The following is a 144179-nucleotide window of genomic DNA, read 5'->3' as shown; positions in this document are numbered from 1 at the left end:
AGAAGGCCTTCTTCAACGTGAAGACGACTCGTCGTGTTTACAACTTCTGTGCCCAGGACGTGCTGTCGGCCCAGCAGTGGGTGGACCAGATCCAGAACTGCCTGTCAGACGACTGAGCCCAGCCCTGTTGCGCTGTGTCCAGTTACAGACCACTAGGGGTGGGCAGGGACCCCCGGCCATGTTTACAGCCCCCACCCTTGACAGTATTGAGGCCCAGCCCCCGAATTTGTGTGTACAGACCCTGCCAACCCCACCCTGCCCACCCCGCCCGCCTGGCCAGCTCTGACCTATTTTGGAGTCCTGGCTGAGCGTTGGCGGGAGGCGCCATGGTACAGCCCTCTTGGTGGGCCTGTAAATAGCCCCGCCCTGTCCGCGTGGTGGCCCCTGCGGCCCACAGGCACCCTGTTCCTACAACAGAGTCTATAAAGAGAACTATGTAAAAAACAAAAAAACAACAACAACAAAAACACACAACAACAATGGAAATATATGATCTAGTTGAGGATTAACAAAAAAGAGGAATAAAATTCTCTTAATTAAGGTGAATAAGAGGCCAGCTGGTTGATCACCTCAGCTCTTGGGAAAACTAGCTGGGATTTTTTTGATGGCATGGCAAAGTTTTTGTTTTTTTTCCTTAAAGAAGAATAATCTTTAGTGAGAAATACTATAGCCCTCCTAGAAAGTGCGAACTTGCAGGATTGAAAATTTTGCTTGATGTACAGAACTGGAACAGCCTTATAAGAGACCTGTAGGAAGTAGCAGTCTCGTCATGCAAAGTATGTAGGTAAAAAGTTTGAATGACCAATTACCTGGAGTGTGATAGATGCAATTCCCGAATTAGATGGCTAAGTAGCCTAGATGATTGGACACCTCTGTGCTGAATAAAGTGTGAGATATGCTCAGTGACAGAAGAGGGTGGGATTATAGAGGGTGGGATTATGGTGTAAGTGATTCTTAAATGAAGCCTATCATCAGAATCTCTGGGGTTTATTCGAACTTTACACACTCTTTAGTCTCAGATTCCACCACAATATTTTAATATATTCCTCATGGCAAGTGTATGTGTACATTTTTGTGGCTTTGGGCAGAGTGCAGGAGGATGTGTTGCCCATGATGTTCTCAGTTTAAAATCACTGCTACAAATCTTAGTTGTAATTCATGTGAATATGTTACCTCTCTCTAATTTGTTAAGGTGAGAAGATTGTTGACTCTGATGTTCAAAAACTAATGAGACTATGGGGAGGAACCCAACCTTTTTTCTAAGAAACCACTTATATTCCCATTAAGCTATTGAATTGGTATGGTAGTACTCATAAATGACTTAATCTTGTTCCCCAATGGGAGAAGAAGGCAAGATAGTTTTTTCATTAAGGTCCCTTTGAACTCTCTAAATTTCAATGGCACTAAAAAATCTACATTAATAAAAGAGAAAGATGAAAATTGACAGTATCTTCATGATGCCCACCAGCCAATCAGGAGTGAATAAGCAAATTAACACAACAAAGATGGGGGTTGATTTGCATACACAGGCACCCAGTGGCCAGAGGCAGGATGCTTGTGTCATCACCATGGCGATGACTCAAGTGTGCCTCACTGACCCAGCAGCTCCAAGGCTTCTGCACAGTGTGGAAAGGTGGGAAGGTGGAAAGGCGGCTCCAGCTAGAGTGAAAGCAGTGCTGATAGGCAGGGGAAGGAAGGCCCACTCTTAAACAAATCCTGATGCATCTGGCTTCTTGTAAATAAATAAAGCTTAAAAAGGACTACAAACAATATCAGATAGTAAGTATCACATAGTATTCCACATCAAGATAAAGAAAAATAAACCATAGGATTCCATGCTGTAATTCCATTCACTGTATGTCTGACAACTGTGACATTACTCTCTCCCAATTCCTGGTTAGGTAGAGTAGCTCCCAGGAATATAAACGCCTTTAGTGAAAAGGCAAGAAAATGTTATTAAGAGATTGTTTAAATTTTGTGGGTAAGCTCAAGTATTATAAAACCTAACACTTCATTTCCCTTACCACTGTGTACAAAATGAGATAACCAAATAAAAATGAATAAATCACTCTAATTAAGTGAGCTTCTTTAAATATATATAGGCATACCTCATTTTATTGTGCTTTGCTTATTATGCTTCATTGATGTTGCCTTCTTTACTAATTGAAAAACAAACTCTTCACCAGCAAAAAGATTACAGCTTGCTTTATTGCATTACTCATTTTGTTGTAGTGGTCTAGAACTGAACTAGAACTTATCTGAGGCATGTATGTCTGTACATGGTAAACCTTCAAAGACCCAGAGTACACCAGTTTCCAAAAAGAAGGCCACAATAAAAGTTACACTAAAATTCAAGCCAAATTTTAACTTGATGTTTTAAGATTGTGATGTGTTTTGGAGGCTCTGAATTAGCTATAACTTCAGTTATTTAAACAAACTCAGAATCTCTGCAATCAGCCTTTCATAATTTCTTTCCCTTGCAGTACAGGTGGGCCTGTGAATTAGATGGATTTCTTTCCCAGGATTGTTGTGTCACATGATCAATGGAATTTTGCTTGGTATGATTAAGGTCCTCAATCAGTTCACTTTTAGAAATGAGATTGTCCTGGGAGAGGGCTGACCTAGTCAAGTGAGCCCTGAAAAGGATCTGTGCTGTTCCTGGCATAAGAAATCCAACATGTCACAGGGGTTCAATGAGAGGATGGTGTTCCTTTGCTGACTTGAAGTTGGAAGCGGCTGTATGACAAGAAATGGGACAACCTGTAGGATCTGAGAAAAAATCTTGGCAGACATCCAGCATAGAAACAGGGACCTCAGTCCTGCAGTCACCAGGAACTAAATTCTGCCACAATCATGTGAGCTTGGAACAGGACCCATATGAGAATACAGCCTGGACACCTTTCTTTTAGAACCCAGCCCCACCGTTTCCAGCACTGTGATCTACAAATCTGTGAGCTAACAAATGGGAGCTGTGCTGAGCTGCTACATTTGTGTTTGTTATAAAGCACAAAAAAACTAATATAAGTATCTTGCAATGCCTTCATGTTTACATTATGAACATAATGTATATCATATTGACAATGATGGAAGCAGAAATTCTGCTGAACTTAATCTGGCCCTTAAAATAAACACTAGTAGCTTACTTGGAAAAATGCAAAATCTTAAGCTTCCAAGCTATTTATATTACTGATAATATACATATAAACATTAATGACAGATTTTATAACTATTATTTATATTTAGTGTTTGTCTACAAGTTGTTTTACCAGAAAATATCCATCATAGGATAACAAGCAATACTGTGAAGAAAGATCTCAGTTAACATGCTGGCTCTGACTTTGACTTTGAACAAGTACCTGAAATCTCTATGCTGTGAAATGGTAATACCTATATGAATCTTCCAGGGTTCCTGAGGTCATGGGACTCAATATAAAATATCTGGCATGTACTCAAATATATGTTCTGTCATTTTACTCATCTTATTTAAACTGTTATCACTTCACTGAAATCAAGGATCCTGGCTTGGTCACCATTATGTCCAAAGAGTCTAGTACAATGCCTGTCTCATAGTAAGCACTCAATAATCTTTTTAAAGTAAGAGGAGATAAACATATTTACATCTCAAACAATCTTGTGATGAAGATATTTTTCCCATTTTGCAGATAAATACAAAGGACCAGAAAGGTTGAATTTCTGGCGGAACTAGATCACTCATAGGTTGCTAATGAGAATGTACAATAGAAAATCCACTCTGGAATAGTTTGGCAGTTTCTTCAAAAACTAAGCCTATATTTACATTATGACCCCGTAGTTGTACTTCTATTTATCCAGAGAAATGAAGACTATGTCCACACAAAAAAACACACGTACACTATTATTTATAGCAATGCCATTAGCAATAGCACAAAATAACTGAAAATAAGCAACACATGCTATAGTAGTTGGATGGTTCAACAAAGTGTGATATACCTATAGCATGAGATATTACTGAGGGAGCTGGGTATTGCTACATGATGGTATTTCATGAATAGATCTCAAGGGCATTGTGCTTAATTAAAAAAAAAAGAAAAAAGAAAAAAGAAAAAAGCCAGTCTCAAAAGGTTACTTTTATATAACACTAGAGGCCCAGTGCACAAATTCATGCATGGGTGGGGTCTGGCAGGCCCGCCTTGACTGGGGCCAATAGGGCAGGGCCAGCAGGATGTGGGGCGAAAATGGCAGGGGTTGGGGTGGGCGATTGGATGACAAACCACATCCCTGATCAAGGTGTTGGGGCCGATCTGGCCTGGATCAGCTGGGTGATGGTGGAGGAGTGCTGATTGGGGCCCAGATCAAGCTGGTTGGTCTCCCAGTATGTGTCATAGCCACCAGTCATTCTGGTAGTTCCATTGGTCTGGTCAATAGGCTTTTATATATATACTAGTTAGTGACTCAGTGCATGAAATTCATGCATGGGGACAGGGGGGTGTTCCTCAGCCCAGCTTATACCCTCTCCAATCTGGGACCCCTCAAGGGATTGGGCCTAAACCGGCAGTTGGACATCCTTCTTGCAATCCAGAACTGCTGGCTCCTAACTACTCATCTGCCTGCCTGCCTGATTGCCCCTAACCATTCTACCTGCCAGCCTGCTTGCCCTCAACTGCCCCCCATAAGCCTTATTATCCCCAAATGCCACCCTGACAGCTTGCTCTCCCCTAAATGTACCCCTAGCAGTCTGCTTACCCCCAACTGCCTCTCCCTCTGGCCTGATCACTCTCAACTGATCCCCACTGATGGCCTGTTCACCCCCAACTGGCTCCCCTTGCCATCCTGCACAATCCCAACTGCCCAGCCCTGCCAGCCTAATCACCTTCAATGCCTCCCCTCACTTGCCTGATCACCCACAACTTCCCTCCCTTCTTGGCCCCTAACCAGCTCTACCTCGGCCCTGCCACCATGGCTTTGTCCAGAAGAACATCAGGAAGGCTAATTAGAATGTCACGATCTAATTAGCATATTACCCTTTTATTAGTATGTAGGCCTGGTGCATGGGTGGGAGCTGGCTGGATTTCCCTGAAGGGTTTCCTGGATCATGGTGGGGGTCCCTTTGGGAAGCAGAGTGGCCTGCGCTAGGGGCTTACGATGGTTTGTAGGCCAGCCATGCCCCATTGGGGTGAGGGTCCCAGCTGGAGGGCATAGCCAGCCTGGGTGAGGGACTGAGGGCTGTTTTCAGGCTGGCTATACCCCCCAGCAGGGACTCTCAACGCGATGGTGGCTTGGCCAGCCTGGATAAGGGCCTGAAGGCCATTTGCAGGCCCATCCCTCAGTGGCCAGCCTGGGCAACCCAAAGCCTCCCACACATTCAGGCCAGCTCCATGACCACTGCCCACAGGCCCCTTCTTTAGCAGCCTGCAAGGGTGGGCAGGAAGCTTGGGTTGCCCCGGCAATGGAGGAGGCTTGGGGGTTACCCAATCCTCCTGCCCACTCCAGCTGTCTCTGTGGCCACCCCATCTTTGTCCCACTAATTTGCATATTCGCTCTTGATTGGCTATGGGTGTCGTGGAGTGATGGTCAATTACTATATTTATATCTTATTCTTATAGATAGATGTTGGAAATGACCAAAGTATTGCTATGAAGAACAGATTATTCTTGCCAGGTTAGGAAACAGGTGACTATAAAGGAGTTGCACAAGGCAGATAGTTGTATTAATGGCAAGCTCTATATTCCGATTTAGTGGTAATTTCAGAAATGTACACATGTGAGAAAAAGAAAAAGATATACATTGTTCCATTGTGAACCAGGTAGTTCTGACATTTAACTACTGTTACATAAAATATTGCCACTGGTAAAGCTGGGTAAGAATACACTGCACCTTAAATTCAATCTTAGAAAGTTCATGTGATTCTGTAACTATTTCAAAAAAAAATGAAAATGGGTGCAGAGCCAAATACCTGAGACCTCTGGAAGAATCTTCTACATTCTCTAGAACAAAATACCACTTTCACATTTTAAGGACCCCAACTGTAAGCATGGTTCGTATTTTATCAGGGGACTTGGAATACAAAGATGAAACAATTACACAAAAAATTACAAACTTTGTCTTATCCCAGAGATTGATATTCCTTCCCTATGCATCTTCATCCCATCTTCTGCCCTTTAAGTCTTGAGTTTATAATTCTCCTCTCAGTGACCTAAACTCTACCCCAAAATCACCCTTCCCCATTGTGAGTTAGTGAAATTTCCAATGTAGGAAAGACTTGTGAACCGAAAAGCCTTCCAAACTGCTCTAAGCCATCTTCTGTCCATGCTGCCCCACTCAGACACACCTCTCATGACACCCCAGCTCAAACACCTCAGTACTCCATTTCATTAAATAAATGTCCCAGGAAGGCAAGCAACATTTGCAAAGTGCTTTGGTTTACAAAGGACTAGTACACAAGGGATCTCATGATGCTTGTTAGATTGGAGAATACATAAAAGCAGGAATCTCTTTCTATCACCATGTAGAGATGAGGTAAGTTGGACCCAGTGAAGTAACTTCTCAAGTTCAATAGAAGCAAACAGTTAAGTTGCAGAATCAGATGTCCTGGTTCCTAATCCTAAGCAATGTCAAAATATTCCATCAGAATTCACACCCCATTCCCAGACTGGTAATAGGCATTTCATAACAAGAAACTCTAGAAGAACAGAAAGCAAACAGTCGATTCAACTGAATGTTCTGATCCCATCTAAAACAGAGGTTCTCAAAGGCTTGTCTAATCCTGAGAGGAGTAATGTGTCTAGTGGTTCTACATAGAGTGTTCAAAATAGAAAGTCAGTATGCACCTGTACGTGGATAAAGTAGTCAGCTGGCATGGCAAGGACTAGAAAAGAAAGCAGATTGTTTAATTCAGCTAGCTTTACTGCTTTACGCAACTCTCCAGCCCAAATCTGTGAAGAAAGGAACAATCATGGTGCTATAACCAAGGCTGAATTCAAATTAATTCTATTGGATCTCTAACCCTCCCACGTCTTTATAAAGAAAAAGAACAAACACCATAGCAGGAAACTTCAAGGAAACATCATTATGACATGATTTTTGATTTTGTGATTCTCCTTCTAATCTACTCTTTCCAGCTGGAACATGGCTGTGATTTGTCAGCCCTTGACCAAAGTGCAGGTAATAAAAAAGCTACATCATTGGAAATATCATGGAAAATTAATCACATGAAATATAGTAGTTTTGAGAACAGCAAACATAAATACAGATTAAATGACATAAATACAGTTTTGAGAGCAGCAAACATAAATACAGATTAAATATCACCTTTAATAGTTCATCCTTACAATTTCTTTCTTTTATACAAATTGGGAATAAAACTTAGGAACATAATACATTCTTATTTTATGAACATAGTGTTTAGTAAATGCCCATTGAGTCGAATGCTAGGATGCATAGTGAAATATGAACTAAACAATGTTCAGTAGAACATCAGTAGAATAGTTCTTAGAAAAAAAGTTGAGAACCAGATAATATACAAATAATACAGAAAAGGAGTTTTATTATGAAAAGTAGTAGAGCATTTAAAACAAATGATCTTAAAGCTGCTGACTATTACATAATCATTTATTAGTCATAACCTAAGTTTTTTATTCAAAGGTGTCCCTTAACCCCATTTTGTTCCATTTCTAATAGGATTAGGCTACTGCATGACAAATAAAAGGAAATATTATGAAAGTCTTACCTAATTTTAGTTCTATGTTGGTTTCGCCTTCTCTAGTTAATTCTGTTACTTCGCAAGTGTATTTTCCTGGGACAGCGTGTTTCAGATCCATTATCAAAGAGGCATTGCCTACTAGCAGTTCCTGTGGTATGATGTGTGCACTTGAAAAATCATCTAAGTGAGAGGATTTATTTGTAAGTCCATTATAGGTGAAAAAGATCTTATCTCTGAATTTCCACCTTGTATACATTTCTCTAAGGCTCTCTGCCTCCACATTAGTGGCAAAGCATGGGATGAGAATAGTTTTATTTTCATTGTTGTATTCTACAGATTCGATTGTTTTAAATAATAGCTGAGCTGAACCTGGAAAAGAAAAAGAAAATAGTTTCATCTCACTATAGAATTCTATAAGGTAAGGACTTATGGATACTACAAATCCTTAAGATAAAAGAGTAATTCTTCAATTGTCCCCTTAATAAGCAGTGCAGCTACAGAGAGAAGGCAAACCAGGTGAAGAAGAGAAACAAGTTACTTTAATATTAACATGCAAGGTAGACACTATTGTAACTATTCCTTATTCATTCTCAGAAATACACAGTATACATTACCAAGAGTATTGGGAATAAATTCAGGAACCTGTGTTGGAACATGCAGGTGTAGTATTTGACTTCAGAAAGTTTGAAGTAATCATCCTTACTCACTGATGTATGTAGAAAAATATTGTTCTTACCATGGAAATTTTTTAACAGAAAAATCAAACCAAATATTATATTCAGCCTCACGTTCTGCCTCCAAAAAGAACTTGCTAAACCCATATGAAGTTTATCTCTATCTTTAGGTTGCATTTCCAAGGAATGTTTTGAGCTATGCTGTACTTTAATATAAAAAGTAAATCAGATGGATCAAATCACATCTTTCTTTTAAGATGCAAAGTTTTAGAATGCTAAGGAGAAAACATATTCTCTGGCTATATTGAATTGCAAAGTTTAAACAGCAATGGACTTTGGTATGCAAATATATAAAGAGATATATGCAATTTAAAGGCATTTTCTCACTCCCATATTTCATTGAAACTAAAGAACAACAATTTTCAAGTATATATTATACGTATTCCTTCCTTCTAAAAACCATAAGCCAATCAAAATAAAGCTAGAAAACAGTTGAAATCAAGAATAGATTTCTAATAATTAGGTGTATTTTATTAAACATTTCTAATAGGATAAATAACCAGTTCTCTTACAAAATAAAAATTGGGAAGGTAATTGCAATCACTCATCTTTCACCTAAAATGTGCAAGATGGTAAATAAATTGTAGTTCTCTCCCACATTTAAGTCATTTATTAACTCTTCTATTTAAGTAATTATTTAGATTTCCTTGAAAAAAAATCAAAGCACTAACAAATATAAATATCACCTTTAATAGTTCATCCTTACAATTTCTTCCTTTTATACAAATTGGGAATAAAACTTAGGAACATAATACATTCTTATTTTATGAACATAGTACTTGTTAAATGCCCATTGAATCAAATGCTAGGATGCATAGTGAAATATGAACTGAACAATGTTCAGCAAGCCTGAGTATAAATGCTACATGTCCCTTGTCAGGATGTGATTTTAAGCAATTCGCCTAATTTTTCTGTGCCTTGGTTTACTCTCTGCTAGTAAGAGGATCAGAAATGAACACCAGACAGCTTCACAGAGTTGTGGTATTAAAGGGGCAACTACATGGACAAATGCCCTCTCAGCAATGCTGTGCTATACATATGCAGGTAATACTCTAAAAACTGGGCAAAACAGCATTTTTATGCCATGATTTAAACTTTCTCTGACTGGGAGGTGCAAATGTTATGTTTCTGGGAATTTGCAGTCTGATCCAAACTTGTGGTTTACAAGATTCTTTCTTCCCAGTTCTCTACTAGTCATCCCAATAGTAGGAAGCCCCAGGCAAAAGCTGAACTTCCAATTGCATTTTTCAACATCATGGGGTTTTGAATTATTTCCCCAGATATAGAAGCATTGAGGGGGAACTAATAGTGCACAATAAGGTGAGAATAAATTGGTTGTGATGTTGGAATTAGAAAAGAAAGTGTCAGAAACTACGGTGCACAGTTTTGAAATGGACAAACAGATTAGTTAGTGTCCTTTCATTGGGGATCTGGGCACTGTCTGATAGATCCTTTGGAAATATCTGGTTTTGTAAGGGCCTGTGCCTTTCACTGTGGTTTATAAGCTGTAGAGCTCAAACAGTAATACAAATTACTCCTGTCCATAGAGAGATAAATAAACTTTTTTCTGCAATTGATTTCGGCCTGGTAAAGAGGGTTGACAATTTTCATTTTATTTCCCTAAGGATGTTGACCAATTGCATATATTCACTAATTCATTCAGCATCACTGATTGCCTATATGTGTGTCTTTTCTCTCAATGTTCTTTAAAAGCCAAGATAGCCTTACCATGTCAAATAAGTCATAACTTATGCTTAGAGAATGGATTTCCTAAAGAATACAGGAAGTACTAATTGTAATGCATTATTTGTTGTAATACACAAAAATGTAAAGCTGAAGCCATTTAAATAGAATTAGTGTTGTTAATTAAATTCAAATAAAATTCATGTGGATAAGTCATAACTTGAATAACCCTTGCACTATAATTAATAAATAAGGGTAGTTCAAAAATGTCACTCTACTGACTATTGACTACAACTTTTTCTTCTATAAACACTTATTTAAACTCCATAATAAAATTATCTAATTTGGTTGTTCTCTCATTTGCCTACTGCTTTCTGATGGAACAGCAAAGGAAAGAAAAGGTTTGAAATACTAATTAAAGAACATAAATAACTGACATGAGTAAGAAAATTCTGAAAATAAGATATTACAATAGGAGTCCTAATCATACAGAAATATATTAATACAACCATCAGTGATGCCAGGGTTACAATTAAATTAAAAATAAAATAGAAAATTCTTTTACATTAAATTCCAAAAGTATTGGTTTCTACAATCTCTGTGAATACCAACCAGTAACATAACCATCTCCTTCTGTAGTCCTGAAGATGGCCATGTGGTTTCAGAGAAGGCTCAATATATGGCTCAGAATTTTTTAAAATGCAGCAAACATTTATTGAGAGTTACCTGATCTGAAACATTCTGGTAGGGTATGAGGATCAGTGTTTGGACTGGGAGGAAGTGTATGAATTTTCCTTTCAAAGCTTCCAATTCTGACTTGGGGGGATGATATGCACTTTTTATAACACAGGATTATGTAGGGCGATCCTACCTGTATGAGCAAAAATGCTCTGGGAGGGCAGGACAGTACAGGCATCAGTCTTAAAGGTTTCTAGGAAAATGTGTGTTGCTATCTGAGGAACAACCGAAAAGTGTCATAGTCTCTGCCCACTGGGTGGTCTTCAATATTCTTAAACATGTTCCATGTATGACAAAGACCACACCATCTTGAGAAATAGCTGCTTGAGGCTGGGATCCTGGCCTCAGCACCACCCAGGCTGGTCTCAGACACAAACCAAGATCCTGCAGAGACCTGCGACTACAGCTGCAGACCAACAGACAACAAGAATCCAAACATTCCAGCCACAGATTCTGTGAGTCAAGGAGCCTATATCCCTCCCAAAAGGCTCTCAGATAGGACAGTGCCACAGTAACTGATAAACGTGCCCCTCTCTTGTGTCGCAGCTCAGCTATGGGAATTTGAGACTGCGCATGCCCAGAGACTGGGACTCTCCTCCCTACAACGCAACCGGGTGACCAAAGCTGAAGCCCATGCATAGTAGCAGTGCCATCTGACTTTGTTTCTGGGCAAGAACACACAGAAGTTTGTTTTCCACAGCACAGGAACATTTCCTGCACACAGTGCTACTCTACAACCTAGTCCCTCAAGCTGACCTGGATTTCATTTCTCTGGGTGGAAGGCAGCACTAAGCACCAGTGACTTGACTCTGTTTCTTCTTGTGTGCGCCTGGGATCCCTGACTCGCAGTGCATTCACACTAAGAGCCAGTGACTCCAATCATTGATGCATGTGCACACAAGGACCCTGATTCTCAGCAAGAAGTTGCAGAAAGCAGAAGAGACTCTGATACTCAATTCTTAGTGCAGACACAGGGGGATTCTAACTCCTGGAATTTGCTAGGGGACTCTGATTTCCTGCACATACCAATAGCGCAGTGCAAGACGGGTTCCTGATTCTAGGTGTGCATACGAGACCACACTAAGTGCTGGTAATAATGACCCTTGGCAAGCTTGGTCCCACCAACCCATGACAGCCACACGTCTTAGTGTCGGAACACTTCAGTGACACTCAGGTGGTGCGAAGCTCCCACTGCACACAGCTTAGTGAGACCATCAAGGACCTTAAAGAGAATACAAATAAAAAAAAATGGAAAAGGACCAGTTAGAAATTAAGCATACATTGTCTGAAAGAATATACAGAAACTCAACTATAGATCAACGTACCCCAAGAATCAAACCAAAGACCTGGAATATAAGGAAGAAAAAATCATCCAACCAGAGAGGCAGAAAGAAAGAAGAATCCAAAAGTGTGAGGATAGTGTAAGGAGCCTTCGGACTGCTTAAAACGTACCAACATCTGGATTTTTGGGGTGCCAGAGGAGAGTGAGCAGGATATTGAAGGACTATTGAAAGAAATAATGATAGAAAACTTTCCCTACCTGGTAAAATAAATAGACTTACAAGTTCAGGAAGCATACAGAACCCCAAACAAGAGGAATCCAAAGAGGAACATACAAAGACACATCATAATTAAAATGCCAAGGGAAAAAGACAAAGAGAGAATCTTACCAGCAGCAAGAGAAAAAGAGCTAGTTACCTACAAGGGAGTACCCATACAACTGTCAACTGATTCCTCAACAGAAACTATGCAGGCCAGAAGGGAGTGGCAAGAAATATCCAAAATTATGAACAACAAGAACCTACAACCAAGATTACTCTACCCAACAAAGCTATCATTCAGAATTGAAGGTCAGATAAAGAGCTTCACAGACAAGAAAAAGTTAAAGGAGTTCATCAAAACCAAACCAGGATTACATGAAATGCTGAAGGATATTCTTTAAGGAGAGGAAGAAGAAGAAGAAAAGTAAAGGTAAAATTATGAACAACAAAAAGACATAAAATACATACCTACCAACAAGTGAATCTAAAAATCAAGTAATAAAAAATCTGAAAAACAAAATGGACTGGTGAACATAATAGAAACAGGGACATAGAAAGAGATTGGACTAACAATTCTCAGGGGGAAGGGAGTCTGAGGGGTGAGGGAAGAGATTGGACAAAAATTTTACACCTATGGATGTAGATAGGGGCAGGAGTAAGGGCATGTGGTGGAGTTGGGAATCAAGTAGAGGAGGGCTATGGGGGAAGAAGGGGTAAAGAGGAACACCTGTAATAATCTGAACAATGAAGATTTATTTAAAATAAAATAAAATAAAATAAAATAAAATAAAATACCAATGGCATATTTCATAGACCTACAAGGAACTTTCCAAAATTTCATCTGCAATTAAAAAAAAAAGACCCTGAATAACCACAGCAATCTTGAGAAAGAAGAACAAAGTGGGTGGGATCTCAATACCAGATATCAAGCTGTATTACAAAGCCATTGTTCTCAAAACAGCCTGGCACTGGCACAAGAACAGACATATAGATCAATGTAATAGAATAGAGAACCCAGAAATTGACCCAAACCACTATGCTCAATTAATATTTGACAAAACAGTCATGAACATAAATGGAGTCAAGACAATCTCTTCAATAAATGGTGCTGGGAAAATTGGACAGATACATGCAAAAAAAAAAAAAAAATGAAACCAGACCACCAATTTACACCTTACACAAAAATAAAGTTAAAATGTGTGAAGGACTTAAACATAAGACAGGAAACCATAAATATACTAGAGGAATCCACAGGCAGCGAAATCTCATACATATGCCAAAGCAATTTTTTCACTGATACTGCTCCTAGGCAGTGGAAAGTAAAGAGAAAATAAACAAATGGGACTACATCAAAATAAAAAGCTGTTGCACAGCAAAAGAAACTATCAACAAAACAATAAGAAATCCCACTACATGAGAGAACATAGACATATGAAAACATGCTCAAAATCACTAATCATATGAGAGTTGCAAATCAAAATTACAATGCAATATCATCTCTCACTTGTCAGAACAGCTATCATCAACAAATCAACAAAAGACAATTGTTGGCGAGGAAGCAGAGCAAAATGAACTATTTTGCACTGCTGGTGGGAATGCAAACTGGTGCAGCCACTGTGGAGAACAGTATGGAGTTTCCTCAAAAAACTAAAAATGGAACTCCCATTTAGCCCTGCAATCCAACTTCTAGGAATATACCCCAAGAAGCTAGAATCACCAATCAGAAAGAATATATGCACCCCTGTGTTCATAGCAGCACAATTCACCATACTAAGATTTGTAAACAGCCTAAGTGCCCATCAGCAGATGAATGGATTAAAAAACTGATCTACACAATGGAATACTATGCTGCAGTAAAAGAGAAGAAATAAAAAATTCTTATAATTTGAAACAGCATGGATGGAATTGGAGAGCATTATGCTAAATGAAATAAGCCAGTCAGAGAAAGATAAATATCAAATGATCTCCCTTATTTATGGAATATAATGAACAACATGAACAGATGAACAGAGAAGCATTGATCAGACTGTCAAACCTCAGAGGGAAGATAGGGAGGGTAAGGGTAAGGTGGAGAGATCAACCAAAGGACTTGTATGCATGCATAAAAACCTAACCAATAAACAGGAACACCAGAGGGGTGAGGGCATGAGTCGGTGGAGGGGGTATGTACAATCTTAATCAATAAAGAACTTAACAGCTCTTAAATCTCTCTCCTTCTTCAGAAGCTTATTCCATACTCTCCAAAGCAGCCCTCTCTTCTTATTTCTTAATTCAGATTGAGTCCATCAGTGATACCAGTTGAGAAGCAAGAAGTTTTTAGTAACCCTCACCTTAAAATTGACCAGCAAACTCCCCAATCCACACTTCTCTCCTCTCACCCATATTTCTCCTCTTCAGAAATGAATCCCTTTACCTGAGAGGTGTTTCTATTTTTGCCTCCTCCCCACCCATCAACCTCCTCAAGGACTTTCCTAGTTGATTATAAGCCTCCCACATACCCCAATTCCATTTATATACATTTTGCTTTTGTTTGTTTTTAAACATTTAAAAGCACACAAAATATTCACCAACTTAGAAAATCACTCATATTTGTCTCTCTTGTCCCTACTAACATAAAATAATAACCTAAAAGCATTTCTTTGCTCCATTTTATTTCCTATATCTCTGTCCCCTAGCATTCATCTCTCCACCTCAGCTTTACTACAACAGCTCTTGCCAAAGCCACCAACAATCCATTGTGAAAAATTTAATCTGAATGTTTCTCTATTTCAACTTCTCTACAGTTCTTGAGCCAGTGGGCAGCTCCTCCCTTGTACCTGTCCCTTGGCCTCTACATCTCTGGATTTTGAATTTCCTTCTACTGCTTTGTTCACCCATCCCAGCCTCCTTTCCTTATTGAAACCTATTCCATAATTCATAGTCAGTACTGCCTCCCCCTCTCCAGTATTTCCCCATAGTCATGGTTCTGACTACACTTTTATTTAATGGGTCCCACCTTTCTCCTCAAGATTTGAGAAAGTCAACTGGGTGTTGAACATTTCAACTTGGACCTAGTATGGTTACAATCAAAGTCAACATGTCAATTTTCTCTCTTCCTACCCTTACCACAAGCCCTCACTTCCCTAAAGTATTTTATTTATCTACCAGTCAACCAGACCAGCCCTAAGAATCATGCTGGATTCTTCACTCCTTAGTCATGAATATTTTTGGTGGATGCAGACTATTTAGAAGTTTCTAAATGTAATGCGGGTTGTATGAATGAAACATTCCTCATTTCTCCCTTGAACTACTGCTATTTAAGTAGCTCTCTGTCTCCAGCCTCAACATTTCCTCATTCCCAGATCCAGTGTGTTTTCCACAGTTCCAAAAACAAATGTTCTAAATGCACATGGGCACTCTTTTGCTCACTCTACTTTAACAACCACCCTACATCTCTTCAGGCTAAATTGTAAGTGAATTAGCATGGAAAGCAAACTAGGTCCTTCAAGGCCTTTTATAGCCCCACCTCTTGTTCGTCCTCATTTCCAAACTAAGGCCCAATTATAATGACCTTTTTGAAATCCCATGAATATGCCTATGTATTCTCATGTCCATGCTTCTGCACATGTTCCCTCACAATAGAGGCCATGACCTGTCTCTGGTTGTATAGATAAGAACATATATTTTGGAGTCAGGCATTGGCTCAAGCCTTAGCCCCTTCTAGAGATATAACCTTAGGCAAATTATATAAACTCTGCAACTCAGCTTCTTCATCTATATAATGAGAAGTGATACTATATACCTCCTGGAGAGTTTCTTAATAATTAATGAGATAAGGAACCCAAAATTCTTATCTCAATGTCATTCACATACTTAGCAAATGCTCAATAAATGGCAGCTACAAGTGACTAACTTTGGCTCTTTCTATTAATGCACAGTTCACATGATAATCCTGTTCCCCCTTTTTACACTATTCAATTATATTAATCTTTTCCTTATTGTTCCCATTACTCCCTCTTCAGTTCCATCACTACCCTTATTACTAAATCTTGTAATTAATATTTGACTTAATTGATATCCCCCCATTAAGAGAAAGGGTAAAAAGCAAGGGCAATGTAACCTATGGATTAAACAAGTATGCCTTCTTACATTCCTCATGAATATAAAAAAGTTAAAGTATGAATCCCAAGAAAGGAATACCCAAAAAATAGGTACAGGGAGGATTTCTTCTTCTTCCATATTTCAAGAGAAGCCTTCACTTCTTACTTTTTTAGACCTGATTATGTAACAATGACTCTATATGTATATTTCAATGCAAAATTTCAACCAAGTCAGTTGCAGATGAGATGAAAGAGTTCCTTGAGTTTGGCAGGAAGAGCTGAAGTTAGTCAACTCTAGCTGCCATTTATTGAACATTTGGTAAGTATGTGAAAACTACAAAGACCAAGAATATAACTGATAATTGAATTCATGAGCTTAAACAAGATTTCTCAGAGAGTCCTTTCAAAGCAACAGAGAAGGTGTCGTAGAATTAAATATTGGAGAATACCTATGATTATAGAGCAAATAGTTAAAAAGGAACAAACTAAGAAAGTGAGTAGAGTGTGAGAAGTAGTTGAGTTAGCAGAGATATCCACTATAGACATTAAGAAAGTTTCTTATTATGAACAAAATAGATATCAAGTATGATTATATTAAAAATTACATCACTGGGTACTTGATCTGTAAAATTGCAACAGACTAGTGGGATGAGAAGTCATACTGCATTGAGAATAAATGGGAGGGTTTAGAAAAAAAAAAGGCAGTTATCCTTTCATTAAATTTAACAGTCGAAGAGAACAGAGAGAGAGAAGATGATATTGCAAGGACTTGAGGAGCCAGGAACAGGGTAGGATTTTTTTGTATTTATTTATTTGTTTGTTTTATTGTTTTTAATATAGAGTATTATAAAACTTAAGCATGTCTGAAAGCTATGGTGAAAGTACCAATGAAGAAGGGAATACCTAAGATACAAGACTGAAGAATTAAATTGATTAGGTAGGTCTCCAAGGTGGTGGAAGTGAAAGAGGTATAGACAGGTGATCTTTTCTTTAAAAAGGTGAATAGCTAGTTATACTTCTGAAACTGGGTGAGAAGGAGAAAGTGATAAAGGTTATGTAGGCTATTGTAGGTAAGTTTAGAAATGGTGGGCGGGAAGTTGAAATAATCTATACCATATATCACCATTTTTTTGAAGTAAAGTAGGAAAATAATTGTCTATTTGGAATGGCAGTTCAAGAATGGGGTAAGAAGTCTCAACAGTCACTAAGGTAAATGAAGCAAAGCTCACAAGTAAAGATACCTGCTAGAAAATGAAACCATTTTACCACAGATGTTGACCATGGAATGAAAAACTGGAGCTTCAAACTGAAATGGGTTAGGATTAAGGAAAAAAAAAAAAAAAAAAAAAAAAAGTGGGCTTAGTCAGATCTCTTCTCTATAGAGATCAAACAAGGTCTGGGGTAAAATGGTGTGTCTCCTGAGTGTCTAGTTCTGACTCAAATTAATAGCCTCTAAATTGTAAAGTGGCCTTACAAGAAGTGCAGTGGTTGAACTAGAATTACAGGGGGAAGCGCAGTGTAAATTCAGTAACATCCTGCATTAAGGCCTTATTAAAGTATCTGGTTACTGCATCTTATGTTGATAAGAGGCACAGAGTCTGAAATTTGTCTCCATGTCTAGGAAGGCCTTGAAAAGTGCTTGTGCTCTGACTGGGAATCAAACCATGACAAGGGGGCTCATAAGTGGCTTGAAACAGATAAAATCATTTTGACAGACCTTGCACTTGCCCAATTCCCTGCCTTGTCTTTTAACCCATCAGTGTGACATGTATTGAAATATGCATTAACATTCTCAATCCCTGGGTTGATCAGATATGGAGTCATATACAACTGCTTCATGGGTATGGAAGGAAGTAGAGGAGGGTGTGGCCTCTCATTCCTATTTTACCTCCACATAACCACACAAAGGGGAAATCCAGGTTCTACTGTGTTAGCCTAGGTCTATCAGAATCAAATTCCCTGGGTGCTCTGTATTTTTTACTTTAGTATTACAAGTTCAGCAAAAATCGATTCTATACTATTCTTCTTATTTTATCATAGAGCATATAGCTCTACAAGTGAAAGTAGCTTAACGACAGCCAGAGTGCACTGTATTGGGCACAAGATATAAAAATATAGAATTTTAAAATCTTGTATAAAAAGGTATGACAGCAAAACCTAAAAATTGGGTAAATTGCTTTATTAAAATTGTGTCACAAAAATAACATTAATGAATTAAAGGCAGTGCCCATATTAGCCATAGTTGAATCAACATTAAGGACTACTCACAGTTTTAATAATATGTGATCATTTTTTATTCAGAAAATTTATCAGTTTTGGGAAAAAAAAAACACACACCTGCTTTTCATCTTTAGAACTTAGCCTTTCAAGTCTCCATTAACAACTCAGTAGCAAAGATAAAATATCTCCCAAAATACAGATGACAGCATGAGCAAATGTCCTAATAGTCAACATTTAGTACAATGCTTTAACACACTGCCTCTAAACCTCTGCAGCAGCCCCATAAAAAAGGACTTTCAAATAGGCAGTTACTTCCTCAAAATAAAAATTTGTGTTTAAAAGTAATATATTTTTAGGAGAAAAGAAAACATCTTATTTAAAGCAAGCCAAATTACTACTATACTTGGACAATAAACATTTTTGTAATTATGTGTACCTAAAAACTCACTTTGAAAAATAACTACTGATACTTCATATACTTACTCGTTATTTGAGCAAGATTTTATCAGTTTTTAAATTCCACTGAAAATGTTGATGTGCTTTTAAACAAAGTATAACTTGGCATGTAAAGCATAGGGGAAGGATGGAGCATAATAATTCATTCTGCATCTTGCAAACCAACACAGGGGATTAGAGTTTGCTTGTAATTAGATGGAATGGGCATTTTAGATAACTTATTTTACTACTAAGGTCAACTAAAACAGTTAATGGCATTTGATTGCAGGTTATTTGTAAATGAATCTGAAAGAGTTGTGTAGGAAATTAAATGAGTGGCTGGGGCAGGGTCTGCCTTAAGGTCCTGAACAAGGGTTGGACCAACTTTGCCTTCAGACCTCCTCTCTGTGGGCGGCCCAGCAGACTGACAGCAGGTTTGGAGCCAGCCTGTATTGGGCCCCAGCTCAGAGGAAAATGACATGGCCTCAATGCCAATGTGACCTTACTAGAACTCTGGACTAATTAAACTAATATTTGCATTTTAGTTTTGACCCCATCCCTGTGGGTTTTCTCTATACATTATGGTAAGGGCATGCCCAGAAGAAATATAGTGACAATCAATCATCCCCGGATCCAAGTGAAAGGCTCCACACATACAATCCCTCTATGGAACCCAGGAGTTGTGGGCCATGCTCTCTCTAGCATGTACTCTACCTCCAGGGAGCAATCCCATGCTATTCCCTTTCCTTGCTTTCCCCACAGGCACATATCCTCTAAAGGACCCCATGGTACTTGCATCCAGGGAAGAAATGCACAGCTGCAGCTCATCCTGGGCTCACCCCCACAACCTGTCTTAAGGCCTCTTTTCTCTGACTTCCCAGTGAGCTACAGCAGCTCTGCAATTGGCTGCTCTCACTATGGTGTCTCCAAAGTCCCAGGCAGTAACCCCAACTGGTAACAAAAGCAAAATGAAAGTCTGAGTACAATGATCATAAAAGACCATGGACTGTCTTCCTCCTTCTATAGTCTCTCAAATACCTTGATTTATAACTTCTTGTGTTCTGAGGATGTTAGCATCTCTTCACAGGTGCCCTTTTATAATTCAATATTAAACACACACAGAAATCCATTGGTTTTTATACTCAACTGGAGGTGTGATGCACGAATTCATGCACCAGTGGGGTCCCTCCACCTGGCCTCTGGGATAAGGCCTAACCAGCTAATGACATCCCTTGAGGGATCCTTGATTGCAAGAGAGCACAGGCCAGGCTGAGGGACCCCACTGGTGCACAATTGAGGCTGGGGAGGAATGTGGGAAGTTGGCCAGTTGGGGTTGGACCATGGGTGCACTCCAAGGTGTGTCCATCCTGTCTCACTCAGTCCTGATCTGCTGGACCTCAGCAGCAAGCTAAACTATGGGTCATATCATCTGCCCCCTGCTGGTCAGTGCACATCATAGTGACTAGTCAACCCATTAACTGTCTGCCTCCTCATGGTCAGTGCATGTCATAGTTGAGTGGTTGAGTGGCCTTAGCATATCATTAGCATATTACTCTTTGATTGGATGAACAGACAACCGGACGACAGGACACTTAGCATATTACTTTTTTATTATATACTAGAGGCCCAGTGCATGACATTTCTGCACAGTGGTGGTGGTGTCCCTCAGCCTGGCCTGCACCCTCTCCAATCTGGGACCCCTTGGGGGATGTCAAACTACAGGATAGGGCTGAAATAAGCAGTCAGACATCCCTCTCACAATCTGGGACCTCTGGCTCCTAACCACACACCTGCCTGCCTGCTTGATCACCCCTAACAACCTCTGCCTATCTAATCATCCTTAATTGCCTCTGTCTGCTGGCCTGATTGACCCTCAATTTCTCCCTTGCCAACCTGATGCTCTTAAGTGCCCTCCCTTGCCTGCCTGATTGCCCCTAACTGCCTCTGCTTTGGCCCCTACCATTGTGGATTTGTCCAGAAGGAAGTCAGGCGTCTAGAAGATGTCTGGTCGACCCAATCTAGTTATCCTTTTATTAGTATAGATAGAGGCTCAATGCACAAAATTCATGCAAGGGGCTTGGCCCCCTCAGCCACAGCTTCTTCCAGAAGGTTGTCTGGTCTAATTAATTAGCATATTATATTTTTATTATTATAGAGAATTATCCTAGCTCAAGTGCATAAGGTCTCTATTCTGGTTTTCTTTTTTAGATTATTAACTTCATACACTAAAACACCATAAATTCTAAATTCTGTGACTTTATAGGGTCTTGAGCACCTTGATATTATATGTAAACTAGAGGCCTGATGCTCAAAATTTGTGCAAGAGTAGGCCTTTGTTTCCCCAGCTGCTGGCACCAGCTTCCCTCTGGCACCTTGGGCCCTGGCTTCCCTAGCAGCCCCAGCTTTGTCTGGAAGGTCTTTTGGAATGAAGTTTGCTCTAATTAGCATATTACACTTTTATTATTATAGATGAGTGCTTATTATACATGATCTTAACTATTTCTAACATAAATGCTATCCTTGAAAGTAACATTATAGCAGTTCTTTCTAATCTACATGAAAACAGGACCCTTGTTTTTAAAATGATGTATGATTTATCATTTTTATTCTTCATAATAGCTTTTGATGCCTACAGTCTGATTTAGTAATATCACATCACAATTTACAATGTGGTTTAATATACATTCTGATTAGGAAATAGGTTCCTGAAAGTAGTATTATTTTAGTTATTTTGATAGTAACAGCAATGAGCCATTTATGATAATGACAGGGAATACCACTTAATCTAATATCAAACCTTCAGATAATAGACGTAGTGATTATAAACAGCTCCAGGATTTTCAGAGAATGGGGAAAATGGTAAGCAGAGTCTTAAGAGCATCTTGAAAAATAGCTGAATTCACAAGGATTTATGAACTGCACAGTGAGGCTAATTATCAGTTTAACTGTAATTAAGTTCAAATTATAGAATCAAATATCACAATTGTTTGTTACTGTTACTCGAACTCAATTAGAATCCTAGAAAAAGTTAACAAAAGGGTCTTTGTATATGAAATGTGACAGGCACAGCCTATAGAGCCACACCAAAAAAATCACATGCTTTCCTCAGCTTTTATGAAGCACGTGTTTTGTTTTGTTTAAAAAAAAAAAAAAAGTTTTGTAAAGCTTGGGGCCAAAATGCCTTCAGAATAGAAAAAAATCATCAAATTCCACTTAGCTGAAAATTATCTGCATATTTCAAGCAAAATCTATTGCCATTAAACTGTTCCCCAAACACAGGGGGAAACTTGAATGTGTTCTTTGGACTCTATTAAAGTGGTTGGTGGGGCCAGGAGGTTGAGAGAGTTTCCTGGAAGTCTATTTCTAGGGTTTAATAAGTTAAAAAAGGGAGGAAGATTCTTCTGATTAAATGGTGTGTTGGAAATGAAGCTTAATTGTATCAGGTATGTCTCCCTTACCTCCCATGTTCATGTGGGAGGGCAAACAGGAAAAAAAATAATACTAACCATCTTGCAGACTTCCCCAAAATGTGCACCTCAGTGGCTAGATGACTAAGCTCTCCCACTCTCCTGCCTTCATCCCCAGTGCATGTAAGTGCCTAGGAGGGAAGAGGGATGCCAAAGAGGAGTACCCTAACAGCTGCCACCCACTCGCCAAGGAAGGAACTTTTTCTTTCTAATTTCCCCTTGAGGTGCGAGGTTTGGAGTCTTCCTTGGTGTGTGCCTCTGGAGGCGGAGAGCAGGGGAAGGCAATAAAGGGCTGTCACCTGGGGAAGATGAAGAAGAGGGAGAGGAAGGAAGGAAGGGAGCGCCTGACTACCCAAGGGTCCTCCCACTTTCGCGAGGGGCTTGCAGGGAACCCCATGTTCAGGGAGCTGGAGGGCCAGCGGGGCTCCGTGGGGCAGGAGACAGGATTCCATCCTCAGAGCTAGGATTAGGGCCACTCACCGCAGCTCACTAAGCCCAGCAGCACCAGCACCAACAGGGGCCGCATCGTGCCAGTGAAGGGGCAGAGGCCAACTGCCATCGCAACCAGGACAGAATCTGGAGCAACCACTGGCGTCACAGTCAGAACCCTGAGTTGCTGCCCGTCACAGGCAGACAGGCAGGACCCAAAGCCCAGCTGCTGGCCGCTCTGGAGTTCTGGCCACCTCACACTGGCTCCCACCCAGCACAGCCAATGTTACTACTGACTGGAGTCCCTCAGATTCCCGGATTCATTCATATTCCCTGAGGCGCCACCTTCAGGGAGGTGGCGAATGCTGGGCTTCAAGGACAAGGGTTTCCTTGCCAACCATGACCCCTGCGCCAGGGTCCTGGTCCCTCTGGCCAAGAGAGGCTTGGAGTGTGTACCCTGGCTCACTCTGGTCGTCACTGACCCCGCCCTTCTAAAAAGTTCCTGTCCTCCTTCTTGCTCCATCCTGGGCTCCAGGATCCTCCCTCCACTGTCCACTCCTGTTTGGGGAAAAAAAAAATTTTTTTTTCAAAATGTGGCTCCAAGCCATAGCACAAGCAAGGTCTTTCCTAAAAAAAATTTTGAATTTATCAGAGTGACATTGTTTCCTAAAAATATACCGGTTTCAAGTGTACAACACAATGAATTATCAACTACACTCTGCATCCTTTTGTCCCCATTCCCTCTTCCCTCTGACAACCTCCACCTAAACTCTCTTCCCTCTTTTACCTGTGGCTATCTCCACACAGTGGTCTGTGTTATGCATGTGGTTTTTGACTAACCCCTTCACTTTATTTCAATATCTCACTGAATTTCACAGGCACAACATTCAAACTGAAGGAAAAAACCTTATAAAACTGCCAGTAACATTTATCCTAAGTGATTAACTCTCTTGTCACAAAGTCAGTTTCTGTTCTAATGGGTGCATAACCTGTCTGCTCCTTTGGTTGTGTTTCTCTTACCTGCTGGGGAAGAAAGCAATTTCCCACAACACCCCACATCTCTAAATCCTCTACCCATGGCATCTCCTCCATCGCACTCCATTCTCATAGTAATGAAACCCAGGAAATAACAGTTCCACTCTCAGTGCATTATATACTACCTAACTTTCCATGGTTTCCTTGTATAAACCTTTCCCTCAACATTATCATTTCTTTAAAATTAGAGTTTTTTTTTTTTTTTTTTTTTTTTTTTTTTTTTTTTTTTTTTTTTTTTTTTTTTTTTTTTAATATTTCCTCCTCTAAGACTTTCTATTCAACTGAGCAAACAGAAGGGGTTTAATAAATGTGTTGATGTGACTGGAGGCAAATATTGCTGCAGTGAAATTTGACTGTTTTATTTTTTAATGATTACAAAAAGAAAGGAAAAGCAACATCTCACTAACACAGAGGTTCTTAACTATGGTGGCCATGATGTGAATGGCTGCTAGCAAAGGGACTGTTGGATTCTCCTCCAACTGTTGCTATGTGGATGTGAATCACCCACCAGACTTAGAGCATTGGGGACAATGTGTACCACAGGGAAGCTGGTTGGCTAAATAAGGCTGCCAGCTGTCCCTGAGACCAAAGGACCCCCTAAAGCTGAGGAGTGACCAGGAGGGACTGTCTACAACTTTCACACGTACAGTTGGAATGATGCTCTGTTTTATGCTGGGAGCTGCTGAGGCTAAGTACCTCATGTAGTTTTGTGCAGAAAACAGGGTAATCTTGCTCTGGCAGGAGTTGCTAAGTGATTAGAGCATTTGTTTGAGCAGGGAAGGGTCCTTGGTTAGATTCCCAGACAAAGACATGCACCTGTATTGTAGGTTTGTTGCTTGGTCCCCATCAGGGCATGTACTGGATGTGTCTGTCACATGGACAATTCTCTCTCTTTCTCCCTTTTTCTCCCTCTCTCCCTTCCACCTTTTCACATTCCACTCTCTAAAAAAAAAATAATAATAATAAAAAAGAAAGAAAGAAAGAAAGAAAGAAAGAAAGCAAGCAATGAAGAAGTATAATCTGGTAAGGATTAACAAAAAAGAGAAAATGGAATATACTTAAATTAGGTAAACAAGAGGCCACTTAGGTGACCACATCAGCTCTTTGGAATCAGCTGGGATGTGTTTTGATGTTGAGGCAAGAGGAAGCCTATTCCAGGAGACAGAATCCAAAGCAAACTTCCTAGGTTTGATTAGCTTCTCTCTGTGATAACTTTCTCCAGTATCTAACTACCTTATATTTCTGTTTCCCTTTTAACATTTCCAAGCATTTTTACTTGGATTTTGAGCTCTTATATTTCTTAAGGAGTTTTTGGGGTGGAAATTGAGAGTGTTATGTGTAGTAGAATATTTTGAATAGGGGTAATTCACATTCTATTTATTATCAAAATTAATCTTCACAACAGCCATGGAGTGGGTGTTATGATCTCCATTTTAGTGATGAGGAAACAAAGGCAATGGGGAATAATGGGCACTTGGCTCATGATTATATGTGATACTTTTCTCTCTCTGCCTCTCTTGTTTATGTCTACCTTCCTAAGTTTTTTTCCCCTCTTTTCCTTTTCAGCCGATAAAAGTGGTCGGCAAACTCATTAACAAACAGAGCTAAATATCAACAGTACAATGATTGAAATTTCTTTTGAGAGCCATTTTTTTAAAACTTAATCTTCTTCTAATGGCACTTCTTCAAAATAGACTTGCCCAGGCCATGGTGTTTTGTGGAAGAGCCACACTCAAGGGGCCAAGGAGCTGCATGTGGCTTGTGAGCAGCAGTTTGTGGACCACAGCCCTATAACATCTAATTAACATTTCCATTGCACTATTTATGCTGCTAATAAAATTCATTTATGTATTTTTTTGTACGTACCTGTCTCTTATTCTACCATGTTAGCTAGGAGAAAATGAAATCTTTCCAGGGTGTATTTCCAGGATCTGTCACAATGCTTGGTCAAGACCTAAAAGCTCTATGTGTGTTGAATCAGCAGGAAAATCCATGTGATGTGTAGTATTACAGAAACACTTTAGCCCAGGTTTGAATTTACATCTCTAGCCATGCACTATGGTTAACCTTGGACAAGTTACTTAACACTTCTGAGCCCTCCTGTCCTCGTTTGTGAAGCTGTGTGATGAAAATAATAGAAATTAACTTTTTAAATCACTTTGAGAATTTCCAGTTAACACTTTTACAGCTACATAGAGCAGTGCCTGGTGCACAGTAAGCACACAATCAATATTACTTCCTATTATTAGAGTCTCCTTATAGTGAGGTGAGTTCCTGAGGACAGGGGAAAAATATTATCTAAAGGAACACCAATTGTTGTCTGAAACCCTGAAGAGGCACTGGGATTGGGCCAAGTGTGTACAATTTTGATTCAAGCCAAAGGCACAAGTCTGTGCACAGTAAATAACCCTTAGTCCACGTGCTCTCATATACACTTTGTTGCTGATTGAAGGCTGAAGGACCCATATCCTTGATACCTGGCTCAGCACCCAGTGTCCTAGGGTGTTATTTAAACTCAACCCACTCACCTTCCTAAGTTTTTCCCCCCACTTTTCCTTTTCATCTTAAAACATCTAATTACCTTTTCCATTGCACTTTGTTTATTCTGCTAAAAAAATGCATTAATGTATTTTTTTGTATGTACCTGTCTCCTACCATGTTAGCTAGGAGAAAATGAAATCTTTCCAGGGTATATTTGTATTTCCAGGGTCTGTCACAGTGCTTGGTTAAGACCAAAAAGCTCTGTGTGTCTTGAATCATCAAGAAAATCCGTGTGATGTGTAGTAATACAGAAACGCTTTAGCCCAGGTTTGAGTTTACATCTCTAGCCATGCACTATGGTTAACCTTGGACAAGTTACTTAACACTTCCGAGCCCTCCTCTCCTCATTTGTGAACCTGCATGATGAAAATAATGGAAGTTAACGCTTTACATTTCCTAGATAATTTACTGTTGATACTTTTACAGCTCCATAGAGCAGTGCCTGGTGCACAGTAAACATACATTCAATATACTGAGTGGCCAGATTATTATAACCACCCCATCAGTACTTAATTGACAATTCCGAAGATACTGAATATTGAAAATTTCCTAAGCAAATATTCTCAAGGTTTTTTATATTATTATTATTATTATTATTATTATTAGCATAACAAATTTACTTTATTTACTGATGGGGTGGTCTTAATAATCTGGCCACTTAGTGTATTACTTCCTATTATTAGAGTCTCCTTATAGTGAGGTGAGTCCCTGAGAAGGACAGGGAAAATATTATCTAAAGGATCACCAATTGCTGGTCTGAAACCCTGAAGAGGCACAGGGATTGGGCCAAGTGTGTACAAGTTTGATTCAAGCCAGAGGCACAGGTCTGTGTGCAGTGTGGATAACCCTTAGTCCACGTGTTCTCATATACACTTTGTTGGTGATTGAACACTGAGGGACCCACATCCTTGATACCTTGCTCAGCGCCCAGTGTCCTAGGATGTTATTTAAACTCGACCCACTCATAAAAGCACAGTTGCCCCAGTCATCAAATGAAGCAGTGTGGCAGTGTGCTCAATAGGCCAGGACTGGGTTTAGATGGTTAGGCAGCTGGAAGATATTGACATGTGGTTAGAGAGATGGAGTTGGCTGAAGGAAACAGAAGGAAGTCTCCAATAGCAGGAAATGATCTTCCTGACCTGTGCTTCCACGAGGGACAAACATTAGAATCAGAAACTGCCTCCGAGTAGGAGGAGGCAGGACTGAGAGCTTGGGTAGGGGATATTTTACTGGAGGGATGAGATTGCATTTCCCTGGGGAAGTCCTTGAGCCCAGGCTTGATTTGCCCAAGTCAGGGACAAGCACAGGTCTTCCCATTCCCCCTGCTGCTGTTGCTGGAGGCTGCTCAGGTAGGGAGCCTACACTCACCACAGCTGGAAAGCACTAGAGAGAGCCAGCTTCTAGGTTAGTTATAAAACCGCAGCTTCTGTATTTCTTAGAGAGCACATAATCTTTGGGGCTCTGGGAAGGCCTCTCTGTACCTTAACTAACTGTCACCTTTGGAGACACATAATATACATGTAGAGGGTGCTTACTATTCACCAGGACCTCATCATGTTGTAGTAAATAAAAAGTTGCTGCCAGAAGGAATTACTAAAAATGTAGAGTCTTAAAATGATGCCCATTCATTATGCAACAGTTCTACAGGTCAGAGTGCAATGGTTTCTCTGCTTCTGGTCTCCCATGGCCAAAATCAAGGTGCTGTCTGTGCTGTGTTCCTTTAGAAGGCTCTAGAGGAGAATCCACCTTTAAGTTCACTTTAGTGTTTGTCAGAATTCAGAGTCTGTGGGACTGAGGTTCCCATTTGCCTTCTGACTGCGATCTAGGAGTGGATCAGCATGGACAGGCTGGCTTTGGGTAACGTGTGTAGCACCAATGATGCATGAAAGCCTTCTCCACTTGTCCTGCCTCCTCTTCTGCCACATTTCAATGACTGACTCTTCTTCCTCGCCATTTACCTTAAATACTCAAGTGATTAGATTGGGTGCCTCTGGGAATCCATGATAATCTCCCTATGTTTAGGTCTGTAACCTTAATCACATCCACAAGTCTCCTTTGCTATATAAAGTTACACATTGGAGAATCCCCAGGGATTAGAGTTTTGAAATTTTGGGAGGCATTGTTTACCACACTTAGGTTCTTTTTATATTTCTCTCCCTGGATCCTTAAATGATCCGTAAGAAAAGCATTGTTATATCCACCTCATTGTTATACCCAATGTGCATATGAGGAAACTGAGTTCCAGAGAAGTTCATATCTCAGGAAATAAATGGTGGAGCTGAAGTGTGACTTGCTTCTGAGCTCAGGCTCCTTCCTCTGCCTGAGTGAAGGAATGGCGGAGACAAAGCAATTGTGTGGTGGTAGGTCCCTCTCCTTGAAGTTCCCTCTACTGCTTCATTAGTGCCACTTTTCAACTCAGTTCCCACTGTGGTCAAAAAGATTCCAGTTCTCCTCCTAATAGTATGATATGTGTATCCACTGATTCTTATTCAAATCAGATGGCATGCCCAAATGAAGATGCTGAGAGGAGATTAATGAAGGAATTATTTACAAGGGTGTGGGCAGGGTTATGGGAACAAGTGTTGTGACTGTCCTTCCCACCCTCTTGGAATTGGGTGGGATAATGTGACTTGATTTGCCCAGTGTGCTAGTTTCATCAATCTCTGAGAAATTACATAAATAAGGAGGCTTAAAATAAGAGAAATTTATTTTCTCATAGTTCTGTAAGCTTCACATCTGACATTAACATGTCAACAGAGTCATATTCCAGCTGCTGAAAGATCTTGGCGATCCTTGTGAGGCAGGCCTTTAAGAAACAAGGGAAAGTCCTTGGCAAGTGGAATAAGGGAAACTGAGACAAAATAATTAAACAAGGCCAAATAATCTGAGCAATTTACATCCAGCTAATGAATAACAAGGTTTTATCTTCCCTAACTAATTACACTTAGAGTAGAAGGGACTCAGTCCAAGTCCTTTTTTAAAATATTATTATTGTTTAAAATATTACAAATAGTAGTACATATATTTCCTTTTTTCCCCATTGACCTTCTCCTGGCCTTCCCTACACCCCAGCACATGCCCTCACCCCACCCTCCAGTGTCTTGTGTCCATCATTATGCTTATATGCATGCATACGCATTCTTTGATTGATCTCCTACCTCACCCCACCCCCAACATTCACCAGCCTTCCTCCTGTAATTTGACAGTCTGTTCAATGCTTCTCTGACTCTGTATCTTTCTTTTTGTTCATCAGGTTATAAAGTTCTTTATTATCCACAAATGAGTGAGATCATGTGGTATTTTTCTTTCACTGCCTGGCTTTTTCACTTAGCATAATGCTTCCCAGTTCCATGCATGCTGCTGCAAATGGTAAGAATTCCTTCTTTTTAATAGCAGCATAGTAGTCTACTGTATATATGTACCATAGTTTTCTAATCCACTCATCTGCTGATGGTTATTTAGGCTGTATCCAAATCTTAGCTATTGTAAATTGTGCTGCTATGAACATAACCTTTCTAATTGGTGTTTTTATTTTCTTGGAATATATTCATAGAAGTGGTATTACTGAGTCAAATGGCAGCTCCATTTTCAATTTTTGAGGAAATGCTATACTATTTTCCATAATGGCTGTACCAATCTACATTCCCACCAGCAGTGAAGAATGGTTCCTTTTTCTCCACATCCTCACCAACACTTGTAATTTGTTGATGATAGCCATTCTAGTGTGGGGTAGTTCCTCATTGTTCTTTTGATTTGCATCTCCCGTATGATTAGTGACTTTGAGCATGTTTTCATGTGTCTCTTAGCTTTCTGAATGTCCTCTTTCAAAAAGTGTTTATTTAGGTCCTTTGCCCATTTTTTTCATTGGGTTCTTTATCTTTGTTTTGTTAAGTTGTATGAGTTCCCTGTAAGTTTTGGAGATTAAACCCTTTTTGGCATTTATTAACATTGGCAAATATGTTCTCCCATGCGGTGGGATTTCTTGTTATTTTGTCGGTGGTTTCTTTTACTGTGCAGAAGCTTTTCATTTTGATGTAGTCCCGTTTATTTATTTTTTCAGTCTCTCTTGCCCTAGGATCTTTGTCTGTAAAGACATACTAGGGCATATGTCTGCAATTTTGCTGCCTATAAAATCTTATAAGATTTTTATGGTTTCCAGTCTTATGTTCAAGTCCTTTAGACATTTTGAGTTTGTTTTTGTGTACAGTATAAGTTGGTGATCTAGTTTCATTTTTTTTTTGCATGTATCTGACCAAATTTCCCAGCACCATTTATTAAAGAGGCTGTTTTGACTCCATTGTTGCTCTTGCCTCCTTTGTCAAATATTATTTGAATATAATGGCTTGGGTCAATTTCTAGGTCATCTATTCTATTCCATTGGTCTATATGTCTGTTCTTGTGCCAGTACCAGGCAGTTTTGAGAACCATGGTTTGGTAATATAGTTTGATGTCTGGTACTGTGATCCTCCCAACTTTGTTCTTCTTTCTGAGAATGGCTATGACTATTCAGGGTCTTTTTTTGTTCCAGATGAATTTTTGGAGAGATTGTTCTAGATCTTTGATTACACCATTGATACTTCAATAGGTATTGCATTGAATCTATAGATTGCTTTAGGTAGTATGGACATTTTAATTATGTTGAATCTACCAATTCATGAACATGGCATGTCCTTCCATTTGTTTATGTCTTCCTCTATCTCTTTTGGCAATGTCCTGTAGTTTTCCGGGTACAGGTCTTTTATGTCTTTGGTTAAGTTTATTACTAGATATCTTAATTTTTTTGTGCAATGATAAATGGGATTTTTTTTTCATTTCTCTTTGTGTGAGTTCATTCTTGATGTATAAAAAGGCCATATATTTCTGGGCATTGATTTTGTATCCTGTTACATTGCCAAATTCATTTATTAGGTCTAGTAGTTTTTGATGAAATCTTTGGGATTTTCTATGTATAGTATCATGTCATCTGCAAGTCAGGACAGTTTTACTTTTTCTTTTCCAATTTTGATGTGTTTTATTTCTTCTTCTTGTCTGATATCTATGGCTAGTACTTCCAGCACTATATCAAACAGGAGTGGTGAAAGTGGGCATCCTTGTTTTGTTCCTGTTCTTAGGGGAAAATAGTTTAGCTTTTGCCACCTGAGTATGATATTGGCTGTAGGATTGTCATATAGGGCTTTTATTATGCTGAGGTATGATCCCTCTATTCCAACTTTGCTGAGAGTTTTTTATCAAGAAAGGTTGTTGGATTTCGTCAAATGCTTTTTCTGCATCAATTGATATGATTATGTGATTTTTGTCTCTCAATTTGCTTATGTGATGTACCACACTTATTGATTTGTAGATATTGTACCATCCTTGCATCCCGATTATAAATCTTACTTGGTCATGGTGTTTGATCCTTCTAATGTATTGCTGAATCCAATTTGCTAGAATTTTGTGGAGAATTTTAGCATCTATGTGCATCAAGGATATTGACCTGTACTTCTTTTTTTCTGTGGTATGTTTATTTGGTTTTGGAATAAGGTAATGCTCGCTTCATGAAAAGAGCTTGGAAGTGTGCCTTCCTCTTGGATTTTTTGGAATAGTCTGAGGAGAATAAGTTTTAGTTCTTCTTTGAATGCTTGGTAGAACCCCCCTGTAAAGTATTCCAGACCAGGGCTTTTGTTTGCTGGAAGACTTTTGATTCCTACTTCAATTTCTTAGGTTGCTATTGGCCTATTCATGGTTTTTTGTTTGTTTGTTTGTTTGTTTGTGTGTGTGTGTGTGTGTTTTCCCATTCTTTCTAATTGAATTTTAGGAGCTTGTATTTTTCTGGTAATATGTCCATTTCATTTAGGTTGTTCATTTTGTTGGAATAGAGTTGTTCATAGTATTTTTTCATAATCATTTGCATTTCTGTGGGATCAGTTGTTATTTCACCTCTTTCGTGTGTTTTTTTTAATTTGGTTCCTCCCTCTGCTTCTTGGTGAGCCTGTCTAGAGGTTGATCAATCTTGTTTATCCTTTCAAAAAACCAACTTTGGTTTTGTTGATTTTATGTGTTATTTTTGTTTGCTTGTTTGTTTCTATTTGTTTCTATTTATCTCCACTCTGATCCACAGGTTGAGAACTGCTGCTGTAGAGCCTAAAACCATTGGAAAACACAAATATTTACATTACAGTTCATTAACAGTAGCAAAATCAGTTATGAAGTAGCAATGAACATAATTTTATGGTTGGGGGTCACCACAACATGAGGAACTGTATTAAAGGGTCGCAACTTTAAAAAGGTTGGAACCACTGCTCTATATGTACATTTTGATAAATCAACATATTGAATGACACACCTGGAAAACTAATGAGTATTATATTAAGACTCTGCCCTGAGACCTCCCCTGGATTCCCACCAGCTAAAGAAAGATAACAAGCCACAAGACAAAAGGACCACCAAGAGCTATAGCATGCCTACACTTTGTGTCTCTACTTTCTCCTAAACTCTCGGGGTCCCTGCAGGACTTGCAACCAGGGAGCAAGGAACTGTAGGAGATCATCCTGGGCTTATCCCCTGAACCTGTCTCTGGGGCCCTCTTTTTCTCTGACTTTCCACTGAGCTAACAGCATCCCTGCCCTGCCTTGGCTCACTGCTATCACTCTGACTTTTACTTTTCAGTGAGCTCATGCAGCCCAGCATGGCCCACACATTTCCTATAACATTTATGAAAAGCTAACAGAGCCCTGTGTAGGCCCTCTCTTACTGATTCTTCTATCCTAAGTTCTTCCTTTGTTTCAATGTCCCCAGTTTTAAGAAACATAAGCTCAAAAATCACCTGGATTTGTGATATGAAATCTTCACTGCAGGAAGTCAAGAACTCACACACTACCAGCTGGAGGAGGCAGACCCGCTATAGGCCCTGTCCTGTAACACCTGGAGTTCCTCAGCTGAGCTACAATACTCCGATGTCTGTCTCTACCCTCCCATGGATGCCTTATCTATTTCAATGTCCTCTTTTTTTTCTTATAGGGACACAAGTGATTGGAAGTAGGGTCAACCCTAAATCCAGCATAATGTCATTTCCAGATCCTTAACTAAATCCATCTGTATAGATCCTATTTCCAGATAAGGTCACATTTTGAGATTCTGGAAGTAGTTGTTAATTTTGGGGGGATACCATTCAACAACTATAGCCAGTAAATGTGTTATTTCTGGACAAAAGCATAAAGACCCAGCATGCAATTTGCCATTCTCCCAACCCCCATGGAAATCTGTAATGCTCCAGACAGTGGGTGCTCCCTCAGCCTGACTCCTGGGGTGAGGATGTGGCAAAGCATTACCTTAGCTCAGTGTTTCCCAACCTTCTCTCATGATGAGAATCACCTGGTGGAGTTGTTAAAACACAGATTCCTGAATCCCAACTAAGAAGTGCTAAACTAGAATTTTTGAGAACATATAGGTAAAATTGCATACCTAACTTAGTGCTCTGTATATAAAATCTGTCTTAGAGCACTAGTTAAGTATACAATTTTACCTATATGTTCCCAAAAATTCTAGTTTAGCACTTCTTAGTTGGGATTCAGGAATCTGTGTTTTAACAACTCCACCAGGTGATTCTCATCATGAGAGAAGGTTGGGAAACACTGCCCTAGCTGACCTACATAGGAAACACCACAAGTATAGAAATTAATGTGTTACCTCCCTGACAGACATTATTGACAGTATTCAGTAACCACAGTCCAGTCCTTCAGAGATAATCCCAGCAGATAAGGCAGCTGCCCACTCTCTTACATATGAAAACACCTTTGAATACTGCATTAACCAAAACCAGTTTGCAGGCTCCACGTTCTTTAGTCCCAATTCCATTGGCAATATTTCACAGCATCATATTCCCTCTTTGGTGGCTAAGTGTAGAAAGAAAGAAATGTTACAGTCTTTTGTATCCTTAGAGGAGCAAGTTTTCTAGGAAAAAAATACTAACTGCCAGAGCACGTGGGTATTCTTTAAAGTTAATTATAGAATAGCTGTGTTTTGGCCTGACAGTCTCATCTTCAGTTCCATGCAAGTTAAGATATTTCCAGTGCCTCTAATTGAAGCCCTGTGTGTCTGTGTGCTCCAACACTGAAGGAAATATACATGGCTGGTCTCACCCTGTGGAGGCAACGTAGGCAGCTACTGATGAACTGATGTTTAATTTTGTTGCTGAGACCTCTCCATGGCTACTCCAGCTGGCCCAGGCCTTTTTCCCTCTGGGAATTCCCACATCACCGGCCTCTGGATCCAGGCACTGAAAGATTTTTAAATGCAAATTATTTTCTAGGAGGTAGAGTCATTATTATTCATTAGTATTTGGACTTTAATGAGTCTAGGATCTTAGAAGGGAATGGGCCAGAGTCTTTTGATAATAGAAGCCAGGGAGATATGTTTTAAAAATGATGGGTGGAAAAGGAAGAGTGAAATCTGAAATGCTACAGAAACTATAGCCACAGACTCAAAGAATAGCACAAAGACATCAGTTATATGGTACAAATTAAGATGGAAAAGGAGGAAATGGGAAATAAAGTGCTTCCTCATATCAACAGGTCATTTGTGCCTGGAGTTCCTTGTATTTCTTCCTTAAGCAGATGTGTTTGTAGAAATTTTTTGCCAAGTGACTGATATATTGTACATTTGCTGTAGAGTCACTACTTTCAAAAACTTATTTATTGATTGATAATGTTATTGATCCTACTGGGGATCCAGCCCCCACAACCTGGACATGTGCCCTGACTGGGAATCTATCCTGACTTCCTGCTTCATAGGTACACACTCAACCAATGAATCATGCCTGCCTGGCAAGTGTGTCATCATATATAATGAAAGCCTAATATGCTAAGTGTCCAGTCATCTGGTGACCAATCAACTTTCAACCAATCAAAGCATAATATGCTAATGATATGCTAGGGCTGCTCAACCTCTCGCTATGATGTGCACTGACTGACCAGCAGCATGCAGACTTTTGATGGGTTAACCAGTCGTTATGACATGCACTGACCACCTGGGGGCAGATGCTCTGAATGGTAAGTTAGGTTGCTGCTGGAGTCCAGCAGATCGGGTCTGAGTGAGCTGGGCCGTACATACCCTAGTGCCTTCCCGCGATCCCTCCCTGGACAGTCGGCCCCAATTGGGACTGCGCAAGATGGGGCAGGACATGTCCTGGGGCCCTCCCCCGATACCTCCCTGGCCCTGATGTTGCACCAGTGGGGTTCTTCAGCCTGGCCTGCACCCTCTTGCAATCAGGGACACCTCGGGGGATGTTGTAAAGCTGGTTGGGGTCTGATCCCACAGGCCACTCCCCTCAGGAAGGCACTAAACACAGAGCTCATGGCTGGTGAGTGCTGCTGTAGAGCCTCACCCTATCAGGACTCATTGGGTGTGAGCCTGTGGCAGGTGCAGTGGGGCCAGGATGAGCAGGAGGGGCAGGTAGGAGCTTAAGCTGGCATTGGACTCCAAGTTTTAGCCCAACCCCTGTAGGTCACCCAGAGGGACCCAACCCATGAACAAATTCGTGCACCAGGCCTTTAGTCTGTAATAATAAAAGCATAATATTCAAATCAAATGAATGACCAAACAGCAGAAGGACCTTCCGGATGATCTTCTGGACAACCACACTGTGACACATACTAGCACCAGGCCAGCCAAGGCAGGTGCAATGTGATTGGTTTGGAGCACTGCCATTGCCCCACAATTGCCCCACAGAGGGAGGTCCACACCACTAGTGGGAGGACTCTGCAATTGTCTCAAAGAGGGAGGTCCAGGGCATCCTGGCAATAATTGTGGAGCCCTGGCCAGATGGGCGGGGCCTCCCTCTGCTGGGCCATCCATTGTGGAGCCCTGCAATTGATCGCCCTGCAGAGGGAAGTCTAGGCCAGCCAAGTAATCGCACTTTAGGTCTGTCACCCACAGAAGGAGGTGACTGTGGCAGGGAAGGGAGGCAGTGTTGTACAGATGGCAAGCAGTGGCAGTGGTGGTGACAGGACCAACTGCTGGCAGCTGTGGGTAAGAAAGTCCTAATAGGCCCTGATCACCAGTAGGTTTAGGGACCCTATGTGAGGGGTCCCAGATTGCAAAAGGGAGCAGGTTGGGCTGAGGGACATGCCCTCTCCTCCCGTGCACAGTTTTTTGTGCAATGAGGGCAGGGAGTATCTCATCCAAGTATGAAGTGAACATCATCTATACCCAGCTGACACCAGCTCCTGAAGCCAGTGAAGGGGAGGAAAACAAAAGGGGTCACCTTTGTGCCAGGTTTGGGAGGTCATAGCGTTCCTGGACCAAGAGTCCTCAATGCCTCAAAGACCACATTCACTCTGGGGTGGAAGGAAAGCTGTCCATAGTTCCTTTCTGGAACATTTTTTACTCTTATAAGTTTAGTAAAATTCTGAAGTTCAGAACAAATGGAAATATAGACCATTTCATGGGTGTTAGGCATGGCTTAATTAATTCAAGAAATAGGGGATGATACTATATACTAAAGTGTGCCTTGGACATTTCAGGAGTCCTATAATACTCTGGACAGGGGAGAATCAGGAAAATCCTATTAATAAAAGCCTATGTGGTAATCACACCCTCACACCATGATGCCTTCATGCTGCAATGAGTGATAACCAGGAGGCTGCGAGCTGGCAAAGGATTTCAGAGACTAAGGGAGAAACATAGATGATGAGAATCATTGATAGTTCTTTTTTTAAGGGAGATTTTTTTAAGTGCCATCAATAAATAAATCACATATTTCTTCATACTGACTTTATATGAGAGCCCCAATATGTGATCCTTTGCTCTATTATACATAGAAGATGTGCTTCCAAATCCCCTGGTCAGAATTAATCACTCCTTACCTTGGTGTCAGGAAAGAGACTTAACATCAGATTTAAATATACCAAGTTAGGCACTTTGCTCTTTGTCTTGATGTATGTGAATTCTTCAAATGAACGTGCTGCTTTGTGCAGAAAACAATTGGCACTGAATGCACTAAATGAAAGAATGAGGACAGTGCAAAAATGCTTGCTGTTATAACGAAGAAAAAAAGAAAGATTTCCAAAAGTTGTTCATATTTATCATGTTTTCTTCCTATGCAAAGTAGATATATTACAAAACATTCAGTTATTATGGATGACAAATATCACTGATCTACAAGCTCTCAGAGTTGTTTGTTTTATTTTTTAACTAGAGGCCCAGTGCACCAAATTCGTGTACAGGTGTGTGTGGGTGTGTGTGTGTGTGTGTGTGTGTGTGTGTGTGTCCCAGCCCAGCCTGTGCCCTCTCCAATCTGAGACCCCTCAAGAAGTGTCCAGTGGGAATAGGCCTAAACAGGCAGTCAGACATCCCTCTCACAATCCAGGACTTCTGGCTCCCAACTGCCTTGCCTGCCTGCCTGCCTTCCTGATTGCCCCTAACTGCTTCTACCTGCCAGCCTTATCATTCCCTAACCATTACTCTACCAAACTGATTGATGCCTAACTGCTCTCCTGCCTGCTGATTGCCCCCAACTGCCCTCCCCTGCTGGCCTGATCACTCACAAATGCACTGCCCTGCTGGCCATCTTGCAGTGTCCAGCTTGTGTCTACATGGGGGCAGCCATCTTTGACCACATGGGCATGGCCATCTTGTGTGTTAGAGTGATGGTCAATTTGTATATTATTCTTTTATCAGAGAGGATTATTATTATTTTAAGTCATTTGTGCTGACTTACATCTTCAACAAAAGTTGAAGATGTTCTCAGTTTCAGTACATACCCTGATACCCTGCTCGGTAGGAAGGTAATTAAGAGACAGTCCTTCTCTACAAACCTGCCTTCCTGCAGTACAAGGGACAGGGCCACAGCTGGGTTCAGGGGAAGTAAGAGAGCACCATGGAAGGAAGATCCAGGGAAGCACTGGTGATGGAAAGAGTAGCTGTGTAAATTGTGGCTTAAAGGAAGCATTAAGTGGGTCAGGCAGACCAGCAGGAGAGGTATTGTCCCTTCTAGGAGTTTGGAAATCCTAGGGGCATTTCTGGTGGTTGACAGGGGGACAGCTCTGGATGGAGTCCCAAGGTGCTAGATGTCCTGCTATGCATGGCTTAGCCTATACACCAAAGCGTCTCCTGCATCCAACCTGACATTTGGGTATTCCTCCAGACATTTATGCAGGTGAAAATCTGGGTATTTGAATGATCTCAGCCCCAACCCACTTGTTGTCACATATAAGTACAAAACATGCTTTGCACAGTGTTAATAAAACCTGCATTTTGCAGGAATATGAATCCCCAATGAGCCAAAGGAAGTCTGTGTTTTGCTCTCTCTGGAACATGGCCGAAAGTCATTCACCGTCTTTAAAAGTGTTATCACTGGCAGTGTCATTGCTCCTGGTATTTGCGTCACCAACACAATATCCTTGAACTGATCTTTATTTATATCTGTCAATGTCCAGTGATTCTAGGTAAACATTTCATTACTTTGTGATGTCTTTTGGAGCCGTTTCTCTAAGCATTTTCATACAGAAATACAGTACACATTTTAGTCATATTACTTACCTTTTTATTTCTACTGTTAGAATATTATAATGGACTAGTGGCCTGGAGTGTGAAATTCATGCATGGGTGGGGGTGTCTCTCAGCCCAGCCTGCATCCTCTCCAATCTGAGACCCCTGTCGGATTGGACCTAAACTGGTATACAGACAACCCCCTCACAATCTGGAACTGCTAGCTCCTAACTGCTCTCCTACCTTCCTGCTTAATTATCCATAATCACTCTGCCTGCTGGCCTGATTGCCCCCAACTGCACCCCCCTGCCAGCCTGCTCATCTCAACTGGTCCCCTCTGCTGGCCTGCTTACCCCCAACTGCCTTCCCCTCCTGGCCTGATCACCCCTAATGCCTCTGCCTCAGCCTGGCCACCATGGCTTTGTCTGGAAGGACTTCTGGAAGTTATCATGGTCTAGTTAGCTAGTATCCTTTTATTAATATAGATTATTAATATATATAGGATATGACATACTGCCATAGCTATAACATATGTACCAGTATTACTCTATGAGAATACATACTTCATGCGATAGGAAGGCATCTAATACATTACATTGTATATGTTGTAAGTAGTAGGAAATACTTTATTCATAACAATAATATACACCCTGTGACTTCCTTTCCTAATTTGGGTATGGCTCCCCAGTTCTTTGAATGTTTCCTGGTCCCTAATGCATTTTTTTCTGTCATTCAGTGTACCTTTATTTATTATTTATTGCACATGATTTGAGGTCTTTAATTTCTAGCCACCAAAAATTTAAAGGACTATTTTTTCCATGAAGTTTAACATTAACATCAGTGAATTCATGTATCCAATTATTTTTATTGTAAACATCTGAATTATTCACATTGTCATAGATCCTGAACTCATAAGCATGGACCATGCACAGGCACAGCAAGCCAGGAAGCTACTCTGTAAGCAAACAGATACTCTGCATAAGGAGAAAAGTCATACACAACATTTAATATCCAACCTGAGTCACCTCATATTGTTACACATATTGACTTCTTAATTCATATAGTATGGGGAACTCAACTGTTTGGTTGGTGATGGGGTTGACTTGGTTTTGGGAGGATTCTTCCTGAAATAATTAAGGAAAGGGAGGCTCAATCTTTCTTCTTGGTTGCTTGCTCCTCCCCAGCACCTTCTTTCTTCTCATCCTCATCTTCTCAGGCATCTTCTCCTTCACCTTCACCTCTTTCTTCTTCCTCCTTTGCATCCTCAAATTCTTCCTTGGTACCTCCTCCTCCTTCTCCTCCTCCTCCTCCTCCTCCTCCTCCTCCTCCTCCTCCTCCTCCTCTTCCTTCTTCTTCTTCTCCATCCTCCTCTTCATCAACCACTTCCTTCTCCTCCTACTCTTCAGCTTCTTCTTCAGAAGGGGGTTCATCCTTAGCTTCCTAATGGTCTCCTCCACCTCGATCGGCTCCTCCTGGACATTGCTGGTGTATTAAGAAGGGAAGAAGTGAGCAGCAGACATCAAGTAAGAGCTAGTCTGTAAACCACCTTAAGGCAGATCAACCAAAGATCTGGGAACTCTGGGAGTAGCCACTGGCTATGCTTCCCATGATGGTAAAACTAAGCTAGGTCTCTTTACCTTCCAAGAGTTTCCTGTAAGCTGCAATGTCAATGTCCAAAGTCACATTGAGAAGGTCCTGGTATTCATTTAAATATCCTGCCATTTCTCTCTGTAGTTTTCAACTCATTTTCTAATTTGCTGATTGTGTTCTGCATAGCACTAACGTTGGCGCTCTGCTTATCCTCCAGCTCTTGCAGCTGCTTTCCCAGAGCTTAGTTCATGGCCTGACATGCTTTGATCTCCAGAGTCTTGACCTTGAGCAGGCAGAAGCTTTCAGACACCCTCTCCTTGGTGGTGTGCACCCCATAGGTGTTCTTGGCAGTGCTCTTGGTCAGCATGGTGAAGCAGCTCTTGTATCATTCTGCATGTTCTTGGCAGCCAGCTTCTCATACTGGGCGCCAGTGTGCTTGAGCATGGCACAGAGGTCGCACTTGGAAAATATGTCCATCTCCATAGAGATCTGAGCATACTGGATCTGTGCCTGCAGCTCAGTGATATCCTCTTCATGTACCTTCTTCAGAAAGACAATTTAGTTCGTCAGGCTGTTGGTGCGCTTTTCAAGCTCAGTGCCAGTGAGAGCCTCCTCACCTGCGCCTTTGTGTGCCTCCATCAGCCAGCCCTCTGTGTCATCATGGTTCAGCAACTCTTCCTGGTAGCAGCCTACAGGGTGCTCCCAGTACCTTTCAAGCCCTGGTGCCTGCAAACTGCCCACTGCCCTCTCCTCACCAGGGATGGGTATGGTGGGCCAGGAAACAGGCATCCTATTTTCATTAAAATGTTCAACCATGGCCTGCTCCACTGGTGTCCATAGGCGACCCTGAGGGAAGACAGTGATCCCAGAGACCCTGGCCACCCCAGCCTACCCAGGTCCCTGATGGCTGCCTGGACCACATGGGTGGCATCAGGACTGCCCTCCCCCTTGCCCAGTTATCTATCATAGCTTTAACCCAGCAGGTGGCATCAGGCACTGCTTGCCTGGCCTGCCCGGTTCCCCATGGTGGACTGGACTCCACGAGTGGCATCAGGTGCTGCCTGCCCAGCCTGCCTGGTCCCCGATGGCAGCCTGGACCCTTTGGGCAGCCCACTCCACCTGCATATGCAAATTTACCCTCTATCTTTATTGAATTAATTGCGTATCACTCCTGATTGGCTGCAGGAATAGCAGAGGTACGGTCAATTATCATTTTTCTCTTTTATTAGTGTAGAATTTTAAAGTTATGAGTATAGAGATGTTATCTTTGACATCTATTTCAACATAGTAAACAACAGATTACATTTTTTAAAATATATGAAGGGAGCATTGAGTCTCTAAGGCTGAACCCACTGAGATGGGCAAAGTAGATGGAAAGAGCATTGTAGGTAGCACAGGAGGTCCTCGAATAACAGTTTCATGATAACATCAATGAGATGCAGTACAGACTTGGCTCTTCTATCAATTAGCCTACGGTAACATTGGTTCTGTTATACGTGATTTGGCTTAAAGTCTCAGAACCTATGAATGACGTTAAGTGAGGACCTACTGTACTCTAAAATTTTAATTTGTGCAGGAATAACTGGAGGGTTTTGTTAAAAGTGGATTTTGACTTATTAGGCCTGGGGTGTAGCCTGAGAGCCTACATTTCTAATGAGCTGCCAGATGATGTTGATGTTGCTGATCCATGCACAGACCACACTTTGAGTAGCAAAGTCCTAGACAAAAGGAATTACCTGGACTAAGGTAGAGAAGCCTGAAGACTTTTTCTGGAAAACAACTAGTCACTTGGTATAACCAGAGCACAACATGCAAGGTATTGTGTCGTGAGAGATGAGGTTGGAGAAGAGGGTCAAAGCAGGCAGGACCCAGTCCATCCTGTTCGAACTTCATTTTGTAGAGAACAGAGAGCCTTGAAAGGATTTAAAGTAGAGTGTGAGATGTTAGGTCTCTGCCACCCTGGGGGGACACCTCTGCTGGACACAGCAACAGGGAGTTTTGTGAGAAGATTTTTCCAATTATGTTGCTTAAACATAGAAATAATGAAGAGGAACTGAGGAAGCCACAATAGAGTTAAGGGAAGAAGACAGGTTTGGTGTTTTGGTTACATTTCCTGGGACTTCATAATTGACTGTGTGAGGGTGTAGGTGAGGGAGGATCAGGGATGACTTGCAAATTTCTGGTAAGAGCTCTGGTGAATAGTGATGCATTGGCCAGCATAGGGAGCAGAGAAGGAGATGCAAGCTGGAAAATTGGCTTTTAGGTAAATGAACTCAAGGAACTTCTATCAAAACACAGAAATTCATCCAATTGGACTTCAATGTGAGGACTTTTATTAACATTGTGCTGTGTTGTGGAGAAAAGGAAATCTTTGTACACTGTTGGGAGGAATGTAAATGTGTGCAGCCATTATGGAAAACAGCTTGGAGATTCCTCAAAATGTTAAGAATAGAATGCAGTATGGTCCAGCAGTTCCACTTCTGGGTATATGCTCAAAAGAATAAAGATAAGAATCTCAAAGAGATATGTGTACTCCCATATTCATTTCAGCATTATTCGTAGAAGCAACTCATATGTTCAGGGACAGGTGAATAAATAAAGAAATGTGATATATAAATACAAAATATTTTCAACCTTAAAGAGAAGAAAATCCTGCCATTTTTAACAACATGGGTGAACCTGAGGGACATTATGCTAAATAAAATAAGCCAGATACAGAAGGACAAATGATATGATACCACTCATATGAGAAATCTGAATGAGTCCATTTTATAGGGGCAGAGAGTAGAATCGTGGTGGCTGGGATTGGGGGAAAGGTATTAGTCAAAGGGTGAAAAGTTTGGTTACACAAAATGAATAAGTCTTAGAGATATGCTCAATAGTAAAGTGCTTATAGTTAACAATCCTATATTGTATACTTTAGAATTTTCTGAGAGCAAATCTTATGTTAACAGTACTATCACAAGCCAGTAATAAATGAGAGGGCAGAAGGAAACTTTTTCGGGTGATAGATGCATTTAAGGCAGGGATGAGTTGATGGTTTCACAGATGTATACTTACCTCTGAACTCATTAAGTCATATATATTAATTACATAAAATGTTTTTATACCAATCATACCTCAATAGATTGGTTTTAAAAAACGTGTATTGGCCTGACTGGTGTGGCTCAGTGCTTGAGTGGTCAATCTATGAACCAGGAGGTCACAGTTGGATTCCAGGTCAGGACACATGCCTGCATGTGGGCTTGATCCCCAGTAGGGGGCATGCAGGAGACATCTGTTCAATGAGTCTCATCATTGATGTTTCAATCTTTTCCTCTCTCTTTCTCTATAAAATCAATTTAAAAAATTTAAAAAACCAAAAATGTGTATTTTAACAGGGATCATTCAATACAGGTGTGTCCACTATCAATATTCCAGTGGATTTCTGAGGATATGTGGAGGAATAAGTTCCATGGTTATCCAGGCTGGGTGATGTATTAACATACTTACTTTATTATAGAAAGGGATTAAATATTATAATCAAAGAAATAGGTAGAATGGATTCCCTGCTTTCTAGGCCTCCTTCTCTTTCTCACACACATTTATATCTCCCTATAACCACTGTATTTGTTCAAGTATTCAGGAAACAGTCACTCAACTAACCTCAAGTAATGTAAGTTTATTGTAAGATTATGTCTTACAATGAAGGTCATGCCTCAAAGAATTACATCAGCCAGGAGATATGGGAAGCAACCAGGTGAAAATGTGGCATAGCTTCCTCAGTTCTTCACTTTAATCAAAGGATTAAACATTAATTTTTATATAAAAATACTACAGATCTCTAAATGAGGAAAGTATAACTTTCTCATACAATTTTAAAGATAAAAGTAACATGAGACTGCAAAGAAATGCTGAACTTGTGATAAGCTGCTGGGCCAAATCCCAGACTGCTAGGTACACATCCATTTCTTTGGTTAAAAGGAAAAGTCAGAGAAGTATTGTATAGGACTCAAGTAGAAATCAAGACAATAAATAGCAAGAGCCCCACAACAGTTATTGTTAGAGGGTGGAGTATTGCTCAGAGAACAGTTAGCTAAGGAGCCCAAGATGGCTCTGGCAAAGGAATGATCTTGCCATTACCTCAACAGCTGATGTTTCATTCTCTGTCCTTAAGGTAACTCTGGCAAGGATCCATGTGCTTCAACATGCTTACACCCACCTGCCATTCACCCTACCTCTGCTCTGTATCTTTGTTTTCTGCTTTGCTTTAGCGTTTGCTTATTAGTAATCTCAGGACACCCTGTGGTCTTTCATAGGCTTTACAGCTTATTTTCTTTCTGGATATCTTTTGCCTCTGCTCCATCTTTCAAAAGCCCAAGCCCATTTGTGTATTAAATGCAAAACTTTCACTTCATCCAAATCTATGTCATATCCCAAATAATCTTTTTAATAAAAATGGCTGAGATATTATTATGTATTTAAAATAAGTAGAAACATAAATAAATAAGTAGAGAGTTTCTGGGGAAGACATACAGGGTGTTTTGAACAAAGACACTTAAACTTGGCAAACAATTTATTTGTTAGGAAGGCTACCAGCTTACATGTTGTCATTTTAACCTTGAGGAATTTCAGACAATTCACAGACAACTAGAAAGCCACATGGTAGTTGTCTTTTTTGGGGGACTCAGGTCTATGATGAAACAGGATTATTTTCAGAGGAGGATCCAGAGCTAGTGCCTGGGATGGTGCTGCAAGATCTGGAGAGAAAACAGCCAGTCTGTCTGCACATCGCAAACCAGCCTCGGGACTGCACCAGACTGCAGTGTGCACATGGGCCAATCATTTCTCTCTCAACTGGACTCCTTACCAAGCATTTCTTATACAAATTGGGAAAAGATACACTTTCTTCCCCAACTCCTTATTTTCAGAGCTGAAGAGCTGCTGCCTCCTAGTCCAATGGTAAATAAACAAGAGACTTTAACAAGAGTTCTGATAATTAGATCCACTGACTCCTATGCGGTCTGTAGTGCTGTCTTCAACATTATCCTCGTCTGGTCATCCGTAACTCAGGGTTAAAAACTTAATTTCCCACTGATGAGATGGATGAGTGCTTGAGCATGAAGCTTATATGTGCAAAATAAACACAGGGAGGAGTTCTGGCACAGCTTCACACCAAATGCTGTCAGAGCTGCTTAAATCTCTGTGCTCCTGCTGAAATCATGTCTTACATTGATGGTGTTACCCTAATCCATTATTTTCGAAAAGGGGCAAGCTGGAGACCTTGAGCTGGAAGGTGCCACACAGAAAGGAAATCCAGGTGCACTTGGACTCCTGCACCCCTGGGAGCTCTCAGCAGGCGGAGGAAGGGCCCTGCCACCCACAACAGCTTTCCGTGCAGGAGTTGGGGCCAGTAAGTGTTTCTGAGCTCCATTAGTTACTCCTGCTGAGGCTGAAAAAGTCCTCATAAATGCACAAAAATTAAATCGCCTACAAGGTAAAGAATGAGATAATCCTTTGCTATGAATATTATTTTTTCTTTCAAATGCTCTAGAATCACACATGGGACACAGAATCAGAGTCCACACCTGCAAGGAATGCAGCACTGACTAGTTCTGGGCCCCAAATTCCAATGACAGCTCATTATCTGGTAATGATTTTTTGATCAAGTTAACTACCCCTCACCCCCAGCACCACTGCAGGGGACACCCTCACCTCCATTCCAGCTAGCCCTGGGCCTCAGGTGGGCTCAATCAGAGCATCAGATACCTGGGTTCCCTGACTGACTGAATGAGGGCCTCACAGGACCCAGGCAGAGCACCAGGTGCAATCTCATGTGGATGGGACTACTGAGAAAGGGAGATGCACTGCATTTGCTCCCCTCTGCTCTCCCTGAACTTGGGAGAAGGTGGGTCTGGGACTGCAGTCAGCCTTTTGCCTTCACATGCGATCTGGGATCTGGGCAAAAAGCAACAGGGAGGAGAGGAAAGCTGAAAGCTGGTGAGACATTGGATCCTTCCCATACTGCTTTGGGCCCAGAATCCAGTTGTGCATCTGAATTTTCAATGATGATAGCCAATAAGCCCCCTTATTTCTTAGATTTAGGTTTCCTTTCACGTCCAATCAAAATAGTCCTAATTGATAACCAATCAAAATGGAGGTTTGTATTTACAGTTCAATTTTGGAGGATTATCCCATTCTACACAGGACCCTGAGGCTCAGGAAGGTGGCTGCTCCTACCTGCCAAGTTCCTCTGCTAGTTAGCAGCCTAGCCAGGGGTAGAGTCTCCAGCTTTCTCGTGCTGTTTTCACTATACTGTGGGGGAAATCAACATGTAGGCTTTATTTAAAACTTTTTTTTTTGTCAATCCTCATTGGAGGATATTATTTCCATTAATTTTTTGAGGTGAGTGGAAGGGACGGAGGGAGGGGGAGAAACATTAACCTTGATTGGTTGCCTCCCACAGGGGCCCAAAATGAGAGGGGAGTGACCTGCAACCCAGGTATGTGCTCTTGATCAATAATGTCCTCCACACCACAGAGCCACACTGATCTAGGCTGATTAAAACTTTTGCTCCAGCCCTAACCGGTTTGGCTTAGTATATAGAGAATTGGCCTGCAGATTGAAAGGTACCAGGTTCGATTCAAGTCAAGGGCATGTACCTTGGTTGCAGGCCCATCCCCAGAAAAGAGTGTGCAGGAGGCAGCTCATTGATGTTTCTAACTCAATGTTTCTTTCTCATTGATGTTTCTAACTCTGTATCCTCCTCCCTTCCTCTCTGTGAAAAACCAATAAAATATATTTTAAAAATAAAATACTTAAAAAAACTTTGCTCCAACTAAAAGTTTCCTTGTTGTATTTTATACTTTGAAAAGTATTTATAAATTAACATTTTAAGTGATCCTTTTCATTGTTGACTTAAAAAACATTCATAAACAAAATTTCTCAGAAATGTGCTGTGGTCTGCTGTAGTAACAATAGAAATAACCAAACAAAATAGCTTAAAATGTTTTATTAAGTATATGTAATATTACAGGGTAATATTTACAAAGTTATGTTTTTTTAAATAAAAAAAGTACCTTGGCAAAGATTGCAGATATTCAAAGCTTCAACAGTGATAACTGATTTAATACATATATATATATATATATATAAAAAAACAAACAAAAAAAAAACCTTTAACGGTAACACAGCTGTAAAACAACTTTGGTCTTTAAATCACTTCAGAAAATGGCTACTGACAAATAGCACACCTTTATTTGCTATGGAAAAAGCCCCTAAAAGAGGATCTTGCACATAGCAACACTGGAGTTTTCTTTATTTAGATTGGTTAATTGGACATTCATCTGGTGTGGGATGTAATTCTCAAAGATGGCTTCTGTAAATAATGCTTCATTTAATAAAAACAGAAATATCTTCCTTTCTCACCAACCCCAATAACAACACATTTAAGATTCCACTGATGTTGCCTTACAGAGAAGCTTATTACAAATGCTTTTTTTTTTCCTAAAAGATAAATTTATGGGAAAGCTGGTCTTAAATGATAAGAGCTGTCAAAAACCAAAGGCAGGGAACTGCCCATTCACTGCTCATCTCTTGAAAGGTACCTGGATTATCCCTTTTAGCCATGGATACTCACAAAGGACCCAGTGGGAGTTAGTGATTTTGAAAATACAACACATGTAAAACTTTCTGAACATACTCACCATCAAATAAACCATCATAAAAAGATAAACGGTTGCCCAACAATCATTTCTCTAGTTTCCAAGGATAGATAAAGGGGATGTATTTCCATACATAACATGGCAGATGTCTATTTTTAAATACTCACTTTGGGACAAGAGAAATTTAAGGTAGAATAGAACATAATTCTTATTGAGATGAAAAAGTAAACATCAGTTTTGAGCTTTATTAACTCAAACCACAATTTGTTCACTTATTGAAGTGACTACAGCATCCTGCAAAGAGCAATACTTCTGATTATGGGCTAGACTCATTATTTTATTCTGACATTCTCAGAAATTTTAAACAGAATGAACCTGGAGTTTCCAGGTAAAAAATCACCACCTCTGAAGGTTTTCAGAGTATGTCAAATTTGTCCTAAAATTTACTTGCTCACCCTATTAAAAAGAGTGGGACATCTATATACAAACAACTCTCAATCATCAAATATATACTGCATATCTTAATGTATGACACAGGGAAAAGAAGAGGGGGAGCTCTTGCTATGGAGGAATTTTCAAATCAAATGAGAGAAATGGGGAGGAAGGGCTGAAAGATAATGTTTTGAGGCAGAGGGAAAATTTCATTTGGCCAAAGGTTGAAACGGTTGTTGCAAAAATGACAAATGGCATCACTCTTAGAACATATAATAAAATTGAACAGAAGAATCAATGGAAAAAAATTGGTTCAGTGAGTAAAAAGCAGATTATGGGGGGAAACAGATATCTGATGCTCAAAACATTGCTATTTGAATTAGGTGCGACAGAAAGATGGGAGCCATGACAATCTGATTGAATGACAATGAACTGGCCCAATGATGCCCAAGCAAGAGGGATGCTGCTGCTGTGGTCCCTTTTCCAGAGAAGCTGACAACTACTCAGCACAAGACTTGCTTTCACCCGCCATTTATTCTGCTACCTCTCTGCCTTGTCTCATGCAGTGAATGCCTCCAAAGACAGGCAGCACTAAGAGAACACAAAGGATGGATAAGTCCCAGTTGAACCCCAAATAAAGGAGAGTTTACCGCATATTAAAAGGTACAATGTTAGTGTATAAAAAAGTTTACTATAAAGATTTTCATAGCTGAGTTCTTCTTAATAGAGAATAAGAATTTGGATCTTTTTCAAGTCCATCTGCTTTTTTCCTCCTTTCATTGAAATTGTTTTCTAAAGTAACAAACAATATTCATAAAATATAAATATTTTCAGAAAAAAAAGAGCAGCAGGAGCCATGCAAGTTGTAAAAAGGAATACAGCTCCCTCTACATAATATAATATTTTGGACAGCAAGACAAATAGGGAAAATTTTGTTTTCTTTTTTTCTTTTTTCTTTTTTTTTTTTTTTAAGAAGTGCTGTCTTCATAGTGTGTTCAGTTTTCTGAGAGGCATCACAGGTCATAAATTCTGGTGTGCCCTGGGCAAACCACTTGGTCCCAACATGAAATATGACAATCAATTTGACATTAAAGAGGCACATGGAACATTCAGTGGACTGAGAAATAACTATTCGTAATACGACTACAAATAGTAATGTCTTATTACTACACAAGCAGGAAGAATCACTAGTATTTTTAGAGGGCATTGGTAAGCAGTCAAAAGACTTGGCATCTGACCTAGAAGTTTTAAAAGTTTTCAGTGATCAAATATTCTCATCAAATATAATCCCACTCAATAAAGATCTTTGTTTTTAAATGTTTTTGCTAAAAGTATGAATTAGCATTTGCTCCCCTGTAGGTACCCCTGTTGTTTGTACAGAAGAAGCATGTGCCTGTCTTATACATGTGCACACACAAATACACACCCACAAAGGAGGAAAACGAGTGCTAATAACCTAAACATTCTCCAGGTGACCACACTGTCAGAACGTTAATTTTCTTCTAATGGCTAGAAAATAGGGGTTTTGTTTTACTTTTCAATTGTGGAGTCAGGGGGATATGAGTCAGGACACAGGAGGAAGATGATGAGTGTATATCATGCAACATAGGTACAGGAGCCATAGAACCACCCTTTCGAGGGCTGGTCTATTGGCCTGACAGTGACACACACTTGGTTGCCATGCAAGGGACACATAGTTAAAACCTCCATCTTGGTTTTTCATGCCCCAGATCAGAAGAGAAGTGAAGAAACACCACAGACTGTGCCTTCAAAGCCAAGGAAGGGAATACATATGCTACAGCCATTGCTACTTTCGCTGAAACGTGTGAACACGGTTCTCTGAGAACAAGTTTGACTTCTTTCTGCAATGACGCTGCCATGTCACTGAACCATGTCCAAAGAGGAGAAAAGGTGCTACATCTTGCACAGCAGAAGCAAACATCAGGGGGACAAGACAGGGTTGAAAGGTTGTGTGAATAAAAGAAAAAGACATCCATCAATAAAATCACCCTAAATCTATTGAAGAATGTGTGAATGGCAACCCCCAAGAATGAACACCACAATCTCCAAGAGTATCACATCGCACAAAAGCAACACACAAATGTTTCCAACTAAATTCCTGCCTGTACTTAATTTGCTATTCTCTTGATGTAGAAGTGGTAGACACATTATTGGGATAACACCGTAAATTCCAAAGTGGCTGTGAACCTGAGTTTGCTAAGGTTCGAAGGAAGCCACCATTTTTCAGTGACATCTCTGGGTAGCCACCAGGTTAGTCCCAGGTAATTCTCCCGTTGAACCAATTTACACTGGAAACCAAAAGTCAAGAGGTCCTAGGATCTGAAAGGTGTCATTCTTGGAAGTTGCCCACTCTACTTTTGCCCCTAATTGAAGAAAATTAACAATAAAAAACTGGATATCAATTGGGCACACAACACAGATTATAACTCTTTTATTAACTAAATCAAATGCTTTGAATAAAAACTTAACTATAATAATCATTTAAAACTCAATGATTTATTTTCTCTTGTAGATGAGAGTCACTTTTCTTGTTTTCTTCTCTTGAACAGTGAGTGAGTCAAGGTCAGGGTCCTTAAACATAAGTGCATTCCTTTCACATCTTAATACTCTGCAAGTGAGAGTCCATCACTTCAATTCAGTTATTCTGAAAAATTGAGAAATGAACATGTAATGTGTCTATTTTTTTATGCATTAACAAGTTGATTTATCTTAAAAATTTGAAGTTGCTTCAGATATATAATATCTAAAAATAAAGGATTTAATCTTAGGTTTGCAAAGGTCACAGATATAAGGCAGGCAGATCATTAGCCATTTTTGTGGCATTAAGGGAAAGGGCAATGCCAAATGAGAAAAAGGATCAACCAAGTCTGATCACTTTCATTTGCAGGATTAGCTGAGAACAAACCAAGGGATGCTGATTTTGTAAAGGAAAAGGTACTTCTCATAGAATATTATTCCATCACATTCAATTTACATTTGTATCATTCATTTAATGCAAGTGAGATAAAGATGTGATTACTAGGTATAAATCAAAGAGGAAACGGTCCCAAGGAGAGTACTTTGTACTTCAATCATGGATGAGGCAGACACACAGTGAGCATCATGCTGTTAGCTGTCACCTCAATGATCCCACCAGACAGACATTTAAAATTAACCGACAAATTCTGTACAGCTAAATATTAGCACAATTAAGGACATTTCAAAGGTCGTTATAGATTTTATGTACTATGAACAAACAAAAACTGATTTATATTCTGATATAGTGGTTCAAAAAAGAAGTTACATCTTAAGGAAAATTAACAAAGGAAAAGGTACTCAAGGCTTTATACTGGGTTTTTTGTTTTTGTTTTTTACCATGGGGGAAAGGGGTTTCATTTCTCTATTCAACTAAAGAAGAATGACTCCACAATAGAAAAGGGAAGAACAAAAAATTAAAAATATAGGACACAAGAATGAAAGCATGAGCAAACAATGACACAATTCCATGCACCAGTTCTTTGTTTAAAACCATTTCGTTTATTCCTACTAACTACGTTATTTTTGGAGGGCCGTAGTTAGTATAATGAAACGTGCATGTTTGTAATAAAGGCTGTGACACACAGCTACAAAAATGGGATAATTCTGTGCCTCCTTGTTGAACACAGCCTGAACATTGTTTTAAACTTAATCCACTAACATATATTGGGTGTGAGTTTACTCTTAGGCAAACATTGATTGTCCAGTGGAATGCAGCCTACTGAGTTAATGCTTCACTTTTACTAGAAAGGTGAGCATGTACTCACAGACTTTAAAACAGTAAAATGAAAAGTTGACTATTTGCTTGACCAAGACATGACAGTAAATACTAAACATATGAAGAAGTTTTTGACAAGGTAAAAGCACATTAAAGTGTAAATGGAAATAAATAAATACTTATAGCACTCAATATCTCTGACTTCTTTAACAAATGTATGTGTTTGAAATATTTAATAAAAATTTTAAATTGTTAGCCCAAAGTCCCCCCAGCAAAAAGAAAAAACTGGAGTGGCCAAAATTTCTCTCTCTCTCTCTTTTTATTTATTTAATAGAGGCCTGTGCATGAATTAATGCACGGGTGGGTCCCTTGGCCTGGCTGGTGATCGGGCCGATCTTGCCCAGTTCCAATAAGGACTCATTGGGCTGGCTGGCCAGGGGTAGGAACCACGGGAGGTTGGGGGTAGGGGAGAGAAGGAACTGTGGGAGGGTGGCTGTGGGGGCACACTGACCATCCAGCCAGCTGGGGGAAGGGACTGCAGGAGGTTGGCTGGCCCTGGGAGATTGGCTGTGGAAGCACACTGACTACCCGGTGGCAGCTCCTGCATTGAGTGTCTGCCCCCTGGTGGTCAGTGCATGTCATAAGAACCAGTCTTTTGGTTAACCAGTGGTAACCGTTGATTAGGCTTTTATATATACATATATATATAGACTAGAGGCCTCGTGCACAGAATTCGTGCACAGGAGAGGTATCCCTCAGTCCAGCCTACACGCTCGCCAATATGGGACCCTATAAGGGACTGCCTGTTTAGGTCTAGGATAAGTGCGGTCAGACATCCTTCTCACAATTCAGGGCTATTGGTTCCCAACCACTTGCCTGGCTCTGCCTGATTGCCCCTAACTGCTTGTACCTGCCAGCCTGATCACCCCTAACTACTACCCTGCCAGCCTGATTGATACCTAACTGCTCCCCAGCTGAACCAATTGACCCTAACTGCCCACCCTTACTAACCTGGTCACCCCTAACTGCCTTCCCCTGCCAGTTTGGTTACCCCTAACTGCACTCCCTAGCAGGCCTGGTCCTCCTCCAACTGGTCTCCCCTGCTGACCTGGTCTCCCCCAACTGCCCTCCCCTGCAGTCCTGGTCTCCCCTACTGACCTGGTCTCCCCCAACTGCCCTTCCCTGCCTGCCTGATCGCCCACAACTGCCCTCCCCTGCAGGCCTGGTCCCCCCAACTGCCCTACCCTGAGAGCCATCTTGTGGTGGCCATCTTGTGTCCACATGGGGAGCCATCTTTGACTACATGGGGGCAGCCATCTTGTGTCTCGGAGTGAAAGTCAATTTGCCTATTACTCTTTCATTAGATAGGATTTTTAAGGGAGGGCAGGGAAGAGTTGGTCTTCATTTGTTTTTAACACTTTTTTTGTTGATTTCCAGAGAGAGAGAAAGGGAGAGGGGCAGAGAGATAGAAGCATCTATGAGAGTGAAACATCATGGATTGAGTGCCGCCTGCTCTGTGGATCAAGCCCACAACTTGAGCACGCATAGAACCAGTGACTTCTTGGTTCCTAGGTGGGTACTCAACTGCCGAGTCACACCCACCATATTCTCTCTCTTCTTTTAAATCCTCTCCCTAAAGGTTAGAACCAAGTTCCTTTGTGGAAAAGCAGAGATATTAAGCTGCCATGGGTTAAATGCAACAAAATCACCAACACAAGCACAAAGGGAACTCTGTCAAGATTATAAAGATTTGTGCCAGATTATCTACGTGTCACATAAAAACCATTTTACAGTAACCGTCACTATACCAGAAAGGTGTTTTTTTAAAAAACAGTAGTTTCTCTTTGCTGTAGTAGTACGACTGGAGAGCTGATGGGTGACACCCTACAGCTTTTATATGATTAGTGGTGCAATTTTATCAGAGTAGATTTAACTTTTATAAATCTAGACATGCAAACCTTTATGTTTTGACAGAGTCCTTTTTATTTAAAATGCCATATTTCCAAGAAGCAATTTTATTTCTTTTCAATGTCCATATTTAATCAATCTATAATTGTATGTGCTTTTTATACTTACCATCATTCATCATTCCTTTTGATTCTTTAAATGCTAAGAATTAGTAACAAGCCAAGCAAGCGATTAGAAAGGTTCCACAATTAAAAATCATTTCTATTATAATAAGCAACTAGGTAGTAATATCATCCCAACTATTTCACAGCTATAAATACAAATTAATTTTAAGGCATTTGATTACAATGCCTTTCTGTGGATCATACCCACAGCTCCCCACAGAGGAAATAGTTGAGAAAATAAATCTAGATTTAAGGAGAAAGTGAAATGCTTTGGTCTCACTCCACGGTGAGAGACTATATCTTCCTACAATTTATAAACCAGAAATTATAACTAATTGAGTTTCTTCTATATTGGGGGCACTACAGCACTTCATCTTGGCTAATATGAAAAAACAGTAGTCCCCTTGCCCAATATCACTTGGCTAATGCATGCAACTACTTGGGAGACACAGAGCAGTGCATTTTTCTCAGAGGTGAGAACATTGCAAAATAATACTCTTGATTCTTGATTAATAATCAAAAAAGAGAGAAGAAAAAAGGAAGAAGAAGAAAAAAAGCTCTGGATTTTTCCCAAAGCATAGACAAAACTGCTTTGGGGACCAGTTCAAATTATGATCTGGTAATGGATCAAGAAAAATATACAAATTTGTAATAATCACATACCATTAAGGGGTTCCTCTACAGCTTTCTGAAAAATATGTAAAATACATTTATATAAAAATAGAATCAATTTCATGTCCTTCATAATGAAATTTATATATGCTAACATTTAAACTATGTAGTAAACAGTGAATCCTATGGTCTGAAAGCAATGCAATAAAGGTTAAAAAGCAAAGCTTGCGAAGTCTCACCAATTGTTTAATAATAACTGTCTTATTCTCAACATTATTTTTATATGCAGAATTTCCCACCCCACCTGGTATCTAGTGAAGAAAACCTAACTTCTTGAAAAATGTACTAAAGTCCAAAATAAAGAGCAACATAATAAATAGGACAGTTAAACAAGAGATAAGAGCAAAACAATCATTTGTAAGTCATGCAAAGAAAATGTATTAGGATTTAATGGTGTAATGGCTAGATAATCTCCAACAGAGGCACAAGAAAAACTTCTGTGTGTTTGTGCAGCTATGGCACCCTTCTCAGAATAAACACCCATGGTAGAGCACCCCTGCTCCCCCTTGCCTTTCAGGCATGTCTGTTGTGGCTTGTCAGAATTAGCAGCATTTGCAAGCCCCACTTCCTGCCACACAGGAGTCTCACCCGTGGCATTGCAGGTACAGCTATCATTAAATCCTTTATGGAAAGATGAGTACAATACAGCCCGTTCCAGGTCTTATTTGTATAGAGTAGCTTTTGTTCCTGTCACCACATCTCTCTTTATAAAGTTTTTCTTTTAACCCAACTCATTTATTTCTCTCAGTTTATCTCCTAAATTTACTCCTTTTCTTAAAATTTTCTTAGATAATTTAATAAGCTAAGATACAGTGAAAATGACAGTACAGTGTGGAGGAAGGAAAATGCTTATAAAATGAAGGAAATGAATCATAATTCAGAACAGATACTTTAAAGCAAAATTTGCATTTATTTTATATATTATTTTAAGTAAAATCATTTTAATGTAAGTTTATCCCCTATTTTAAGCCTGAAATAAGCACATCAAATTAATCCAACAGGTAAGGAGATATACTGGAGTCAGCTTTCCTTCAGCAGAGACAATGACTATTATTTTTACACATAAACTTTTCAGTACTGGATATGAGAAGTCTGATCATTTATATCCCATTGCTACTAAATGACCAAATATAAGTTTTAAAATAGAATTGGGTATATTTATGCAAACATTATGAAATGTCTTCATCATTCTTTTAAATTGATCTTTCATTAAACAGACAACAAAAGAGTTCAAGATCTCAGTTATCATTGCTCATTCGAAACAATCAAGTGATCAGACCCAATTCACTTAAGAAATTTTGACTTACCCTAGGAGGCTGAATAGCCCTCTGATTGGAAGCTGATAAAATTAAAACGTAAGAAAATGATTAATAAATTAATGAAAGAAATTAAGCCAATGTACTGTTTAGTTTTAAAATAAACTGTTCAGGGGTAAAATTAGAAGTGCCAAAAAGTTCATTGAGCTTCAGTTTTGATAGTCTATTTAAAAAATACAGAATCTTTGCCTAGCTGGGGTTGCTCAGTGGTTGAGCATCGGCTCATGAATCAGGAGTTCATGGTTCCATTTCTGTTAAGGACACACATCAGGGTTTCAAGCTCAATTCCAGGTAGGGGGCTTGCAGGAGGCATCCAACAGATGATTCTCTCTCATCATTGGCATTTCTCTCTCTCTCTCATTCTTCCCTCATCTCTAATATCAATAAAAATATATTTTAAAAATACAGAATGTTCTGAATTATATGAATTGACAAATTAAAATGTTGCAAATAATCTACCTGCATCAAATAATAAACATACCCATCTGCTCACTTGCATATACCATATCTCCCCCACTTTGTGATGGAAAAATGCTGTCATCTACTCACCCCACGTGGACTCAACATCCTCCCTAATAAGTGGGCAGAATTCGACAGTGACCAATCTCTGCCTTTACTCCATCACCCACCCTTAGCTCACTGCTCTTGTTCCTTGTAGCCTAGTCTTCTTTTTCCTTTTTTTCATCTTTCCAGTTTTCAAAGCTCCAAGTAGGTAACAAATGAAAGAAAATATTCAGATTCCTCTGAGTTTAAAGAGTTAATTTCAGCTACAGCCAAGTCTTTCTCTGTGTTCTCTGTGTTCCTAGCTTACCCTTCACTGCTTCAGAATGGATTGGTTAATGAAGATGAAGGAATATAGAGCATGAAGAATGTGACAAAGGGGAAAACAAAACAAAACAAACAAAAAAACTGCTCTAAGTACATAAAGAAGAGAGAGCTTCCCTACAAAATCCAAGTTGAGGAGTACCCAGAGCAGCTAAAACCAGTCTTAAATACAGAATCAGATTCCTGCAAAAAAAAACCTCATCCAGCAATATCCTGTGAATGAGTCTGTAGGAGGAGGATGTTACCAGTTAGAGTAGTCAACCCCACTGCTCTCTTAATTGGATGACAGCACTGGATTTGCTTATTAGTAGACTGAGGCAGGCCCCAGAACTTCTCTAAGGTTCTTTGCTATTTATTTACTATCTTCCAGACCCACTTTATGAAGCTCCCAAAACTGATGGGAAATGTGGGTGATGCCTGACTCAAGGGCAACCACTCTCTAGGTGGGCCAGAAGCTGATAGGGCTCTGGAACAGGGAAAATGACTGCTGACTGTCCTGGGAAGCTTCTTTCTTCCCCTGAAATCTGAAGGGAGAGTATCAGATAAAGAGTGGAAAGTTGGTGATGATAAAGGAAGGTGACAAGGGAAGTAAGCAAGGAGAAGCTCAAAGCTTATAGCTCTCAGTAAGAAAAGCTAACAGTGAGAAGACATAAATAGGATGAAGAATAAGAACCTAAAAAGGAGAGGATGAACTAGTTGGCTAGCAGGCAAAGAACCACAGAGAGAGGAACCAAGCAACCATAACTGGCAGTAGGGCTAACTGACTCTTGTTCCTGAGAGGGCAGCATGATGACTCAGTCCTAGGAGTCATACTGGATCCTTCCATTTCCTGAACAACCTACTGTTCCTCTCTCTGTGAGGCCCACTTATGTACCTGATCCCATGAGATTCCCATCACTGTTACTGTCATTTTAAATAAAGCTCTCTCACTGGAGGTACACAGAAAGTGGTTTGGTCCTTGCAACTAATCAAGAAGAAAACCTATTTTTATAGTACTCTGGAGAGAAATGGGTTTGGCAACATTAGTGAATTCACATTTAGCAACTTTCCAAATAGACCAGGCAGAATTACAGAACTTTATTAGGCCCATCATGACTGCCACATGTATATAACTCACTTTAACTAAGCCATGCCCTCTATCTATGTCCCATCCAAGAAAATTACTGATTGTTAAAGTGAAGGGTCCAAGGTCAGATTTTAGAGTTATATTTTTGAGCTCAGAACTTTATTCATCAGAATTGGTAATAAGAACTGCCAAGTCGCTCCTTTTCTATCCTAATCACATATAAAGAATAGTTTATGAGTTCCAGTTCTCAGGCACTAGGAACATCAGATTTGCCAAGACCATTCTGAAAAAAAGAAAGAAAGAAAGAAAGAAAAAGGGGGGGGGGGAGATCTATAAAGAGCAGTGATTCAAAGGGACACAGGTCAGCTGTGTACCCTTTAATATAATAAAGCCAAACAGCACAAAAGTTAATTTTCCTGAGTTAATCCTCTCCAATAAGCATCTGACCTATGTAACAGAAGAATGACTGTAATGTATCTGCAGCCACTATGGGCCTAAGGCATCAACAGCCACATTTACATCATTTTAAAATGCCTTAAGCATTTCATGTGATCGCACTTGAAATGTTTTGACTTATTCTTCTCTCCCTGAAACACTTGAAACATACCATAAATATAATTCTAGTTTGTAAATTTTCAGAAATACTTTTTCTATTAATACCAGAATTCACCTTACCTCCACAATGGACAAGACAATTTCACTAAAAATTTTATATAGATATCTTTCTATTCCATGTCATTCTAATATTTCTGAGATGTGGTCAATATGGTTTATGAATGGTACTAGATTGGTTTGTATCAAAACATGATTATAGTTCTAATACTGGTAATGGCTTTAAAAACTTAACAAGTATATACACACCCTGTATAAATAGCATGCTTAAGTTGATAGAGTTCCTTTTAATTTTTTTATATGCTCTCATATTATCATTGTTTCCAGTGCCTAACTTCATTTTGTAAAATTTAAATGCTTTCATGAAATAGAATCCAACACAGTTAAAGAAGAAGACCAGAAAAAAGGAAAGTAAAATCTTACTCCTTAAAGTAACAGGTAAGGGTACAAATTTAAACTTGGAAATAATGTAAATGATCAAGTTAAACTTCTCAGAGGAACATTAACTTAATCTCAAAAAGATAGCTTGGAATTTATTTTTATTTTTAATTTTTATTTTTTGTAACTATCAGAAGATTTTATTGCATGTAAGTTGAGACACATTCATTAATCTTTTTCAAAACAGAGCATCTGCAATGAGTAAAAGTTTTCTGGAAACATTTACAATTTTTACTTCTTGTTTCAAATGCTCAAATTTGCAACCTTAATGTTACACATACTCAGCTTCATAGACTCTACAAGAAACACACATCCATTTTCCTAGTCTACAGCAGCATCTACAGAGCAACATTCTTGTACCTTTGCTCTTCTTGCCCTTCAACTGGAGGCAGGGGTGCCTCTGAGCTCTGACATCAGGCAGGTTGATGTAAAAAGGTAATTTAGAATATTCTCACCATGTCAATAAAATGGGTTAAATTCTTAATTTACACATTGCATATTTAACTATGATAGATAAAAAATAACCTGGTGACTTTTCATAATCTCCCTTTGCTCTTCATGGGAGAACAATATGTTTATAATTTTATGGTTTCACATAAAAATTATGTGAGATGGAGGTGTTGGAATGGAGAAGGAGTGAGAGCAAGGTCAAGGGGGTGACAGCTAGACAATGCCTGTTTCCACCTGAGTCAGCATCTCCAGACCTATTGGCAACTGTACTGCACATCCTTCTTTGTTAGACATGAAAGGCATGGGGGTGTGGCAATAAAAGGGAGGGAAAACCAGATAATATAAGGGGGAAAAATAACGAAGATCTGACCATCAGTGAGTGACACTTAATACTACATAATGTTGTGTGGATACTGTAGCTCACATACTGTTCTCAGGCATTCACAGGGAGCAACATAATCAGCAGTTTCCATTTTCCAGAACCAAACAAATGGTGATTAGAAGGGAGATTCAACAAAAATAGAATATGTATCAACATTCATAATGTGATGCTTGTGATAGCTACCAAATGAATGCCATTCTACTTTATAAGCCTTAGTTGTATTTTAAGAAATTATGAGGCATGAACTTAGAAAATTTCAGTGACAAAACAACTCTGATTTCATGTACACATAAACTAAAGGTAGGTAAATTTTAGGTAAGTACTGTGTTTTAATTGTTTAATAAGCATTAATTAAAGGGAGACAAAGAATATATAAGAGAACTGAACTCTATGACCAGTCAGCAAAAGCTGAAGTTCAAAAATAAAGATAAAATTTCTTTGAATGTACTATACAAGTCATATGAAAATTATTTGACTATTTGAACTTGCTTAATTCAAAAATTATTTGAATAACTCAAGTTTTATATGAATTTTTATAAACACATAAATTATGCCTAAAGTAAAGCACAAAGACAGATTTTTTTACTTCTTTAGTTTGTAACTTTTGATATTTTGATAAATGTTTAAGAATTTGCTTTACTTCATAAATTTAGAGTTTAAAAAAACACTAAGAAAAATCAGATTGTAGAGAAAATCTTTAGGCACTTATTATGAGCACATATCTCATTATATATGTATTAAAAATAATTTATACAATCTGGATGGTGTGACTCAGTGGTTGAGTTTCAACCTATGAACTAAGAGGTCATGGTTTGATTCTAGGTCAGAGCACATGCCTGGATTGCTGGTTTAACCTCCAGTGAGGGCTATGCAGGAGTCAGCCAATCAATGATTCTCTCTCTACCTCTCCCTTTCTCTCTGAAATCAATAAAGATATATTTTAAAAAATAACATACAAAAATCTGTAAACTGAAAATTGGCAGATTAAATACAAAGTTTAGAAACAATAAGTTGATTCCACAGTTAATAACAATTGATTTTAAAAATAATAAAAGTCTAATTTTTAAAACACTATGTTTTTATTATAGTGTAATGCTTTCAACTAAAAATATTTCAAAGTCAATTGTCAGAGGACACTGCTCTTTAATTACCAAAAATAATATATTTTGAATTTTAATTCCTGTCCACTCCTGGGCATCAAGGCCCATAAGCAGTCCAGTCTGCAAGAAGAGCAAGACACAAGTAGGTCTCTGTGAAAAATCTTTATCACACAAACAATGGCCAATTAAAAACTCTTTTCTATTTATAAAAATCAAACCTCTACCAGTTCTCCTTTTCCATAGCATTAAAAGGTTTATGCATTCAAAATATACAGCCATTTTCTTTAAAACTAGTCTATAATCTAAACTTTTCAATATCTCATGTTTTCTATCTTTTTCATTAGTTTCCAATACATTTCTTTGATCATAAGCTGTAAGAACCAACCAAAAACATTTTCCAAATCATAGTATATTTGAAATTCTTGGCATAGACTAATAAAAATGAAAGTTGACTTACCAACAAATTTCATATAAACTAATCCAAGTAATTCTGCTAAAGCTATAATTCCCAAACCTGAAATCAGAAGAGGACCATGCATTGGTGTGCACTCTGCAAAAACAAATAAAATTTTACATTAGAGATTCACATGAAATAATGAACTTCTTAAAAGAAACAATAACAGTGATAAAATTAAGTTTTAGGGAGAGTAATTATTTTTCTCACTATCAAGAAACAAAAATTACCTAGATATGTATTATTAACTCAGTCAATGAAATGACTCCAAATTATTAAAATAAAAAAACCTTGTTGGCATAGCATGTACCTTATCACATCAAGACTAATTGGAAATAGTTTGTGAAGCCTAAGCCTCCACACAATGTTTATTTTAAAAGCTCGTCCATTAATACAGGAAGGGCAGTTTGGTCATTAAACAAACAGCCCATAAGCTATATACAGCCAATAAAAAAACACTAATCTCAGTGGGAACAAAATGATACTGTGTTTCCCCGAAAATAAGACATCCCCTGAAAATAAGACCTAGCGCATCTTTGGGAGCAAAAATTAATATAAGACACTGTCTTATTTTGGGGGAAACAGGGTAGTGAAAAATGAAAGAAGCTCACAACACTAAATGCTGACAAGAATGTAGAACAACAGAAATGTGCATTCATTGCTGGTGGAAACACAACATGGTAATTTACTACAAAACTAGATATATTCTTAACATGCAATCTAACAATTGCACTCCTTATTATTTTCCCAAATGAAGTTGAAAAGACATGTCCACACAAAAACATGCATTTCTATATTGTGGGTCTAGTTCTCTGATTTTATAACAAATCAATACCTTTCCCATTTACTGAAAGCAACCAAGATGTCCCTCAATAGGTGAATGGATCAACAAACTATTGTCTATTTAAACCATGGAATATTATTCAGTGATAAAAAGGAATGAGTTATCAAGTCAAACAAAGTCATGGAGGAAACTTAAATGCACACTACTAAGTGAAAGAAGCCAATTTGAAAAAGCTAGATATTATATGATTCCAAGCTGAAGACATTTTGGAAAATGCAAAACTATGGAGTCAGTAAAAAGATCGGTGGTTGCCAGGGGTTTCTGAATAAGGAGGATGAATGGGAAGAGCAAAGAGGATTTTTAGGGCAAATAAGCTTTTCTATATGATATTCTATGACTATGATCCATGTCATCATCTATAGATATAAAAGCCTAACCAACTCTTAGAACCAAACAACTGGAATGATGCGCACTGACCCAGACCTTTTTGCTGGGGCCCTGGCAGCCATGAATCTGGTTCACCCACATCCAGAACCTAGATAGGAAGGAGGAGGGAGCCCGATTTCTCACAGTATGGTTGGTTAGCCTGGGGCCAACCTCCTGCGGTCCCTCCCCCAAATCAGCGGCTCCCCCCACCCCCACCCCATCACCTCCTATCGCTGGCTAGGCCGAGGGAACCTACCCGTGCATGAGTTCATGCACCAGGCCTCTAGTGCATTTATAAAAATCATAGAATGTACAACACCAAGATAAACCCTAATATAAACTATACACTTTGGGTGATAATGCTGTGGCAATGCTGGTTCAACAGACCGTAACAAATGAACTACTTGGTGGGAGATGTGATAGCGGAGGAGGCAGTGAGTAGTAGATGAAGTAGAGGAAAACTCTATTTTTCACTCTATTTTCCATGAACCTAAAATGCTCTAACAAATACAGTCTATATATTTAAAACAGAATAAGAAGAACAAAGAAAAGGAAAGAGAAAAAGAGCTCTATGAGATACTACTGGTAAGAGAGGAATTGTTTAGAGAAGATTGTGACGCTTACCTGAGACACAGAGGCTTAGTCCGACCACAGAGAGCACAAAGCCCAGCACCTGAAGGATCAATATGGTGATGCTGAACGAGGACATCCCAATAGCTGGAGCTTCAAGGAAAAAGCATGTTGCAAGTGTTTAAAAAGCAATAACTTCCACTTGTATTTCGTAGTCAAGGCCAGTATTCTAGGACCAAGGAGCTCCCTGTCAAGTGGTGGCTGCTTTCCCAGTGACCTAAGCCATCTCTGTCCACTTCCGGAGTCAGCTCCACATTCACAGCCTCAGCAGCCTTTCATTTTTGCAGGGAGCTAGGCTGGATTGGCAGTTTTTACCCCAGATCTTAGGACAATGCTGCTTTTACCACTCGTGTGTATTTCACAATACGAGTGGCTATTAGTAGGGCTTTACCACATGCACACAATATCACTGTGGTGGAGAACCACTGTGTAAGCCATGTCATTGTAGTCATCATAACCCCTAATTGTGTTTTAGAACAAATTAATACCATGTTAATATATAGCAACCCAGAGATAGGCTCTCATACCAAGAGTTAAATGTGCAAATGGAAAAAATAGATTCTTTAATAATAACAAAAATATTTAATGATTTACTCCCAAAATGTAGTGGAAATTGTTACCGATTATAGGTTCGATAGCTCTATCATTTTTAAAAACTACAATGTTAAGATTTGCAATAACTATGATTTACAATCCTATTTTGTATAACTAGTTTTTTTAAAGAGAGTTTTAGCAAAATAAGAGAAGGAGAAGATTAATATCTACTTATAACTTCAAAAACTGAAATAAGAATATGAATATCATCATTAAGAAATTATATAGCATAATTTTTAAACTGCACTATTGGCATTAATATATCTCTGAAAATCACTTTTTTTTTTTAACAAAATAAATACCTTGATAACCTAATATAACATTAAAATTAATCCATATAGGGAAACATTTAACTAAAAATAGCTTTTATTGTATTATAAAAACCTAACTCTTATTGTATTATATAAAACCATACAAAAATATTTTAATCAAAATGCTGCTTTTTAAATGAAAAAGGGCACAAGGATACTAAAATAACAAATACTTACCTATCATAAATACAGAGTACTGAAGTAATATTAATATCACTGTAGGAACTACAATTAAACCAAGTCCACTGGCCCTCTTTGTTGAATATTCACCTGTTGATAAATAAAACTAACATTTAAAATATTTTTCTACTTAGTTCCTACTCTATCAAAAGTTAAAGTACCCAATTTATTAAATGTATTCATCTCAATACTACTCTTATAATTTGCAAAACATTTAAAAATAAACTGTTACCCCAAAACCTTACACAAAATAAGTGGTGACTTTTTTTTTTTTAAGACCAAACTGAAGACATCTAAATGTCAACATCTAATTCTCAACATATGGAAACCTTCCGCTGGCTTTGCCTCCCTTTTAACTACCTTGGAGCCTCTTACCAATCCTTTCCTTTGCTATATTCAATCTGTCCTAAAGTCAAAACAACCATTCTTTGCAGTTGTCTTCTTAATTCATCTTTTTCTTCCCCACACCCTCACTAACTCCAGCTGCAAAGAGAGCTGCCAAATTTCTGTTCCTAAACATTAGACCCATATTGTATTCTGTTAATAAAATTAAGGCTTTCTACTGTCTCCACTTTGAGTCCCAGCCTGTCTCAGCTGTTCTTTCCATGGGCTGCATATCCTCATTCCCCAATCCCATTCCCATCTTCCAAAGGCAAATGCAGTTTCAGATTGATTTGTTTCCCACGTTCATTCCCAGTTCCATGTCTTGGCCTGTGAAGTTTGCCTTTGCAGTGGGTTGAACGGTGGCCCTAAAGATCTGCCTACTTCCTAATTCCTGGAAGCTGTGAATTAGGGTGAGCATTACATTACACAGCAAAATATATGAAACAATTTAGGATCTTGAAAGAAGGAACTTATCCTAGATTAACAACGTGGGCCTAAATTCAATAAGTGTCTTTGGAAGAGAGAAGCAGAAGAGTTTTATCACAGTGGAAATGGGAGTTATGCTTCCAGAAGCCAAGGAATTGCAAAGATTGCTAGCCAACACCAGAAAATGAAAGTGGCAAGGAATGGATTCTTCCCAAGAGTCTTGGGAGAAAGTATAGTCATGATGTCATCTTTATTTCAGACATAAGGTTTTCAGAACTGAGAGAATTGCTATTGTTTTATAACACACAGTTTGTGGTTATTGGTTATAGCAGCCCCACCCCCAACTATGTTCTCAAACTTGTTAGCCCTGATTTCCTCATAATAACTGTACGTTTTACCTGGGACGAAGAGGATGGCTCCAACAATGACAAATGTCGTCAGCACTAGTCCAGCCACAAATAAAAGAATGGTTTTCTCCTTCGTAACACTGGCATTATATTTAAGCGCTTGAATGAAATAAAACACACACACACAAAATTTTTTTTTTAATTCCATGAACTCAGTCTCAAGAAGTGAAGCCATTTCTGTAACTTAAAAAGTGCAAAGACAAACTGATAACTTCCTAAAATCTAATAACATTTGAGGAATAACTCCATTATATCATGTCAAGCCACCTCAAATCTTTTTTATAAATCAGTCAATGACTAAACAGTTTCAAGGCAGCATATATATGGATGCTGAATTTATGGGTAATACTTTCATTCCCCTCTACTTTAAAGATGAAGTCATATACACCATGCTTTCTCAGTTTGGGGCATTATTAACATTTAGGGCCAGGTAAGTCTTTATGGCAGAAAGGGGTTGCTTTGTACATTTAGAAGGTTTAGTAACACCCCTACCTCCCTCCAAACTGCATACCAGTAACAGCCTCAGAGGTATCAATCAATTGTGAAATGTCCCCTGAAGAGTAAAACTACCTCAGGCTTACAACTGATATAAATAATGCTGATGGGAAGTAACTGGCTAATTGGTAATGCTGAGAAAAAGAGAACTTTGTTACATCTTATATAAAATTAGTAAAGCATCGGGAAATCTAGATTTTTTTTGAAAAGTAGAATAAAATTAGACAAATAATACCCTCTTGATATCAGGAGGGAAGGAAATGCTTAAATTGTTCAACTAAAGTCTATATATACTAGAGGTCTGTTGCACAAAATTCATGCACAGGTAGGTTCCTTAGGCCTGGATGGCAATCAGGGCCGATCTGCGAGGTGACAGGTCGGGTGATCGGAGGGCCCCCACTGGCACCTGCCTTGGCTGGCCTGGTGCCACCCACTTTCCAGCTCTGCCCCCCACTTCTGTGGGCTGGGGGCAGCTCCTGTGATGAGCATCGGCCCCCCTGGTGGTCAGTGCACATCATAGCGACTGGTCGTTTTGCCAATCGTTCTGCTGTTCAGTCTATTTGCATATTAGGCTATTATTATATAGGATAAAAGGCTAAGCAACAGTCCCACTGTCCAGTAGCTATGACGCATACTCACCACCAGGAGGCAGATGCTCAATGCAGGAGCTGCCGAGCTGTGGTCACTTAGCAGCAGCAGTTCTTGGGTGACACACCCAGAACCAGAGAGGAGGGAGCCCGACTCCTCACAATTCCTCTCGCACTCTGGGACCCCTTGGGGGATATCAGAGAGCCAGTTTTGGCTCGATCCCTACAGGCCAGACCGAGGGACCCCACCTGTCAGAGGGACCCTGCTCACTCTGCAGATGCCCTTCAAGCCTCAGTGCTGGCCCAGGTGTGGCTGGCGGGAAGGGAATGCAGGAGGTTGGCTCCAGGGCATGTCTGATCTATCTTGCCCTGTTCCACCCTGCCAGCCACCACCTGGGACTGCCTGCATTAGTCCTTGCACTGAAGGGACTAATCAATTTATTTTCAATGTGCAAGAATTCATGCACCAGGACACTAGTAATTACATAAAAATAAACTATAAATACTCAATAGGACTCATTAACTCTACTGTCAAGTACCTGGTAGGAAAGAATAATGTAATGGATAAGTCTAAAAGTATTATTTCTTTTACTATACTTTCACCTTAGGGGTTTTGAAATTAATTTTGTACCAAAAGAGTTGTTAAAAGTAACCTAAAAGCAGATTGAGTAGCAGAGAGAAACAGTGCATGACAGAAATTTTGTTGTTTCATCTAGGCCATTAATCAATGTCTTGAGGGGGAAATTTTAAAAAATGTTATATTTAGCATTAAATTTACTTCCACTAAAATGAAAAACAGATTAAATACAGTGAGAACAACAAGAACCCCTAAATGAACATGATAAAATCTATTTTTAAGGTATTATGACCTAGGGTTATACAATAAGCTATGGTTGACATATTTCAGGTATAATAGAAGACATAAAAATCACTACCTACTCATACCTTAGATCCTAAACCTCTACCTTATTCTCATTAGGTGGGGTGAGGGATGGAGAGGTAATCAATCATCAGTCTTGAAGCTGAGTAACTAAAATCCACACTAATCAGCAAAGAGTGAAAACCAATATGACAAGTTCCCCAAGTTTTCATTTGATCCATCCAGCTTCGAACGTACCCCTCAGTTACCTACGTCTTGACTCAGCATGGCTTTGCCTTCATATAGAGCACAGATTCTCAGATTCCCTATTTTCTAGCACTGATGAAAGCACTGGTAAATATAAAACTCAGTGAATATCTTATAAAAGGCACAGACACAGATAGAAAAATAAACTTCCTCTAGACATATGTCAAGTTTTCCATTTAATTCAATGCATATTGTTATGTAATGGAGCTTGAAAGTTCTACAAAAGGGTTATGAAACAGAAGCTGTTTCAAATATACTTCACAATTAATCAAACATTCAAAAGACACTCTTCCAGGCTTAACTGAATTCATAAAAGAACTACTAAGATCAAGCAGCAAGAATTCACCTTTAGAGTATAGTAGAAGTTCATGCAAAAAAGGCTGACTTAATCAGAGTTTGATTCCATATAAAATTCAACCTTTTCAAGCTTAGAAGAATTTTAGGAGAAAAATAATACCAACAATAGCAACAAAAATAAAACACCACAAAAATACTACAATTGACAGTATTTTACTATAGAACAACCTCTTCAAGACCTTTGCATATAAATATTGGAGGTAGCTTTAGTTTCTGTTGATTGATTCAACTATTTATTACCTCCAACCCTCCCTTAAATTAGGCAACTACTTTTTGTTGCTGTTGTTGTTGTTGTTTATCCTCACCCAAGGATATTTCCCCAATGATTTTTAGAGCATGTGGAAGGGAGGGAGACAGACACACAGAGAGAAACATGGAATGAGTAAGACACATGAATTGGCTGCTTCCCGCATGCAGCTCACCATGACCAGGGATAGAGCCTGCACCCAAGGTATGTGCCCTTGGCCAGAATAGAACCCAAAACCCTTCAGCCTGTGGGCTGATGCTCTCTACCCTTTGAACCAAACTGGTTATGGCTAAGCAACTATTTCTTTTTTAATTATTATTATTATTATTTGTTATTGATTTCAGAGAGGAAGGGAGAGGAAGGGAAAGACAGAAACATCACTGATAAGAGGGAATCATTGATTGACTGCCTCCTCCATGTTGGACCGAGCCGCAATCCAGGCATGTACCCTTGGCCAGAATCGAACCTGGGACCCTTCAGTCCACAGGCTGATGCTCTATCTATTCAGCCAAACTGGCTAGGGCCTAAGCAACTATTTCTAACAAATACGTAAGTGAAGTCTACTTAATTAATCACAGGCAATGAAAGAGGATCTCCATGTTTTGTTCAGGTAAACATTTAAAAAGAGTTTATTTGACACATTTTCTTTGCCACAGTGGTCCCATTTTAGCACAACCCAAAGAATGTGTTTTGTAGTCCAGTTGTCCATTTTTTTTCAGTGTCACCAAAGAGTTTGCAATCTGAAATAGATGCTATGGAACTCAGTAATCAAAAGTATCTTTTTTTGGTGATCTTTATTTGTCCTTTAACAGGTAGACTATCTTTATCAAATCTATAAAAATTTTAAATTCAAACAAACAAAATAAATTCAAGTAACTCCACAAACACTTAGCATTAAGATAAAGCTAACTGAATGTGTCCTTAGTGGGCTCTTATCAAACTTTCCGGTATGGTTTTCAGGCTTTTTGGCAAGACAATCTATGTGATTTTAAAAATATGTATACTTTAAAAGATTCCCCTCAACTAAAAATCACTGAATTCAATACACAAAATAAAATAAAAGAAGTAACAGTAATTATGCTTTCTAAATACTTTTCAAGCACTGTCTTCGACTTACAACAAAATTTAGAGGGAGGTATAGGGTACCCCCCTAAATACCTGTCCCACACATGCACACCCCCCCAATCAATATCACCCACCAAAATGATAAAATTTTTATCAACATGAACCTACATTGACACATCATAATTACCCAAAGTCCATAGGTGGCCTAAGGGGCTGTACATTCTATGTGCTCGCACAAATGCAAATTGACATCATTTTAGTACAGAGTATTTTCACTGTGGTAAATGTCCTCTGGCTCTGCCTATGTACTCTGCTTGCACCTACTTCTAGGAATGCTCTGCCTATGTACTCTTCCTGCACCTACTTCTAGGAATGACTGATTTTTTTCAATGTTTCCACGGTTTTGATGTTTCCAGAATGTCTTTTAGAGGGAACAAATAGTATGTAGCCTTTTCAGATTGGAAATATGCATGTAATAGCTCATTTCTTTTTATGTGGACATATCACAGTACATGTTGCCACTCACCTACTGAAAATCATCTCGGTTGCGTCTAAGTTGTGGCAATCATGTAGAAGCTGCTATAACTATCCATGTTCAGGTTTCTATGAGGACATAAGTTTTCCACTCCTTTGGGATAAATACCAATGAGCACAATTGCTGGAACATCATATAAAAGTTAATTTTGTAAAAAAAAAAAAAAAAATTTGCCCAACTGTCTTCCAGCGTGGTTGTACCATTATGCATTCCCACCCGCAATGTAGGTTCTGTTGCTCCACGTGTTGTCAGTGTTTATATTTTTTAAACAAAACTTATAACCTTAGTGCTATCTGACACAGGGAAACCAAAACCATTGGGAGACAAAATTAAATTTTTGTGAAAAACTTAAAAATTTTAAAGTTTTCACTAAATCTAGCCAGCCACATCTCAGAATGAGCAAGGTTGTGTCCTTCATTTATTCTACAAATGTTTATTGTGTAGGTACAATGCACCATGCATTTTTATTAGTCCATTGCAACCAAATCAAGTAGATTACTTTATCCAAGAATTGACTGAGCACCTACTATGTGATGATCATTATTTCAAGTGCTGCCTCAAGACTCTTAGTTCTGATGTGTGAGTGTCTGTGTTTGGGGCAGGGGAGGAATGAATGACCAAAAGTGTTACTCCCAGATCTTGCACAGTTAAATAAAAGGTGTGGGACTGCTGTAGCCTAAGAAAGTCCCTTTATGTAATCTTTCAAGTTCATATGATTGAAGAAATGGCATGTCCCTCTAGTCACCTGAAGACACAGCTAATGTTAGAAACAGATACTCCAGTAATAATTCTCGTTTCCTTGCACTGATATAAAGCACATAAAAGATGGAATGCAGGTTGTGCTTGATGAAATCTAGTGCAATTAGCAGGTCAATTTGAAGATCAAATGATAACTATCATCTTACTTTTCATGAAACTCTGAAGACAGAATTTAATAAGCCCCTATAGACCTACACAGACCACAGTCTAGGAATAAAACCCCAAATTCCAATAATTAAATGCCTGCTTAAAGACATGACTTTTAGATGTTCCCTCACTAAGCAGTTGATGACTTGATGATGGTACAAGAAAGCTAACCAGTGAACTATAAGGCATCTCAAATTAAGAATAAATCATAAGGGGTAGATGTGTTTGATTTTATTATTATTGTGATGTTTTCTGACACAGGATCTTTTGTATCTTTTTGTATCTATTGAGCTGAAAATCAATATTGTCTTCATGGCAGGGTAAAGCATATATGATAAATTTAGAATAAAATTATAATTTCAAGTTTTAAAATTATTTAATTGAATTTAAAACACTATTTTAAAAGCACTTAAAACACTCATACAAACATACATACATACACACACACACACACACATGCACACACACAAACAACCAGAAGGCAAGTAAAATAATTTCATAATAAACTCCATACACTGTCCAATTTATTTTGATGACACAATTTTGTCAAAATAAATCATAACTAGAAATCATATTCTCAGTCTACAAGATCCAGAAACAAAAGAGCCCAGGCTTTGTGCAGCAAGCACCTTGAATATAAAAGGTTAAAGAGGAGGCTGTCCAACACACTAACTTCCTTTTCTTGGTTCCAAACCTTCCCTGGTCTTGTGATGATACCATAACCTCAGAGTATATGCAGCAAGTTGGGCTGTTTGAATTTGGAAATAGTCAAAGGAATAGCAACTAATGTCTATAAAAGAGTATATTGCTGAGCTATAGTTTTGTTCAGTTCCTCCTACAATAAAATCAGTACATGAAACATTATTTAACAGCAGAATGTGATAATTATGTGGATGGGACCAAGGAAAAGCACTAGGAGTTCAATATTACTTAATAGAATTCAGAGTAAACTTAATAACAAATTCTATTAATAGGTGCATCAACCAGGTCACAGAATGATTCTTTGTCATAATATTTATGATGATGATATTTTACCTTCTTAGATAGAAATTTCCCAGTGCACGTTAGTCTATGTCCTCATTTCTTCAAAATAAGTTTTCTAATCTACAAAGATATTGCATGTTCCATTACTTCTTTAAAATGTGCTTTCATGGCCCAATTACTTTCAATAGTCCTCAAGATTGAACTTAGGGAGTTAGCAGGATCTCAAGACTGTGGTGGTAGAGAATGTTTCCCTTGAACTCCCAACAATGATTTATTCAGGAACAGCTATGCAAATACCTCTGAAAAGTATCCAAAATCCTTGTGAAACAATTTTATGCAAGAACTACAAATTTAGGAAATGAAATGAATGATGCCTAGATTATACAAGTTTGAAATAAATTACAGCAGTTCTGGCTTTGCACAATTGTCATATTCATGAACTTGAGATACCATGATTTATTAAGTTAAATAATACAAGTCGCCTAAAATCACAGTTCAAATTTCAGTACCACAATATATTCACTGATTGATTGCATAAAGTGTAAATTTCACTGCCATCTGTTCAGTTGTCCATAAATCACTATCTAAATAACAAATGTAAATAACAAATGTGCATCATGATTACTGACCAATCCTATCACTTCTTTCAAAGACTGGTGGGGATGGTCACTGCACATCTGCTATTTCCCTCACGCACAGACACCAAAGCATATGCTGTGCTACCTCCTGTTTTCCAGTGATAAACCACTGTGACATTTCACAACAGATAATCAAAAGAGGAAACTGGGCAATAAAGATGGAAGAGCAAAGAAATGAAAAGTGATAATGCTAGAAGTGAAATTCAAATAGAACATAAATGACATTACAGAAGAAAGAGCTGACTGTGACAATGTCAATACTACTGCTATTCAAGAAACTAGATATGCAGCCAAGGGAATTTAGCAAATGTGAACTTATTGGCATAAATTAGGACAGTGAGGAGGTTGTGACACAAAGAATAAAGATGTCCCATAAAATGTGATTCTGGCACTGGGTGATGAGGTTCAGTTAGGTATCATCCCATGCACTGACAGGTCGCTGGTTGATTCTTGGTCAGAGAACATATCCAGGTTGTGTGCTAGATACCTACTTGGGGTGCATGGGAGGCAGCCAATCAATTTCTCTTTTTTTCTCTCTCTCCCTTTTACATCCTCTCTCTCTCCAAAATCAATTTTCTTAAAAAATGAAGTGACTCTGGCAAAACAAAACAAAAAAAAAACCTTCACATGAAAGGAACTCTTAGAGATTGTTCATGACACTGAAAATGCAAAGGATAAAATGCTGGAAGCTGATCTGAACTGAGAAGTATGAGAATTCACCAAGCATAGAAAGGATGCTTGCTCTGTATTCAAAGTTATATGACAAGCATTTTTTAAACCACTCTTGATAAAATGCTTTCATTTTCAATGTTTGTAAAGTTTTAATTTACCATATACTAAATATTAGTTTTATAGTTGTTTCATTTCCTAATACAGTTATCACTGAGAGTTCAAAATTTTTTTTCAGCTACAGTTGGCATATGCTATTAGTTTTAGGTGTACAATAAGAGAACTTTTAATGTTTTGACAAAAAAATTAGGGATCATGGAGCAATAGAAATTTTTCATACTCATGATTAGATTGCTTTACAGAGTTTCGGCTTACATGGTCATACTTATGGTCTCCTAGGTCTGTATAAAGCAAAGACACCTGTAAACAACAAAAGTTCAGTAAAGGGAAAGGCAAGCCTAGATTTATCTATCTCAAAGAATTTCAAAATGTTAGCCAATTCTTGAGGTGGAGTTGGACCTTAATCTTGCAGGAACAAGAGGTCTTGATAAGAAGTGCTTGACATAATTTATCAAACATCTCAATAGTGGAAAGTACCTGTTTCACTACCAAAGAATGAGGAAGAAGATCCATGAAAACCAACCAGGAACTTAATTGTTGATGGAATAGAAACTGTGAGTAGAAGGAAACAAAGTGCCTGAAATGTCAGAGATTTGTTACTTTGGTTAAAGCTCAGTGTTTGAATCCATTCATCTGTGAGCTGCTTGCTAAGTATAAGACTTAACTTGGTAAGTTAAAACTAAAGGCAACGTTATTTAGGAACACTTCCCAGTAGCATACTGGTACCTTTGTCTTTAAAAGATGGACTAGATCTCACTGTGTGTGAGAGCTCTTGGCATGGCTTCAGGAGATCAGAAGTCTTCTCAGACTTTGTCCTCAGAAGAATCAATGACCTCCTGAGATCAATTCAAGAAACTGTCTGGGATAAGGAAACTCTTTCTCCTCAAAATGAAAAAACAAACTGCTGTCTTTATGAATGTTCAACCTATGGAAGTTTCAGGTTTTGTCTTAAACCACCAAAAGACCGACCGACATGCAGAGCTAGAAAAACCACTGAAAGAAATCCCTATAGTCAAGTACAGACCATACACAGTCATCAAAGAAGTTAAGGAGTTACTATTTATAGTTTAAGAGCTATAAGATACCACACTCTAAAAAGTATAATATAACCCAAGTTTTGGTCAACATGGCAGATAAGTAAATACAGTATTTGCATCCTCCCACAATTACCTAAAAACTAAAACTAATTTACAGAACAACCGTGATTGAGAACTGCCTGAAATCTAGCTGAATGGAAGTTCTACAACTAAGGATTGAGAACTGCCTGAAATCTAGCTGAATGGAAGTTCTACAACTAAGGATATTAAAAAAAAAAAAAAAAAAAAAAAAGCCACATGGAGACTGGTAGAAGGGGTAGAGAGGAGAAACAGGCTGTTCCACAACAACACATGGTGGATAAAAATTGGAAGGGATATCTCCACTGTAGAGGTCCTTCCTGAGGTGAGAGGTGTCCCAACCCCACCAGGTCCCCAGTCAAGGATTTCAGCGCCAGGAAAAACATCTGACTGTAAAAAAAACAGTGGGAATTGTGGCTGAGGGAGACAAAGGGCTCCTGGAGTCCCAGGCAGTTCCTTGGAAAAGGCCCAAGCAAGGACTTCTTGGACACCTTGGCTCTGAACTCTAGCCTGGGAATGAAGCTTCAAATATGTGTCGGGGACATACAGGGAGAAGCTCCATTGTCTTAGGGTCAAGGCTGAAGAGTCAGTTTTTCCCAGAAATAAGTGCTGGCAGCAGCTCTTGTTCCTTTGCTGAGACTCACCCCCTCCCTCAAAGAGCCAGCAAGTGAGCCCCATATTTGAATCTCCATCCTAGCTCACACTGTGAGCCTGACGCTGGTAATTCCCTCAGACTCAGTGCCATCCAACTTGCAGGCTCACCCAAGCCCTTTCCAGTGGCTTTTCCATACAAACAGTCTGTTTGGGCTCATGATTCAAACTTCCCTAAAATATCTCAAATGTTCACAAACCAAAAACAAGCAGCATCTGGCTTCAGTGTGCTCTATACCTCTTACTAAGTAGCCCCAGATGTAGCAGTAGTGGTGGCCAGCCTTGAGACCTCCTAGCCCAGCACAGGTAACAGCCATCTGCAGATTGCTTTGTACCTCATGCCAGATGACCCTGGGCATGGTACAGGCAAAAGGTGATCTTGGGCCTGCACCTACTAGAGCTAGTTTATTTGGTGGCCAGCTTCAGGAGCATCACCCAACTTCCACCGGAAACACACTCAATGGGCAGACTCATCATGCACCAGAGTTCAGATGAAGTGAGATCTGCTCTGTGGAGTTGGATCCTGCACAGCAGATCAGGGCCAATCAGGCCTGTCTCACCTAGTTCCCTGTGCTGTGGTTGCTGCCAGTCCTCACAGCTGATTGTCCTGGGGTTAAATCCTTCCCAGTGATGTGCCAACATCAATCAAGGCTCACCTATAACAGAAGGGTGCACACAGCCCACAAGGGGGCACGCCTGGAGAGCCTAGCTTGGGTGGCAGGGGATGCTGCATCCCAGGGCTCTACAGGACACCTACTACAGAGGGCTACTCTACCAAGACTGGTAGACACAGCAGCTCTGCCTAATACATAGAAACAAACATAGGGAGGCTACCAAAATGAGAAGAGAATGAAACTTGTCCCAAACTAAAGAATAGAACAAAACTCCAGCAAAGGACTAAACAAAACAGACCAGCAATCTACCAGCTGCATAGTTTAAAAACACTGGTTATGAGAATGCTCAAATATTTCAGTGAGAACTTCAACAAAGAGTTAAGAAACATAATGGAGATAGAAAACATAAAGAACCCATCAGAAATGAAGAATTCAATAACTGAAAGGAATTACAGGGAATTAACAGTAGAGTAGATGAAGTAGAGAATCAAATCAGGGATTTGGAAGATAAGGAAGCAGAAAACATCCAATCACAACAGCAAAAAGAAAAATGAATCCTCCCCCGCTTCCTCCCCAAAAAAAGAAAAAGTCAGGACAGTGTAAGGAGCCTCTGGGACAACTTCAGCTTATTAACATTCCCAACATGAGGGTGCCGGAAGGAGAAGAGAGAGAGCAATCAATTGAAAACATATTTGAAAAAATAATGATGAAAACTTTCCTAACCTGCTGAAGAAAATAGAGGTACAAGTCCAAGATAGATAGTACTTTACAAAGTGCCCATCACAGAGCACAAGGACTCCACAAATGTTTAGGGGCTATTTTTATACACACCTTCAAATCTGAGTCCAGGCTGAATGAATCAAATATATTATGTGCCTTACACACACACACACACACACACACACACACACACACACACACATATACACACACACACACACACTCACACCACAGATATTTGTTCTAAGATGAGCCTAAATGAAATATTGTCACCAAAATATTTAGGTTCATATTCCTTAAAACATGACCAATAGAATAAATATAAAAAAGAACATTCACCTCACTAACACAAAAGTGAAAATTAAAACAGGAATTTTTTTCATTCATCAAATTAGCAAAGATTTTATAATTATAAAGATGTCAGGACTATGAGGTAAAAGGCAGGTATTCTCATCTGCAATAGTAATTGATACAATGTTTCTAGAAAACACTTGGGAGAATGTATCAAAAATCTTAAAATATCTCTGCCATTTACAGTTTTACATATCTTTAGTAGTATAAAAAAAGAAAAACTGAAAACATGCTTAATATCAATCAAGATGAGAATTGAGTAAATTACATGCATCTGTGAGCAGCGGCAGCTATAACAAGATTTCTGAAAACATGGGGAGAGGATCATTATGTACAAGTATATAAGCTATATGACCCCAATTTTTTTTTTCTTTTTTTAAAAAAGGTAACCAAAAAACGTAAAAAAAAAAAAAAAAAAAAAAAAAAAAAGACAGAAAAGAAAGCAGAAAATTCACTACACTAGACCAATAGTTTATTTATTTCTAGACTTGAAGCCCAGTGTACAGGTGGGGTTCCTTGGCCTGGCCAGTGATCAGGGCCGATCAGGCCTGTCTCACCTCGTCCCAATCAGGACCAAAGGGGGCCGGCCGGCCAGGGAGAGGAAGTGGGAGGGCTCTAGGGCATGTCTGGTCCTCTTGCCCAGTCCTGATCAGCTGGATCCCAGCAGCAAGCTAACCTACCAGTCAGAAAGTCTACCAGTCAGTGCACATCATAGCACCTAGTCGAGTGATCTACCAAACAGTCAACTGATTGGTCGGACCCTTACCATATTACACTTTTATTATATAGGATTGTGGGATTCTATATTATTTTTGTTTATTCTCTATAACTTCTTATTTCTATATATAAAAGCCTAAGTAACTAGCTGACCAGCTGATAGTTTGACCAGCCGGTATCTGTGACACACAGTGACCACCAGGGGGCAAATGCTCAATGCAGGAACGGAAACCACAGGCATGGAAACATAGAACTAACTGATGAATCTCAGAGGGAAGGGAGGAGGGGAGAGGGTGGGAAGAGATTAATCAAAGATCTTATATGCATACTAGAGGCCCGTTGCATGGATTTGTGCACCGGTGGGGCCCTTCCACCTGGCCTGTGGGTATTGAGCCAAAACCGGCTCTCTGACATCCCTCGAGGGATCCCAGATTGCAAGAGGGCACAGGCCAGGCCAAAGGGCCCTCTGGTGCACAAATCGGTGAACCATGCCTTTATTACTATACGAAGTATTCTAAAGTGATATGTATTACATTTTTAGTCCGAAAACAAACTTATACATCTAATTTTGTCCAAACATTGCTGACAGGAACAGTCACTCCTGGTTCAGTTCTCTAAAAATAATATTACTAATGAGAATGCCATGATCAACGAACTGAAGTCAATCCAAATGAAACAAATCACACTCTGAAATGACTATGTTCTTAAAGAAAGACAAGTCCCTACTTTAATTATATGACAAAGGTCTTTAGGCAGGGGTTTGCCACCAGGGTTCAAGGCCTTCCCTAATATCAGGGATGACTGATGAGGTCTTGATGCTATACCAGTCTTTTGCTTGACATAAAAGGCCTTTTGAAATTTTAAGAAAATTTCCACAGAAATTCTAGACACCGTTTTGAAAGTGAGAGTTGTGACATAACTTGACAGTTGTCACTGTTAGCCTTTTACTTCCCTTTTTGCCTTTGAAATCACAAAGCATTTCCAGAGTGCCATCCATTGAACAGAGCCCTTAAATATATACCCAGACATCCCTTTTTCATTTTTATATAATCATTTTAGATATACATGCCTCAAGTTTCCAAGTAAGAGTAAAATTCATGAAATTTACAACAGGCCACTCGGCTATAATATTTACTAGTTTTCACTGGTTTTAAAGGTTGCAGAGTGAAATAAATACATATAGTCAGCATTATTTACTCCTTGACATGCAAAAATGTTCACTGGCCTTTAATAACTATTTCAGCATACTATTGGAAGGCAGAGAATATATCTTACAGACTAAAGGTTTAAAAGTTTAGAACGTCACCTCAATTTAGTGAATTTCACTAATTTAGTGAATTTCCCTTACTAAACTGGTGTGGAAACACAATTGACCCTTGACTAACACAGGGGTTAGGAGAGCTGATACTCTCACCTCGTGTAAAATCCACATATGGTCCAGCTGGCATAGTTCAGTGGTTGACCAGGAAGTCATGGTTAAATTCCGGTCAGGGCACATGCCCAGGTTGTGGGCTGTGGGCTTGATTCCCAGTGAGGTGTGTGCAGGAGGCAGCCAATCAATAACTCTCTCTCATCATTGATGTTTCTCTCTCTCTCCCCTCCCTTTCTCTCTGAAATCAATAAATATATATTTAAAAAATCCACATATGACTTTAAACTTCCCCAAAACTTTACTAATACCCTACTGTTGACCAGAATCCTTACAGATAAAATTAACAGTTGAATAACACATATTTTGTGTTATATGTATCAAATACTATTTTTATAATGAAGTAACTAAGAGAATAGAAAACGTTATTAAGAAAATCATAAGGAAGAGAAAATACATTTACAGTATTTCCTGGAAAAAAAAAATCTACATCTAAGTGGATCCACATAATCTAACTTGTGTTGTTCCAGGATCAAGTGTACTGGTTGAGTATAATCATCAATCAGAATGCACACCTTTCTACTTCACAGCGAGAATCATACATTATTCATGCTACATCTGATGCTGCACCAAGATCTGCCCTGAGAAGTTTAGACATATGGCTATTACAGCAAAACATGATCAAAGAACATCCCTCCCTCCCCCCGTGGCTACTTGCAGAATTGCACAGTAAGGATGACAACATGGTTCAAACTGGGCTTTTTCAAAGATGCACACATGTATACAGAGAAGTTCAAATTTGGAAAATGAAGAGAGGGAAGTCTTAATGCTCAGAATTGCAAAATCCCACTTAACAGTATAATGTAGGCTGTGGATATCTCTTCACCAATAATGTGTGTGTAAATGCTCTGTAAACATCAAAACCAGCACGAGTTTCAGGTATATTATTAGAATCCCCACTATTCATTCTTTAAAAAAAAAAAAACTTCTTAGGAACTGCAGCAAATTAAGAGGGACAATATATACTTCATGGAGAATATTAATATTAAGACTGTATATTCTTATTTATAATATTATCAAACTTCCTAATATAATTTAAATAGAATATTTCACCAATATTGCCTCCTAGAAGTGACAATTTTATCACTAAAACATAAATGAAAATAGAAAACAAGTACTTACTCACAATACCAAATTGTCCCCAGAACAGAAGCACAGCCAACATTGGGAAAATAACAATAAGGATATTTTCATTTGGAGAAAACCATGAAACTGGGGAAAAAGAAAACAGAAATCATGATTAATATTTATTATCACAACATTAAGTCCTGCCAATTGCTAGTTAAAAAAAAACTAGTTAAGTGTTTTCCAGCACATTTTTCCTAAGCTGTGATTTATGGAAGGAGGTAGTATACCCCAGTTGAGAACAGGGCTGCGTTTTGAAACCCAACTGCCTGCGTTTGAAACCCAGTTCTAACTTACAATCTGTGTGATCTTGGACAGTCTAACAACTCTCTATTCTTCAGTTGTTATACTAGTACAACAAGTAATGACACTTTGAATGACTATTGTTAATTGTTAAGAAAGTTAAGACATGAAAAGGGCTTAAAATAAAGTACTCGGTAAACATTAACTACAGTTATTATTATGGGCTCCTACTGTTACGCCTAAATATGTAAGGAGCCAACAATTTACCTTAAAGCAAGTGTTGCCTTCTTGTAAAGATCGACTAAAGGGGATATAAGTGAGGAAGTAGTATAACAAGGTAACCTAAACTTGGTCTAACTGTGACCTAAGACTGAGACAGATGTGAGCCTGAGCTTTTCTCAAACTTACTCTGGAACAGAAGATGTATTCTTAAACAATTAGTCTTAAAATGACTGCTGACAAAAAGTAACATGAAAAGCTTTAGGTAGTAAGGAAGCTTTTATTAAGTGGGCCACGTGTTAGGAAATTGTGATATTAAGTCTTCCAATGAAATTTGTCGAGAACTTTTAAAAATTAAGTTTAATAGTGTCTAATCAATGCTCAACATCATATTTTTCCTATGAAATTTTTCTTGTAACAATAAAGCCAGGTAAATACACTGAAAGCATTCCAGAGTTTGCCTAGACTGGAGGACTTGCTGGGTAAGGAACACTCTGAATAGCGCACAAGGCAAGCACTGGCGTTGTTCTGAAATTATCCCTTTCAAATCCTCCCCTGCATCCCTATGTGAGGAATCTTATGGGCTTTCTCACCACAATGCTAGTCAGACATTTCTTGTATTAAGCTTATGATGAACTCTGGTAAATGTTCACAATCATCCCCAGAATATAACACTGTCATTTCCTATTTTTGAGAAAGTAGTTTTCCAAATTCCAGCATTTTGCCCTGTACATGGCAGAGAAACTCAGTAGGTTTACTATTGGTGGTTGAAACAGCCATAGGACAGTTTAGCGAGTGAACAGAAAACAGGCCTTTTTGATGCTCCCATGGTTGCAGATCCACCAATGCCACTTTTATTTCCACCTGAATTACTGAACATCTTCCTATACCAAAGAAAGCCCATTTCCATTCAGCCTAAAATCCTATATGAAAAAACTTTCTGAATTATTCTTCGGTTTTCATATGCCTGAAGGATCTGATAAAAGCTCCATGATTTAATGACTATTATTAACCAACTTCTTTTCCTCTACCCACTTTATTATTTTGTTTTTGAGTTGAAAACATTAACTTATCAAATCCTTACAATTCTGAGAAGAATTATGAACCCCTCCTTACCACTGAGAAAACTAAGGCTCAGTGAACTGAGGATTTTAAGTTTTCATGTTCCAAACTGATTCTCGATACCCCTCTACCCACCCGCGTCAAACCTCTCCTCGTGGTTTTTGCCATCTCAGTAGTGGTAACTCCATTTTTCCAGTAGCTCAGGCCAAATATCATGGAGTCATCTCTGGCTACTTGGTTTCTCTCACACCTAACATCTGATCCCACAGTCAATTCTCTACCTTCAAATACAGTCAGTATCTGATCTTTTGTTCAAGATCAGCTGACAAGGAAATGTTCTTTCACTGGCCTGTGCCTCTATAAGGAAACAATCTTTAACAACCTTACGATCTACTCATGAAAGTAAGAGGAATATTTGACCCAGGTCTGGACACTCATTTGGCACTTATTACACAAACATTTATTGAAAGTCCACCATAGCTAGGATACTCTTCTGGGTATTTGAGGTCCAGCAGTGAACAGGGCAGATGGGTCTATGAGCTTGAGGAATGGGAGTGGGTGAAGTACAAACCTGGGTAGTAAGGAAAGGCCTCTGGGAGAGGAACTGGATCCAGAGCCTTAAATGGGAAGGAACCTGCCATGAAAAGAGAGGGAAGAAGAGACTCCAAAGGAAGAGCAACTGAGAAATCAATGTGGCTAGAATTTAGTGATACAAAATGAGTGACGAGACCTGGAAGAGTTTGCTGGGGCAAGCTCATGTAAGGTCTTAAGAGCATGTTAAGAGAGTTTGTATTTTACTCTAAGACAAGTGACTGGAAAGGCTCATTAAAAATCTTCTTTGGCCGAAACCGGTTTGGGTCAGTGGATAGAGCTTGGGTCTGTGGATTGAAAGGTCCCAGGTTTGATTCCTGTCAAGGGCATGTACATTGGTTGTGGGCACATCCCCGGTAGGGGGTGTGCAGGAGGCAGCTGATCGATGTTTCTCTCTCATATCGATGTTTCTAGCTCTTATCCCTCTCTCTTCCTCTCTGTAAAAAATATCAATAAAATATATTTTAAAAAAACATTCTTTGGCAGTCATGTGGACATTAAATCCAAAAGAAGTGGGACCTATCAGAAAGTTACGGTAGCCATTTTGTAGAGGCAGGAGCTAGGACATGGCATCCACAAATGCAGTTCTGACTCAGTCTTACTTACCACATTTTGTTTCTTTATTGATTAAGATATTACATATGTGTCATTATCCCCCCATTCTTCTTCACTCCTCCCCCCACTCCCTCACTCATGCCCTCACTGCCCTGGTTAATAAACAAGGAATCATTCCAAAGGAAGATGAATGGAATGAGGAATCCTGAAAACAAGAGCAAGAGTTGAAAGAACTGGGTATTCTTATCTTGGAGAAGAATAAACTTGTGAGAGAAATACTATAGCCCTCCTCGTAAGTGAGAACTTACAGGGCTGCAAACTTTAGCTTGAAGTACAAAACTGGAACAGCCTGATAAGAGACTTTTAGGAAGTAACAGTCTCATCTTGCCAAGTATATAGGTAAAAAGCTTAAATGACCAATTACCTGGAGTTTGATAGAAGCAATCCCTGAATTAGATGGCAAAATAGCCTAGATGACTTCAAGCTTCTCCAAACAGAAATAAGTGTGAGAGATACTCAGTGACCGAAGAGGGTGGGATTACAGAACACAATATATGGTCTAAGTGATTCTTAAATCAAGCTTATCAGAATCACCGGGGGTTTATTCAAACTTCACATACTTTTTAGTATCAATTCCACCCCAAGATTTGAATATATTCCTCATGATAAGTGTATGTGTATGCTTGTGGGTGTTTTGTTTCTTTGTGTGTTTTTTTGGGGGGGAGGTGGTGTTGCCATGATTCTCTCAGTTTAAAATCACCTCTCTAAATCTCTGCTGTAATTCATATGAATGTGTTACCTGCTTCTAATGTTTAAGGTTAGAAGAGTTGGAGGATCATTGAATTGGATGTTCAAAAACCAAATGAGATATGGGGAGAAAACCAATGTTTTATATAAAACCACTTATATTCCCATTAAGCTATTGAGTTGGTATGGTAGTACTGTCAGATGACTTTTACTCTTGTTACCCAATGGGAGAAAAAGCAAAACAGTTCTCTAAGGTTCCCCTGAGCTCTAAATTTCAATGGCACTAAAAAGAATAAATAAAGCTTAAAAAGGACTAAGAACTATATCAGATAGTCTTCCACCTCAGGATTAAGAAAAATAAACCAAGGGCATCTATGCTGTCATTCCACTCACTCTATCTCTGACAACTGTGCCCATTACTCTCTCCCAATTCCTGGACAAGTAGAGTGGCTCCCAGGAAGATATACTCCTTTAATGAAAAGGCAAAAGAAATGTTATTAAGAGATCAATTAATTTTTGTTGCCAAGCTGAAGTATTATAAAAGAAAAACCCACTACTTCATTTCTCTTACTACTGTGTACAAAATGAGATAACCAAAAAAAGTAAATAGATCACTCCAATTTAGTGGGCCGCTCTTTCAAATATATACAGGCATACCTTACTTGTGCTTTGCTTATTATGCTTCACTGATGTTTACTAATTGAGGGCCAAACCTTCCACCAACAAAAAGATTACACCTTGCTTTATTGCATTATTCATTTAGTTGTGGTGGTCAAGACCGAACCTGAAACATAACTGAGGTATGCCTTGTACATGGTAAACATTCACAAACCCAGAGAACATAAGTTACCACAAAAGGTCACAATAAAAGTTACACTAAAATTCAAGCCAAGAAAAATAAAAAAATAAAATAAAATAAAATAAAATAAAATAAAATAAAATAAAATTCAAGCCGAATTTTTAATCTGACAATTTAGGATTGTGATGGGATTTTGAGGCACTGAGTTGGCTATAGCCTCAGTTATTTAATCAAACCCAGAATCCCTGCAATCAGCCTTTCATAATTTCTTTCTCTTGTAGTACAGGTGGACCTATGAATAGGATGGATTTCATTCCCAGGATTGTTGTGTAACATGACCAAAGGGATTTTTCTTGGTGTGATTAAGGTCCTCAATCAGTTGATTTTAAGAAAAAGAGATTGCCAAAACCGGTTTGGCTCAGTGGATAGAGTGTCGGCCTGTGGACTGAAAGGTCCCAGGTTCCATTCCAGCCAAGGGCATGTACCTTGGTTGCAGGCACATCTCCAGTAGGGGTTTACAAGAGGCAGCTGATTGATGATTCTCTCTCATCGATGTTTCTAACTCTCTATCCCTCTCTCTTCCTCTCTGTAAAAAAAACAACAACAAATAAAATATATTAAAAAAGAAAAAAAAAAGAAAAAGAGATTGTCCTGGGAGAGGGCTGACCTAGTCAAATGAGCCCTGAAAAAGATCTGTGCTCTTCCTGGTATAAGAAATCCAAGATATCATGGGTATTCAATGAGACGGCGGTGTTCCTTTGCTGGCTTGAAGTGTGGCAAGGAATTGGGGCAAGTTCTAAGATCTTAGAAAAGCCCTTAGCAGACATCCAGGATAAAAACAGGGACCTCTGTCCTGTAGTCACCAGGAACTAAATTCTGCCACAATCATGTGAGCTTGGAACAGGACCCATATGAGAATACAGCCTGGACGCCTTTCTTTTAAAACCCAGCCCCACCGTTTATAGCACTGTGATCTACAAATCTGTGAGCTAATGAATGGATGGTGTTTTTAGCTGCTATATTTCTGGTTATTTGTTATAGAGCACTAGAAAATTAATATAAGAATCTTGTAATGCCTTCATGTCTACATAATGTATATCATTTTGACAATGATGGAAGTAGAAACTCTGCCTTTAAAAAAAAACACTAAAGCTTATTTGAAAAAATGTAAAATGTTAAGCTTCCAAGTTTTTTATCATTAATAATATATAGACATTACTAACAGATTTTTATAACTATTATTTACATTTAGTATTTGTTTGTGTACAAGGTGTTTTAACAAAAACTATACACCATGAGGATAAAAAAATATACTGTATATTGGGTTTTGAAGACAGATCTGGTTAATATTCTAGCTATGACTCTAACTTTGAACAAGTACCCTAAATCTCTGCTGTTAAATGGTTAAGTCCTATATCCATCTTTCAGAGTTCATGGGATCATAGAACACACTATAAAATATCTGTTATGTGCTCAAATAAATGTTATGTCATTGTACTGTTCTTAAAAAAAAAAAAAAAATATATATATATATATATATATATATATATATATATATATATATATTATTGATTTTTTTACAGAGAGGAAGGGAGAGTGATAGAGAGTTAGAAACATTGATAAAAGAGAAACATCGGTCAGCTGCCACCTGCACACCACCTACTAGGGATGTGCCCTCAACCAAGATACATGCCCTAAACCGAAATTGAACCTGGGAGCCTTCAGTCCACAGGCCAATGCCCTATCCAATGAGCCAAACCAGTTAGGGCTGAACTGTTCTTAGTTGTGCTGCTATCACATCATTGAAATCAGGGATCATGTCTTAATCACCACTAAATTCAAAGGGCCTAGTACAGTACCTGTCACAAAATAGGCATGCAATAAATCTTTTTTAAGAGAGAGATTAACATATTTACATCTGAAAACAATCCTGTGATTAAGATAGTATTCCCACTTTACTGATAAAAACTGAGGGCCAGATAGTTTGAATTTCATATCTATGTTTTTTGACACTAGAAAAGGTATCACATGACCTCACTTACAGATGGAATGTAATGAACAAAATAAACTGATGAACAAAATAGATCCAGAGAAATAAAAGAATGGAACAGACTGCCCCATATCAGATAGAAGGAAAAGGTAGGTGGAAAGAGATCAACCAAAGAAATTTTATGGATATATGCATAACCCATGGACACAGGCAATAGTGTGGTAAAGGCCTGGTGCAAGGGGCCAGGGCAGGCTAGAAGGGGTCAATGGGGAAAAAAAGAGGACATATGTAATACTTTCAAGAATAAAGATTTCCTTAAAAAAACAAAATAAAATAAGAAAATGGTGAGGTAGAGAAAAAAGCTTTCTAAATTCAAGTTCTGTGCCCTCTCCATAGGCAAAACTATATTTCAATTATAATATTTTCAAATATTAAGTCCTTGTGCTCCCCAAAAGGAAACAAAGATTGGCCACCTTTAAGCCACATTCTACTAAGTGGAATTCTCTAGTAAGCAGAGAATTCAATTCTCCTTTATGTCTATATATATATATATTTTTTTTTTTTGGGGGGGGGGGAAAGAAAAGCACAATAGTAAAAATGGAGAGGAAACCAAGATGTTGCCACAGGTAAGCACCTAATCAGCTGCCTCACACAACAATTTCAAAACTACAACTAAAAGACAGACATCATCCAGAATCACAGGAAAGCTGGCTGAGTGGAAATTCTACAACTAGAAGGGAAGAGAAAAGATCATGGAGAATCGGAGGAGCTTCAAAAGGCAGAGAGGAAGGGTGGCTGAGGGCCTGGTGGGCTTTCTCTAGTGGAAGAGAGAAGGAAGTTTCTGACTGCACTGAACCCCAGTTCCAGGCAAAGCACTGTGGACCCAGGCTCATACAGCGGGAGGGAGGGGTGGATCTGGACTGTCAGGGAAGAGAAAGGTATACAGAGATTTGGAGATTCCAGGAAGCCATGGCAGGCAGGGGATGGCAGATGCACACAGTTTTAAGGTTTTTAAAGAATTTCCTAGAAAAGGCCAATAAATTTAGGCAGACCTTCAACGATATGAATGAAAAAGGACCAACTAGAAATTAAACATACACTGACTGAAATAAAAAAATATTAAACAGAGACACAATAGCAGACTAGAGGAATGCAAGAATCAAGTCAAAGATTTGAAATGCAAAGAAGCAAAAAACACTCAACTAGAAAAGCAAAATAAAAAATGAATCCAAAAAGTTGAAGACAGTGTAAGAATCCTCTGGGACAACTTCAAGAGAACCAACATCAGAATTATGGGGTCCCAGAAGAAGAGAGAGAGCGCAAGATACTGAAAACCTATTTGAAGAAATAATGACTGAAAACTTCCCCCACCTGGTGAAAGAAATAGACTCACAAGTCCAGGATGCGCACAGAACCCCAAACAAAAGGAATCCAAAGAGGACCACACCAAAACACATTGTATTTAAAATTCCAACAGCAAAAGACAAATAGAGAATATTAAAAGCAACAAAAGAAAAACAGTTAATTATCTGAGTACCCATATGATTGTCAGCTGCTTTCTCAACATAAAACTATGCAGGTCAGACGGGAGTAGCAAGAAATATTCAAAGTGATGAATAGCAAGAACCTACAACCAAGATTACTCTACCCAGCAAGATTATTCAGAATTGAAGGGCAGATAAAGAGCTTCACAGATAAGAAAAAGCTAAAGGAGTTCATCACCACCAAACTAGTATTATATGAAATGCTAAAAGGTATTCTTTAAGAAGAGAAAGAAGATGAAAAAGGTAAAGGTAAAAATTATGAACAGCAAATACATATTTATCAACAAGTGAACCTAAAAATCAAGTGAATTAAAAATCTGAGGAACAGAATATACTGGTGAATATAATAGAATCAGGTGCATAGAAAGGGAGTGGACTGATAATTCTCAGGGGGAAAGGGGTATGGGAGGTGCAGGAAGAAACTGGACAAAAATCGTACACCTATGAATGAGGACAGTGGGAAGGGAAGGGAAGGGCAGAGTGTGGGGTGGGAACTGGGTGAAGGGGAACTATGGGGGGGAAAAGGAGAAACAACTACAATAATCTGAATAAATATTTATAAAAATAAAATAAAATCAATCAAAGTAAAAAAAAATAGTCTTTACAAAAACCCATTAAGATTTGGTGGCTGAAAGGATTATGTTCCTTTTCTAGGCCTGATGTAGCTTAAAAAGTTGTTTATATCTATATCAATAATGGCTTGCAAAAATTATCAGAAGAGGATTTTGCAATTGGTCTTGTTGATGAAAAAGACCTTAATGTTATAATAGGTATAGTTTTTAGTCAACTCTGAAACAGGAGAAGCTTTGATAGCTCAGCCACTTCATGTGAAGTGATTTTTTAAAATAATCATTACTGAAACAAAGGCTTATTTTAAGAATCATTTGAGCAAAATGGGCAGGCATGTCAAGAGCTTAATGATAGAACCCTGCCCTCCCAAACGGAGTTTCAGGAAATTGTGATCTCTCATAGAAAGGGGAGGTTTTCAAACATGTGAATTAAGTGCTCATTAAAAATAATTTTTTTTGGAAGAACATGAAACACAATGTTAATGGGGGTTATCCTATCTAATAAAAGAGTAATAGGCAAATTAACCATCACTCCACTACACTCACAAGCCATGCCCACCAGCCAATCAGGAGCAAATATGCAAATAAACCCAACCAAGATGGCTACAGCCACAGAGAGCAGGGGGGAGGCTTGGGTTTCCCCAGCAACGGAGGAAGCCAAGCTTTCCACACACCCTGGCCAGCCCAGGCCTCCACTCCAGGCTACAAAGTTTCAATTATAGAAGATAGATAAATCCCAACAGAAATGGGTGCTGCCATGGAACAAGCAGGAGGCTTGGCTCCACTCAAGGCTACAAAATTTGAATTGTAGAAGATAAATAAGCCCCAGATACTAGGACCTCCCATTGGTTCACCAGGGGGCATGGCCAGCCTGCAAACCACCACTGGTGCCTCGTCCAGGACACCCTACACCCCAGAGGAACCCCCACCCTGATGTGGGGCATCCTTCGGGGCAAACCATGCACAGACCTCTATCCTATCTAATGAAAGAGTAATATACAGATTGACCATCACTCCAACATACAAGATGGCTGCCCCCATGTGGTCAAAGATCCTGCTCCCATGTAGACAAAAGATGGCCACTACAAGATGGCCAACAGGGCAGTTGGAATAAACCAGGCCTGCAAGGGAGGGCAGTTGTGGGCGATAAGGCCAGCAGGGGAGGACAGTTAGGGGCAAACAGGCTGGCAGGGGAGCAGTTAAGCATCAATCAGGCTGGCAGGGGAGTGGTTAGGGGGTGATAAGGCTGACAGGCAGAAGCAATCAGGAAGAAAAGCAGGCAAGCAGTTAGAAGCCAGCAGTCTTAGACTGTGAGAGGGATATTTGACTGACCATTTAGGTCCACCACGATAGGGTCTAAATGGGCAGCTGGACACCCCTTGATGCATCCCAGATTGGAGAGAGAGCAGGCTGGGCTGTCTTGTGTCTTGCATGAATTATTTTTATAATAGAATAAAATAATAAATACTACCTTTTAACGCAAATAACCTATCAGATTGGGTATCCTGCTCATTTTTGTAATCCTCAGTATGTGGAATCTTATTTTTAATTGTAAATTATATAGCGACTTTAGATTTTATCTTTGCAGTTAGTATTTTCTTACTAATTTAATTTAAAGAAAAGACTTCCTGCCTTTGACTATTACTATAATTAAACTGGAATTTGAATGTAAAAAAAACAAAAACAAAAACAAAAAAAAACAGTAAAAAGGGATTCTACTGCCTAAATCCTCAGGGTTCACATGATGGGTAAGTAAATTTATCACAATAAATTTGCAAGAACCTACTTCAATTAACCTTTTGGGGAGAGGAGTTTCTTTTTTTCTTTTTCTTAAAAAAAATTGGTGCAAGACAGTGACAAAACCAAATGCTGACAAGGATGTAGGGGAACTACATCATGCATATGTTGCTGATGGGAATGTACAATGGAACAACCACTCTGGAATACTGTTTGTCAGTTTCTTCAAGTACTAAGTCTATACTTACATATGACCCAGTAGTTGTACTTGTATGCATTTATCCAGAGAAAGGAAGACTATGCTCACATAAAATAAACTGCACATCATTGTTTATAACAATGTCATTAGCAATAGCAAACAACCAAGACATCCTATAGAAGGTAGATGGTTAAACATGGTGTGATATACCCATACCATTGAATATTATTGATAGAGAGAGGTATTGCTATATGATTCTGTGCATTAATAGATCTCAAAGGCATTGAGCTGAGTGAAGAAAAAAAGAAAGTGAATCTCAAAAGGTTACATGTTTTTATAAAACATTTTTGAAATGACAAAGTATTGATATGGAACACAAAGTGTGCTTGCCAGGTTAAGGATAGTAAGGGAGGATGGTGACTATAAAAGGGTGGCATAAGGGAGATATTTGTGTTAATGAAACAGTTCTATATTCTGATTGTGATGGTCATTACAAAAATGTACACATGTGATAAAAAGAAAAAGAAATATATACACCTTATACCATTGTAAACTGACTGCTTTTGACATATAACTACTGTTACATAAAATGTAACCACTAGATGAAGCTGATTAAGAGTATAAAGCACCGCTCTGTTCAATCTTTGAAACTTCCCACAATTCTATAACTATTTCAAAAATTAAAAATGGGTGCACACCCAAAGGTCTGAGACCTCTGGTAGGATCTTCTAAAATCTCTACTACAAAAGACCACCCTCACATTTTAATGGCCCCAAAGGTAAGCATAGTTCTTATTTTATCAGGGGACTTGGAATTCAAAGATGAAACAATCACACAGAAAATTACAAACTTCATCGTTATCCCAGACATTGGTATTCCTTTCCCATCCATCTTCATCCCATCTCCTGGCCTTTACTTTGAGTTTATAATTCTCCTCTCAGTGACCTATACTCTTCTCCAAAATCACCTTCCCTCATGTGAGTTAATGAAATGTCCAATGGAGGAGAGATTTGTGAGCAGAAAAGCTTTCCAAATTCTGCTCTTAACCATCTCCTGCCCATGCTGCACCACACAGACACCCCTCTCATGACACCCCAGGCTCTACGCTTCTGTACTCACTTTGTAAAATAAACATTCCAGGAACACAACTAACATTTGCAAAGTACTATGGTTTAAATAGGACTTGTAACCAAAGGATCTCATGATGCTTGTTAGACTGGAGAATACATAAAGCAGGAATCTATTTTCATCCATTTTATTTTTTAATTTTAATTTTTAATATATTTTTATTGATTTCAGAGAGGAAGGGAGAGGAAGAGATAGAAACATCAATGATGAGAGAGTATCATTGATCTCATTGATCAGCTGAGTCCTACATGCCCCCTACTGGGGTTTGAGCCCACAACCCTAGCATGTGCCCTTGACAGGAATCTTCCAGTCTGTAGTCCAATGCTCTATCCACTGAGCCTAACCAGCTAGGGCTTCATCCCCATTTTCAGAGATGAGATAACTTGGACCCAATGAAGTAACTTTTCATGTTCAATAGAGATAAATAGTTAAGTAACAGAATAGGGATTTAACCAAATCTCCTGATTCCTAATCCTAAGCAATGTCAAAATATTCCATCCAAATTAACACCGCATTCCCAATCTGGTAATAGACATTTCATAACAGGAACCACTAGCACAAATAGAAGGCAAATAGTTGATTCAACTGAATGGTCTGATGCCATCTAAAGCAGAGGCTCTCAAAGGCTTGCCTAATCCTGAAAGCAGTAATGTGTCTAGTGGATCTAAATAGAGCTTTCAAAAAAGAAAGTCAGTATGCACCTGTATGTGGTTAAAGTAATCAGCTGGCATGGCAAGGCCTAGAAAAGAAAGCAGATTGTTTACTTCAGCTAGCTTTACTGCTTTATGCAACTCACCACCCAAGTCTGTGAAGAAAGGGCACAATCATGGTGCTATAACCAAGGCTGAATTCAAATTAATTCTATTGGATCCCTAACTCTCCCACATCTTGGCCAAGAAAAAGAACACCATAGCAAGGCTGAACACAGAAAGCTCAAGAAAACATCATTGTAACCTCATTTTTAATCTGCAATTCTCCTCTAATCTATTCTTTCCAGCTGGAGCATGGCTGGGACTTTTCACCCTTGACCAATATGCAGGCAATAATTTTTTTTTTTAAAAGCTACATAACAGGAAAATTAATCACATGAAAGATAGTACTTTTGAGAGCAGCAAACAGAAATGCAGATTAAATGACGCCAGGACTCCTCACCCCAAAAGAATAGTTTTCAGATTAAAAGACTGAGAATCTGACAATACATAAACAACAACAGCAAAGGAGTTTTACTAGGAAAAGTAGAAGAGCAAGTAAAACTCATGATCTTAAAGCTGCTGAATTACATAATCATTTATTAGTCATAACCTACTTTTTGATTCAAAGGAGTTCCTAGCCACATTGTGCCCGGTTTCTAATAGGATCAGGTTACTGCAGGACAAATAAAAGGGAAGATTATAAAATTCTTACCAACACGATATTTTAGTTCTATGGTGGTTTCGCCTTCTCTAGTTAATTCTGTTACTTCACATGTGTAGTTTCCTGGGACAGCTTGGGACTTGTCCATCTTCAAAGAGGCAATGCCACTCAGTAGTGCTTCTGGAACGATGTATGCACTTGAGAAGTTGCTATTGCTGGGCTTAGATTCATTTTTCTCTCCATTATAGGAGAAAAAGTATATGTCTCTGAACTTCCACTTTACAAACATTTCTCTCAGGCTCTTTGCCTCCACATTATTAACGATACATGGAATTACAACAGTTTGATTGCAAGTGGTGTAGTCTACAAATTTGGTTATATTAAATATTAGCTGAGCTGAACCTGGAAAAGAAAAAGAAAATAGTTTCATGTCATTATAGAATTCTATAGCATAAGACCTTAGGAATGTTACAAATCCTTAAGATAAAAGAGCACGGTTTTAATTGTCCCCTTAAGTTAGCAGTGCAACTATAGAGAGAAGGCCAACCAGGTGAAGAAGAGAAACAAGTTATTTTAATATTAAGATGAACAGATGGTAGACACCATAGTAACTTTTCCTTATTCATTTTCAGTAATACAAGGAACATGCAGATGTAGTATTTGGCATCAGAAAGAAGCTTTGAAGTCATCATTGTTGCTCACTGATATTCATAGAAAAATATTGTCCTTACCATGGGAAATTTTGAACAGAAAATCAAACCAAATATTATATTCAGTCTCAACTTCTATATACTGCCTCTAAACAGAACTTGGTAAACCCATATGAAGAGTATCTCTATCTTTAGGTTGCATTTTCAAGCAATGTGGTGAGATATACTGGACTTTAATATAAAAAGTAAATAGGATGAACCACATCACATCTTTCCTCTAAGATGGAAAGTCTTAGAATGCTAAAGAGAAAAAAATATTCTCTGTGGCTATTTCCCATTGCAATATACATTCAGCATGCAAATACTATAAAGAATTATATACAACTGAAATGTACTTTCTCACTCCCGTATTTTCATTGAAACTATAGAACAATTTTCAAATGCATATTATAGGTATTCCTTCTTCCTAAAAACCATAAACCACTCAAAATAAAGCTAAGAAACAAGTTGAAGACAAGAATAGATACTGCTAATAAATACAGTATATTCTATTAAACACTTCTCAATAGGATAAACTACCAGTTGTCTTACAAAATAGGGATTAGGAAGGTAAATGCAATCACTCATCTTCCATCTAATATGTTTAAAATTGTGGAGAAATTATAGTTCTTCCCATATTTTTCAGCCATTTATCAACTATTTTATCTAGGTAGGTAGTTGGACTTTCCCTGAAAACAAAACAAAACAAAACACAAAGCACTAACAAATACAAATATCAGTTTTAATAGTTCATCCTTACAGTTCTTTCTTCTAAATAAACTGGGAATAAAATTCAGGGGCTTAGAATGTTATTCAGTTATTATTCTAGGAACATAGTATTTGGTAAATGCCCATTTAATTGAATGCTAGGATGTATAGTGAAATAGGAACTGGACAATGTTCAGAGAGCCTGAGTATAAATTCTATCTGTCACTTGTCAGTATGTGACCTTAAGCAATTCACATAACTTTTCTATGCCTCAGTTTACTATCTGCAAGTAAAGGATCAGAAATGAACACCAAACTACTTCACAGAATTATGGCAAGTATCAAAGGAGCAAATACATGGACAAGTGCCCTCTATTATAGAATATCTGATTCTATAAGGACTGTGCCTTTCACTGTTTGATTGTGCTATACATATGCAGGTAAAACTCTAAAAACTGGGCAAAAGAGCATTTTTATGCAATGATCTAGACTCTAGAGCAAGCATGTCAAACTCATAGCCCACAACAAATATTTTTGTAGTCCAGTCAATATAATGATATGTAGGAAATGTTTTAATAAAAATTTTGTAACTTAGTTTTTATTATATTGTTTTATACACAACCAGAGGCTCGGTACATGAAATTCATGCATGGGTAGGGACCCTAGGCTTGGCCGGCAATCAGGGCCGATCGGGGCCTTCCTTCCCTGGCTGTGGACCAGGGCCTTCCTTCATTCTGCACCACCCCCTGGTGGTCAGTGCATGTCATAGTGAGCGATCAAATTTCCAGTGGTTTGAACTCCTGAAGGGACAATTTGCAGATTAGCCTTTTATTATATAGGATTCTTAATAATAAACTACAATATAATGTTTGCTAGTAACTGGTTACTATAATGGTGTTGCATTCATTTCCCTCAAGCACCTTATGTGCAGTTGCACCATTTCTCTCCACTAATACTAGCAGCGAATATTTTAGCAGCCTATTGCCACATCATTAGTCTTATACTGACTTGTTTGGTGTACAGAACAGGAAATATTTCACTTTCAGAGAACAAGAAAAATAGGTTTATTTGCAGTATGCTTATTGATTTCCAAATGACTGACCAGCAGTTATGCAGTGTCTGGTAAGTTAATGTTCAAGAAAAAAACATTATTTTTATTGAAATGTTCTATTATTTTATGTTAACAATTACTCATTCATTTTAGCCCTTTGTATTCAGCATGTCTCTACTGAAATAAACCTACAATTCTATGAAAATTGAAGCTTGTGTTATTTTGCAGCTCACATAAACTTAAACCTTATTTATTTGGCCTGTGTTAGCCTTTGGGTTTAACTTGCTTGATCTAGACCTTCTCTGACTGGGGGGGTGCAAATTGATATGTATAAGGGAATTTTCAGTCTGAACCAAGCTTGAGGTTCACAAGCTCACTTCTTCCCAGTTCTCTACACTTCTAACCATCCTAATAGTAGGATACCCCAGGCAAAAGCTGGACTTCCAATTGCGTTTTTTTTAAACCTTAGGGTTATGAATTATTTCCCCTGAGAAAGAAGCATTGAGGGGGAGGCTTTCGTGCACAAGGAGAGAAAACGTGGTTTTGATGTTGGAATTATTGTAGAAAAGAAGAAAAGTGTTAGAAAATACGATGAACAATTTTGAAATGAACAAAAGGATTACTGAGTGTCCTTTCAGTGGAACATTGGGATTGTCTTACAAATCCTTTGGGGATATCTGATTCTATAAGGACTGTGCCTTTCACTGTGCTTGATGGAGCTATTTTATAATTTTATAGATTGTAGAAAACTGAGAGTAATGCAAATGATTCATGTCCATAGAGAGAAATGTTGTTGTGCAATTTATTTCCACCTGGAAAAAGAGAGGATTTTAAAGGTTTTTTTGTTTGTTTGTTTGTATTCTTTTTTAATTTTCATACTTTATTTTTTAATCTTTATTATTAAAAGTATTACATATGTCCCTCTTTCTCCATTGTTGACTCCTTCTAGCCAACTCCCACCCAAGCCTTCACCACCCTATTGTCTGTGTCCATGTGTTATGCATTTATACATACAAGTACCTTGGTTGATATGGAAGACGGGATTTTTTTAAAATTACATGTTACTGCCCTAAGAATGTTGACCAATTGCATATATTCACTAATTCATTACAGCTTTCCTGGTTGCCAATACATGTGTTTTTCCTTCCAACTTTATTTAAAAGCCAAGATGGTCTTACTATCCTGCTAATTTGCTTATTAATGCATGAATTAATAACACATGATCATTTTATATTTAAGTCAAGATATTTTTTCTAAAAATTATCCTTTAATAAAAGATACAAGTGAAGTTTATCCTAGTAAATGTGTTTAAAATGCTCTTGGTAAGTAAAAAGTGGTTGGCAAACACTCAATAATTTCACAACTTATGCTTAGAGAATGGATTTCCAACAGAATACAGGAAGAACTAATTGCACTGCCTTATTTGCTGTAACATGCAAAATCTTATAGCTAAAGCCATTTAAAAACTAGTCAAATTAGTGCTGGTAATAAAATTGACCTGGAAAAATCATAACTTGAATAACCCTTGCACTATGTATACTAATAAAAGGGTAATATGCAAATTGGTCACGATGCTCTTACTTTAACAACCGAACAGCAGGCTACGTGGGGTGACCAGGCCAACAGGGAGGTTAGTGAGACACAAACAAACAACTGGCTAGCAGGCGGTATGGAGCAACCAGGCTGGCATGGGGGGTTAGCAAGACAGGTTCAAATGACTAACCAGCAGGCTGTGTGGGTAACCAGGCTAGCAAAGGGAGGCAACCAGGGGTAAACAGGCCAGCAGAGGAAGGCAGTTGGGGGTGACCAGGCAGACAGGGCAGCAGTTGGGTGTGACCAGGCCAGTGGGGCGGCAGTTGGGGGCAACCAGGCTGGCAGGGCAGGCAATGAGGGGCAACGAGGCTGGCAGGGGGTGCAGTGAAGGGCAACCAGGCCAGCAGGGGGGCAGTTAAGGGCAATCAGTCTGGCAGGCAGAGGGGTTAGGGGTGATAAGGCTGGCAGGGGGGAAGTTACGGTTGATCAGGCAAGCAAGCAGGTGAGCACTTAAGACCCAGTGGTCCCAGATTGTGAGAGGGATATCCGACTGCAGGTTTTGGCCCGATCCTTGGGATTGGGCAGAAACCAGCAGTCGAACATCCCCTGAGGGGTCCCAGATTGGAGAGGCAGTTGGGCCAAATTTTTTGCACTTGGTCTCTAGTCCTATCTAATAAAAGAGTAATATGCAAACAAACCACCAGCCAATCAGGAGCAAATATGCAAATAAACCCAACCAAAGTGGCTATGGCCACAGAGAGCAGGAGGGAGGCTTGGGTTTTCCTGGCAATGGAGGAAGCCAAGCTTTCTGCCTGCCCTTGCTGTCCTAGGCCTCCACTCGGCTACAAAGTTTCAATGATAGAAGATACATAAGTCCCAACAGAAATGGCTGCCACCACAGAGCAAGCAGAAGGCAAGGCTCTGCTCCAGGCTACAAAGTTTTAATTGTAGAAGATAAATAAACCCCAGATACCAGGGCCTCTGCTTGGGTCGCCAGGGTGCCAGGCCGGCCTGCAAACAACCACAGGTCCCTCACCCAGGCCGCCCCATGCCCCCAAGGAAACCCCCACTCTGATCCGGGACATCCTTCAGGGCAAACCAGCCGGCCCCCACCCGTGCACCAGGCCTCTATCCTATCTAAAAAAAGAGTAATATGCAGATTGTAATAGCCATCATTCTAACACACAAAATGGCTATCCCTATATGGTCAAATATGGCTGCCCCCATGTGGACACAAGATGGCCACCACAAAATAGACAACAAGGCAAGGCCGTTGGGAGGGACAAGCCCTGCAAGGGAGGGCAGTTGGGGGGCAATCAAGCCTGCAGGGGAGGGCAGTTAGGGGCAAACAGGCTGGCAGGGGAGCAGTTAGGCATCAATCAGGCTGGCAGGGAGTGGTGAGGGGTTGATCAGGCTGGCAGGCAGAAGCGGTTAGGGACAATCAGAAAGGCAGGCAGGCAAGCAGTTGGGACCCAGAAGTCCATTTTGAGAAAGATGCCCAACTGCCTGTTTAGGCTGATCCAGGCAGTCGGACATCCCTTGAGGGGTCCCAGATTGGAGAGGGTATAGGCTGGGATGAGGGACACTCCCCCGTGCATGAATTTCATGCACCAGGTCTCTAGTCTATATATAAAAAAGGGCAAAATGCAAAGTATCCCCTCAGGAATTCGACCAGTAGACTGTGAGTTCAATTTCTCGCTATGATGTTCACTAACAACCAGTGGGCTGTGTGGAACAAAGGAAGGCCTTGGCCAGCAGCCAGAAGGCCCTGATTGGCCCTGATCACCAGCCAAGCCTGAGGACCCTACCTATGCACAAATTTCGTGCACCGGATCTCTAGTAATTAATAAATAAGGGTAGTCCAAAAATGTCAGTCTACCAACTATTAACCACAACTTCACTTCAATCAATATTATTTAAACACTAAAAGTAATAAAAAATCTGATTTGGGTTTTCTCTCTTTTGCCTACTACCTTCTAATGGAAAAGCAAATTGAAGAAAAGATTTGAAACAGAACAAATAAAGGAACACAAATAACTAACATGAATAAGAAAATTCTGAATAATCAAGATATGCCTACAGCAGTCTGAATCAGTTAGAAAGTTATTAATATAACCATTAATGATGACAGGATTTATAATAAATTAAAAATGAAATGGAAATTTATTTTGTTACATGCCAACAATAGTGGACTCTACAATCTCTGTGAATACCAATCACCAACCTAACCATCTCCTTCTGTAGTCCTGAAGACAGCCAACATGTGGTTGGTTGCAGAGAAGGCTCAATATATGGCTCAGAATTTTTAAAAATGCAGCAAACATTTATTGAGAATTACCTGTTCTGAAACATTGTGAGAGAATGTGTGGATACAATGATGGGCGGGTGGGGAGAGTATGATTTATCTTTTCAAAGCTTCCAATTCTGATTTGGGGGAATGAAATGCACTTTTTATAACACAGGATTATGTAAGTGTGATCCTTCCTGTATGAGCAAAGTGCTCTGGAAAGGCAGTACAGGACAGGAATCAGTCTTACAGTTTCTAAGAAAATGTGTGTTGCTATCAGAGCAACAACAGAGTTGTCACAGTCCCCAGCCACTTGGGTGGTCTTGCATCTTTTTAAACATGTTCCACGTAAAGTTTCTCTCCTCTGTAACAGCTCATAAATCACTCGCCTCCTGAAAGAGCTTATTCCATACTCTCCAACGCAGCCCTCTCTTCTTATTTCTTAACTGGAGGCCTTGTGCATGAAATTCATGCACAGGTGTAGTCCCTAGGCCTGGTCAACAATTGAAGAACAAGCGTCTGGCATGGAAGGGCAGGTCCCAGCTGACCTCTGGGCCCTGGGCAGCACCTGGACCCCCAGGTTCTTGCAAGACCCCTCTGCCTGAGTCAGAGTGCTCGAGTTCCCATGGGAAAATGGTGAGTGCGGCTGCATGCCGCTGGCCTGGGTGCAATGTGGACCTCTGGGCAACCTAGCAAGGCTGCATGCAAGCCAGGTGGGCAGCGAGCTGGCCTCACAGACTGGCTCCTGCACAAACCCACAAGGAGCCCGGCTAACCCCTGCGGTCCTGGCGGCTGTGGCCCAGTTCACACAGAAGAGGCTGCATGAGTGCAAGGTAAGCTCCTCACTGGCACCCGGCACCTGACCGCAGGGGCTCCCTGTTGCACAAACCCTGGTGTCTCAGAGGAGGGTAACAGGGGGAGTGAGAGTGAGCTCAGCGAACACCTAGAAATCTCACACCTCCATCCCTGTCACCTCAGTCCCCAGGTAGCCAGTGAGAGGTCTCAGCACTTCACCAACACCTATCATGTTCCATGCTGCCTCCTGGTGGTCAGCTCATGTCATAGCAAGTGGTCAAACTCCCATTCTTCCAGCTAAACTCCTGGTTGAGGGGACAATTTGCATATTAGGTTTTTTTATATAGGATTCAAATTGAGTCTATCAGTGATGCCAGATGAGAAGCCTCAAATACCCTTCACCTATAAATTTACCTATAAATCCAATAATATACATTTCTCTCCCACACATCCCCACTGTTCATCTTTAGAAATGAAGCCCTTTACCTGAAAGCTAATTTCCATTTTGCCTCCCAATCCATCAATATCTTCAAGGACTTTCCTAGTTAATTATCAGCCTCCCACATGTCTCTATTCCACTTACATAGGTTTTGGTTTTGTTTGTTTTTAAGCATTCTTATAAACATGCTCAAATATTCACCAACTTTAGAAAATCCCTCATATTTGTCTCTCTCTTTCCAATCATCCTATATAATAAAGAGGTGATATGCAAATTGACCATCACTCCAACATACAAGATGGCTGACCCATGTGGCCAAAGATGGATGCTCCCATGTGGACACAAGATGTTTACCACAAAATGGCCGACAGGGCAGGGCAGTTGTGGGGGGATGAGGCCTGCAGGGGAGGACAATTGGGGGAGGGGGGGAAACCAGGCTTAGAGGGGAGGGCAGCTGGAGGCAACTGGACCAGCAGGAGAGAGAAGTTAGAGGTAATCAGGCCAGCAGGAAAGGACAGTTGGGAGCAATCAGGCTTGTAGAGGGTATTTGGAAGCAACCAGGCAGGCATTTGAAAGCAATCAGGCCTGCAGGGCAGGGAAGTTGGGGAAGGGGGGGATCAGGACTACAGGGGAGGGAAGTTGGGGGGACCAGACCTGCAGGTGAGGGCAGTTGGGGGGGGAAGGGGAACCAGGCCTACAGGGGAGAACAGTTAGGAGTGACCAGGCCAGCAGGGGAGGGCAGTTAGGGTTGATGGGACCAGCAGGAAAAGACTGTTGGGGGCAATCAGACCTGCAGGGGAGGGCAGTTGGGAACAACCAGGCATGCAGGAAAGGGAAGTTTGGGGAACAGGCCAGTAGGAGAAGGTAGTTGGGGGGAACCAGGCCTTGCAGGGGAGGGCAGTTGGGGAGGACAAGGCCTGCAGGGGAGGACAGTTGGGAACAACCAGGCCTGCAGAGGAGGGCAATTGGGAAGGACCAGGCCTGCAAGGGAGGGCAGTTGGGAGCAAGATCAGGTTGGCATGAGAGTGGTATTGGGACAAGATCAAGTCAGCAGGGGAGGGCAGTTGGGGACAAGATCAAGCTGGCAAGGGAGGCAGTTGGGGTGATCATGCAGACAGACAGAGAGGTTAGGAGTGACCAGGCAGGCAGAGGAGTTTGGGATGATCAGACAGGCAGGCAGGTGAGCAGATAAGAGCCAGTGGTCTCAAATTGCAAGAGGGATGTCAGACTGCCCGTTTAGGCCTGATCCCTCCAGGGTCCCCGATTAGAGAGGGTGGAGGCTGAGTTGAGGGAACCTCCCCTTCCCCCCATCCATGCATGAATTTTGTCCACTAGGCCACTAGTCTTAAAGTAATAATCTAAAAGCTTTTCTTCACTTTCATTTCATTTCCTAAATTTCTGCCACCTGGCTGCCCTCTCTCCACCTCAGCTTCACTACAACAGTTCTTGCTAAAGCCACCAACAATCCCTTGTGAAAAAACTTAATCTATATGGTTCACTTTCTATCTCACTTTCTCTACAATTCTTGAGCCAGTGGGCAGCTCCTTCCTTGTGCCGATCTTTGCCTCTATATCTACTATTTCTGAATTTCCTTCTATTATTTTGTTCATCCATCCTAGCTTCCTTTCCTTATTGAAACCTATTCCGTGATTCACAACAAGTATTAGTGTTCCTAAAGGCTTCATAGTCAGCACTACCTCCCCCAGTATTTACCTATATTCATGGTTCTAACTACCTACACACTTTTATTTAAACAGGTCCCACCTTTCTCCTCAACCCCGAGGAAAGCCATTTGTGTGCTGAGCATTTCTACTTGGTCCTAGTACTGTTACATCAAAGTCAAAATGTCCAAAAATCAATTTTCCCTCTTCCTACTCTCCCTACAAATCCTCACCTCTCTGAAGTATTTCCTATTATTTATCTACAATAAAAGAGAAACATGAAAATTGACCATACCTCTGCTATACCCACAAGCCACACCCACTGGCCAATCAGGAGTGAGTATGCAAATTAACCCAACCAAGAGGCTGTGGCCACAGAGCAAACTGGAAGCTTGGGTTGCCCCCAGCAATGGAGGAAGCCAAGCTTCCTGCCCCCTGGCTTGCCCTGGCCTCCACTCAAGGCTACAAAGTTTCAATTATAGAAGATAAATAAATCTCAGATACAAGAGCCTCTGCTTAGTTAATCAGGTGGCATGGCCTGCCTGCAAACCACCACAGGCCCTTCACCCAGGCAACCCTATACCCCAGGGGAACCCCTATGCTGATCCAGGACATCTTTCAGGGCAAACCAGCCAGCCCCCACTTGTGCACCAGGCCTCTATCCTATCTAATAAAAGAGTAATATGTAAATTGACCATCACTCCAACACACAAGATGGCTGCCCCCATGTGGACAAATATGGGTGCCCCCATATGGACACAAGACGATCACCACAGAGGAAGCAGTTGTGAAGGACCAGCCCTGCAAGGGAGGGCAGTTGGAGGCAATCAAGCCTTCAGGGGAGAGCAGTCAGGAATGACCAGGCTAGCAGAGAAGGGAAGTTGGAGGCAACTGGACCTGTAGGAAAGGGCAGTTGGGGGAACCCGGGCCTGCAGGGGAGAGCAGGTGGGGGACCAGGCCTGCAGGGAAGGGCAGTTGGGGGGGGAACAGGCCTGCAGGGGAGGGCAGCTAGGGGTGACTGGGCCTGCAGGAGAGGGCAGATAGGGGCAATCAGGATGGCAGGGGGCAGTTAGGCATCAATCAGGCTGGCACAGGAATGGTTAGGCGGTGATCAGGCTGGAAGGCAAAAGTGGTTAGGGGAAATCGGGAAGGCAGGCAGGCAAGCAGTTGGGAGTCAACAGTCCTGGATTGTGAGAGGGATGCCTGATGCAGTCGGACATCCCTTTAGGGGTCCCAGACTGGAGAGGGTGCAGGATAAGCTGAGAGACATACACACATTCCCCCTCCCTATGCATTAATTTCATGCACTAGGCCTCTAGTTAGTCAATAAGAATCATGCTAGATTCTTCCCTATTTTAGCCATGGGAAATTTTTGGTAGACTCAGCCTATTTAATAGTTCCTAAATTCAATGCTGATTGTGTGAATGAATTAGACATTTCTCATTTCTCCCTTGAACTACTGCCATTTAAGTAGCTCCCTGACTCCAACTTCCACATTTCCCCATCCCAGTCGCAGTGTACTTTCCACTGTTCCAGAAACAAATGTTCTAAATGCAAATGGGTACTCTCTTGCTCTCTATACATTAATAACCCCCCTCCCTCTTTTCAAACTTAATTGTAAGTGTATTAACATGGAATACAAAGTAGGTCCTTCAAGGCCCTGCCCAGCCCCACCTCCTGTCCTTTCTCATTTCCAAACTAATGTCCAATTATAATGACCTTCTTGAAATCCCATGGATAGTCTGTGTACTCTCCTGTCTATGACTTTGCACATGTTCCCCCAGCCTAGAGGCCCATACCCATCACTCTGAAACTAAAGGGTGAGAGAACACATTTTGGAGTCAGACATTGGCTGGAGACTTAGCCCCTTCTGGAGATTATAACCTTAGGCAAATCATTTAACCTCTGCACCTCAGCTTCCTCATCTATTGCAATATATAATGATAGTGAAATGATAATATATACCTCCTGGAGATTTTGTTAAGATTTAATGAGATAAGGAACACAAAGTTCTTATCTCAATGTCTTTCACATACTTAGCAAATGCTCAATAAATGGCAGCTAGAGGTGACTAACTGGCTCTTCCAGCTAAAGCAGAATTCAGATGTTTAATCCTGTTTCCTTTCTCTACACTACTCAACCTTATCTATCCTCTCCTTATTGTTCCCATCATTCCCTCTCAATTGCCGTCACTACCCTTATTACTGGGTATCTTGTAATTAATACTTGATTTAACTGGTCTCCCCATTAGGAGAAAGGGTAGAAAAGTAAGGACAATGTCTTCATTTGGTAGCCTATGGATTTAACCCAGGGTCCAGCAAGTATGCCTCATTACATTCCTTATAAATGCAAAAAAATTTAAAGTATGAATTCCAAAAAAGAAATATCCAAAAATGTTATCAGAGCGGATTCATTCCGCTTCCATATTTGAAGAGAACCCTCCACTTCTTACTTCTATAGACCTCATTATGGAATCTTACATATTTCAATGCAAAATTTCAATTAATTTCAAAATTTCAATTTGCAGGTGAAATGGAAGAGTTCCTTAAAAATTACATGAATGTACTTAACAATGACCTTCCTAGAGGATGATGATGTATAAACTGAATCTGGAAGGAAGAGTAGGAATGTTATGGAAAAGGACTATCCAGGCAGAGGAGTAACATTAATAACTGGAAAATTAATAACTGGAAGCAAGAAATTATTCAGGTGATCTCTAGAAAATGGAACTTGAAAATACGGTTAAGAAATATGGAAATGCTACCTTAAATATAATTCTGAGGAGTATGGACTTGATGAAATAATCAAACCACTCAGATTTACCTGCATTTAAAAAAATAATAAAGCAATATGAAGGGTGAATTGAGGGGAGGGAAGGAGACAAGAATGGGAGGCCCATTAAGAGATCACTACAGCCAAGACTAGTTTGGCTCAGTGGATAGAGCATCGGACTGCGGACTGAAGGGTCCCAGGTTCGATTCCAGTCAAAGGCAGGTACCTTAGTTGCGGGCACATCCCCGGTGGGGGGTGTGCAGGAGGCAGTTGATTGATGTCTCTCTTTCATCGATGTTTCTAACTCTCTATCCCTCTCCCTTCCTCTCTGTAAAAAATCTCATATAAAAAATCCCATATATATATATATATATATATATATATATATATATATAGAGAGAGAGAGAGAGAGAGAGAAATCACTACAATAGTATCACCAAGAACTTAGTTGATAATTGAAATCATAAGCATAAACAAGATTTTCCAGCTAATCCTTACAAAGCAACAGAGCAGGTATCAGAGAATTAAATGTTGTAAATACCAACATTTATGGAGCAAATAGATAAAAAGGAACAAATTAAGAAAGTGAGAAGTAGTGAGGCAACAAAGGACTCCTGTAGACACAAAGAAAGCATCTTGATATGGACAGAATAGATGTTAAGTAGGATAAGTACAAATAGCCACTAGATTAAAAATTAGATCACTAACTTCTTTATCTGCAGCACTGTCAACAGACTAGTGGAATGAGGAGTCATATTTGGAGATAAATGGGAAGAGAGAAAGGAGAGGCAATTATTCTTGCAATAGATTTGGCAGTCTAAAAGAGCGGAGAGAAGAGATGATAATGAAAGGAGTATGAAGACAGAAACAGGGTAAGATTTTTTGGTTCTTCTTCTTTGTTTGTTTTAATTTTATTTATTGTTTGATTGTTTTTAATATGGGATAAAACTTGAGCATGTTTGCAATCTATGGTGAAAGAACCAATGAAGAAGGAAAGATCTAAAATACATGACTAAGAATTAAATTGATTAGGTAGGTCTCCAAGGTGATGGAAGTGAAAGAGCTGTTGACAGGTGATCTTTCCCTTAAATAGGTGAACAGGTCTACTTCTGAAACTGGGTGAGAAGGGAGAAAGTGATGAAGGTTACCTAAGCTATTATAGGTTAAGTTTAAAAATGGTGGGAGGGAAGTTAGAAGAGTCTACACTACATATCAATACTATGATTTTGCACCTGAGTAGGATGTTAATTATCCATTTGGAATGGATGTTCAAAATGGGATAAGAAAGCCTAGGAGTCACTAAGGTAAATGAAGCAAAAAGATACCTGGTAGAAATGAATCTTTTTGCCATAGACCTTGACCCTGGAATGAAATACTGGAGCCTCAAACTGAGTTGGGTTAGAATTAGGGTAAAACAGGAGGATTTAGTCAGATCTCATCTCAGTAGAGATCAGGCAAGGACTGGGGTAAAGTGTATTTTGTTCTGACTCAAAGTAATTGCCTCTAAAATGTAAAGTGGCCTTACAAGAACTGACGTGGTTGAGCTAGAATTACAGGGGGAAGGGCAGCAACATCCAGAATTAAGGCCTTGTCAAGCATCAAAAACATATTAAGTACAAGTGAAAGATAAAAACAACAAAATCTCTATTTCCAAGTAACTGTATTTTATGTTAAGAGGCATGGAGCCTGAAATGTGTCTCTATGTCCAGCACTATTTTCTCCATGCAAAGTGTTTGGAGCATAGCAAGGGGGCTCATACATGGCTTGAAACAGAAAAAAAAAACACAACATTTGACAGACCTTGCACTTGCCAAATTCCCTGCCTTGTCTTTTACCCCATCAATGTGACATGTATTCAAATATGCATAAATATATGCAGGCCCTGGGATGACCAGATATGGAGTCATATACAACTGTTCCATGGGTATGGAAGGAAGTAGAGGCGGGTGTGGCTTCTAACAGCATTTCGCCTCCAAATAACCACACAGTGAGGAAATACAGGTTCTTTTGTCTCAGTGTAGGTCTATCAGAATCAAATATCCGGGGTGCTCTGTACTTTTTAGTTTAGTATTACAATGAGTTCAGCAAAATTGATTCCACACTATTATCCTTCTTCTTTTATCATATAAAAAAATATCTGTACAAGTGAAAATATTGTAGCTTCATGACAGCCAGAGTGCACTGTTTTAGGCACAAGATGTAAAAATATAGAATTTTGAAACCTTGTATAAAAAGGTATGAATGTAAAACCTAATTGTTGGGTAAATGGCTTTATAAAAATTGTGTAACAAAAATAACACGAATGTATTAAAAGTAATGCCCATACTAGCCATAGCTGAATCAACAGTAAGGAATATTCACAGTTTTAGTAATATGAATGATGATTTTGGATTCAGAATATTTATCAATTTTGGGAAAAACACCTATTTTGCATCTTTAGAACCTAGCCTTTCAAATCTCCATTAACAACTCAGTGGCAAAGATAAAACATCTGCCAAAATACAGATGACAGCGTGAGCAAATGTCCTAATAGTAGGCATTTCCTTTAATGCTTTAACACACTGCCTCTAAATTGCTGAGGCAGTATCATAAATAAGGACTTTTACATAGTCAGTTACTTCCTCAAAATGGCAACTTGTGTTTTAAAGTAATATGTATTTTTAGGAGAAAACAAAACATTTTCTTTAAAGCAAGCCAAATTACTACAATACTTAAGACAATAAACATGTTTTTTTAATAATGTGTATCCTTGATTTTAAAAACTCTGAAAAATCATTCAACTACTGACAGTTCATATACTGTCATTATTTGAGTAAGGTTTTATTTACCAGCTTTTGAATTCCACTGAAAATGCTGATGTGCTTTTCATCAAAATATAATTTGACACATGGGGGATAGGGGAGGGAAGGAGCATAATAATTCATTCTGCATCTTGTAAACCAATACCGGAGGGCTACAGATTGCCTAATTAGATGGAAGGGGTATTTCAGAAAACTTATTTTATGACAAAGATCAACTGACACTGTCAATGGAATTTTATTACTAGTCATTTGAAAATGAATCTGAAAGCAAAATCAAAATCTGAGTAACAATGAACATAAAAGTCCTTTGACTTTCTTCATTCTAGATTCTAAATTCAATCTCTCAAATACCTTGGTTTACCACTCTTGTGTTCTAATGCTGCTAGCATCTCTTCATACATGCTCTTTAAAAACTAAATATTAAACACAAACAAAAATCCATTGGTTTATATTCAATACTTAACACAACTCAAATGCATAATGCTTCTATTCTGTTTTTCTTTTTTAGGTTATTAGCTTAAGTACACTAAAACACTATAAATTCTGAATTCTATGACTCTACAGGGACTTGAGCACATTAATATTACATATAAATGAGTGCTTATTATATATTATCTTAACTATTACTAACAGAATTCTTACCCCCAAAAGTAACATTATAGCAGTTCTTTCTAATATACTTGAAAATAGGACCCTTGTTTTTAAAAGAATGTATAATTTATAGTTTTTATTCTTCAGAATAGCTTCTGATGCATACAGTCTGAATAAGTGACATTTTATCATAAATTTATAATCTGGTTCAGCATGCATTCTGATCAGAAAATGGGTTTCTGAAAGCAGTATTATTTTGTTATTTTGATAGTAACAGCAATGAGCCATTAATGATAATGACAGGGAACACTTCTTCATCTAATATCAACCCTTCAGATAATAGACATAGTGATTATAAACAGCTCCAACATCCCAGGATTTTCGGAGAATGGGGAGAGTGGTAAACAGGGTCTTAAGAGCATCTTGAAGATAACTGAAGTCACAAGGCTTTATGAATGGCACAGGGAAGCTAGTAATCAGTTTAAATGTAATTAAGTTCACATTCTAGAATTAAATATAACAATTGCGTGTTTACAGATACTCAAACTCAATTTGAATCATAGAAAAAATTCACACACAAAAAAAGCTTTATACATGTGAATTGTGGCCTCTACAGCCACACACACCAAATTATATTCTTCCCTCGGTTTTTATAAAGCACACATTTAAAAAAAAAAAAAATAGTTTCCAAACGCTTGGGGCCAAAACGCCTTTAATGTGGAAAAACACCAAATTCCAGTTGGTTGCAAATATGTTTTGACGTGGGGTTATTGTCTTCTCATTTCAAGCGAAAGCTACTGCTGTGAAATGGTTCCCCACATACAGGAGGGAACTTGAATGTGCTCTTTGGACAGTATTAAAGTGGTTGGAGGGGCCGGGAGGTTCAGAGAGTTTCCAAGAAGCCTATTTCTAAGGTTTTATATATATATATATATATATATATATATATATATATATATATATATATATATATATTTTTTTTTTTTTTTTTTTGAGAGGTGGGGGGACAAAAAATTCTTCTGATTAAATGGTGTGTTGGAAATAAAACTTAACTGTATCAAGTATGCCCCCCCCCTTACCTCCTGGGTTCGTGTGGGAGGGCACACACGAAAAATAAACAAATAAATAAATAAATAACCATCTTCACCAAAAATGCGCACTTTCATCGCAAGACGCCCCGGCTCTCCGCTTCTTCCCCGCTCCATCCCCGGCGCACTGAGGCGCCCAGGCGGGAAGCGGGGTGCGAAAGAGGAAGAAGGACCCTGACAGCGGCCACCCACTCGCCTCGCATCGCGCCCTTTCCCTCCGGTTAATTTCCGCGCGATGCGCGCGGGGCGCAGCCCCCCTCGGTGTGCGCGTCCGGAGGCGGCGGGCGCGCGGGGGCGGGAGAGGAGCCCGCTGTCTCCCGGGAAGATGAAGAGGAGGGAGGGGAAGCGGGGAAGGAAGGGAAGGGAGCGCCCGGGTACCCGCGGGGCCTCCCACGTTCGCGCCCGGGAGCCTGGGGCCCCGCGCGTGCCGCTCCGGCCGCCCTCTCCTCTCCGGGGCGCAGCGAACACCCCGCGGGGCGCCGCGGAGGGAGGCGGGAGGCGCGATCCGCAGAGCAGAGCCAGGGTCGGGGCCACTCACCGCGGCTCGCTGAGCCCAGCAGCAGCAGCACCAACAGGGGCCACATCGCGCCCGCGGACGGGCCGCCTCGGCTGCTGCCGCCGCCGCCCGCGTCCCGAGCAGCCGCCGCGGTTACAGTCCGGACCCCGCGCCGCCGCCGCCGCCGCTGCTCGTCACCAACCGAGCCCACCGTCCGCGCCCGCCCCGCGCCCCGCGCCCGCAGCTCCAGCTGCTGCACACCCGCTCAGCCCGGGCCGCGCACGCGCACTCGGCCCCGCCCCGCCCCGCCGCGGAGCTGTGACGCGGGGGCCCCTGATTCGCGGACCAGTCAGCGTCCCCTGGGGCTCCGCCTGGACCCCGGGCCGCTCCCTGGAGGTGGCGGGGGCTGCGCTCAGAGGCCATCTCTCCCTGCGCCCCTCCATCCCCGCGCCAGGGTGCGGATACCCCTCACAGAGAGGCTGGGCATGTGTTCCCTCCCCTCTCTCCTTTCTTTCTGCTTCTCCGACTGCCCTGGGCCCAGGGATCCTGCCCCATCGGTCTTCTTCTCCATTCAAAATGTGGCTCCAAGACACAGCATAAAGAAGGTCCTTTTTAAAAATTTGAATTTGTTGGGGGTAACATAGGTTCGCCAAACCATGCAGCTTTCAAATGTACAACTCACTAAGAACCATCTACACACCGCATCCTGTGCCCATTGGTGCAAGCAATGCCTCTTTCTGTCCCCACTGGCCCCCACCCTTTGACCATCACCACTTACCTGCCACCCCTCCTGTAGCTCTGGCCATCACCACACAATGGTCTGTGTTATGGATATATGGCTTTTGACTAATCCCTGCACTTTCTTTCAATATCTCACTGAATTACACAGGCACAACATTCAAACTGAAGGAAAAGACATTGTAAAACTGCCAGTAACATTTATCCTAAATGATTAACTCTCTTGTCACACAGTCAGTCTCTGGTGGCTACTCTAATGGGTGCATAGCCCATCTGCTCCTTTAGTTGTGTTTCTCTTACCTGCTGAAGAAGAAAGCAATTTCCCACCACACCACCCCACTTCTCCAAATCCTCTACCCATGGCATCTCCTCCATCGCACTCCATCCTCATAGTAATGAAACCCAGGAAATAATAGTTCCACTCTCAGGGCATTATATACTATGTATCTTTTCATATATATATATTTGTGTGTGTGTGTGTGTGTGTGTGTGTGTGTGTGTGTTTTGCTATTGTTTTTTTTTTAATGTGTGAGTCTCTTTCCCACAGCATTATCAAATATTTATAATTGGAGTGTTTTTTAAGTTTTCCCTTTTCTAACACTTCAAACTCAATGGACAAACAGAAGGAGTTTGATGTGTTGATGTGACTGTAGGCAAATATTATTCCAGTGAAATTTGATAGTTTCATTTTTTTAATGATTAAAAAAAAAGGAAAAGTGATATCTCACTAACACAGTGGTTCATAAGTATGTTGGTCATGATGTGAATGGCCACTTAGACACCCTGAGGCTACCAAAGGGCCTTCTGGAATCTCCTCCAACTGCTGCATATATGGAAATGAATCACCCACCAGACTTAGAGCATTGGGGACACTGTGTACCACAGGGCAGCTGGTTGGCTAAATAAGGCTGCCAGCTGTCCCTGAGACCAAAGGACCCCTTAAAGCTGAGGAGTGACCAGGAGGGACTGTCCACAACCTTCACACCTAGAGTTGAAATGATGCTCTGTTCTATGCTGGGAGCTGCTAAGGCTATGTCCATAATGTAGTTTTGTGCAGAAAATGGAGTAATCTTACGCTAGCAGGTTGGCTCAGTGGTTAGACTACCGACCTAAGCACAGAAGGGTTGTGGGTTCAATTCCCAGTCAAGGGCACCTACCTGGGTTACAACTTTGTTGCCCAATCCTAGTTCAGCCCCATAAGGGAAGGTACTTCTCTCACATAAAAATTTCTATCTCTCTCCCTTTTCCTACCTCTTCCTCTCTTTCCCCCCTTTCCATTCTCTCTTAAAAAAAAAAAAATCAATGGAAAAATATCCTCTGGTGATGATTAACAAAAAAGAGAAAATGGAGTACTCTTAAATCAGGTGAATAAGAGGCCACCTGGGTAAGCACATCAGCTCTTGGGAATCAGCTGGGATGTGTTTTGATGCTGAGGCAAGAGGAGGCCTATTCCAGGAAACAGAATCCAAAGAAAGCTTCCTAGGTTTAATTAGCCTCTCTCTGAGATAACTTTCTCCAGTATCTAACTACCTTACATTTCTGTTTCCCTGTTAACATTTCCAAGCATTTTTATTTAGATTTTGAGCTCTTCTTATCTTTACATAAGGGGTTTCTTGGGTAGAAGATAAGAGAATAATGTATATTAGAATATTTTGAACAGAGGTAATTCACATTCAGTTTATTACTAAAATTAATCTTCATAACAGCCCTGGAGTGGGTATTATGATCTCCATTTTAGTGATGAGGAAACAAAGGGAAGGAGGAATAATGGGCAGTTTGCCCATGATTATATGTGATACTTGCCTTTCTGTCCCTCTTGTTTACGTCTGTCTTCCTGAGCTTGTGTTCCCATTTGTTCTTTTCCCCCTAAAACATCTAATTACCACTTCCATTGCATTTTGTTTATGCTGCTAATAAAATGCATTTATGTATTTTTTTGTACATACCTGTCTCCTATTCTACCATGTTAGCTAGGAGAAAATGAAATCTTTCCAGGGTATATTTGTATTTCCAGGGTCTGTCACAGTGCTTGGTCGAGACCTAAGAGATCTGTGTGTATTGAATCGGCAGGAAAATCCTCCGTGTGATGTGTAGTATTCAGAAATGCTTTAGCCCAGGTTTGAGTTTACATCTCTAGCCACGCACTACGGTTAACCTTGGACAAGTTACTTAACACTTCTGAGCCCTCCTCTCCTCATTTGTGAAGCTGCATGATAAAAATAATAGAAATTAATTCTTTAAATCACCTTGAGAATTTACTGTTATCACTTTTACAGCTACATATAGCAGTGCCTGGTGCACAGTAAGCACATAATCAATATTACTTCCTATTATTAGAGTCTCCTTATACTGAGGTGAGTCCCTGAGAAGGACAGGGAAAATATTACCTAAAGGAACACCAATTGCTGCTCTGAAACCCTGAAGTGGCACTGGGATTGGGCCACGTGTGTACAATTTTGATTCAAGCCAGAGGCACAAGTCTGTGCGCAGTGGAAAGCCCTTAGTCCACGTGTTCTAATATACACTTTATTGGTAATTGAATGCTGAGGTACCCACATCCTTGATACCTGGCTCAGAGCCCAGTGTCCTAGGGTGTTATTTAAACTCGACCCACTCATAAAAGCACAGTTTCCCCAGTCATCAAATAAAGCAGTGTAGCAGAGTGTGCTCAATAGGCCAGGACTGGCTTTAGATGGTTAGGCAACTGGAAGATATTGACATGTGCTTAGAGAGAGGAGTTGGCTGAAGGAAACAGAAGGAAGGCTCCAGTAGCAGGAAATGATCTTCCTGGCCTGTGCTTCCATTAGGGACAAACATTAGAATCAGAAACTGCCTCCGAGTAGGAGGAGGCAGACTGAGGACTCGGGTAGGGGATATTTTACTGGAGGGACGAGATTGCATTTCCCTGGGGAAGACCTTGAGCCCAGGCTTGATTTGCCCAAGTCAGGGACAAGCACAGCTCTTCCCACCCCTCCTGCTGCTATTGCTGGAGGCTGCTCAGGTAGGGAGCCCACACTCACCACAGCTGGAAAGCACTAGAGAGAGCCAGCTTCTAGGTTAGTTGTAAAAATGCAGCTCCTGTATTTTTTGGAGAGCACATAATCTTTGGGGCCCTGGGAAGGCCTCTCTGTACCTTAACTAACTGTCCCCTTTGGAGATACATAACATACATGTAGAGGGTGCTTATTATGTACCAGGACCTCATCATGCTGTAATATTTACTGATGTTGCTGCCAGAAGGAATTACTAAAAATGTAGTCTTAAAATGATACCCATTCATTATGCAACAGTTCTACAGGTCAGCGTGCAATGGTTTCTCTGCTTCTGGTCTCCCATAGCCAAAATCAAGGTGTTGGCTGTTCTGCATTCCTTCAGACGGCTCTAGGGGAGAATTCACCTTTAAGTTCACTTCAGTGTTTGTCAGTGTTTGTCAGAGTCTGTGGGACTGAGGTTCCCAATTGCCTTTTGACTGCAATCTGGGAGGGGGTCAGCATGGACAGGCTGGCTTTGGGTAACTGTGTAGCACCAATGATGCATGAAAGCCTTCTCCACTTGTCCTGCCTCCTCTTCTTCTGCCACATTTCGATGACTGACTCTTCTTCCTCTCCCTCTATTTTAAATACTCAAGTGATTAGATTGGGTGCCTCTGGGAATCCAGGATAATCTCCCAAGCTTAGGTCTATAACCTTAATCACATCCACGTCTCTTTTGCTATATAAAGTAACACATAGGAAAATCCACAGGGATTAAGCTTGGAAATTTTGGGAAGCATTAGTATGTCTACCATACTTAGGTTCTTTTTATATTTGTCTCCCTGGATTTTTAAATGACCCATAAGGAAAGCATTGTTATATCCACATCATTGTTATACCCAGTATGCATCTGAAGAAACTGAGATCCAGAGAGGTTCATATCTCAGGTAATAAATGGTGGAGATGAAGTGTGTCTTGCTTCTGAGCTCAAGCTCCTTCCTCTGCTTGAGTGAAGGAATGCCAGAGACAAAGCATTGTGTGGTGGTTGGTCCCTCTCCTTGAAGTTCCCTCTGTTGCCTCATTAGTGCCACTTCTCAACTCAGTGAGGTGGTCCCCACTGTGGCCACCAAGTTTCCAGCTCTCCTCCTAATAGTATAATATGTGTATCCACTGATTCTCAGCAGAAAACAGATGGCATGCCCAAATGAAGATGCTGAGAGGAGATTAATAAAGGAACTGTTTACTAGGGTGTGGGCAGAGTTAAAGGAAAGTGACAAGGAAAGGAGAAATGTTGTGAGCTAACAACAGCTGTTGTCCCCTAGTCTAGTTCTGGAGGTGCAAGGAGAGCAGTGGTTAGGAGAACTAACCCTGAGAATGGAGGATCTAAGGAGGGCTGTGTGGCAGGAGCTGGGGTTGTTAGGAACAGCCACTAGCAGCCTGGCAGAGAGGAACGTGGCCAAGGAAATACCATGACTCCACTCACCTCCCACCTTCTAAACTCCTGCTCTGGGCAAATCTCAACCAGAAGTTAGATGGAATGAAGTTTGTTCATGCAATTCTTAAAGTTTCGCTTTGAAGTCATAGTATGGAAGGGGAAGTGGGTATGATAATGTGACTTGGTTTGCCCATTGTGTTAGTTTCATAGAAATATATTTTGTCACTAGCGGCCTGATGCACGAAATGTGTGCAAGTGTCTTGCCCTCACAGGTGGGATGGCTTGTTTCAGCATGTGCAGCTCTGACTTCACCCAGAAGGAAGTCTGGAAGGTCATGTGCTGTTTGGTCTAATTAGTATAATACTAGGGACTCAGAGCAAAAAATTCCTGCACTGAGGCTGGGAGTGTCCCTCAGCCGAACCTGCACCCTGTCCAATCTGGGAACCCTCTCACAATTTGGGACTGCTGGCTCCCAATCGCTTTCTTGGCTGCCAGCCTGATCACCCCCTAACTACTCCCCTATCATCCTGATTGACACCTACCTGCTCCCCTGCCATCCCAATTTCCGCCAACTGACCTCCCCTACTGGCCTGGTTGGCCCTAAATGCCCTTTCCTGTCAGCCATCTTGTGGCAGTCATCTTTGACCACATGGGGGTGGCCATCTTGTGTGACCATGTGAGGGTCAATGTGCATATTACCTCTTTATTATATAGAATAATTTTATTATTATAGACTAGGTACCTGGTGCACAAAATTCATGCACTTGGGGGGGGGGGTGGTCTCTCAGCCCAGCCTGTCCCCTCTCGCTGACTGGGACTCCTCAAGGGAAGTCCTACTGATAGCTTAGGCCTGTCCTCTATGGGGAGTGGGGCTTAGCCGAAGTCTAGCCTCCCTCTGTGGAAGGCAACCAGGCTGATCAGGGAAAGGTGCCAGCCACATCACCCTGCTGCAGTAGACACTGCCAGTCACCACAGCCACCAAGGTGTTTTCATCAACCTGGACTCCAGTCCCTTCACCATGGAAATATGACAACTTTCTTTAGGCATTTTCAAGATGACACTTTCATAGAATATGACATTACTTTTTTTTTTTTTTTAATCCTCATCTGAGGATATGTTTCCATTGATTTTTAGAGAGTGTGGAAGAAAGAGAGAGGGAGAGACAGAGAGAAACATCAATATGAGAGGGACACTTTGATTGATTGCCTCCTGCATGAGCTCTGACCTGGGACCCAGCCAGAGAGGGGCTTGTAACCTAGGTACATGCCATTGGTCAGAATCAAACTTGGACCCTATGATCAGCAGATTGAGGCTCTATCCACTGAGCCAAACCGGCTAGGGCAGGACATGACATTTTGTAGCCCCTCAAGCCACAAACTTTCATTTTTTCCTCTAGGAGTGTGGTGGAAAAACCCTAGATCACCTTCTTGGATTCTTATAACCCAAGTTACCAAGAACACTGCAAGTGGTGTCATACAGGGAACTTAGCCAATAAGTGGTCAGAAAGGTGTTTATGTTCAAACTGGTTTGGTTCAGTGGATAGAGTGTCAGCCTGAAAACTGATTGGTTACAGGTTTGATTCCTGTTAAAGTGATGTACCTTGGTTGAGGGCACATCCCCAGTGGATAGTGTGCAAGAGGCAGCCAATTGATGTTACTTTCTCATCGATGTTTCTGACAGTATATCCCTCACCCCTCTTCTCTGTAAAAAAATCAATGAAATATATTTTTTTTAAAAAGAAAAGGTGTTTCCTCTGCAGCCCATGTGCAGAGGATCCCCTGCTGCGTGTGTTCACTGGGCTAGGAGTGTGTCCCCAGGGTGTAAGCCCTGTGTTCACTGTGTCCACCAGCCTGGGGTGCGTGGACCAGGCCTGCTTGGCATGGGTATATGTGCAAGCAGCTGCCCTGCCCAAAAGCCACTTGTGCTTAGCTCCCCTGGTTGCTTGTCCCTGGACCCAGCCTGCTTGACACCATGACTGCTTGTCTAGGGACCGGGGCCACTTTGCATCAGTGCCCATTGGCCACTGCTGGCCAGGGGCATTCCGGGGCTCCGACCATTCAGGGCCTACATGTGGGCCTACAGGCTCAGAAAAGCCTGGGTCCCAAGGATATTCCCAGGATCCAGGCTGCTCTGTGCCCATGTATGCAAATAAACCCTCCATCTTTGTAGGGTTAATTTGCATTCTCACTCCTGATTGGCGGTTGGGTGTCACAGAGGTATGGTCAATTTGCACATTTCTCTTTTATTTAGGCCCATCCAAAATCCAGTACAATATCATTTCCAGATCCTTAATCAAATCCAGTTTGGAAGCTAGATGTCTAAGGTTAAAATGTCAAGAAAGCAATATTCTGGTTTCTGAAAGATTGTGGCAATTCTTGTGAGGAAGGACACTAAGAAGATAGGGCAAATCCTTGGCAAGTGGAAAAAAGGGAAAATGAGACAAAATAATTAAACAAGGCCAAATAATCTGAGCAATTTACAGCCACTTAATGAATAACCAGGTTTTATCTTCCCTAACCAAGGACACTAACAAGAAAATTATTGATGGTCAGACTGGCCTCAGACCCAGTCTCTCTTCTATGACATTCTTTGGAAATAAAACTAACCAAAAAATAACTCAATAAACACATTTTTCTGAATCAGCATATTCTTGAAGAACAAACCTAACTAAAGAATATTCTGTTAAGTCCACCCCAGGAGGCCTCCCATAGGATTCCCACAAGCTAAAGAGAGATAGAAAGCCTCAAGACGAAGGACCCTGAGATATCACCCTGAGTGACAGAAAGCAGGTCATTCTTTGAATCTCTCTGCTCTCTTTCTCTTAAGCTATAACTGTCCCCACCAGACATGCAACCAGGGGAGTACTGGGCAGCTGCAGCTCATCCTGGGCTTACTCCCTGAAGCTGTCTCCAAGAAGCACCCCCCCCCTTTTTTTTCTGACTTTCCTGTAAGTGACAGCTGCTCTGCCTTGTCTCTCTGCTGTCACTGCTACTTTTACTTCCCAGTGAGCTCATGCAGCCCAACGTGGCCAACTTTGTTCCTATAACATTTCTAAGCATCTGAAGCAGACCCATTTTAGACTCTCACCTGGACTTGTGATGTGAAATCTTTCCTGCAGGAAGACAAAAACCCACACAATACCAGCTTGCTGAGGCAGACCAACTCTAGGCCCAGTCCCTGTCCTGTAATACCTGGAGTTCCTCAGCTGGAGATCTAACACTCCAACATCTCTCTCCACCTTCACACGGCTGCCTTCTCTATTTCTATGTCTTCTCTTTTTCTTATAAGGATACAAGTTATTAGATGTAGGGCCCACCCTAAATCCAGTATAATATCATTTCCAGATCCTTAATCAAATCCATCTGCAAAAATTCCATTTCCAAATAAGGTCACATTTTTAGATTCTGGGAGTAGACATTAATTTTGGGAGGATACCATTCAAGCCACAATAACTAGTAAATGTGTTATATCTGGGCAAAAACATCAAGACTCAGCATGCAATTTGCCACCTCCCCTCCCCAGCCCCCATGGAAATCTGCAATGCTCCAAACAGTGGGTGCTCCTTCAGCCTGAGTCCTGGGGTGATTATGAGGCAAAGCATTACCCCAGCTGACCTACATAGGAAACACGACAAGTATAGAAATTAATGTGTTACCTCCCTGACAGACATTGACAATATTCAATAACCACAGTCCAACCTTTAAGAAATATTCCCAGCAGCTCAGGCAGCTCCCAACTGCCTTACATATGAAAACACCTTTGAATACTGCATTAACCTACACCAGTTTGCATGTTCCTAGTTCCATTTAGTCCCAATTCCATTAGCAATATATTTTACTGTACCATATTCCCTCTTTGGGGGCTAAGTGTAGAAAACAATCCATGTTACAGTCTTTTGTGTCCTTAGAGGGGCAAGTTTTCTAGGAAAAAAATACTAACTGCCAGAACACATGAGTGTTCTTTGAAATTAGTTACAGAGTAGCTGCATTTTGGCCTGACAGTCTCATCTTCAGTTCTGGAAGAGTTCCCTGCCTGCAGCAGGCCGGGATGTCTGCTGAGAAACCTTCGTTCTCTGTCCTGAACCTGAGCTCTCTAGGTGTGGTCCCCCTGCCCTGCCATGGCCACCTATGCTGGAGTGCTGGAGACACCATGCCCCCTGAAGTTTATTAGTGCTACAATGAGCCTCTGGGCACATCTGCAGATCTACTTGTCTCCAATACTGGTCTAATTGCTATGGGTGTGAGCCAGCACACTCATCAGATGGTCTTTAACAGTGAAGTGTAGAAACAACAACAAAAATAAAAATAAAAATAAATAAATAAATAAATAAAACAGTGAAGTGAATAACTAGCATCAAATTTCCAGACCAGATAGAAATGCATCTTTGGAATCATGAAAAAGGGTTCCTGAGTCCATATCCCTTTAATTTTCTTTGCCCATCTGTCTTGAATGGCAACCTAGACTGAAGGCCCCCACATGCCAGCTGCTGCAACTCTCACCATCTATTCCACAAACAGAGTGGAGGGAAGGAAAAAGAGACACACTTTAGGATGGTTCTCAAAGTGTGGTATCTGGACATGCAGCATCTGCAGCACGTGGGAACTTCTTAGAAATGCACATTCCTGGCCTACCTCAAACCTCTTTAACCAGATACTCTGGAGTGGCACCTGGCTATCTGTGGGTTGAGGAGTCTCCCAGGTGACTCTGGTGCACACTGAACGTTGAGAGCCACCTGAGTAGGGTCAGGTGGCATGTGAGGAGGTGATCCATCTTGGTAAAAATATCATCAGCAATCCTGTCCCTTTGATCTGATGAGAAAGGTCCTCCTGAGTACACGGAGGGTCCCTGGGAAGCCTGGCTATCTCCTGGACCACTGGGCAGTTTGTATAGGCATTACAGCTTCTGGGAGGGAGTGTGTGCAGTGGGGGCAGCACCGAGGACACAGAGTCCTGTGGCTCCATGGGAAAGCTCTCACATGAAGCAGGGATTCTGTCCCATCTCATGTTAAAGGGCACATATCCTACCTCTTTTCTGATAGAAGCCAATGTGTCCTTCTGAGTTGCTTGATAATCTCTTTAGTTTGATGTGTAGTGGTTTTAGAAGTGATTTAAGAACCTGCTTTCCCTGTTGTTTACAAACTACCTTTTTGTATGCCCATCAAGGTACTTAGTATCTGAGATCTCTGCTAGTCTCTTGTGAGTTTCCACTTACAAGAGGCATTTTGATAAAATGTACAAATCTTTCATATTTCTAAATAACTGTGACTCTTTGTCCAGGGAAGGAAGTAAAGAAAGCAGACCATTTCCTGCAGGAATGAGAGACTGATACACATTTTACCAAATAACGAATTCAGAGGCACCTCTGTTGGCAGTACATGAAGTAGGGGAGAATCAACTTATCCTCTATCATAATCCAAAAGAAAATGATTCATTTCTTTAAGACAGCATATGGACTACTCATCCTGGAGCTGGTCTGGTAAATCAGGGAAAGGGATCGTCTTAATCTGCTCTATCTTTTTTTTTGAGGAAGAAAGGTTGCACTTCTCAATACTTTCTTCCTCAGAACCCTCCTTGTGGGAAGTATGGCCCAGAGGCCAATGGAATATGCTTGTGACTTTATGTGCTCTAATAGTTCCCTCCCGTTTCCCTCTCTCACCGCTTTGAAGGCTGAATTCTTTTCCTATCCAGCTTCCTTTTCCTTCCCAAGAAGTAGCTTTGTGCTAGTGGACCTGTAAGCCACATGAAAAGCTATCAAAGCACGAAGGGGAGGAATCAATAGTAATATATGTAATATGCACATGTATCATAGTGACAGGCTCATTTCCATGCAAGTTAAGATGTTCCCAGTGCCTCTACTTGACACCCTGCACATCTGTGTGCTCCAACACTGAAGGAAATATACATGGCTGGTCTTGCCCTGTAGAGGCAAAGTGGGCAGCTGCCGATGGGCTGAGATTGATCTTGCTGCCGAGACCTCTCCATGGCTACTCCAGCTGGCCCAGGCCTTTTTCCCACTGGGAATTCCCACATCACCGGCCTCTGGATCCAGGCACTGAAAGTTGTTTAAATGCAAATTATTTTCTGGAGGTAGAGTCATTATTATTCATTAGTATTTGGACTTTAATGAGTCTAGGATTTTAGAAGGGAATGGGCCAGAGTCTTTTGGTAATAGAAGCCAGGGAGATACGTTTTAATAATGATATAGCTGTAGAGGTGGCCAGAGATCTGAAATGCTACAGAAACTATAGCCGCAGACTCAAAGAATAGCACAATGATACTAGTTATGTGGTAAGAAATAAGATGGGAAAGGGAAAATGGGAAAGAAAGTGCTTCCCCAAACCCACAGGCCATTTGTGCCTAGAGTTCCTGGCAATTCTTCCCTATGCAGTTGTACTAATTCTTGCTGAGGCATTGTTATATTGCACATTTTTTATATAAACAGTTACTTATTGGCTCAAAAAGTTATTGAACACACCAAGTACATGGCTAGGCACAGACAAAACTAACCCCCACCCTCATTTTAGATGGGAGGTGGGGAGAGGGCACAGACACAATAAATAAAGGAAATGTGGCACATTTGTTAAATGGTTGTAAAGGCCATGGAGAAAAATAGAGCTATGCAGGCAAATGGGAACAGAATGTGATTTTAAATAAGGCTCACAGTGACAGTGACATTTCAGTAAAAAGTGAATGGAGACTGCACAAGCTGGGCAGATGTCAATGTGGAGATCCTCTGCAGCAGTGGGGACAGTGAGCACAGGTCTTGTACTAGGAGCATGCCTGCTTGTCTGAGGAGGAGCAGGGGCAGGTGGAGATACAAGGACCTGGGAGGGGGTGGGGGTGGACAGTGCGGCTCAATGAGCATGAGAAGAGGGAGAACAGTAGAGGATCAGGTCAGAAGATCATGGGGTGGTCCAGTTCACATAGAACCTTATAGGAATTAGCTTAGACTCTGACTGAGAGGGTTTTGAGAAGGGAAGTGATATTATTTAGCTTGCAATTTCATAGTCTATTGAAGAGATTGGTTGGAGATGGTAACTATTTTTTGAAGGCCATGAGGTCTCAGTTGTAACTCCTTGATGGTGATGTTGTAGCATAAGGTAAACTAATGAGTATGGCTGTGTTTCCAATAAAGCTTGGTTAACAAAAGCAGGTGGCAGGCCAGATTTGGTCCATGCTGATCCTTGGGCTGTTATGATCCACAGGAGAAATGAAGGTGGCTGGGCTGAGGGTGCTAGCTGTAGAGGTGGCCAGAAGGGTAAGATACTGGCTATATTTTCAAGGTAGAGTCTGCAGGATTAACGGTCAGAGCAGATGTGGGTTGTGAGAGACACCAAGGATTACTCCAAAGGTTTTACCCTGAGCAACAGGAGATATGGAATGACTGGAGTGAAGTGGCATAAAACTGAGAAACAAAGTTTGATGGGGATGTAGGAGGAGGGGCAGCTGGAGTCAGTTGGAGACATGCAGATTTAAGATGCCTTTAGGGTAAAGGAATTGGATTAGATGTTCACTGACTCCCCTTCTGGCTCTCACATTCTGTGTCTCCATGACTGCGAGAAAATAAACATGTACCCTGCTGGCTTCTGCTGTGATCATGATCTTCGGGGAGAGCTTGCTCTCCATATTCCTTCATCTTTTCTAAATGCAATTGGTGACTGCTGGCTAGAGATCAGTTGCTGGAAGGAAGAAACACTGGAAGGAAGGCAACTGCCAGCTGACACTAGCAGGGGCACTTGGAAGAACCACTTAAACGGTGCATGTGCCCGAGGAGGCTTTGAGGGCTGGAGGCACATTCCCAGGTACCTTTGTTTCCTGGAGGGTAGCCATAACGGAGGGCTGTGGGCTGACCAGGCCAACAACATTCAACATTCCATTCATTTTCTGAGAAAAAGCAGAGCAACTTCTACTTCCCCTCCACTCTGTTCTTAGAGCGGCCACACTGCAGACCCCTCAGCGCGGCCCTCTGTATTGACAGCCCAGAGCCCTAAGTTCATTCTGATGGCCCCTGGAGACCTGCAGGGTATTTGGCATCAGCTTCTCTGGGCTATTTCCTCCCTCTCCTCTCTCATCTCTCCTCGCTGGGAGATATGTCTTCTGTCTACCCAAATTCTTTCCACCCAAGAAGGGGGCTCTGGGCCAGTGGGGCTGTTTGCTGTGTGGAGAGCTGGCAAACCACTTTGGGAGTGAGCTGTTAGGAATATATTTAAAGTGTGAGCATTTATGAGGAGCAGCAGATGGAGGCAGCAGAGTGGAGCTTCCAGCACTGAGGGCAGGGAGTATTTCATTCAAGTGTGAAGCAGGCACCATCTACACCCAGCTGACACCAGCTCCTGAAGCCAGTGAAGAGAAGGAGGAAAACAAAAGGAGCCACCTTTGTGCCAGGTTTGGGAGGTCACAGCATTCCTGGACCGAGAGTCATCAATGCCTCAAAGACTGCATTCACTCTGGGGTGGAAGGAAAGCTGTCCATAGTTCCTTTATGGAACATTTTTTACTTCTTTAAAGCTTAGTAAGTTTAATTAAAATTTTGACGTTAAGAACAAATGGAAATACAGACTATTTCATGGATATAGAGAGGCATTAATTCATTCAACAAGTACTTGTTGTGTGCTTCAGATATGCCAGGAGTCATGTGATACTCTAGGACAGAGGAGAACCAGGAAAATATATGTTACTAGAGGGCCAGTGCATGGATTTGTGAATTGGTGGGATCCCTCCACTTGGCCTGCGCCCTATTGCAGAGGGATGTTGGACTGCTGGTTGTGGCCCAATCCCAAGACTGGCCTGTGGGGATTGGGGTAACCGGTAGTCCAATATCCCCTGAGGGATGTAGTAGTGCACAAAGCAGCCAGCACTTGGGAAGGAACCCAAGCCCAGGCAGGATGCCATGGTGCTCCCACTCATCCTGGCCCAACTGGGCTTGCAGCCACAGCTCAGTAGCACTCCTGTGGAGGTAGGAGAGGCTGGCACCATTGCAGCTGTGCTTGCCAGCTGTGAGTCCAACATCTGGCACCCATAGGTCAGCTGAGTAGAGCTCCTGCTGTGGGAGCACACTGACCACCAGAGGGCAGCTTCTGTGTTGATTATCTGCCCCCTGGTGGTCAGTGCATGTCATAGCTACTGGTCAACTGATCATCTAGTCGTTTGGTCTTTCAGTCACTTAGGCTTTTATATATTAGGTGTACCCATTAATAATGCAGATTTTATAATCAAAGAAAATACGATAATTTCAAAAGACACATCAGAAGTGCTTTATTTAAACTAAAGTAATGTCTATCAGTAGCTACATGTTTCCCCCCTCTTTCAGGTAATTTGTGGGTACTGTGGCAATAGAACTTTTCTTATTTTGAGGCAAACCATTCAGACCAAATTTTCCACGTCATTGTACATTTTGAAGTGCTGCTCAGAAAGTGCATGTGTCATCGATCAGAACAAGTGGTAATCTGAAGGAGTAAGGTCTGATGAATATGGTGAGTGGGTTAATACTTCCCAGGCAAGATCTTTGCATTATTGTGAAGTAAAATTACTTTTCCATATCTTCTGGTCATATCCTGATCAAAACGTGGTTCAAATTGGTTATTTATTGTCAGTAGCTATCAGTATTAACAGTTTTACCTGGTTTTAGAAGCTTATAAAACACCACAACTTCCTGATCCCACCAAATACGGAGTATTGTTTTCATTCCAAAGTGATTTGGCTATGCAGTCGATATTGATGGTTGACCTGGATCAACTCATGATTTTGTGCATTTGGGATTCTCAAAATAAATCCACTTTTCATCGCCAGCCACAGTTTGATGCAAAAAAAAAAAAAAAAAAAAAAAAGACTTTCTTTCATGCCATGGAAACAATATTTTACTGATGACTTTTGGTTTTCCATTTGTCTTTCATTCAGTTGATGTGGCACCCATTTTCCTTCATTTAAAATCTTTCCCATTGCTTGTAAACAATCAGAATTTGTTTGTTGAGCAACATTTAATCTTTCTTCAAATTGTTTTTGAGTTTGACATGCATCTTCATCCAATAATGCTTTTAATTGTTGGTCTTCAAACTTTTTCAATTGACCTGAATGTTTTTTGTCTTTCACATTGAAGTAATCACTTTTAAAGCTTTTAAACTAGCGTTCACAATTATTTTGAGATGGAACATGTTCACCATAAGCTTCCCGAAGTATATGATAACTTTCAGCAGCACTTTTCTTTAAAATAAAGTAATGAATTAAAAGTTCCCACAAATGCTATTTTTTTGGCATGATATTCTATATTTTAAGTGTAAAAATGTCTATGATGTTAACACCTTCAGAAAATTTGACATATGAAGTTTTGAAGCTTGCAGTCAATACAACAAATAGCATACCTATCAAATTGCATATGTATCAACATATATGTAACTCCATATATTGCAAAAAATGCATTATTAACTGGTACACCTTGAATGCAGATAATTCTTAAACATTAGAACTGTCAAAATAATTATTTCAATTTTTTACTGCCATCCCCACATTATCACCACCCCCCCACCGAGAAAGTACAAATATATTTAAGACCTATTCTATTTACCATTTTTTTCTAAAGAAGTATATTTTTTAGTGGTAAATTTTCTCAAAGCACAAGTACCAAACTAAATATATCAGTGGGAAAAAACAATGATATTAATTTCAAATTGCCTGTTTGATAAGATAACTATGATCATGCCATCCCTTTAAAAGGCCCGTCTTAACAATTGACCTAAAGCCTATAGAAGGACCCCAAAGTGGAAATAGTTTACCCATTCATACAAAAAAGAAAACAAAAAACAAAACAAAACAAAAAACCTTTAGGAAAATACTCACCTTCTGCGGGTTTTTTTGTCCCCCCTTTACAGAGAGATTGTTCTAAGTGCCATCAATGAATAAATCACACATTTCTTCATACTGACTTTATATGAGAGCCCCAATATGTGATTCTTTGCTCTGTTATATGTAAAAGATGTGCTTCCAAATCCCCTGGTCAGAATTAATCACTCCTTCCCTTGTTGTCAGGAAGGAGACTTAACATCAGATTTAAATGTACCAAGTTAGGCACTTTGCTCTTTGTCCTGATGCACGTGAATTCTTCAAACGAACGTGGTGCTCGATGCATGAAACAATTGGCATTGAATGCACCAAATGAAAGAATAAGGACAGTGCAGAAATGCTTGCTGTCATAACGAAGAAAAAGATTTCCAAATGTTCATATTTATCATGTTTTCTTCCTATGCAAACATGTTATATTATAAAACATTCAGTTATTAGGGATAATAATATCACTAATCTACAAGCTCTCAGAGTTGTTTTATTTCTTAATTATTATTATTTTAAGTCATTTGTGCAATAACCTTTGTTGAAGATGTTCTCAGTTTCAGTACATACCTTGACACCCTGCGAGATAGGAAGATAATTAAGAGACAGTCCTTCCCTACAAACCCGCCCTCCTGCAGTAGAAAGGACAGGGACAGAACTAGGTTCAGGGGAAGTAAGAGGGCACCATGGAAGGAAGATCCAGGGAAGCACTGGGGAAGAAGAGGTTAACTGTGTAAATTGCAGCTTGAAGGAAGTGGGTCAGGCAGACCAGCAGTAGAGGTATTGCCCCTTCTGGGAGTCTGGAAATCCTAGGGGCATTCCTGGTGGTTGACAGAAGGACAGCTCTGGCTGGCGTTTAGTGGATGGAGGCCCAAGGTGCTAGATGTCCTGCTATGCATGGCTTAGCCTATACACCAGAGAGTCTCCTGCATCCAACCTGACATTTGGGTGTTCCTCCAGACATTTATGCAGGTGAAAATCTGGGTATTTGAATGATCTCAGCCCCAACCCACCTGTTGTCACGTACAAACACAAAGCATGCTTTACACAGTGTTAATAAAACCTGCATTTTGCAGCAATATTACTCCCTCTGCACCAAAGTAAGATTGTGTTTTGCTCTCTCTGGAACTTTGCCGAAAGTCATTCACCATCTTGAAAAGTGTTATTGCTGGCTGTGACATTGCTTAAGGTATTTGTGTCACCAACACAATATCCCCGAATCGATCTTCATTTATATCTGTCAATGCCTAGTGATTCTTGGTAAACATTTCATTACTTTGTGATGTCTTTGATAGTAGTTGTCTCCAAGTATTTTCATACAGAAATATAGTACACATTTTAGTTATTTACTTGCCTTTGTTATTACTACAGTTAGGATATAATATTGGATTTTTAAAGCTATGAGTGTAGATATGTTATCCTTGACATTTATTTCAACATAGTAAAGGCAGGTTACATTTTTAAATATATACAAAGGGGGCATGGAGTCTCTAAGGCTGGACCCAGTGAGATGGGCAAAGTAGATGAAAAGAGCATTGTAGCCAGCACAGCAGGTCCTTCAATGACAGGGTTTCCTGATAACATCAATGAGATGCAATACAGACTTGGCTCTTATATCAACTAGCCTATAGTAACGAGTTCTGTTATATGTGATTTTGTTTAAAGTTTCAGAAACTATTAATGACATTAAGTGAGGACCTAGTGTACTCTAAAATTTTAATGTGTGCAAGAATCATCTGGGGATTTTGTTAAAATGTGGATTTTGACTTATTAGGCCTGGGGTGAGATCTGAGAGCCTACAATTCTAACGAACTGCCAGGTGATGCTGCTGTATCTGGTTCATAGACCACACTTTGAGTAGCAAAGCGCCAGACAAAGGAAATTGCATGGGTGAAGGTACAGAGACCTGAAGAGTTTTTTTCTGGGAAACAACTAGTCACTTGATATAATCAGAACACAATGTGTAAGGTGCTTTGTGGTGAGAGATGAGGTTAGAGAAAGGGGCAGGGTCACAGCAGGCAGGACCCAGTCCACCCTGCTTAAACTTTGTTTCTACTTGAAAGGATTTAAAGTAGAGTGTGAGATGTTAGGTCTCTGCCACCCTGTGGGACACCTCTGCTGGGCACAGGGAACAGGGAGTTCCCTGAGAAGACTTTTCAAATTATGTTGCTTAAACATAAAAATCATGAAGAAGAACTGAGGAAGCCACAACAGAGTGAAGGGAAGATAAGCTTGACGTTTTTGAGTTAGATTTCCTGGAACTTCATAATTGAATGTGTGAGTGGTGAAGGCGAGGGAGGATCAGGGATGACTTGCAAGTTTCTTGTAAGAGCACTGGCGAATAGTGATGCCATTGACCAGCATAGGGAGCAGAGGAGGAAATGCAAGCTGGGAAATTGGCTTTTAGGTAAATGAACTCAAGGAATCTCTTCTATTAATACACAGAGAAACATCCAATTAGATTTTGATGTGTCAGCTTTTATTAGAAATGTGCTGTGTTGTGGAGAAAAGGGAATCCTTATACACTGTTAGTGAGAATGTAAATTTGTGCAGCCATTATTGGAAACAGCTTGGAGGTTCCTCAAAAAAAAAACTAAAAATAGAATGCCATATGATCTAGCAGTTTAACTTCTGTGTATATTATCAAAGGAATAAAGATTAGGATCTCAAAGAGATATCTGCACTCCCATGTTTACTTCAGCATTATTCCCAATAGCCAATACATAGAAGCAACTCATATGTTCACAGACTGATGAATAGATAAAGAAAATGTGGTATATACATACAATGAATACTTTTCTGCCTCAAAAAAGAAGGAAATTTGTGATTTTCAACAACATGGGTGAACCTGAGGGACATTATGCGAAATAAAATAAGCCAGACACAGAAGGACAAATGATACAGATGCCACTCATATGAGAAATCTGAATGAGTCCATTTCATAGGGGCAGAGAGTAGAATGGTGGTGGCTGGGATTGGGGGAGAGGTAATAGTCAAAGGGTGCAAAGTTTTGATTATACAAAATGAATAAGTCCTAGAGATATGCTGAATAACAAAATGCTTGTTGTTAACAATACTGTATTGTATACTTAAGAATTTGCTAAGAGGGCAGATCTGATGTTAACAGCTCTTAGTACAAAAACAGTAAAAAACAAGTGGAAGGAAAATTTCAGAGGAGACAGCTATGCTTATGGCATACATTGTGAATATGGTTTCATAGATGTATACTTATCTCTAAACTCATCAAGTCATATACATTAATTATGTAAAACTTTGTATACTAATCATACCTCAATAAACTGGTTTTTAAAAATGTGTATTGTATTTCACTGTAGCAGGAATCATTCAATACAGGTGTTTTTCTTTACCATTCTCCAGTGGATTTCCCATGGTGTGGAGGAGGAACATGTGCAATCCCTACAAGCTCCATGGTTATCCAAGCTGGGTGATGTACTCACATACTTACATTATTATAGAAAGGGGCTTAAGTATTATAATCACCTGGGTGTTAATCAGACACAGTTGGAATGAATTCCGTGCTTGTCATCTTGTCATGATCTCTCTCTCTCTCTCTCTCTCTCTCTCTCTCTCTCTCTCTCTCTCTCTCTCTCTCTCTCTCTCTCTCATACACACACACACACACACACACACACACACATACCATGGGGGAAATTAATAGACTTAATGTAAATTTATTGTAAGACCATGATTCTCAAATGTAGTCAATATCTCAAAAGATGAGAGAGAGAGAGAGAGAGAGAGAGAGAGAGAGAGAGAGAGAGAGAGAGAGAGAGAGAGAACTCTGTCTTTGCTCTGCCTCCACTTTACAGATGTTGGCATGGCAGTGAGTTCAAAATGGTCCTCTGAGGTCATGGCCTGGAGTCCCGTTCTTGTGATTAATTGTGTCAAACTCCACAAATAGCATGAACAGCTAGTCTTCCTTGTCCATAATATTATGCTGCTTTATCTCATTCAATCTTCACAATAAGAATAAATTTTCTAAATGAGGAAACTAAATCGTATAGAGCTCAGGTAATTTGCCTATGTTCACATTGATGAAATGATAAATCTAGCCTGGACCTCATTTCTTTTCTCCTTCATGCCACAATTCATTTCCTCTAACCTCTCCTTGTCACACTGAAATAACAGCTGTCTCTCTAAACCTCCTATGCTGCTTCACACCTCTGCACATAGTGAATACTTAATACTTCTGCCTGGAATCCTCCTCTTTGATATTCAGCTATCCAAGTCCTACTTTGTATTCCATCAAAATCCTACCAGGGATCTCCTGACCTTGATGGCATTTGCACATTTCCAGTTTTGCATGCATCGAGTTGCACTGTAATTGTGTTACATGCCCCTCCCCACCCCTGCTCCAGGCTGTGGGCTCCTGAAGGTCAGGGCCATATCTTAGTGATCTTCCTTCACTACGTCAGGTATACACTGAGTGGTCAGATTATTATAATCTCTGGCCATTAAGTGTATATCCTATATAATAAAAGACTAATATGCAAATTGTCCCCTCGACCAAGAGTTCAACCAGGCAGGCTGACCAACCACCCATGTCCCCTCCCCTGCCCATGCACAAATTCATGCATTGAGACTCTAATATATATTGAGTAGCCAGATTTTTATGCATTCAGAGATCATAATAATCTGGCCACTCAGTGTAGATTACTGTGCAATAAAAGCTTTAGAAATGGTGTGTACAGTCATTCTTGGGTTCTCATAAAGTTCACTGGATATAATATTGCCTGGAAAATATAAGTCAGTCTCTAAAGAAAATACATTCTAGTAATGAACAAAAGAAGAAAAGAGTTGATAAATCCTTAGTTTTTACAACACATTGTTTATAGATAAACATTTTTTGTAAAAATTTATAAAGGTTTCATAATGGATTCCTCTTCTATAATCATTCAACATTAATATTAGGCTTAATTATTTAAGTTTAGTTTATTGGAAGTCAATATTTAATTTAAAAATCTAATTCTTATTAGGATTTTAATAAATAATAACATTTAATAACTACTATGACATCTCAGCATATAAAAACTTAGTTCTTAGCATAATTTTTAAATAAAACATACTGAAAACAATACATACAACTTGACCAATTTTTAGTTCTAATTCTCATCCTGTTTTCCTGTTTTGTGCATATCTGCAGCTTTCACTTTTTTCCTACCATTTCTCTATTGAGGTTTCAGTAAAAGAAGATGGATCACAATAAAGTGGGGAAAATTAATAGACTTAAGGAAACCAAACAACATATACTTACTTTTAATGTACAGGAAGATATTAGAATGTCACAAGTATATTTGAGTTTGAACATAAAATTCCATTTTTCTGTAGCATGGTTAATTTCATTATGATTTACCAAGTATTAAAAACATCTAGAATGCTGTCTATTCTGGCTTTCATGTTTCAGAAGAGGTTCTGGAATACGCACATAACATGCACACACACATTTATATCTCCCTAAAACCACTGTGTTTGTTGGAATCTTCAGGAAACAGTCACTCAGCTAACCTCGAGTAATGTAAGCTTATTGTAAGGTCATGTTTCTCAAATGAAGGCCATACCTCAGAGAATCACATTATCCAGGAGTTATGGGAAGCAACTAGGGGGGGAAAAAAGTGGTTATCTCCCTAAGTTGTTCACTTTAATGAAAGGATTAAACATTCATTTTTATACAAAAAAAAATTAGTACAGATCTCTTGACGAGGAAAATGCAAAATTTCTCATGCAATTTTAAAGATAAAAATAACATGAGACTGCAAAGAAATGCTGAACTTGTGATAAGCTGCTGGGCCAAATCCCAGACTGCTAGGTACACATCCATTTCTTTACTTTGGTTAAAAGGAAAAGTCAGAGAAGTATTGTATAGGACTCATGAAGAAATGAAGATAATAAGTAGCAAGAGCCCCACAACAGTTATTGTTAGAGAGTGGAGTATTGCTCAGAGATCAGTTAGCTAAGGAGCCCAAGATGGCTCTGGCAAAGGAATGATCTTGCCATCACCTCAGCAGCTGATGTTTCATTCTCTGCCCTTAAGGTAACTCTGGCAAAGGTCCATGTGCTTCAAAATGCTTACTCCCACATGCCATCCACCCTACCTCTGCTCTGTATCTTTGTTTTCTGCTTTGCTATAACATTTGCCTATTACCCTGTTTCTCCGAAAGATGCGCTAGGTCTTATTTTCAGAGTATGTCTTATTTTTCCATGAAGAAGAATATGGTACACATTTATTGTTAAATGAAAATAAAGGAAATTTATTACCAGTATATGGTACAGTAGTACGATAGTTGTCAACACAAATCAGACAAACTGTGAATCCTACAGTATCAAAAATGTACTCATTTATTCAATGACAATCATGTTATCATCTTCTGGAACATCATCATAACAATCCAATTCCTGAATTTCCTGGTGAATTTCTTGTGACTCTATTTCTTTTAGAATCAGTGGACCAAATCTCTCATGTTTAGCTTAGGGGAGGCCTTATTTTCGGGATATGCCTTATATTTCACTCAGAAGGAAACCTGTAAGTAGGTCTTAGTTTCAGAGGATGTCTTATTTTCGGGGAAACACGGTAGTAGTCTCAGAACATCCTGCGGTCTTTCGTAGGCTCTACAGCCTACTTTCTTTCTGGGTATCTTTTGCTTCTGCTCCATCTTTCAAAAGCCCAAGCCATTTTGTGTATTAAATGCAAAACTTTCCAAAGGAGGGAATATAATTCTTTCATTAGTCACCTTGATCCCTGTTTTGACATAGATTTGTGCCAAGCTGCCATGTCTTGTTTGCCTTCCACTTCAGTTCTCACTTCTGGTGAGGTTGGCTGTTGTGGTGTCAGTGGATTAAAATTTAAAGATTAAAATTGTGTCAGTTTAAGGATTCATCATGGTTGGGCATCCTCTGCAGAAAAAGTGTGCCATGGGCATCCTGACTTTTGCCTTCTCCTATAAAAGATGCCAGGAATGAATTCCTTTGGAAGGATATACAACAGATACAACCAGATAAATCTTAAAATTTTATTGAAACTGAAATTCTAGATTCATTTATGCAGAAATTATATCTAAAGAATGGATCTTGGTTTGAAGGGACCACCTATATAATGCAGGTATCCTCTTTTGTTTGTTTTTCTTTTCCTTAAAAAATAAAGTTGTCTGTTTCAGTTATAGAGGGTTGAGTAAACACACTCCTTAGCCCCTAGCCCACCATCAGAAAAGGTCTCAATGCCTCCCTTGATTGACTTATCGCTTAATTTAAATCATCTCCTCAATATCTCTGGTGGATGTTTTAACCTACTTTGGAAGCTATCTCTAAAGAGAACAGCCTGTACCATATATAGTACCCTCTAATTCTTAGATAATTCTTTCTTACATTAAACCAAAAATAACTTTCCTATAACTTTGCCCCAATGTTCTCAGGTATTTCCTATGGAACCAGCTTGATAGCCTTTCAATCCCATGTGAACTTTCCCTTTTCTACATAACACATAATGCTATCCTGAATTAATTCTTCACATGGTGTGGGCTTAAGACACTTTATTCTCTGGTCACGTTCCCTTAGACACACTCTAGTTTGATAATGATTTTTTTTAATTGTGACTTGAATATTCCAAATGAGATATGCTCCGCCAATGCAAAATATGATGGGTGTAACCTCGCAACTTCCTTCCTTAATTTCAGTTTCTATTAATTCGTCATAAAATTTGCATTGGTTTCTTAAAAAATAATACCACATTTTTTTACTCACAATGAATTTTAAATCTTCTTCAAGTGAACTGCTGTCAATCCAGAGCTCTCCTACCTTGTATTTAAGTAGTTGATTCTTTGAACTTTGATGCGGAACTTAACATTTAACCTTATTACGTTATATATTATTAATTTCCTTCTATCCTCCTTTGTCAAGGTCTTTTTCAAGTTTGATTATTTAATATGACTTATCAGCTTTTCCTCCAACTTTAGTCATCTACAAATTTGATAGACAAAATTTATATTGGGTTTCACTGATTCATATATTTATGATTTCAGGATAGAGAACAGACAACTTCGATGCAGTTCTCAAACTTTAATTAAAATAGAATTATCTGGGACATTTGTTAAACATGCAGATTTCTAGCTCTCATTTCAAAAAATTTTGATTCAGTAAGTGTAGGATGGTACTCCAGGGATGTGTATTTCTAATAAGCACATGTGATTCTGATGCTTTGGTCCTCGGTCACACTTTAGAGACAACTTTAGAAATGACCTTTAAGTCTAACTTGATAGTCATGTATTCATTACTTCTAACATAATGATTGTCTAGCACAGTCCTGGACACATAACTACCTGATGAATGTCTGAAAGGGTAAAGAAATGAAGGGTGGGAAGGAAAACTCAGCCAGTATCCTAGCTTATATTTCTCCATTTTAATCACATAGTCAATGTGATCAACTTTTTCAAATACTTTGTTGTAAGTAAATTATCCTATATCTTTAATGTTTTCTACTGGGAACGGTGTAGTTTGCATGACCTATTCTTCATGAGCATCTGTGGTCTCCTGGTGATCATCACTTTTCTTTTTAAGTGCTATCAGATTAGTTTGCAGATACCAGGAAAGGACGTGTCTAAATATCCCTGCAAGTGAGTGATGGATTTCAGATCCCAGACCCTAGGACTACTAGAGGAGTCCTGCAAGGGAACAGGTTGCCTCACACCCTCTCCAATTGATTTCAGGGGTATGCATCCCTGATCCGCCCCACGTGGCCCCTCTCTGTGACACAGAGATTAGCACACAAAGTATCCTAGTGCTGCCATATCTATTTTATCTTCAAGATGATTCTCAAAGCAAAGATATAGAAAAACTTCCTGGAGATTGAGCATGGGAGGGGAATTGTGATTGTTTAAGAAAGACAGGTAAAAGCAATTTAACTAGAATCCCTGTTCTTCCCTTGGACTTTAGCCTTAACCAGGGAGTTCACTTCACCCTCTAAGCTGATTCCCAGGTTCAATTTTCCTCTGGTGACACAATACACTTGCCACTCCCACTTTTGAGAAAGGAAAGATAAGCATGACACACACACACACACACACACACACACACACCACTTACAAAAGGAGAGATAAAAGGGCTTCTCTTCCCTAAGAAAAGATCTAGTCTTTGTTCCTGACCTATTTGAGTGCACATGCAGAGCTTGTACAATGTAGCTTAACCTCTTACTTACCATTTATGCAACCTGCTCCCCTTTCAACAAGCTCTTCAAGATCTGACTTATTTAACCATCTTCAGAAATCTGAAAAGTCAAAATAGCCACTTCTAGAGGGAGACTGAAGAAAACTTCAAGACTACTGGTGCAATTTACAGTTAGAAAATCATTCCATTCCTATGAGTTTTTCAGGCCAAATGGTAGGATGACTAACTGTCATAGTTTTCCTGAGGTTGAGAGGGTTACAGACTGTAACATTTCTGTTACTGAAACTGGGAGAGTTCCAGTGAAACTGGGAGCGTTCATCACTCTATAATGACAGTTTATGATCCAGCATAGTTCTGTTACAGGAAGCACCTGCCCCTCTGTTGTAGATTCTTTCTATTATCTCAAAAAAAATATTTCTATTTTATCATTACCCCAAAGGAGAAGCAACGGAAGGAAATAAAAGAGAAACTAAAAACCACACAGGAATTCATAATGCAGAGATCTCTAATTAAGACTTCTGATGCCTTCCTGAACATTTCTGTGTGCACGTGTGTACGTGTGGTTTACAACTAAAATGGTGCAGTACAGACAATTCTGTATCCTGATTTTCACGTAGCATGAGCATTCTCCCATTTCAATACATTCTTTTTGAAAACGGCATTGCCAAAGGTTGCAAAATTTTAATTGAGGATACTTTACTTAACCGTTCCCAGGTTGTTCTGCATTTAGGCTAATTTTTGCTGTTAAGGATAATGTTGCTGTGAACATCTTTCTATAGCTATTTCTTTTGGAAAGCTTTCCAGGACTTTATTGGGAGAAAAGTTATGGACTTAGAGCTACTGTAACTTATCTCCAAAACACTTCTGGAATAAGTTGTGCATCAGCAGTGTTTATGCCTGCCCCACTGAACTCCTGTTGGCTCTGAGTATTTCTTCAATCTTCACCAATGGTATAGGTTTTTGTTTGTTTGTTTGTTTTTAATTGTGTAGTTTTAAAAAATATCCTAAATAATCTGCAGTTCTTTGTTTACTTATGAAGTTTAAACTTCTTTCCTATCTTTCTCATTTGAACTCTCCTGTAAATTTTGTTCATATATTTTCCCAGATTTCATATTTCATTTTAATATCTCCTCAATTTATATGCACACTTTACAAACTATAATAATTTTATGTCAAACTTTGTTTCAAAATAAGTTTTCTTATCTCCAAATACATTTTGTAATCTATTGTTGTATACATGTTTTAAAAATACTCATAAAAAACTGACTTAAAAATCTTAGATATTTATAATCTTTATACAGTATGTTAAATTCTGTGCACACACACACACAACTCCCGGGGAAGGCCTATACTTACCTTTAAAAGTCTTTTTTTTTTTATCATAGCTTGTCAGTCTTAAAATGATTCTGTACTATTTGAAAAGAATATGCATACCATCTATGAAAAAAATAAAAAATAAAATCACCACCCAATCCAAGAACTGAAACATACCAAGTCCTCTGTGTTCCTTTCTGTGATGGCTAATTTTGTGTGCCACCCTGGGGGCCCAGAGTAAACAATATTTCTGAGTGTGTCTATGAAGGTGTTTCTGGATAAGATTAGCATTTGAATTGGTGGACTCATTAAGTAGACTGCCCTCCTCACTGTGGGTGGGCATCATCCAATGTGTTTAAGGGCCGAATACAATACAAAGGCAGAAGAAGGAAAATTTTACCCCTTTTGCTTCCTGCCTGCCTACTTGAGCTGGCACATTGGTCTTTTCCTGTCCTGGGACTGGGGTTTATGCCATCGGCTCCCTGGTTTTAGGGCAGAATTATACCACTGGCTCTTCTGAGCCTGCAGCTTGCAGAAGGCAGGTCACAGGGCTCCTCAGCCTCCACAGTCACATGAGCCAATGCCTCACAATAAATCTCTTCCTACAAATATGTCATTGGTTTTGTTTCTCTGCAGAACCCTGACTGATGCATCCCCAGCCTCAGATCCCTGACTTCTCAAGATATAGCTACCATCCTGCTTTTGCCATTATCATTCCCTTGCTTTTTTCTAAAAAGCAGTGTTATCATGTATATGTTTGTGCCTCTGAGCATATGTTTCATTTTTTATATTTTTTGAGCTTTACAAAAATAGAATCATCTTTTATCTCATCTTCTCAGCCTTGCTTTTTTCATTAAGTACAATATATAAGATCTAGCCATATTTTATGTGAAGATATAACTCATTCATTTTCACCCCAGATAATATTTCATTTAATGAATATATACTAGAGGCCTGGTACATGGGTTCATGAACCGGTGGGGTCCCTCAGCCTGGCATGCATCCTCTTGCAATCTGGGACTCCTCAGGGGATGTCAGTCTGTGAGTTTCCTGAGGGATGTAGTAGTGCACAAAGCAGTAGGCAGCTGGGGAGGAGCCCGAGCCTAGGATAGCACAGCGCTGTTCCCGCTTCTTCTAACCCACTGCACCTGCCGCCACCTCTGGGTAAAGCTCGTTGAGCAGCTCTCACTGTGGGAGTGCACTGACCACCAGGGGGCAGATCCTGCAATGAGTGTCTGCCCCAGTAGTCAGTATACATCATAGCATCAGAGTGACCCACCAGTTGACTAGTCACTTAGGATCATACACACACACACACACACACACACACACACACACACTCACTCACTCACACTAGGGACCCAGTGCACCAATTTGTGCACTTTGAAAGAAACTGTGGGCTGCGAGGCTGTGGTAAGCATAGGAACAGGTCTTGGCCCATCCTCTGTGCCCCCACCCAGTTCTTCATGCTATGACCCCTGATCCCCTGTCTGCTGACACCCTCACTCCAGCCACCATTGTTCCCATGTGCTGACAGTACCAACCCCACTTGCACCTGCTGATGGTGCAGAGTGATTGGGGCCAGCTCCAGCAACGGGTGGGAACAGGGATGATGCTGGTTGTGGGTGCAAGTGGGACCGTTGCCAGCAGCAGGTGCAAGAGGCAACTGCCAGCCCTGATCACTCCTCAGGAACAGAGGGAGGTGGAGAAGCCCTGAGGGATGATGGGGCAGCAGGCACTGCTCACACCTGCTGATGGTGCTGAATGATCAGGGCCAGCCCTGGGCACCAGTAGCAGGTGCGAGCACCAGGTGGGATTGCGAAGCACAGGATCAAAGAACTTTCAGTAACCACCAGAGGCTTGCTCTGATGACAGCAACTGGCACCCTGCTCACCAGCTCCACCATCCCACCATGGCTAACAATCGCCATGTTCCACACTCTGCTACCTGCTGCTGACACCTGCCATGTTTCACATGCACCCTGCTGGCCTGGTCGCCCCCAACTGCCCTCCACTGCTGGCCATCTTGTGTCCACATATTGGTGGCCATCTTGTGTGTTGGAGTGATAGTCAATTTGCATATTACCCTTTTATTAGATAGGATGTGAATATTTACATACATAAAATATGTGGGAATAGAATTACTGGGTTGAACTGTTTGTTCATGTTCAATTTTACAAGCTATTACTAAATTGTTTTCCTGAGTGATTGTACTAATTACATCCCCCATTGATGAGTGTAAGAGTTTTGTTGCTAGCCTTCCTTGCCAATACTTTGATATTCTCAAGTATTGAAATCTGGTAGTCATTTTTCACTTAGGAGATTCACACCAACTTTTGAGGCTTATTTGTCCAAGTTCTCAAAGACTGAAAAGCAATTCTCAAAAACAAATCGAACCTGTTTTGATTTGGGCTTGCAATTTCTCCTTGAGGTTAGTCACCCTGGCATGGTGGCTTTCCAGTAAAGCACTTAACAAGCTATGCATAGTGTGTCCTGCTGATCCTAACGCTCAGCTCTTCAAAGAAGAGACCACATCAGCCTAGACAAGTGAGCAGCAGACTGCATTAGGACCTGGGAAGCTTGGGCAACACCCTGGTTCTGCAGCTTTGCAGGGCATGCATATAAGTCATGTCACCTCCCGGCATCCCATCTGCTCACTAGGCATAATAGAGCTGACCTTCCCCGCTGCCCTGCCGTGAGGACGGAATCCTGTTGTGGAGCACTTTGAAATCTTTGGATGAAAAGCACGGCAGAAGCGCCAAGTGTGATTGTTATCCATGCCAGCAACACTAGAAGACAGCATAAAAATAGGAAGCAAAGAAAATTTCATTTTACAAAAGCTTCGGTGAGAAAATTGGCTGGTCAGAATGTCATTCCCTGTTTTTGGTTCACATAGATGTTGGCTTTTATAAAATTAAAAAAAAAAAAAATACACATTTTTGTCTTTGCCAGACAGAAAGCCTTTGATCATCACTATCCCTGTGACATTAGGGTGAGCCACTGATGCAGAAGGAAGATTAATACCTTAGGAGACTCTATGGAATCAGTTCTTTGCAGTTATCACCCACTCTTATTTATCACGACAAGGCACCAAAACCATAACGTCTGGGGGGGAGGGAAGTTACAGGTTGAGGTGTGGGGAGGGCCGAAGCCCCGACATTTTCACATCACAAAATCCAAGGCTCTTTCAGCTAAACCAGAGACCTGGCCTCACTCCGATGCCCTCCGATGCCCATCCTGCCTTTACAGTGGGAACATGAGGAATGGAGATGTAAAATCTCCTGGGGGCCCTGGCAACAACCGCTGATATATTAAGAACCTCAAAATAAAGTGAGTCATGTTGATTAATGTGAAGGTTCATCTAAAAATGACTTAGCCATAATTGGGGAAGCCTATGCTCATTTTGGAATAATGCTGTAAGTGATTGTGATGAGTTGTAATCACCTTTACTTATGAACTGGAGGGGCTGTGGAGACAGTTTCAAACAACAGAAAAGAGGTTTGGAAACCTGAATTTGACACCTGATATGACACTCAAAGAGTTCAGAAAAGGAACTTTTGATTCTTTTGCCACGTCTTTACCCCCTGAGCTTTTTGCACTGGAGTTTTAAAAAGTCAACCCTCTGCAGGGTGGTTTGGCTGTTGCGCCCCACTGAGAGGTTGAGAAAGTAAAAGGTAAGGAGGTGTAGCCATGGGAGTAAAGGGGGTTGTGAGTGACAGGAGTCCACCCACAGCAACTGTTCCATGAAGTTATGAATCATATTATAATCAACTCCTAATTTCCACCCAGGAAGGCAAAACTACTGAGCACTATTGAAATGTTTTGTTCTAAAGTTTGAGGGAGTCCTCACAGTGTTTTGAGGAATAATTTGTATTCTAATTAGTGTAATTAAAATATTGCTATAGAATGGGCACAGTGTGACTCCAGTAGAAATATTCTCCATCAGGAAATACTCTTTAGGGGAAAAAAATGTCCACTGTAGCACCTAGTTGTGTGGCAATTTCTGTTTAATCTAGTCAGTGACCTCATGAGAAGGGTTATTCAACCTGGAGTTTCTATTGCTTCACTGAAGAAATAAGTTGAAAAGTGAAAATCCAACCAGCTGACAGTTTTTTTTAGCTACCCATACCTAATGAATGGTTTGAATGACTTTGTAATTTAAATTGACAGATTATTTATGCTTTTGTGAATTGCAATGCTAAGGTCTCTGTTCCTTAAAAACAAAAGTTGGAAGTTAGAATTTTCCATAATCAGGCTAAAATTCTGTTCCCACCTTCAAAATTCACAAATTTTAACAATCCTGAGATAGTGGATTACTCTGTAGTCCTAAAATATCATGTTAAGACAGCAAAGCACCCTAGGGAAATGATGGCATGTTAAGTGAAAAAGAATATCAAGTTATATCCATACCATAGTTTTATATAGATAAATTATGCATATACTATGTGAGAACAGATCAGAAATGAAATATGGAAAATGGAAACATGGTTAAAATGGTGGGATTATGAGAATCCTCCCGATTTTTTTTTCAGTCTTCCATGAACACTCTTACAATATTGTTGTTTAATAAGCATAGTTGTAAAGTGTGTCATTAGGATCAGGAGAAGATGCCCCATGGAAGGCCTAGCGGGTGAGCTGCAGGTCCCTCCCTTGCACTGGCCCTGTGCGTGCCTGATAGCTCAGAGTTGTAGCTCATTCCAGGTGGAGAGAGGAGCCCAGTTATAATCTGAAACATTCCTATGTCAGCATTTCTGGTAAATCACTTGAAGCAATCTCAGAAGAAAGGGACTAATTCTCCAGTACTCCTCTAACTTGTCATGATGTATTTTTTCATTCTAAGTAAATATTCACAGGGTCATGCCTAGTTTTATGTTTGTAAATCTGCATTCTTTTTCTTAAAAAGGATTCCCATAATTGTGTAAGCTTTATACTTCATGAAGTCTGAAGATGCCATTGATGCGGTGGGTCATAGAACACGACTAAGTAATGTGAAGGGTGTAACCTGCTACTGAATCCCATTCCTGATTTTTCCAGGAACCATTGCGTGTTATACAAACTGCTGTTGTTCTGGAGGTTTATTCACTCCTGGTTTCACCTCTGTCTCCTAATAAACTGTTCTCAGTTCTTTTTAAAGAATATATATTTTATCTATTTTTTACAGAGAAGAAGGAAGAAGGAGAGTTAAAAACTTCCACAAGAGAGAAACATCAATCAGCTTCCTCCTGCACACCCCCTACTGGGGATGTGCCCACACCCAAGGTACAAGCCCTTGACCAGAATAGAACCTGGGATCCTTCAGTCCGTAGGCCAACACTCTATCCACTGAGCCAAACCAGTTAGGGCTGTTGTCAGTTCTTAATCATGAGAAAAGCAGCTGGAAATACTAGTTTAGAAGCTTAGGGTTGTCAGAGACCTGCCTGGGGTCATGGCCAGCCACTCCTCTTCTGCTTGGCTCTCCTCTTCAAGTCATCTGGGCCTCCACTCCAGCTGTTGCCTGAGGCCACAAAGGACTTTCCTTATGTGGAGGAAAAACCTGCCACTATCAGCTTGCTCTGTGCTAATGGCTCAGTACAAGCCTAACCTTTCATATGATAGCTGCAGAGGCAAGTGGGAAAGAACCTGACCTGTGCCTCCACTTGCTTCCTGGGGATGTTGAGGGTTTTAATTTAATCTCACAGTAAAACCTCTGAGGTAGGTGCTGTGATCATTATCGAGTGTCACTAGCTATAGCAAACAAACTAGAGAATGCCCATTAAATTTAAATTTCACATAAAACAAGTAATTTTAATATAAATGTGCCCCCCACCCCCAAATGTGAAGTTACCCTGTCTCTGGGGAAGAGCTGCTCCCTGGCAGCCCTGGATTATACCCATCTGGGTGCTGAGGGAACCAACGCTCAGAGCCTGGCAAGGAGCAGCACTGGAATTCAAGCCCAGGTCTGTGATTTAAAACTCTTCTTCACTATATAATGCAATTTTACAATAGCTCCCTCTAGACCAGTGGTTCTCAACCTTTCTTATGCCTCGACAATTTAATACAGTTTATCATGTTGTGGTGACCCCCAACCATAAAATTATTTTCGTTGCTACTTCATAACTGTAATTTTGCTACTGTTATGAATCATAATGTAAATATCCGTGTTTTCCGATGGTCTTAGGCTCAATCTGTCTCAACCCAAAGCAACGAAAATAATTTTATGGTTGGGGGTCACCACAACATGAGGAACCATATTAAAGGGTGGCGGCATTAGAAAGGTTGAGAACCATTGCTCTAGACCAAGCCAAACCTGGAGCTAATTTGTTCCTAGAGACAAACTACCAAAGTTATAAAACAAGCAAAAACAAAAATAAACAAAAATAACCCGAACATACTCTCAGCTAAGAGAAAATGGTTCATTGGTAGACACTCAACCAGGAAACTTCTGGTCCATTTGTTCAACACTGTAAGCAGAATTCCTGGTGAGAATGTAGCCTGGAGTGCACCCCGGAGGTGTGAGGTGACCCTGAGAAAGAAACTAGAACAGCGGGCTGAAAGGCCCTTCCCTTCAACAGGCTGTTCTCAAAGGCCGCCTTAGTCAGGGCAGTGATGGGAAAGGGGAGGCTGGGACCCTGATGCGGGCCTTGCCACCCGGGTGTCACTGGAACCTGATGTCCTAATCATATTTCCCTGTCACCTCTCAGCACTGATTTACTTTCTTCTCCCATTCCACATGCTGCAGACCTAATTGCCTGCCTAATTGCCAAAACTAATTGCTGTGACATTCATTGTTCATTTGCTCTCTTCTCTGGCTGGAGCGAAGGCAGGTGGCTCCTGCGAAGGCAGGGATAGAATTGTTTCTGGGTTGTCATGGGGACAGGGTGTTTCAGAGCATGGCCAGCAATTGTTTCTCTTGTGGAGATGGACCAAGGCACCAGCTTCCCCACTCCAGAGGTGACAGTGACTTTTGGCAGATGTTCACCTTCTCCTGGCTGAGGTGGGATTTCTTGCACTGGTTTGGGGCCCTTTCAGTTGTACTCCTCAGAAGTTGCTCTCTCCCATTCAGGGACGAGAATTAGATTGCTGACTAAAACATTGGACCCAGAGAGGTGCTCTGCTTCTCGCTGGCCGCAGAGCTGGTTAGTGGCAGAGCTGGATTGGGTGCTCTTTTTCCCAAATCACAGCAGATGATTTCTACTGCATTGCATGGCAGTGGCTGCAGTTGCACAAATCCTCTTACATTTCTTTATAGATTTTAAAATATGTATTTTTATTGTTGATAATATTAGAGATATCTCATACCCCTTTCTTTCCCATCTTTTCCAAGCGCCCAGGTCTTCACTACCCTATTGCCCATGTCCATGGCCTATACATATCTATACTAATAAAAGCCTAGATCAGGGGATGGCAATTGGGGGCGATCAGGCCTGCAGGAGAGGGAAGTTAGGGGCAATCAGCCCAGCAGGGGAGCAGTTAGGGAATGATCTGGCTAACAGACAGGCAAGTGATTAGGAACCAGCAGTCCCCAGATTGTGAGAGGGATGCCTGACTGCCAGTTTAGGCTCAATCTCATGTTGGTGACATGCTGCAACCTTTTGCCAGCTATCTGGAGGCATAAGGTGTTGGAGATGAAGGTGTGGTGAGAATGCAAGGTGTCTG

The 144179-nt window shown here is 40.2% G+C and overlaps 1 protein-coding gene across 7 annotated transcripts; it reads right to left on the bottom strand.

Moving 5' to 3' along the window:
* Positions 1-51150: 51150 nt before the first annotated feature.
* Positions 51151-110363, bottom strand: CD47 (CD47 molecule). Of its 7 annotated transcripts, XM_036448568.2 has the most exons (11): positions 110136-110357; positions 93235-93585; positions 80445-80534; positions 65988-66095; positions 64777-64869; positions 63689-63787; positions 61858-61950; positions 56519-56550; positions 55203-55227; positions 54544-54576; positions 51151-51378 (listed from the first exon to the last, which is right to left on the bottom strand). In XM_036448568.2, the coding sequence occupies exons 1-11, from the start codon at positions 110179-110181 to the stop codon at positions 51374-51376; spliced, it is 975 nt and encodes a 324-aa protein (XP_036304461.1). In that variant the 5' UTR covers positions 110182-110357; the 3' UTR covers positions 51151-51373. The 7 variants fall into 7 exon arrangements, with proteins under 7 accessions (XP_036304461.1, XP_045439970.1, XP_045439969.1 ...); XM_045584014.1 differs by lacking the exon at positions 65988-66095 and having other exon boundaries at positions 110136-110363; XM_045584013.1 differs by lacking the exon at positions 80445-80534 and having other exon boundaries at positions 110136-110362.
* Positions 110364-144179: the final 33816 nt, after the last annotated feature.

The sequence above is a fragment of the Pipistrellus kuhlii genome, unplaced genomic scaffold (genome assembly GCF_014108245.1).
Source record: "Pipistrellus kuhlii isolate mPipKuh1 unplaced genomic scaffold, mPipKuh1.p scaffold_m20_p_2, whole genome shotgun sequence".
NCBI classification, from domain to species: Eukaryota; Metazoa; Chordata; class Mammalia; order Chiroptera; family Vespertilionidae; genus Pipistrellus; species Pipistrellus kuhlii.
Note: the sequence above shows the minus strand (reverse complement) of the source record. Positions and strands in the feature narration are given on the sequence as shown.

Coding starts and splice junctions, on each gene's coding strand:
- CD47 (XM_036448568.2), bottom strand. CDS start 110,181: ATGTGGCCCCTGTTGGTGCTGCTGCTGCTGGGCTCAGCGAGCCGCG. Junction 66,096..80,444: donor GGGACAATTTGGTATTGTGA/GTAAGTACTTGT, acceptor ATTTCATTCAAG/CGCTTAAATATAATGCCAGT. Junction 64,870..65,987: donor AGCCATCCTCTTCGTCCCAG/GTAAAACGTACA, acceptor ATTTATCAACAG/GTGAATATTCAACAAAGAGG.